The 121,896-nt window shown below is 41.5% G+C and overlaps 1 protein-coding gene across 1 annotated transcript; it reads left to right on the forward strand.

The window, feature by feature from the left end:
- Positions 1-56,107: 56,107 nt before the first annotated feature.
- Positions 56,108-115,775, forward strand: LOC136874416 (zinc finger protein 354C-like). The gene is made up of 5 exons (XM_068227794.1): positions 56,108-56,199; positions 56,436-56,522; positions 71,269-71,345; positions 101,830-102,125; positions 115,660-115,775. Exons 2-5 carry the CDS (start codon positions 56,454-56,456, stop codon positions 115,773-115,775), a joined length of 558 nt encoding a protein of 185 aa, XP_068083895.1. The 5' UTR covers positions 56,108-56,199; positions 56,436-56,453.
- Positions 115,776-121,896: the final 6,121 nt, after the last annotated feature.

A 121,896-nucleotide genomic window follows, 5' to 3' on the forward strand; every position in this document is an offset into this window, starting at 1 on the left:
GAAGTACAAAACAAAGAGCTTATATTTGTAACATTAGTCAAAGAGATTAAAGAATGCGACAAAGTAAAATGGATCGAAAGATTGCAGCAGATGATTGATGCACGGTTTAGCAGGATGCCCCGAGGATGGTGGCCGAAAATAAACAAAGAGTTTCAACAACGCTTTGACCAAGGAGCTCGTCAAATTGATGTCAGGAATTTACACTGTACAATCGATTCAGACACAAGAGTCAGAATATTAATGCATGTGAAACGGATAACCTCAAAGAAAATAATGCAATACAAATGCCATCTATGGTGAAGAACACAGACTTGTTCCTCAAAGTGAAACGAACGTTATTGACAAATATTGATGAATACTGTAAGAAGAAAGAGGCAAAAACAAGAACTAAGAAAATATTTAGCCAGGAGATAAATCAAGAAATATTCGAAATGATGAATGTAATCATAAAATCGGAACGAGTAGAACAGCAAATAACCACGATCGCCGAAATGTGTTGTATGCATGCCAACAGACGTATGAGATGGTGACAGCTAAAGAAAAGAAGGCATCTGTCTGGAAAAGCTCTATCGAAGCCAAGATCAACAAATTGAATAGAAAATTGGAAATAATTGATGCCCACCGCCCAAATGAAAGAGCAAGTAAAGAGTTGATTAGAATGTGTAGAGAAAATCGAATTCATTGAAACAAGAGTAGTGATATTCAGAAGATGCGTGATACGATTCTTGAGAAAATAGCTATTTACAAGAAGAAGATAGTGATAGCTGAAAATCGTATAGCATCTAGGAACACAAACCGAAAGTTTGAGTTTAATAGGAAGAGCTTCTATCGTGACCTTGAAGGCGACAGATTTACAGTAAGTGAAGATATTAATCTTGAAGAAACCAAACGCTTTTGGACTACAATTTGGCAATATGATGAAAGACAAGATTATGAACAACTGATCCAAGAACTAAGTCCAGCGGAAGTGGAGGTAGATATGGATAGAGATAAGATAAAAAGTTATAAAGTACCTTGCGAACTGGAAAGCAACAGGACCTGATTTTTTATATAATTACTTTATTAAGAGGATGTATGCACTACATGAGAGGTTAGAACAACCAATCCACGAAATAATCCAAAACCCAGACTTGATCGATGAAGAGCTTTATGCTGGGATAACATATTTGATTCCAAAAGTCCCGAATGCAAACATACCGCAGCTCCTGAGGCCAATTATATGCCTTTCAAATTTATTCAAATTAATCAGCAAAGTGTTCACGGTAATAGTCAATGATTTCTGTGACGTGAACAATATTATCTAAAGTAATCAAATGGGAACACGCAACCGATGTCAAGGCGCTAAGGAACAAGCACTTATAAGCAAAACCATAAACGAAGAGTACAATAATAAATTGTGTACTGCTTGGGTGGACATTCAGAAAGCGTATGATTCGTTGTCACATGAATACCTAATTGAATGCCTACGGAAGATACATATGCCAGAAAACATCATTAAATTTGTCAATAGAACACTTGACAAACAGAGAACAACATTAATATGTGGAAATAAAGTGGTCGGTGACGTGAAAATAAATAGAAGAATATTACAAGGAGATGCTCTATCACCCAAGTTGTTCGTAATTGCTATGGAATCGTTAAGCAGAATTTTAAATAAGAACTGCGAGAAGATCCAAGCAGGTGAACATGGAAGAATTGAGTGCAACCACCTCATTTTCATCGATGACATTAAATTGTACGCAAAAGATGTGCAGACATTGAACGAGCTGAGCCAGTGGACGAATCAATGTCGCAACAGCATGGGTTTTACAATCAATCAGAAAAAGTCAGCGAACAATATCAATTCGAACCATATCTTTGGAGAGAAGGTAAATGACGTGGAAGGATACAAATACCTAGGAATATTAGAAGACTCGAGAAATGTAATTAAACCCGAGAATAAAGTTATCATAGCCAACAAGATCGAATCACGGGTAACAAATGTATGCCAAACAAAGTTGAACGCGAGAAACCTGTTTGCAGCAATAAATGAGTATGCGTTATCAACTATTAAATATTATATTGACCTGATCCCGTACGAGCACGAAGAATTTAACAACATTGATCTGAAGGTGAGAGGAATCTTGAGAGAGCATAATATCGTCAGAACAGCAGGTAATATGGAACGACTGTACCTGAAAAGACATGAGTTAGGAAGAGGACTACAAAATATTTCTGAGAAGGCCGAATTGATTTTACTAGAACTATGTAAATATTTGGCAACAAACACAAGAACGAAGTTTATCGCAGAAAGTGAAAGAAGAAATGCAACCCATCTTGGACTGATTGAAGAACATTTGAAACGGAAGTACCTAATTGAGGAAGGAAACGATGTCATGGTAAAAGTAGTTAAGCAGAAACAAAAACAGATGCGAATGGATCGAATCATGGCTAAGTCAATGCATTCCACATTGTTCCGTGAACAGGAGAAATTTGTTGACGTAAAACAGTCATCGTTATGGCTAATGAGGGGGAATATATCTCCACAGGAAGAAGGAATGTTCTGTAAGATACAAGACAGAAACATTTCTTTAGTCATGGGAGTATATTCCAGAGGTGCCCACACTGCAACCAGGGCAATAAGACACTAGATCACCTGGCAACACAATGTGGACGAATGCTTAATTTGGACTACAAGAAACGCCATAATGATGTTGTCAGATGGTTGCATTTCATGTTCATCAAAAAGTATGGGCTGAATAATTCTAAGAAAATAAAGAACTATAAAGTTGAAAATGTCATATCCAATCAGCGAATTAGAATAAAGTCAGACGTCATCATACAGACTGAGCTTCGCATTGAACACAATAAACCGGATCTGATGATATATGACCTTGTAAAGAATGAAATCCTATTAATTGAAGTTGGAATCACAAACAAAAATATCCTAAAACAGACTGAAACCACTAAAGGCAGAAAGTACGAGATGCTAGCCAACGAACTCTCACTTATGTACAATGGGGCCAAGGTGACGATGGTCCCTGTGGTAATAACATGCGACGGGCTAGTTACCAACTTGTTCAAGAAGCACATGGACAAACTGGAAGTGAACACACAGCTACAGGCCTACCTACAGACCATTGTACTAAAAAGAACATGAGAGAGTGTGCTAATCGACTTCAGACGAGGCAACTTGGATAACGAGTTGTGGACGGAGGACATGCAAACAATGATGGACCAGATGGAGGCGGTCCTGGTACCGTAAATGGTGTGCAAGAAGTGTGTATACAAATGCGTAGAATCATTGGATGTAACATGGACTTAAAAACTAATTGAATAAATTTATTATTATTATTATTATTATTATTATTATTATTATTATTATTATTATTATTATTATTATTATTATTATTATTATTATTATTATTATTATTGTACCGGGCGGTACACCTCTACGCGACGCAATTTCAAATCTTGCGCCAATTGAAACTCCTCTACAGGAGAAACCCGGAACTTTAACTACTGATCTAACTCTTCGGTTTATCAGAAGATGTCACTGAGTGTTTTTGATTTACTTTTGTTTTTCAGTGATCAAGGATTGTGGACATTCTCTAACAGATGTCTCTACCAAAACGCTGGTGCAATGGAATGAACTCTCTTGAAGAAATATTGTATTCATAAGTTTTGTCCTTACTAAATTTTGTTCTGCAGTTTGTGGGTTGGCAACATAAATCCTTTCTTTCCGCCTATTTTGAATTTAGCCAATCCGTAATTTCTGTAATTAATTTTCCTCCAATCATTGCTTTCTTATTCGAATTTCCATGTGTAATTATTAGTGAACCAATAAAATTGAGGGGGTGTGTCTACTCATTCCTGAAAGGTCTCGAATTTTCCACGAGGGTATAAAACTGCTGATTTTCTTCTCTCGAGGCCACTCGTATAACATCTAACTCAGTGTGTGAATATGTAGCAGGGGGCGGGAAGCGCCTCGTTCTTCAGACAGCAGTTCTTCATCAAAGTAATGGCCTTTTAACATCTTTATTTCTTGCTAGCTCAGCAGTTTAACTGTCGGGGAGGGTTCGAAACCTTTTATATGTAAACTATTTAACATGTAAACCCTTTTTCCTGCTAAACTTCAGTTTTCTTGAACTTTAATTCGGGGATAGGGAGTGCTTTACCCTCTCGAGCTCCCCTTCATTTGAAATTGAGGTGACTACGTTTTCATAACCGTTTCTTCTCTTCCTTAATGTATTAAAGTTTTGTCATACGAGTCACCTCCCTAGCTTGGGATTAGCCCCTGTGTATAGACCTAGAGCCACTTAGGTTTTAAAATGTGTATTTAGGAGTGCAAGTTCACGCCTTCGGTCCTTTCTGTATTTTGGGCCAGTAACTTAACCTGATGTGTTTTGTTTCTCTCTTCATGCGAAGGCCCTGTAGGTTGGGTACAAATACCTCTGTTTCTTGTATTTTTGCCTTGAGGGCTGTTAGTAGTAAGGTTTGTTGTGGCCTTTGATAGGTTTGTAAAAATCGAGAGCTGGTCAGCTCTTTCTGGTATTTTGGAAGGTGCCTCTAGGAGGCCTGAAATTATTAAGCGGGAGCAAGAGCTCCATGTAGTGAAGGGGTTTTCGGTCCTTTGGTAAATTTTGGGGTTGTAAGCCGAGAGCTCAGAGATTGTAAAAGGTGGGGCTTCAAGCCCAGATCATCAATTTGTATCTAAATCCTTGCTTTTCTGGTCTTGTACCTGATTGACTTGTCAAGTTTTCAAATTCTATGTAAACTTTCGTTAACTCTTGTTGTCTATTGAAAATATAACCTTTATTTAAATTTTAAATTCATCTTTCGGACTTGTAGTTAGACCCATTGCAGCCCGCACCTTCTTTCACCTCTGACTACCACGGATATCTCCGTAACAATTATTATTATTTTACGATTTCTTTTTTCTTTGTTTTTAGAAAATCGCCGTCTTCTGTCAACATTATTCCATTAACCATTCTTCAGTTTGCAGCCTTTAACTTAAGGTAAGCCTTAACTGTTGGTTAGTGTTTGCATTTTGTCGAAAGCAACTTCTACTCTAGCTAATAAAGATCTGCGAGCTGCATGTATTTTAGCTCAATAAAGGTAGCTAGGCTAGCTGTTGACGATCTAACTTTCGTAACCCTTTCCTATCCTATCGTCACAATGTGCGACACAAGTGCTTCTACACTATGTAATAAAGATCTTCGATTTGCATGTATTTTAACTCAGTAAAGAAAGCCAGGCTAGCTGTTGACGAACCGACTTACCCTTTCATATCCTCTCATCACAATGTGCGATGCAAGTGCTTCTACGCTAGGTGATGAAGATTTTCGTGTTGCATGTTTTTTAACTCAGTAAAGATAGCTAGGCTAGCTGTTGACGAACTGACTTACCCTTTCATATCCTACCATCACTATGTGCGATGCAAGTGCTTCTACGCTAGGTAATGAAGACCTTCGAGTTGCATGTTTTTAACTCAGTAAAGATAGCTAGGCTAGCTGTTGACGAACTGACTTACCCTTTCATATCTTCTCATCACTATGTGCGATGCAAGTGCTTCTACGGTAGGTAATAAAGATCTTCGAGTTGCATGTTTCTTAACTCAGTAAAGATAGCTAGGCTAGCTGTTGAAAACTGACCCTTTCATATCTTATCATCACTATGTGCGATGCAAGCGCTTCTACGCTAGGTAATGAAGATCTTCGAGTTGCATGTTTTTTAACTCAGTAAACATAGCTAGGCTAGCTGTTGACGAACTGACTTACCCTTTCATATCCTACCATCACTATGTGTGATGCAAGTGTTTCTACGCTAGGTAATGACCTTCGAGTTGCATGTTTTTAACTCAGTAAAGATAGCTAGGCTAGCTGTTGACGAACTGACTTACCCTTTCATATCTTATCATCACTATGTGCGATGCAAGCGCTTCTGCGCTAGGTGATGAAGATCTTCGATTCCATGTTTTTTAACTCAGTAAAGATAACTAGGCTACCTGTTGACGAACTGACTTACCCTTTCATATCCTTTCATCACTATGTGCGATGCAAGTGCTTCTACTGAACTCGATAGCTGCAGTTGCTTAAGTGCGGCCAGTATCCATTATTCGGGAGATAGTAGGTTCGAACCCCACTGTCAGCAGCCCTGAAAATGGTTTTCCGCGGTTTCCCATTTTCACACCAGGCAAATGCTGGGGCTGTACCTTCATTAAGGCCACGGCCACTTCCTTCCAACTCCTAGGCCTTTCCTATCCCTTCGTCGACATAAGACCTATCTGTGTCGGTGCGACGTAAAGCAAAATAGCAAGTGCTTCTACGCTAGGTAATGAAGATCTTCGAGTTGCATATTTTTTAACTCAGTAAAGATAGCTAGACTAGCTGTTGCTGAACCGACTTACCCTTTTATATCCTATCATCACTATGTGCGATGCAAGTGCTAACGGTACAGACATACAGTACATTAACATAATTTTGTTTTTTCTAGGTACATCAAGAATTATCGTGGAATTTATTCGAGTCACAGTTTGAAAGGCTTGAACGTGCACATTTTAAGAATTATCGCCATTCATCCGAGTAACAGTTTGCAGTCTGCAACGTGTACATTTTTAAGGTATGTTTCGATTTTTTTTATCGATCTCATATGTTTACATTGTTTTTAATCTAAAAAATAGTATTCTGCTTTTTTTGTAGAAAAACCACGGAGAAGATTAACCAGATAAGGTATATTTCAACTCCAACCACCAAGCCGCTGACAAGTCTACCGCTAAATCAGCTATTTAAAGTGATTTCGCTACAAAGATTAAAAGCAAAATTTGGAGAAAGAATTTTTTGCGTCTGTGAGGACTTTCAAGTTTTCTACCCAACAGATTTAGTGTGCTAACTGATTTAGAAATAGAAGAACTAAATCAACGTTCTATTTGCTGTATATATCGCGGAATAGAGAACAAATCTGTGTTATTAGTTTTGTTGATGCGTAATAAATTGATACTTATTTTATTGTGTTAAATCGAAATTCTTTGCTCTTATGTTTTTGTAAAAAATTTGCTGTTTATGCATATAGCGCTTAATCTAAACCCTAGTCTTGCAACAAATATCAAATTAGTCGGTTTTGGTGTGCAGCTTCAAAGTAAGTTCCTTATCAATTGGTTTCTTCGATATAGCTTTGTTAACGGGCATAGAAACAGAAAATTTGATGAAAGAATTTTGTGCGTCTGTCAGGACTTGGAAGTATTTTAATCCAGTGTGTTGTACGAAATTTTTTTTAGTCAGCTCAAAACAACGGGATGCCCTTGTTGACTTTCCCCATCCGACAGACATAGTTATTAGCAAGTGTTGTTTTTTCAATATTCACTATCAAACATTCTAAGTTTTGTATCGGTTGGTTTTCGATATGGCATTGTTCGCTGCAGCATGTATAGTTGTACCGGAATTTTGTCCTGCAAGTGTTGTTTTTTAATATTTACTATCAAACATTCTAAGTTTTGAAATGGTCGGTTTTTTAATATAGCATTGTTCGCTGCAGTATGTATTGTACTACCGGAATTTTGTCCTGCAAGTGTTGTTTTCTGAATATTCACTATCAAACATTCTAAGTATTGTATCCATCGGTTTTTTGGACATAACATTTTTCGCTGCAGCATGTACTGTACTGCCGGAATTTTGTCCTGCAAGTGTTATCTTTTTCAATATTTACTATCAAACATTCTATGTTTTGTATCGGTTGGTTTTCGATATGGAATTGTTCGCTGCAGCATGTATAGTAGTGCCGGAATTTTGTCCTGCAAGTGGGTTTTTAATATTTACTATCAAACATTCGCAGTTTTGTATCTGTCGGTTTTTTGATATAGCATTGTTCTCTGCAGCGTGTATTGTACTGCCGGGATTTTGTCCTGCAAGTGTTAGAATAAAACAGTAAGTATGTGTCCTAGAGTTTTTAATACTCGCAATAAAACATTCTGCAGTTTGAACTTTTTTCTGAGAAAGCATGCGTTTTGTTGCTCTTCTTACGTGTTTGTATATTAGCACGTTCTGCTTAGTCGGTTTCTTGACTATTGCATGTTTATAACACTCAAAAAAGGCAAAAGGTGTACGTTAGCCGTTTACAACTCGTGATGTACCTACCTCTAGAAATGCTATACGTAAACATTATGTGTATACGATCGAACAAAATATATGTTTATTGCTTCCTCAAACGTGTATAGGATAGCGATTCCCTTACTAGTGTTCTATAGGGGCCTCAGCATCAACTAAAACTCGTACATACAAGAATTGCATTATTAATTGTAAGATAAATCTTGTACATACCAGAATTGCATCGAAAAAGAAGTACGCAAACATTTCTACGGTAAGATTATTCAATGTAAAACTTGTACATACAAGATGTAAATAAATAATGTAGAATTTCCATATTCTTTTATTTTAGATTAGGTATTACCTTCTCCTACTCCCGCTCCTTCTTTGCAAGATAAAGTTTTGTTCAGTACCATATCACTCGAGGAAGGAGAGTAAGTATGTTAAAAAAGAAGGTGTTCAGCAGATTCGTAAGTATGTCATCGTCTTAGAAGAGCAGCAGTATTTTGAGAAGAGAATATTTTGTTCAGAACAGTGTTTGATTCTAGTCTTGCAATGCAGTGTTCTACACCATCGAGCTATAGTATGTGATTCTAGTTATAATATGTTTTGAACAGCAGTATGTATTCAAGTCTAAACATGCACAATTATGTTATTACTACCGACGTGCATACTCTTGCTTTTGCAATGCATGTTCGGTAGAGATGTGCCTTGACAGAGGAGGAAAATAAGAGCAGGAATTTTTTTCTAAAACAGTGTTTGATTCTAGTCTTGCAATGCAGCGTTCTACAATATCAAACTATAGTATGCGATTTTTGTGCTCACAACACTTGTTGTAATATGTTTTGAACAGCAGTATGCGTTCAAGTCTAAACATGCATCGCTTCAGCTACGCGATATGCATAAAGGTATCCTCAGACATGTTGTATCGTGTATCGTGTTCTATTCTAGTCTTGATCACTTATTTAGTGTTTTGAACACATCAATTAATGTTCTGATCACATGTTGAAGATGACGACTTCGAGTGCAGTGCTTGATTCTAGTCTTGTTATGTTTTAATCACTTCTTTTGTAATCTGATTTTCTTAGAACTAAGGTATCTCCTAACATGTTCTAAACACATGTTGTATCGAGTACATTGTTCGATTCTGGTTTGATCACTTATTTAGTGTTCTCAACACATCAAACAATATTCTGAACGCATGTTGAAGTTAACGACATCGAGTACATTGTTCGATTCGGAAAAGGCTAGGAAAGCAACAGATAGGGAATCTGCCACCTGGGCGACTGGCCTAAATGCAGATCAGTATTGATTGATATTGATTGATTGATTCTAGTCTTGTTATGTTATGTTTCTCAACCATATATCTTTCAGAATAGTGAATAACTAACACACAGGCACAGAACATAATATCGTATATGAAATCAGCAAGATTTTCATCATCTAGTCTCTGAACACTAAAGTATTATTTTTGAACAATTGATGACGGAGGTCTGGTCGGGATAACGGTAGCTAGAAGATGGGAGTGAAACGTCTCATATAGCTACTTTCAGAGATAGCCTTAATTATCTTGCCAGATAGAAGACCTACGAAATAGGTGGTATATAATTTGCAAGATCTGAGGGTGTTATAGGGTAAAAACAAGAGCGTGATCTTGAAATTCTACTATGAATCTTAACTCTTTCATGCTCTGTGGGATACCTACTTCCCACTAATGCTTTTGTGAGTTTAAACCCACTGGGATGTATAATTCCCACAAACAGTATGTGCCGTCACCTAGCGAAGAGTCCAGGAAACGTGAAAAAAATTATAGCAATGAAGTTCTTTGAATCGTGTGTCTGTCAAACATGGATATCTGACCAAGAAGGCTGTGAATTGATGTAAACAGAGCTGAAAGAGTGCAAAATTGAAGATTTTTCATCCTTACTTCTGAAATCCGTGTACAGGTATGTTTTATTCAATTTTTATGTATTGTTAGTTTATCTTTAAATGTGCTATCATCATATTAGGTCATAAATAGTGAATATCTATAGAATTATAGCCCATGTAGTTAGTGGGAAATATATTACCATTAGTTTGCTCATATGCCATGAGCACGTGTTACCCTATTTTTATTACAAGCATATATACGTTTTAATTTTTATAGAAGATCATTAATTTATCTTGAAAGCATACATACTTAGTCACCTCAAGTATCAAACTATGTGGATCATTTATTATTATCCTAATATATTTTTCTTTATCATAACCTTTGTATAACGAATGTGAAATATTTTCAGATGGCTCGGAAAGGGTTGTCAGATCTACTATTACTGGAGACTTTGTATTCTCTTCCTGATGGTGACGATGATGCTGGGGAGGAACATGAAGGTTCAGTGGCAAAGATGGCTAATCTGTTTGAATTCAACTTGATGATAACTTGAGGAATCCATTGATGAGTCCTCAGCCGGTTATGGAGGGGAGACTCAACAAACTTGGAGTCACTGATCAGCTGACATTTAGGAAAGGATTGGCTCTAAAGCTAATTGACAGCTACATTCAAGAAAGCGGAGAGGTATAGTGGCATTCTAGGTACCAAAGTGAGGTGTTATTGGAGTACCTGATGACATTAGTCTGTCACAAGTAGGTATTCATATTCCAGCACAGGACAAAGACTGGTGTAGATGTAGGCAATGTAGTACAAAAATTGAGGAGAAACTCTCAAGATTATCTGTTTGGCTTGTCGAGTACCACTTTGTGCGGTCCCTTGTTTTGCTCATTTTCATGAGTAGTAAACTACCTACTAAACCAAAACATTTGGACTATCAGTATGTAGCACTATAAACATTACAGTGGTGGTTGAAAATTGATTACGATCTGTGTGTCAAGTTGTTACTTTTTTGTTTGGAAATGTATTGGTTTTATGTTTGAGAATACATGTACATACATTACTGTGTTATTATTGTTCATTTCTGAGCATCTTCATACCATAATTATCAATTTGAAATGCTAATGTAATCGCAGCATTATAGCACGGAGGAGACCACTGGGACGTATACTTCCCACTAATGTTTTTTCAGAAATGACTCATTGAAAAAATATAGACAACGTCCTGCTCCATTATATGGTTCCATTTGTTGATGTTTAGCAGCAAATTTCGCTAAAAATATTAACAGAAATAATTTAGTCACGAAAGGGTTATGAATGGAATAACTTCATTAGTAGAGTTAACCGAAAACCTTGAAATAACCTTCAACAGCATAGCTACTAGATGTGACAAACTACCAAAACCCGGGGATAAGACAGGTGCATCATGTGGGCGATAGGGTGGTTCAAAAGTAACATGATTAATGACAAATGGGGCATTCGTTGTTGTCTGCGAGCGTTATTTCTTTTGCCTTTCAGATGGGGCAGAAGCATGTTGTTGCTCAGTAGATTCCATGCTATCAGGGGGCGTAACTGGGCTCCAATGGGGCAAGATAATCACTTTTCCCACTAACGAATACAGAACAACTAATTCACCTGATTAGACAAGGTTGAAATGGGAGACATTTTCTCACTAGAATGCTCGTCACTGAGTCTAAGAGACAACAAATACCCTACTCTGTTTTAAAAGTGAAATAACATGGCCCGAACGCGTTTGAGTTGATTAACTGACAGTTCCCCTCCTTCAATAAAGCTAATGTTAGACGCAAGTCATTAATAGCGATAGTGAGAGCAGACAATGACTCTACAATTTCCTATTCCCCGAAAACTGGGACTGAGGTGGGTAATTCGAGAGTGTCTTAAGACGTGACACATATGTCGGATTTGTGCCACCTGATGTAACATTTCTGATTAATAACTCATAAATAAGCTACCAGGGAGCCAGAACCTCTCTAGAGCTGGACATGATGACCAAAGAATGTAAATGAAAAAATAATTTAGCAACTTTTGTAAACTGACCATGTTTATAGTTCCCACGGTAAATTTTGCCGGAAAGCGTGAAATACGGCTCTGTCTAGGCTCATTCGACCACGATTTGGTACTAATTGTTCCGGGGGTTGCGGGGTCAGCAGAGGGAAGGAGGCGTGTGGGGTGAATGGCTGGAGATTGTGTGAAACAGAGCACAAGTTACTGTAACAAAATTCGAGAAATGATATATATATATTTCTTCTCTCATGCGTTAAAATATTTAATTTAACCAAAATAAGTCAACAATAACCAGAAGAGGATAGGTGTTAAATAATCTTTTGCAACTTTGAAAGCGTTAACATTAAAAACACTGGGTATGGTCGGTGCTGAGTAAATAATCCAGCGCTTAGAAGTCCTGAAAACAGGTACAAGAGGTTGCAACAGGTCAGGGAGAACAATCTCATTTCAATTACAGAGTTAAAGTAGGAGAGCCTCAATTTAAAAAAAATTCACAAAAATTCACGTTTGATAGAATGTTTGCAATATCTGGTTTTAAACTCGGAGATGCACTTTCCATAGTTTCACAAAATTTGCACTGTGATGGGCTATAGACATTACTTTGGAGCTCACTGTAGTGAAATAAAAGCTTATTACACTGCATTACAAAATAAATCTTATGAAACTTAGTAGAGTTATGCTGCCATACCGTGTTTGTTGGTACTTCCTTCAAGCAAGAACGCCCCCCTCCTGCTATCTCTCGAGGGAGACCTTCTCTCGCCTCCGTGAAGAAGGGCACATAATCATCACAGCAATACAAGATTGGTAGCCAAAAATATCCACAGCTTTTATAGGCTAATGGCAAAATATTCGAGATTTTTAGTGTTACGATGTTTTGTGGATTTGCAGAGGTGAAAGAAGGTGCTGGCTGGAATAGGTCTCAACTACAGAATTAAAGTTAATTTAAAATTTTAATAGAGGTTATATTTTCAACAGACAACAAGGTTTAACAATTTTCATATAGACTTTCAAAACTCAACAAATAACAAATCAGCCACAAGACAAAATCAGGTACAAGAAATTACAAGATTTCGGGGGTTATTACAAAATCTGGGCGTAAGCCCCAAGTATAATTCCTGAGCTGTCAGCTCACAACTACCATTGCTGAAGGGCACAAAACACATAAGTACAAGGAGCACTTGCTCCTAATTACAGTGTTAAGAAAAAGAGCAGAACTGCTCTCACTTTTACACGCCTATCAAAGGCTACAGCAAACTTCATTTCTATCTGCCCTTAAGGCACACCAAGAAACAGGGGTATTTGATACCCAACCTACAGGGCCTTTACATGAGGAAAATAAAACATCAGGTTAAGTTACTGGTCCATAATACAAAATAGAATGGAGGCGAAGCTTGCACTCCTAATACACTTTTAAAACCTACTCGGCACTAGGCCGCTTACGCAAGGGCTAATCCCATACTAAGGAGGTGACACGATAAGAAAACTTTATTACATTACGAAGAGAAGAAAAACGGTTATGAAAACGTAGTCACCTCAAAACAATATGAGTGGGAGCTCGAGAGGATTAGGCACTCTCTATCCAAATTTGTAGTTAAAGAGACGGAATTTTTACCAAATGCCTATTACATTTTAAAGATAGGTTACATGAGAAAAGTTTCGAACCTGCCCCGAGGGTTAAACTGCTGAGCTAGCAAGAAATAAAGTTATTAAACGGCCATTACCTTGTGGATGAAGAAAGAGGCGCTTCCCGCCCCCTGCTAAATAATCACACACTAAGCAAGATGTCAATGAAGTGGCCCCGAGACAAGAAAATCAGCAGTTTATATACCCTCGTGGAACATTCGAGACCTTTCAAGAATGAGTACACACACCCCCCTCAACTTTATTGGATAGCTTAAAGCAACATATCCATATCGGAGAAGACATACGTTATTGGTCAATAATTAATTAGAGAAAATCGGGATTGGCTAAATTCAAAACAAGCGGGTGGAAATGATTAATGTTGCCAACCCACAAACTACAAAACAAAATTTAGTAAGGTCAAAAACTTATGAACACAAAACTTGTTCAAGAAGGTTCATTCCTTTGCAACAGAGTGCGTAATCCTAGTTTTTTCTCTGTAGAGACATTTAGAAGAGAATGTCCACACTTCTTGATACGGAATAAACAAACACAAATCGAAATAGACAAAGTTCAGAACACTTCAAAATTACACCATTTACCGTAGTGACATATTGTAAGAAATAGTAGAATTAGTTTTGTTTTCAAGGTTCCAAACTTCTCCTGTAGAGGAGTTTAAATTGGCGCAATATTTGAATTCGCGGCGTGGAGGTATACCGCCTCCCAAAAGTCCATCCAAGGGGTGACACAGGGGAAAACAAAAATTTGTTTTAAAAAAGTCCAAGTTTTTTGCAGATTGGATGAAGAAAAATTTAGCGGAGAAAATACCAATTTTTTCAGTAGTCAGAGATCTCTTAATAGGTATGATATTGGTGGGTGCGACTATATTAGGTCCAGTTTTTAAACTTTTGTTGTAGATTTTGATGAAAGGTCTCTATGGTTGTAGTAGTTGAATTCCAAAGGAAAACTTTAATTTTTGGAAGAAGAAAAGAAAAAAATTCTAAGTCCACCAGATGTTGATGTTGGATCCAAGGACGTAGTAATTGTGGATATGGAATGTCCATGTAGCTGCTTAAGTACATTAATTGCCGATTACTTTGACAGCCAGACCAGCCGCCGCTGCTTGTGTCCAGAGGAGGCCGCTCGGACCGCTCAAGTACCCTGAGATACACCTCTCCTGCTACTATGAGAGGAGTAGTGGTGGTGAAGCAGGTCGCACACGCGACGATTGTTTACAGACCGCGGGCAGTTTGCAGGTGGTGCGCCGCACATCAGCCTTGGCCGGAAGGAGGGCTCCGACTCGCCGTACACTGGTTGACCTCACTGGAGTAGAGCGGGTCCGTACTCCACCACAGTGGCGGTACGGCGCCGCACGGCTGCGGGAGCACTGAAACATTAAGAACTCGGTGGCAGAAGTTTATTGGACCATAATGATTTTAGGGTAAAGTCTTTGTGGTGAGGCTGAGGGGCCAGCGGCGTGGAAATTTTTATTTCATTTTAATCAGCCACTGGTGTGTTTGAGCAGGAGACGGGAGTTTGGTAATGGCTTAGGTGGACAGGACAGCAGTTTAACTGACAGGGGAGGTTGTACAATGAATATTTAAATACAAAGAACATGATTCAAAGGGCAGAAGGCCTCAAAATGAAACCAAAAATATAACCTTCAGATTTCTTTCAAAATTATACGGAGCAAGTTAGCACTGAAATTACTCAGGTTTCACCTGCGACAGGTGAACCCTAAATATCCTCTCGGTGGATGGATTGCTTAGTAATAAGGTAACAGGTGTGAGGAAATCGAGAAAAATACATGGCCCATGAAATCTGGGGGCAAGCTTGTCCGCGGAACAAAATTCTTGACCATTACTTGGTCGCCTAGCTTCAAATTGTTGGGTCTCCGTCCACGATCATATCTTTCCCTAACCTTTTCATGAGACACTTTAAGATTGGCCTTAGCCTTCTTCCAAAGATCTTTAATGTTCTCCGGGTCTATTGTCTCAGGTAGAATATCACTAAGAGACCAAAGGTTAGAGAGCGGCGTGTTGGGAACAAACTTGAACATCAAGGAAGTTGGAGTATACTTATGAGATTCATGAACTGCCGAATTCAAAGCAAAAGCTAACCAATGCAGCGACGTGTCCCACGTAGAATGATCCTCATGATGATATGCAATCAACGCCGACCTCAGATTACGATTGACCCTTTCAGCCAGAGATGGTTGAGTATAGTAAGCCGCAGCGGTTACATGAGAGATAGATAGATCGAAACAAAATTCACTGAATAGGTTCGAAGTGAAAGCTTTCGCATTTTCGGACACGATATATTGACAAGGACCAAAAGAAGAAAAGATAGAATTTAAAAAGGAAATGGTGGACTGAGCAGTAGCCAGCATAGTCGGAAATAACCATGAGAATCTAGTGAAGCCATCTACACACACAAGGATGAACTTGTTGGCATTCCCCTTTGACTGGGGGAATGGTCCGACGTAGTTGATATACAGATGTTCCATTGGGCGCGATGCTTGATGAGAAGACAATAGGCCTACCTTGGTGGACATGGTGGGTTTAATAAGCAAGCAAGATTTACAAGCCTTTACTAGTTCACGAATTTCACCGTCCATACCTTTCCAAATAAACAACTCCCGGATCATTTCACGGGTTTTGAAGATACCTAAATGCCCCCTAATGGGGTCTCATGATAGTACTTGAAGATCATGGGTACAAGAACAGCTGGAACCACCACCCTCGTCATCTTATCATGCCCCGACGGGCAACATAGAACACCATTCCTCAATACATAAGGGACGACGTGTTCCCCGAAGAAAGGGTTTCCATAATGGGAGCCAGCACTGGATCTTCACATTGATATTTTTCAATATCCCTTAATAACATGGGAGCATCAGTCAGAATGGCATTAAGCTCAGGTAGTATGGACTCTGAAGGTGAAGAACTATGAACCTATTCAAGGGGCTCTACATCATTCGAAAACATACGGCTTAGTCCATCTGCTACAACATTTTCAGTACCTCTTATATGCCTAACATCAAATTGGAAGGCAGAAATTCGGATGGCCCACCGGGCTATACGGCCAGAACGACGCGGCCTACCTATGACCCAACTTAAGGCTTGGTTATCAGTCTCCAAGTCGAACTTGATATGTTCCAGATAAAGGCGGAACTTTTCTAGCGCAAACAGGACAGCCAAACCCTCACGTTCATAGATGGAATACTTGGCTTCTTGAGCCGAAAGAGCCCTAGATGCATAGGCGATGGGTCGCCTCCCTAGTTCGGTCTCTTGAAGAAGGACCGCAGCCACTGCCGACGACGACGCGCCGGTTAGGACGATGAATTTCTTCGAGAAATCCGGCATTGCAAGAACAGGGGCATTACACAGAGCTAGTTTGAGATCTTCAAAAGCGGCTTGTTGAGAAGATCCCCACTCAAATTTTCGCCTTTCCTACGAAGTAAGTTCAAGGGCGCCGCTCTATTGGCGAAATTTGGAAAACACTTCCTGAAGAAATTCACCATACCAATGAACCTAGCAATACCCTTGATGTCCTTGGGAGGCTTGAAATTACGGATGGCCTGTGTTCTAGAGTGATCGACTGCAACACCATCGGGAGACACAATATGCCCTAGGAATGACATGGAAGGCTTAGCGAAGGCGACTTTGTACAACTTCACCGTTAACCCAGCCTTACGAAAGCGACTAAGAACTTCTTTCAGATGATCTAAATGTTCTTCGAAGGTCTCCGAAAATACGACGACATCATCGAGATAGTGGTACAAGTACTCAAATTTGATGTCGGAGAAGACCCTATCTAGCAGTCTCGTAAGCACAGCTGTTCCCGTGGGGAGCCCGAAAGGCACGCGGTTATATTCATACAAATTCCAATCCGTGGCAAATGCTGTCAGGTGCTTGGATCCCTCTGCTAATGGTATCTGGTTATAAGCCCGGTTGAGGTCCAAGATGGTGAAGAACTTAGCTTTACGAAACCAGGTAAAGCAAGAATGAAGGTCAGGAAGGGGCATAGATTGTAACACCACCTTCCGATTTAGAGCCCTATAATCAATCACAGGCCTGAAGCCCCCTTGGGGTTTCGGAACAAGGAAAATAGGCGATGAATACGCCGACTTAGAGGGCCGAATAATACCATCTTTTAACATTTGATCAATGATTTCCTTCAGAGCCTTTATTTTAGGCGGAGATAGTCGATAAGGTGAAACCCTGACGGGGATGCAATCCGTAACCAAAATCTTATATTCAATAAGGTCAGTAACACCAAGAGTATCCGAGAAAACCTCTAGAAATGACTGACACAGCTTACGAATACTATCAGCCTGTTCCTCAGGTAGATGTCTAAGATCTAACAACATCTCATCCTGGGTAGGCGAAACAGAAGTGCATGACACAGAACTACATTTAAGTAAAGGGATTTTACAATTAGACGCAAATTTGCATGTGCACGACTTGCTCTGAAGATCGAGCACTAGACCAGTATGGGACATGAAGTCGGCTCCCAATATAATGGGGCAAGACAAGTGCTTTGCCACAAACAATTTAACTTTCCAAGTAAATTTAGAAATACGAATTTTGGCATTTAAGGAGCCTAAAATTTCTAATGGAAATGAATTAGCCGAAACATATTGAACCGAAGACGAGCAATAGTCAGGAAGTTTACAAACAGATTTCAATTTCGAATACCATTCAGCCGAAATAGTAGAACAAACACTGCCAGAATCTAAAAGAGCAATTACAGGCTCATTTTTAACCACAATTTTAAGGAAAGGTACTGGTGCGGGGGAATCCGCCGCGATCCTTAGACATTCTTTGGGACCTTCAAAAGATACATTTGAAGACTGAGTTTTCCCCGATATTTAGATATGTTTACTTGGGGCTGAGCCTCGGGAAGAAGGGTTCGCCGACTCAGCCGAAGCCACTAGTCACTTATTATTATTGGCCTTGGTGGAAGTTGCACCGGAAGTTGAGCAGGAGAGGGTGCTGCTAGCATTAGGGCAGTTCTTGGCATATGTGAAAACGCGCCGCATTTAAAGAAGTCTTGGGATGAACCTGCTCCATTATTTGTCCTACTAGATTTGATCAATGGACATTTATTGCGAAGATGGTCAGGCGACCCGCAAGCGTAACATTTACGGGGTGTGATGGGTCGGCGAGGTGGAGGCCGAAAACTACTAGAGGATGGAGGGGGTTCTTTTGCGACACGCAAGGTATCGGCGTATCTAACTCCTTCGGCTGTGACAGCCATAGCCTCTAACTCAGAGAAAGTTTGAGGACGCGACGCAAAACACAAGTATGATCTGTAAGGTGGTGAAATTCCTTCCACAATAGTCTGTACAATTTGTTCTTCAGGGAAATGTAGAGCAAATACCCTAGTGTAAAACTTAATGTCTTGGATGAAGTCGGCCAGGTTTTCATCAAGTCGCTCACTCTATAATAGTACTTTTGAATTAGAGATGATCTAACTCGAGCTGGATTAAAATTTGCCAACAGATGGCGTGGAAGTCTTCTATGCATGACTGTTCAGCAATTGCCCTAACTATCTTGTCTGAGAGAACACCAATTGCATAGGAATAAATAATCTGAAAAATTTGACACGGAGAAAGAGAAAAACAAGAGCATGATCCTGGAACTCGACTAAAAACCTTAAGAATGAAATTACGTCACTGGTAGAGTTAACAGAAAACTTAGAAATACCTCTGAGCAACATTGCTAAAGGATGGGGCAAACTGCTGAAACCCGGGGACGTAGTAGTAAGGGGCCTAAGTGGCGGAGAAGCAGATTCAGGAGCATTATTTAACACGAATGGTGGAATGGACGTGCGACGATCGGACTCAGTTCTAATGGGGCAGATATTCGTTGGGTAGCCTCCGCAGTAATACCTCCCTCCTCTTTAGACGAATCCTCCCCACTTACGATATTTACTACCATAGGCTGGTCGGTATTTGGAATAGCAGATCCAGATAACAACTGGCTAACTTTACTAGATATTTTAGACAGGTTTTCAGCAACCGCACTAACTTCCTTCCCCTGAAGGTCATTTAACTTCAGGGACAATAGATCACATACCCTATTATAAAAGTGGTACAATCTGGCCTGTACTCTTTTGAGTTGATTAGGAGATGGATCACTTACTTCAAAAAAACTAACTACAGATGCTAGCTCAGTAGCATTTTCAGTGATCGTGGAGAGAGCATCATCGGTCTCTTTTTCTCCCAAAGTCGGCATGAAAATAGGCAAATCAAGGGAATCTTTTAACTTATTGGTGTCTATCGCAACCGTGCCTCAAAGTTGAACATTCCTGATCGTTAATTCATAGATCAGTTCCTCCTTGCGCATATAGCCGGGATGGAGGACGTCGCGTGAGCCGGACATAATGGCAAAAATTTTTTAGAAAAATAAAAAAAATCCAGCGACTGCGAAAATTGTTAGAGTTCGAATGAAAAGCAATGTTTAGCCGTCAAAAGGGGCTAAATTGAGACCCATTCAACCACGCTCTGCTACCAATTGTTACGATGTTTTATGGATTTGCTGAGGTGAAAGAAGGTGCTGGCTGGAATAGGTCTCAACTACAGAATTAAAGTTAATTTTCAACAGACAACAAGGTTTAACAATTTTCATATAGACTTTCAAAACTCAAGAAATAACAAGTCAGCCACAAGCCAAAATCAGGTACAAGAAATTACAAGATTTCGGGGGTTATTAAAAAATCTGGGCGTAAGCCCCAAGTATAATTCTTGAGCCCTCAGCTCACAACTACCATTTCTGTAGGGCATAAAACCCCTAAGTACAAGGAGCACTTGCTCCTAATTACAGTGTTAAGAAAAAGAGCAGACCCGCTCTCAATTTTACAAGCCTATCAAAGGCTACAGCAAACTTCATTTCTATCTACCCTTAAGGCACACCAAGAAACAGGGGTATTTGATACCCAACCTACAGGGCCTTTACATGAGGAAAATAAAACATCAGGTTAAGTTACTGGCCCATAATACAAAATAGAATGGAGGCGAAGCTTGCACTCCTAATACACTTTTAAAACCTACTCGGTACTAGGCCGCTTACGCAAGGGCTAATCCCATACTAAGGAGGTGACACGATAAGAAAACTTTATTACATTACAAAGAGAAGAAAAACGGTTATGAAAACGTAGTCACCTCAAAACAATATGAGTGGGAGCTCGAGAGGATTAGGCACTCTCTATCCAAATTTGTAGTTAAAGAGACGGAATTTTTACCAAATGTCTATTACATTTTAAAGATAGGTTACATGAGAAAAGTTTCGAACCTGCCCCGAGGGTTAAACTGCTGAGCTAGCAAGAAATAAAGTTATTAAACGGCCATTACCTTGTGGATGAAGAAAGAGGCGCTTCCCGCCCCCTGCTACATAATCACACACTAAGCAAGATGTCGATGAAGTGGCCCCGAGACAAGAAAATCAGCAGTTTATATACCCTCGTGGAACATTCGAGACCTTTCAAGAATGAGTACACACACCCCCCTCAACTTTATTGGATAGCTTAAAGCAACAAATCCATATCGGAGAAGACATACGTTATTGGTCAATAATTAATTAGAGAAAATCGGGATTGGCTAAATTCAAAACAAGCGGGTAGAAATGATTAATGTTGCCAACCCACAAACTACAAAACAAAATTTAGTAAGGTCAAAAACTTATGAACACAAAACTTGTTCAAGAAGGTTCATTCCTTTGCAACAGAGTGCGTAATCCTAGTTTTTTCTCTGTAGAGACATTTAGAAGAGAATGTCCACACTTCTTGATACGGAATAAACAAACACAAATCGAAATAGACAAAGTTCAGAACACTTCAAAATTACACCATTTACCGTAGTGACATCTTGTTGGAAATAGTAGAATTTGTTTTGTTTTCAAGGTTCCAAACTTCTCCTGTAGAGGAGTTTAAATTGGCGCAATATTTGAATTCGCGGCGTGGAGGTGTACCGCCCGGTACATTTAGTATCCGGCGTAATGATTGGGCAATCTCCAGTAACTAAGAGAGTTTATGATTACGTACAGGCGGCTAGAATATGAGGAGGTATCCGAGGTAGCATGGCGACTTCAGAAACATAAACATCATTGCAGCATATAAACATGTTTACCAAATTAAAAAATGAACATCATCGGTGACAAGTACTGAACTTTGCCCTCAAGAGTTCATCAGTACCAGATAGATTTCAGACCAATCTAGCCATCATAGGAAAAACATTGGCACAAATTCCTTATTTCTTGTCATGGATGGGCACAGAGGAGAACGGCGCAAACAACACATAGGCAGAGATGCTGTACGCATGGTTCTGTGGATACTAGCAGTTGCAGTATTTTTCATTGACAGGGTTAGTGTTTGAACTGACATCTAACACTACTCTTTGAGGAATTTATATTTCTTATCCAGTGTGATTAATAAGTGGTGAATTGCAGAAGCATGAGTGGGAAATATTTTTATTGTTAGATTTCATCAATATGTATAAAATAAGGGTTTTGTCTGTAAATTGCTCAGAATTTGAAAACAACGGTATTTCGGTATCGGTCATGTCCTCAGTAACAAGGAAATGCACTTTTTACTTTTCCGTAATTTCTGTCTGTCTCTCTGTATGTATGTATGTCCTTGCATCACTAGAAAACGGCTAAAGATATATTTAATAAAAATCTGTATGCAAAGTCGGGGAATAAGTGGCTACAATCGAAGCCACAAATAATTTTATTCACTCTGATAGAAATGGTAGTTTAGGGGAAGGCCTAAAATTTAATTCTCATATTACGTATATTTCCGAACATTTATGTCTCATAGATTTTTACCGTACCGGCTCTGATAGCACAGATATTCGTGAATTTGTATTTTTTGTTGCTAAGTCCATATCGACACCGAGCCCCGAGAAAATGGGTTAACAGCATTGAATGAAAATCGGTATATAGAGTCGGGGAATAAGAAACTACAGTCTAAGTTATAAATAATTTTATTCAACCTGGATGAAATTGTAGTTCAGGGGAAGGCGCCTAAAATTTAATTTTTAAATACCTATGTTTTTGGTCCTATCGAAAAGTACTACATAACAAAATTTAGAGAGAACACAATTTCCGATCATTTATGTTTTTATTCAGTTTTACCGTGCCGACAATGATAAGTGATATTTTCAGAGTAGGAAGAAAACTAAATATGAAGCCGTACAATATCTAAAGTGCATTACATTGATCAACTATAACATTACGATTGACCATTGTTTGTTGTGATGTTATTTGTCTCCTATGCTGCCTCTCAACTCCGTTAGATGGGTTTACTGCTGCGTACCGAGTATAATAGCCTGACTGAATATTGGCGGGAAATAGCCGGGGAGTTAGAAAACTTTCTTCTTTAGCATGCCATTCCTCTGGTTCATACATTTTCTGATACAGCTGGTATGTAACAAACTGATTCTTCATAGAATTCCAGTTATTTGATCCCTACTCTGAAGCGCTGTTTTTAATGAGCAGACTGACTTAGTAGTAGTAGTAGTAGTAATATGACCTGGTCTAGAATTATAACACCACAATTTCTAAATAACTCAAAATTTATCCCTGAAAAGAGCCATTTCCTACGAAAAGCTTTTTATTCTTCACTTTTAATTAAATCTATATTCATTTTATTCCAAATTATCAGTGAAGAGGGGGTTTCTCCTCTGGCTTGGAGGATAGATTTTCCGCCGCCAGTGTAGTGAATTGATGTTTTCCGACTCATCGGGTACTCCTAGGAAACATATTATTAAAAGGGCATAGTTTTTGCCTTGGGAGTCTCCACTATTCGACCCTCTCCCCGCCGAAAAAATGCGAAGAGTGTTCACAAATCAGGGCTGTCTGCATCTTGGTCATTCCAGCTCTGAAACTTTGGACTGTTAGATCGGCAATGTAGTCCTGTTCGTTAAAGGTGAGAAAATGTGTGGTAAAAATGAAATGTCGTATGGCTTTTAGTGCCGGGATATCCCAGGAAGGGTTCGGCTCGCCAGGTGCAGGTCTTTCTATTTGACACCCGTAGGTGACATGCGCGTCGTGATCAGGATGAAATGATGATGAAGACAACACATACACCCAGCCCCCGTGCCATTGGAGTTAACCAATTAAGGTTAAAATCCCCGACCCGGCCGGGAATCGAACCCGGGACCCTCTGAACCGAAGGCCAGTACGCTGACCGTTCAGCCAACAAGTCTTGATCGAGTATGTCATATGAAAGCATTGCTCTTAATCGCGCCATTCCTACAACGTCATTGTAATGTATGTTAATTTCAGTTGGGAAAACTATTAAGACAGGCTTTCTGGTAGAAAGGCGGGTGGAGAGTGAGTGTCTACCATTATAATGAAAACTTCCCAACCTGATTTTGAATGATGGTATGCAAGCGGGTCTACCATTATAGTGACACTTCCCTAACTCAGTCTTCATATGAGAAAAGATTTTTGGTGACTTCCACCTTAGGGTGGAAATCCAAAACCAGGACAAAACTTACGGTCAGCGAAATCGATCGAAGGAAATGGAAATATGAGGAATAAGGAGTCCTCATGCCCCTAAGCCAAGGGAAATTTGCATTTAATTAATGATCCTGAAATGAGGAAGGACTGTTCATTAAGAAAGCATTTATTACAAGAAATTAGAATATGTATTAAATGATTCAGTACACGAAGTCCCATTGTCATCATATAAGCTTTTCCTATACCAATGGTATTTTTCAGAACCTTGAACAGATGAAAGGAACTTCATCTGGTTCTCAATTAGTTTATGTAATTCACTGCAACTTACATTTTTAATATTGTACTGTACTTGCAGCATAGCATAACTGATTTCACTTTTAACCCTCTCCAGGCCGATGATTCCAATTGGAATAACTAACTTTCATATTTTCTGTGATTTTACTAAACTCTTTGTCAGATATATTTTATTCCATGGAAGCTTCGGCTTCATGTGTAGAGATGTGTCAAGCTGTCACAATGATCTACACATGCATTTGTATGTAATAGCAGTGAATGATGTGCTCTGTCAATATTATGTATGGTTTGTTGTTTTGCGATATTCTTCTACCATTAATATATTATCACTATAAAGCTAGGAAAAATATTCATATATATGATTTGCAGCTTCATTTTTATGAACAGCATCTTATTTCACCATTATATAAAAACGGGAATGATATAGTAATCAAAGAATGTATGATTCTAACTGGAATAAATGGGCTTTTCTGGTGTGTGGTATTCTAGATGATGTATATGCCGTGTTGTCAAATTCAATGACTTCCTTCTATCATGATAGATTGAGAGTTGTGTTTTCCTTATTGGATGTGTGTGCTGTCGATGCATGGATTCTTTACAGGAGACATTGCAAGCAAAAGAATGTAAAAAAAGGTCATGTCACTCCTTGCGTTCAAGGCTTCTATAGCGTCTGCAGGAAAAATTGAATCAAAGGAAAGAGGGCAACCTTTTTTAGATCGGGTATCTTCACCTGCTCCGAAACTTCCATTAGTGGACACGCATTTTGACCAGAATACACGAAGCAAAAGAGCAGCTGTAAGCTGTTTATCAAGTCCTATTCAAGGTTCCGATGCTCAACTCGTTACGCTGCACTCTGTCGTTCAGAAAAAAAAGGTTTCGTAGACTCCCATATGAAGGAATGAACTTCCAGCACGCTGTGAATATGGACGAGAAGTGACAAATTACGCTTCACTTCTAAATTGTGTCTGCTCAGGTGACATGTCCAAATAATGTTGTTCACTGTGAATTGCACAATGTAACTGATATTCACAATTTAACATTACCGCCATTCTTCACAACATACTACAGTGCACTATTACATGTTTGGAACATTCTTTGACATTGCATGTCAAGTCTAATCCGAAACCAAGAACCAAACCCCATGGCACTACAGCCCTTGAAGGGCCTTGGCCTACTAAGCGACCTATGTTCAGCCCGAAGGCCTGCATATTACGAGGTGTCGTGTGGTGAGCGCGACGAATCCCCTCGGCCGTTATACTTGGCTTTCTAGACCGGGGCCGCTATCTCACCGTCAGATAGCTCCTTAATTCTAATCACGTAGGCTGACTGGACCTCGAACCAGGTAATGCACGACACAACACTGGGGAGGCTAATCGAGCAGAGTACGGTACCCTGGTGAGGCATATGCACAAGACCACACTGGGGGCGGCGGTTTCACCAGACAACACCGGGGAGGCTGATACATGAGAAAACACTAGGGAGGCTAATGCACCAGAGCACTCTGGGGAGGATGAACTCAAAAGCAATCTAGGGAGTGTGATGCACCGCAGCACACAGGGGAGGCTGATGCTCCAGAGCACATCGGTGCGGATGATGCACCAGAGCACACTAGGGAGCCTGAAACACTAGACCACACAGGGGACGCTGATCGACCAGAACACACTGGTGAACCTGAAACACCAGAGCACACAGGTGAGGCTGATACACCAGAGCACACTGTGCAGGTTGATGCACCCGACCACACAAGGCAAGCATATCCGCCCGAGCCCACTGCGGAGGCTGAGGCACGAGAGTACACCGGGGAGAATATCACACCAGAACACACTGGTGAGGCTTATACAAGAAAGCACATCGGTGAGGTTGATCCACCGGAGCACACAGGGGTGACGGTGAGATAAGAACACTGTGTTGAAGCTGATTAAGCAGACTACACTGGGGATGACACAAATGAGGCTGATGCTCCACAGCACACTGTTAAGACGATGCACTAGTGTACACTGGGGAGGGTTATGAATCAGAGCACACTTGGGAGTTAAATACACCAGAGGTCACTGGAGAAGACGATGCAGCAGAAAACACTGGGAGGCTGGTTCACCATAGCACACTGGGGGCTGTTACATCAGATAACACTCGTGAGGCTTATGCACCAGAACCCACTGGTGAGGCTAATGCACCAGACCACACTGGGGTTGCTAATCGACCAGAGCACAATGGTGAGGCTAATGCACCAGACGACACTGGGGACGCTGATGCACCAGAGCACACTGGTGAGGCTAATTCACCACACCACACTGGGAAGGGTGATAGACCAGAGCACATTGGTGAGCCTGAAACACCAGAGCACACAGGTGAGGCTGATACACCAGAGCACATTGTGCAGGCTGATGCACCCGACCACACAAGGCAAGCATATCCGCCCGAGCCCACTGCGGAGGCTGAGGCACGAGAGTACACTGGGGAGAATATCACACCAGAACACACTGGTGAGGCTTATACAAGAGAGCACACCGGTGAGGTTGATCCACCCGAGCACACAGGGGTGACGGTGAGATAAGAACACTGTGTTGAAGCTGATTAAGCAGACTGCACTGGGGATGACACAAATGAGGCTGATGCTCCACAGCACACTGTTAAGACGATGCACTAGTGTACACTGGGGAGGGTTATGAATCAGAGCACACTTGGGAGTTAAATACACCAGAGGTCACTGGAGAAGACGATGCAGCAGACAACACTGGGAGGCTGGTTCACCATAGCACACTGGGGGCTGTTACACCAGATAACACTCGTGAGGCTTATGCACCAGAACCCACTGGTGAGGCTAATGCACCAGACCACACTGGGAAGGGTGATGGACCAGAGCACACTGGTGAGCCTGAAACACCAGAGCACACAGGTGAGGCTGATACACCAGAGCACATTGTGCAGGCTGATGCACCCGACCATACAAGGCAGACATATCCGCCCGAGCCAGCTGCGAAGGCTGAAGCACGAGAGTATACTGGGGAGAATATCACACCAGAACACACTGGTGAGGCTTATACAAGAGAGCACACCGGTGAGGTTGATCCACCCGAGCACACAGGGGTGACGGTGAGATAAGAACACTGTGTTGAAGCTGATTAAGCAGACTGCACTGGGGATGACACAAATGAGGCTGATGCTCCACAGCACACTGTTAAGATGATGCACTAGTGTTCACTGGGGAGGGTTATGAATCAGAGCACACTTGGGAGGCAAATACACCAGAGGTCACTGGAGAAGACGATGCAGCAGACAACACTGGGGAGGCACACTGGGGGCTGATACACCAGAGCACACTCGTGAGGCTTATGCATCAGAACCCACTGGTGAGGCTAATGCACCAGACCACACTGGGGTTGCTGATCGACCAGAGCACAATGGTGAGGCTAATGCACCAGACCACACTGGGGACGCTGATGCACACTGAGGAGGCTCATGCAGCAGACACACTGGGAAGGGTTATATACTCGATCACATAGGAAAGGCTGATGCAACAGAGCACACAAAGAGGCCGATGCACTAGAGCGCAGTGGTAAGGCTATTGCACAAGACAATACATGTGAGAAAGATGCACCACACCACACTAGAGAGGCTGATACACCAGGGCACACTGCGGAGGCTGATGCACCACAGCGCAGTGGGGAGGCTGATGCACCAGACGACACAAGGCAGGCTGATCCGCCAGAGCACACTGAGGAGACCTATACAACAGAGCACACCGGTAAGACTGAAGGACCAGAGCACAATGGTGGTGCTGATTCACAAGGGCACACCGGTGAGACTGATGCACCAGAGCGCACTAGTGAGACTGGTGCAACAGAGCACACTGGGGAGGTAGATGTTCCAGAGCAATCTGGGGAGTCTGATGGACTGCAATACACCGGGGAGGCTGATGCTCCAGGGCACTTTGGGGAGGTTGATATTCCACAGCAATCTGGGGAGTGTGATGCACCGCAAAACACTGGGGAGGCTAATGCTCCAGGGCACATCGGTGTGCATGATACAACAGAGCACACTGGGGAGGCTGATACACTACAGCAGAGTAAGGAGGCTTACACAAGAACACACCGATGAGAATTATGCACAGAGCACACAGGGGAGGCTGACACACCGGAGCACTCCAGTGAGGCCGATGCATTAGAGCACACAAGTGAGGCTGATGCACCAGAGCACAATGGGGAGGCTGACGCCCCTGATTCAGCAGTCCGCACTGGGGATTGCACAAATGAGGCTGATGTACGACAGGACTCTGTTGAGGTGTTGCATCAGAGTACACGTGGGATGCTTATGAATCAGGTCACATTTCGGAGGCTAAAACAAAAGAGCACACTGGTGAGGGTGATGCAGCAGAACATACTGGGGAGGGTTATGAATCAGAGCACACTTGAGAGGCAAATACTGGGGAGGCTAGTTCACCATAGCACACTGGGGGCTGATAAACCAGAGCACACTGGTTAGGCTGATGCACCAGAACACACTGGTGAGGCTAATGCAGCAGACCACACTGAGGTTGCTAATCGACCAGAGCACATTGGTGAGGCTAATGCACCAGACCACACTGGGGACGCTGATGCACCAGAGCACAGTAATGAGGCCGATGCACCAGAGCGCACTTGGGAGGCCTATACACAAGACCACACTGGTGAGGCTGTTGTACCAGAGCACACAGGAAAGGTTAATACACCAGAGCACGCTGTGGAGGCTGATTCACGAAAGCACTCCGGGGAGGCTGTCACACCACAGCACACTAATGCGTCTTATACAACAGAGCACACCGGTGAGACTGGTGGACCAGAGCACACGGAAGAGACTAATGCACCAGACCACACTGGGGAGGCTGATTGACCAGAGCACTCTGGTGAGGCTAATGCACAAATCCACACTGGGGAGGCTGCTACACCAGAGCACACTGGTGAGGATCATGCCGCAGACACACTGGGGAGGGTTACATACCCGATCACACCGTAAAGGCTGATGCAACACAGCACACCAAAGAGGTTGAAGCACCAGAACACAGTGGTGAGGCTAATGCACAAGACCACACAGGGGAGACTTATGCACCAGAGCGAACCGGGGTCTGATGCACCAGAGCACACTGGGGAGGTTCATGCACCAGACACACTGGGAAGGCTTATAAACCCAACAACATCGGTGATGCTGATGCAACAGAACACACCAAAGATGCTGATGCACCAGAGCACAGTGGTGAGGCTAATGCACCAGACCACACATGTGAGGCTGATACACCACACCACACTGGGGAAGCTGATACACCAGAGCACACATGAGGGGATAATGCTTGAGAGCACACGGGGGTGAAACTGGAGAATGTGATCCACCTGATCTCAGAGGTGAGGTTTATGAAACAGAGCAAACATGTGAGGCAGATCCACAAGACCACAAGGTGAGGCTGATGCAGCTGACCACACTGGAACGGCTGAATACCTGTGTAAACTGGTGATGTTAATGAACCAGATCACACTCTGGAGGGATTACTCACAGCACAATGGGTTGGGCATGCTGCAGAGCAGTGTGGCGATGACCCTGGTGAGCCTGATGCACCAGACCACACTCGAGAGGCAAGTTCACAGGCGCACACTGGTAAGATCGAAGTACCAGAGCACATAGGAAGACTGATTAATCATAACGAAATGAAGAGGCTTCGGTGAGGCTGATCCGGCTGAGCACACTGGTGGTGCTAATGCACAAGGGCACACTGGTGAGACTGATGCACCAGAGCGCAGTGGAGAAACTGATGCAACAGAGCACACTGAGGAGGGTTATGTTCCAGAGCAATCTGGGGAGTCTGGTGCAGTGCAAGACAGCGGGGAGTCTGATGCTCCGTAGCACTCTGGGAAGGTTGATTTTCCAGAGCAATGTGGGGAGTCCGATTCAACGCAAAACAATGGGGAGGCTGATTTTCCAGAGCATATCGGTGTGCATGATGCAACAGAGCACACTGGGGAGGATGACACACCGGAGCACTCCAGTGAGGCTGATGATCTAGAGCACACAGGTGAGGCTGATGCATCAGAGCACACTGGAGAGGCTGATGCTCTGGACCACACAAAGCAGGCTAATACATCAGAGCACACTGGGGAGGCTGACAAACTGGAGCACACCGGTGAGACTGATGTAGCAGAGCACACAGGTGAGGCTGCTACACCAGAGAGCACACTGTGGAACCTGATGCACGAGGGCACATCGGAGGGGCTGTCACACAACAGCACACTGGGAAGCCTTTAAACACCACAGCACACTTCGGAGGCTGAAACACGAGAGTACACTGGGGAGCCTATCACACCACAGCATACTGGTGAGGCTTGTACAAGACAGCACACTGAGGTGGCTGATGTACCAGAGCACACTGGGCGTACGATACACCAGAGCGCGGTTGTTAGACTGATTTTCCTGAGCAATCTGTTGATTTGTTGCTCAAAGCACATCGATGCGGATGATGCACCAGAGCACACTGGTGAGACTGGTGCACCATAGCGCACTTGTGAGACGGATGTTCCAGAGCAATCTTGTGTGTCTGATGCACCGCAGGGCATGGGGAGGCTGATATTCCACAGCACATTGGTGCGGATTACGCACCAGAGCACAATGGGTAGGCTAATACACTATAGTACAGTTTGGGGGCATACACACGGGCACACCGATGAGAATGATGCACCAGTGCACACTGCCGAGACTGTAGCACCAGGCCACCCTGGGGAGGCTGATACAACAGAGCACACTGTGGAGGCAGTCTCACGGGAGAACAACGGTGATGCAGATGCACGGGAGAACACAGTTGGAGAGCATACTGTGGTGGCTGATTCACGAAAGCACATCGGGGAGGCTGTCACACAGCAGCACACTTCGAAGACTTATACAACAACACTGGCGTCTGATACACCATAGCGCACTTGTGAGACTGATGCTCCAGAGCTCAGTTGTGATACTGATTTTCCAGAGCAATCTGGGGATTTGATGCTCAAAGCACATCGATGCGGAAGATGACCAGAGCACACTGCTGAGGCTGTGCACCATAGTGCACTTGTGAGATTGATGCTCCAGAGTAATCTGGGGAGTCCGATGCATCGCAGCAATTGGGGAGGCTGATGCTCCAGAGCACATCGGTGCGGATGATGCACCAGAGAACACTGGGTAGGCTAATATACCAAAGCAGAGTAGGGAGGCTTACACACCAGCACACTGGTGAGAATGATGCACCAATCCACACTGCCGAGGCTGTAGCACCAGGCCACAATGCGGAGGCTGATAGAACAGAGCACACTGGGGAGGCTGTCACACGGGAGCACACCAATCAGGCTGATGCACCAGAACACAAAGTTGAGGCTGAATATAAGAGCACACTGTGGAGACTGCTTCACGAAAGCACACCGTGAGGCTGTCACACAACAGCACAATGGGAAGGCTCGTACAACAGAGCACACCCGTTAGACTGGTTTGCCAGTGCACACTGGGGAGGCTGATTCACCAGAGCACACTGCAGTTGCTAATACACGAGAACACACTGGAGAGGCTGATGCACCAGAGGACAGTAGGGAGGCTGATGCACCAGACCAAACAAGGCAGGCTGATACGCCAGAGCTCACCGGTGAAACTGATGGACCAGAGCTCACTTGGAGTCTGATACACCAGAGCACCCTGGAGAGCATACTGGGGAGGCTGACACACCGGAGCACACAGGGGAGGCTGATGCAAAAGGTAAAGTACTGTGACTATATCAGCAAGCCACACTGGGGATGGCACAAATGAGGCTGATTCACCAGAGCACACTGCGAAGTGTGATACACGAGAACAGACAGGAGAGTCTGTTGCACCACAGCACAGTGGGGAGGCTGATGCACCAGACCAAACAAGGCAAGTTGATACGCCAGAGCATGCTGGTGAAACCGCACTGGGGTGGCTGATTAAACATTGCACACTGGGGGCTGGCACACCAGAGCACACTTGTGAGGCTGATGCAGCAGAACACACTGGTGATGGTGATGCACCAGGGCACACCTTGGAATATGCGGGTGAGCCTGGTGCTCGAGAGCCCAATGAGGATGTTGTTTAACCAGCGGAAACCGCTGTGGATAATGCACCACACCACAGTTGGAAGGCTGATCGACCAGAGCACACCCAGCAGGCTGATGCACCAGACCATACTGGGAATGCTGATGACTAGAGCACATTGGTGAGGCTATTGCAGTAGACCACACTGGGGAGGCTGATGCACCATACCACATTGGGGAGGCTGATCGACCAGAGCTTGGCTCCCATACCCCATAGAAGAGAAGGTCAAACTCAGCGAAAATGTTCGTTGATTCTCAGGTGTCAACAGGTGAGAACCACGTTAAATTACAGGCATTGAGAGTTCTCATGTTTCAACTAATACAACTTCAGCTCAACAAATTCCATTTTAAATTTTCCACAAGAACTTTTGAACTGTTACTGCATATCGTTTTATCTGACGGTAAATTCAAGTAGATAGGAAGCTGCTTGGTGGTCTCCATACGGACTCCATGTATACCTAGAGCATTCGGTCTCCAGAGAGTTCCAGCAGCTTGGAAGCTGCCTGGTGGCCTAAATGCAATACTAGATGCTGTTCTTGACGTGTATTTCGAACACGAGTTTCCCAGAAATATCCAGCAACATGGTGTCTGCTTGGTGGTCTAGAAAGTGGCTATGGTGTAACTCGAGCATTCCGTCTCCTGACACATTCAGCAGCCAGGAGGCTGCTTGTTGGTGTATGAAGTCGCTCGACGTGTAGGTATAGCATTCGGTGTCCGTAGTTGTCCAGCAGCTTGTAGGCTGCTTGGTGGCCAAAAACGTAGCTCGAAGTGCTGCTTGGTTGCCTAGAGAATAGCTCGGAGACATGAGGCAATTTGGAGGCTGCTTGCTGGTCTAGAAAGCGGCTCCAGGTTTAGAAAGAGCACTCGGTCCCCAGCGAAAACCAGCAGCTTTGAGGATGCTTGGTGGTCTGAAAGTATCTCGAGGTGTAACTAGTGCATTCTGACTCCAGAGAGATCCAACAGGCTGGAGGCTACCTGGTGGTCTAGAAAGATTCCTTATTTCCAACTAGAGGAGTCGGTCTCCAGAGAGGTCCTGCAGCTCGGTGGTCAAGAAAGTGGCTCGATGTGTAACTAGAGCACTCGATCATCAGAGACTTCGTAGTACCTTGGACGGTGTTCAGTGGTCTATAATGTGGCTCGATTTCAAACTAGAGCATTCCTCCCACAGAGAGCTCCACCATTTTGGGGGGCTCCTTGTTATTCTAGATGCTTCCTCGTGGTACAAAAATAACATTCGGTTTGCAGGTCAAACTAGAGGATTCGGTCTCCAGAGAGTTTCTGCAGCCTGAAGGCTGTTTGGCTGTCATGAAAGTGGCTAGAGGTGTAACTAGTGCATTCTGTCTTCCGATAGGTCCAGCAAGTTGGAGGCTACATGGTGGTCCAGAAAGTGGCTCCGGGTAACACTGGACGAGTCGGTCTCCAAAGAGATTCTGCAGCTGGGGGTCTAGAAAGTGGCTCGAGGTGTAACTAGAGCATTTGGTATCCTGTGAGATCCAGCAGATTGGAGGCTGCTTGGGGTTGCAGAATGTGGCTCGAGGTGTAAGTAGAGCATTCGACTTCCTGTGAGATCCTTCGAGTTGGCGGCTGCCTGGAGGTCTATACATTTTCTCCAGGTGTAAGAGCGTTCAGTCTCCAGAGGACCAGCTGCCCGGAGGCTGCTAGGTGGTCTACAAAGTGGCCAGGACAAATTAGAGCATTATGTCTCCACAATATCGAACAGCTTATAGGCTTCTTGCTGGTCTATGAAGTGGCTCAATGTGTAAGTTTCGCATTCTGGCTCCGGAGAGATGAAGCAGCGTGGAGGGATCATTTTTGTCTAGAGCCTGCTTCCAGGTATGTAAGTATCTCGAGGTGTAAGTCGTGTATTCTGTCTCCAGAGATAACCAGCAAGTTGGAGGTTACAAGGTGGTCTAGGAATTGGCTCCAGACTAACCAGAACATTCGGTCTCCAGAAACATCCTGCAGCTCGGTGGTTTAGAAAGGGGCTCGATGTGTAACTGGAGCATTCGGTCTCCAGAGAGATCCAGCAGAGAATGTGGCAAGCGACGATAATTCTCTCAGAGTCTCAACTGGCAGAATGTGAGGACCAAGAGAGGCTTACAGGTATTGATAATTCATGTCATTTCTCAGCTCAGGGTATTTGATGGACAAGGAAATGTGGCGTGCTACACGAATTAAACAGCTTAGAGACTGCTTGCTGGTCTGAAATTATCTAGAGATGTTACTAATGCATTCTGTCTCCAGAGACGTCCAGCAGGTTGGAGGCTTGCCCGTGGTCTAGAAGCTGGCTGAAAGTGTATCTAGAGTACTCGTTCCTCAGATGGAACCAGCAACTTGGTGCCTGTTTGGTGGACTAGAAACTGGCTCGTGGTTTAATTAGAGCATTCGGTCTCCCGAGAGATCAAGCAGCCAGGAGGTTGCTTGGTGGTGAAAGAAGTAGCTCGATATATAAATAATGCATTCGGTCTCCATAGTTGTCCAGAATCTTAGAGGCTGCTTGGTAGTTTAAAAGTAGCTCGAAGTCATGCTTGGTTGTCTAGAGAATGGTCTACAGAGACATCAGGCAGTTTGGAGGCAGCTCTGTGGTCCAGAAAGTGGCTTGAAGTGGAACTAGAGCATTCAGTCTCCTGTGAGATCCAGCTGCTATGAGTATGCTTGGTGGTCTATAAATTGTCTCCAAGGGTAAGTACAGTACTCGGTTCCCAGAGGACCAGCTGCTTGGAAACTGCTTGGTGGTCAGTAACTTGCTCGAGGTCTAAGCATAGCATTCCGTCTCCAGGGAGATCGAGCTGGTTGGAGGCTGCTAGTATGCACAGTGGTTTCGCCGATGCGACAGAGCACACCGGAGAGACTGATGCACCAGTGCACACTGGGGGAAGGGCTGACCCACTGGATCACACCGATGAAACTGATGCGTCAGAGCACACAGGTGAGGCTGATACACCAGAGAGCACACTGTGGAGCCTGAAGCACGAGAGCACATCGGAGAGGCTGTCACACAACAGCACACAGGGAAGGCTTATAAACCACAGCATACTGCAGAGGCTGAAACACGAGAGCACAGTGGGAAGACTGATGCATCAGAGCGCACCGCGGCCTGATGTACCAAAGATCACCGTTGGTAATGAAATGCACACGACCAGAAATGTGAGGCTGATGTACTGGGGAAGCTGATACACCAGAGCACAATGAATGGGCTGATGCATGAGAGCACACTGGAGAGTGTGATCCAACTGTTCTGACACGTGAGGCTTATACGCCGGAGCATGCAGATCCACAACAGCACACAGGTGAGGCTGATGCATCTGACCACACTGGGGAGGATCTGAATTAACAGGGCACACTCGTGAGGTTAATGCACGAGAGCATACTGGGAAGGATGATTTATCACAGCACAATGGGGTGGGGATGATGCAGGGCACTATGGGGAGGACGCAGTTAAACCTGATGCACCAGACCACATTAGGGAGGCAAATTCAAAGGCGCACACTGGCGAGGAAGAAGCACCAGAGCAAATATCGAGACTGATGAATCAGAGCAAAATGGGGAGGCTTAAGTGAGGCTGATCCGGCTGAGCAAACTGGTGAGACTGATGTACCAGAGCGCACTGGTAGGACAGATGCAACAGAGCTCACTGGGAAGGACGCGTGTGGTGCTGATCCGGCAAGGCATTCCGGGCTTATGCCCAGAGCACATCGGTATGGATGATGTAACAGAGCATACTGTTCGGCTGATTCACTAAAGCACAGCGGGGAGGCTGTCACAGAGGAGCACACTTGCAGGCTTATACAACAAAGCAGACCGGTAGGAATGATAGACCAGAGTACACTGGGGAAGCTGATTCACTAGAGGACACTGCGGAGGTTGATACACGAGAACACAGTCGGGAGGCTGTTGCAGCAGACCACACAAGGCAGGCTGATACGCCAGAGCACACTGGGGCTCTGTTGCAAAAGAGCACAGAGGTGAAGCCGATGCGCCAGAGCGCACTTGGAAGGCCGATACATCAGACCACACTCGGGAGGTTGATACATGAGAACACACTGGGGAGGCTGAAACACCGAAGCACACCGGTGAGCCTGATGCACCAGAGAGCACACTGTGGAGCCTGATGCACGAGAGCACATCGGGGAGGCTGTCACACATCAACACACTGTGGAGGCATGTGAACCAGAGCACACTGAGGAGGCTGATGCACCAGACCACAGTGGTGACGCAGTTGCACCAGAGCCCACCGGTATGTGTGATGCACCGCAGCACACAGGGGAGGCTGATGCACAAGGACACAGTGTTGGGATTGATTCACCAGACCATATTGGGGAGGCTAATCGACCAGAGCATATCGGTGAGGCTAATGCACCAGAGCACAGTGATGCGGCCGATGCGCCAGAGCGTACTTAGGAGGCCTATACACCAGAGCGCACTGGGGAGGCCTATCACACAGCAGCACACGAGTGAGGCTGATACAACACAGCACATTGTGGTGACCGATGCACCCGACCACACAAGGCAGGTATATCCGCCAGCGCACACTGCGGGGGCTGAAACACGAGAGTATACTGGGGAGAATATCACACCAGAACACACTTGTGAGGCTTAAACAACAGAGCACACAGGGGAGGCGGTGGCACAAGAACACAATGTTGAAGCTGATTCAGCAGACCACACTGGGGATGACACAAATGAGGCTGATGAGCCACAGCACACTGTTAAGGTGATGCATCAGTGTACACTGGGGAGTGTTATGAAACAGAGCACACTTCGGAGGCAAATACACAAGAGGTCACTGGATAAGACGATGCAGCAGACAACACTGAGGAGACTGGTTCACCGTAGCACACTGGGGGCAAATACACCAGAGCATACTGGTGAGGCTGAGCACCAGGACACACTGGTGAGGCTAATGCACCAGACCACACTGGGGAGGCTAATGCACCAGAGCACAGTGATGCGGCCGATGCGCCAGAGCGTACTTAGGAGGCCTATACACCAGACCACACTGGGGTGGGTGACAAATTAGGGCACACTGGTGAAGCTAATGCACAAGACCACACTGGGGAAGCTGATGCAAAAGACAACACTGGGGGAGGCTGATCGACCAGAGCACACTGGTGAGGCTAATGCACAGGACGACACTGGGGAGGCTGATGCTCCGACCAGACCATGATGGTTGATACACCAGAATGCACTGGGAAGCTGATGCACCAGAGCGCAGTGGTGAGGCCGATATGCAAGAGCGCACTGGGGAGGCTGATACACCAGACCACACTGGTGAGGCTGATACACCAGAGCGCACTGTGGACGTTGATTCAGCAGAGCACAGTGGTGAGGCTGTGGCTTCAGAGCGCACTTGGGAGTCTGATACACCAGAGCACACAGGTGAGGCTTATGCAAAAATGCACACTGGGAATGCGGATGGACGACACCACACAGGTGAAGTTGACGCACCAGACCACATCGGTGAGACTGATGCATCTGACCACACATGGGAGGTTGATTCACCAAGGCACACTGGTGAGGTCGATGGACCAATGCACACTGGGAGGCTGATGAATCATAGCACGATGGGGAGCGATTCTGCAGAGCACTTTGGAGAGGCTGATACACCAGAGCAAACCGGTGAGACTAATTCACCAGGGACACAGATGAATCTGATGAACCAGAGTGCACTGGGGTGGCTGATTTATCAGACCACACTGGTGAGGTTGTTGTACCAGAGCACACAGGTGAGGCTGATACACCAGAGCACACTCTGGAGGCTGTCACACAGCAGCAGAATGAGGAGACATATGCAACAGAGCAAACCGGTGAGAATGATGGACCAGAGCACACAGGTGAGACTGATGCACCAGAGCACACTGGGGAGGCTGATTGACCAGAGCACACTGGTGAGGCTAATGCATAAGTCCACACTTAGGAGGCTGATGCACCAGAGCACAACGGGGAGGTTCATGTGAAAGATACACTGGGGAGGCTGGTACACCCGATCACACCGGAGAGGCTGATGCAACAGAGCACACCAAAGAGACTGATGCACCGGAGCACAGTGGTGAGGCTAACCCACAAGACCACATATATGAGGCTGATGCACCAAACCACACTGGAGATACTGATACACCAGAGCACACTGCGGAGGCTGATACAGGAGAACACACTGGGGAGGCTGATGCACCACACCACAGTGGGGAAGCTGATGCACCAGACCACACAATGCAGGATGATCCACCAGAGCACACTGGGGAGACTGACACACCGGAGCACACCGGTGAGAGAAATGCACAAGACCACGCTGGGGAGGCACAAGAGTGCACCGGGGTCTGAAATACCAGAGCACACCGGAGAGCTGGATGCACCAGGGCACTCTAGAGAGGCTGATGCACCAGTGCACACTCGAGAGGCTCATGCACCAGACACACTGGGGAGGCTCATAAACCCGAACACACCGGTGAGGCTGATGCAACAGACCACACCAAGATGATACACCGGAGTACAGAGGTGAGGCTAATGCACAAGACCACACATGTGCGGCTTATACACCATACCACACTGGGGAGGCTGATACACCAAGGCACACTGAGGGGTCTGATTAATGAGAGCACACGGGGGGTGAAACTGGAGAGTGTAATCCACCTTTTCTCACAGGTGAGGCCATAAAACCACAGCAATCATGTGAGGAAGATCCACAAGAGCACACAGGTGAGGCTGATGCAACTGACCAAACTGGGTCGGCTGAAATAACAGGGAAAACTGGTGAGGTTAATGCACAAGAGCACACTGGGGAGGCTGATTAATCACAGCAGAATGAGGTGCGGGTGTTGCAGAGCAATTTGTTGAATCTGATGCACTGCAGTACATCGGGTAGTCTGCTGCTCCAGAGCACTCTGGGGACATTGAGGTTCCAGAGCAATCTGGGGAGTCTGATGCACCGAAGCACACTGGGGAGGTTGATGCTCCAGAGCACATAGGTATGCATTATGCAACTAAGCACACTGGGGAGGCTGATGCACTAAAGCACAGTAAGGAAGCTTACACAAGAACACACCGATGAGAATGATGCACAGAGCACACTGGGGAGGCTTTAGCACCAGACCACACAGCGGAGTCTGATACACCAGAACCCACTGGGGAGGCTGACACACCGGAGCACACCAGTGAGGCTGTAAGCACTACATCACACAGGTGAGACTGATGCACCAGAGCACAGTGGGGAGGCTGATACCCCCGACCACACAGGGCAGGCTGATACGCCAGAACACACTGTGGAGGCTGAAAAACTCGAGCACATCGGTATGACTGACGTACCGGAGCACACAGGTGAGGCTGATACACCTGACAGCACACTGTTGATCCTGATGCACGAGAACACATCGGAAATGCTGAAACACAACACCACACTGGGAAGGCTTACACAACACGGCACACTGCGAAGGCTGAAACTCGAGAGTACACTGGGGAGCCGATCACACCAGAGCATGCTGCTAAGCTTATACAAGACAGCACAAAGAGGTGGCTGACGTACCAGACCACACTGGGCGTCTGATACACCAGATCGCACTTGTGAGACTGATACACAGCAGCGCAGTTGTGAGACTGATGCTCCAGAACAATCTGGGGATCTGATGCTCAATGCATATCGATGCGGTTGATGCACCGGAGAACACTGGGTAAGTGATACGCTCGAGTACACTGGTGAGACTGATTTACCAGTGCACACTGGGGAGGCTGATTCCCCGGAGCACACTGAGGATGCTAATACACGGGAACGCACTGGAGAGGCTGGTGCACAAGAGGACAGTGGGGGGGCTGATGCACCAGACCAAAAAAGGCAGGCTGATACGCAAAACCATACTGGGGAGGCTGACACAAAAACACGGTATTGTAATCGAAACAGACTTTCAAACTATTAGGTCGTGTTACGTACATTGTTTTGGTTCAAATTATATTAAAATAAGTAACCTCTGATGGAAAATAAGCGAGGAAGTGAAATGGAGTTTTCCTCAGTGAATGCAAAGGAGGTTTAGTGTGTAACAATTGTATTAAGTGATTTATGTAATGAACTTCTGCTGTGAAAGTGATGTTCACCGAACATTAAACTGTTCTTGAGAGTTGTAATTGATATTAATGATTGAAAATGAATTGAAACTGTGTGTTCTAGAGGTATGTCATGATGATTTTGGGTGCAGTGATCATTATCTCTTGTGGACTTATTACTTGGAAATTTAGCTTGTTTCGGGATCACTGTACGTGGAAGGAGTTTATCTTGTGCTTTCCACGGGTAGGCTGTCCCAGTGGGGACACGTTTTTAGCCTTTCTCCCCAAAATTTTAGGCCTTGGTGACCAGCCTTTGAAATTTGTATAATTTCGGAATCTTTTTCCAAGTCTGTTACAATTTTATTTCCTGTACGACTTAGGTCGCTAATTGTAACTGCATCTTCTCCGTCAGCGGAGGAACCGCCATCGTTTATATACGATGTGTTTTACTATTTATTTTCTGATCTCATGTCTCTTGTCTACTGGTCTAATGGCGGGCCAGCTGGAAGGCGAGTTTCAATGGGTCCGCTAGCTGTCCTATGCTCTGTTGCGGTACATCGCCTTGCTGGCGTGAGTTTAGTTCATTGTCGAGCTCCAAGATGGGTGGAAGCTTAATGCTTAGGCTCCTTCTAAGAGCCTCTCCTCATCGGAACAAACCTGGATAAAATTTAAGGATATGGGCTAAGGTCCTTAAGTGTTTTATCGTTTAAAATTATCATTATATTATTACCTAGAGTGGACGTCAGCTATTTATCCTACTTCAGTGTACGTAAGTAAACTACTTCTCAACTGACGCCATGCGTTAGCTTTCTACTGATCGTGAAAAAGTAAGGCTCCGGGAGTTAGATTTCATCGTCTCAAAAACCTTACTTAGATTAGTGGATCTTAATATGTTCTACGATTGCCATTTCTGGTAGACCTTCGTTTTGAATGAACTTGAAAATTTAACGACATGAAAAACTTTCGGTCTACTGACTGTACTGTATAAAACGACTATGTGTGCGAATAAAATTTATTTATTTCGGCGAAATGTTATTTGGACTTATAGATTAATTTGTTTAGGGTTCAGTTAGAGAAGTTTAGAGTAAATTACGTTTAGCTATGTAAACGCATCTTTTAAAAGATCGCGAGATTAACTCCGTGGATCGGAGTATAGTTCTGTTTTAATTTGATCTTTTTTATCTTTCTTTTCCTTTGATATATTCTTCCTTTTGCTTCGGTAACGCTAACTCTTGTTGAAGTTTCCATGGCAACCGTCGCCTATGGGAACTATTGTTTGTATGATTATTAAGTTTTGGGGATGATTGAGGATTGATTGATTTTGTGACGAGCGTGTTAGTAATTGGGTGCTGTCGGTTCTTTATTCCTCTCTTTAGTTGATTCATGATTTAATTGTGGGAAGATTTCCTTTGTGGATTGTGCTGCCTGGTGCTTTAAGCCGATCTGCTTTTACGTGTGCACGCTCTGTTATGATTTGGGCTACTTGCTCTGATAAAATATGATTGAATTCTAAATTTTGGCTGGGGCGTTGACTTACATTGTGCTATCTTGTTCTTCCATTTCTGTGTGTGGTGAATTTTTGGGGTTATTTTGTTGCCCGTTTCGTGTCAATTTATTTGGGTGAGCGCCTTCAGTTTAGTTGTAGGTATGCCTTTTGTGCACGTTATTGGCCCCTTCTGACGGGCAGTAAAAAATCAGTCTATGGACATTATTGACTGTTAACTACCTTGTAGTTTGATCATCCTTCAAGTTTACCCTTAATTAATTATTTTACATCTGAGGACGTTCCTCAACTCTAAGTATCCATTGGTTTTTCAATCCTAATCCATTTAGTTACTTAATTTATTGTTTCGTTAATTTAGTTCAAAGTTTATCTAATTAATCAATTGATCATTTAGGCAATTAATTTGATAGTTTTGTAAAGTTTTGTACCTAGTCATTATAGGTTTTGTTTTATTATCATATGTAAACGTCCTTAATTACAGTAATTATTTAATCTAGTTTTTATAAACAACTAAACAGCGTTTTTCTTTCATGTTTTCCGATGTTTACTACCGTGAAGCTCTTCTGGTTACGATCTAGTTGCCTCTGATTTATGGGCCATTACTGGACTTTGGTGAGTATTTGCTATTTCCTTTTAATGTTTTTCATGTATTTTGCTATCTCTTGTTCTTGTTTACTCGTATCAGTAATTGCCGGTACGACTGGTATATTCTTCAGCATGTTTTTGCGGCGTCCGCCTCTGTGGTGTAGTGGTTAGCGTGATTAGCTGCCACCCCCGGAGGCCCAGGTTCGATTCCCGGCTCTGCCACGAAATTTAAAAAGTGGTACGAGGGCTGGAAAGGGGTCCACTCAGCCTCGGGAGGTCAACTGAGTAGAGGTGGTTCGATTCCCACCTCAGCCATCCTAGAAGTGGTTTTCCGAGGTTTCCCACTTCTCCTCCAGGCGAATGCCGGGATGGTACCTGACTTAAGGCCACGGCCGCTTCCTTCCCTCTTCCTTGTCTATCCCTTCCAATCTTCCTATCCCTCCACAAGGCCCCTGTTCAGCATAGCAGGTGAGGCCGCCTGGGCGAGGTACTGGTCATACTCCCCAGTTGTATCCCCGACCAGGAGTCTGAAACTCCAGGACACTGCTCTTGAGGCGGTAGAGGTGGGATCCCTCGCTAAGTCCGAGGGAAAAACCGAACCTGGAGGGTAAACAGATGATGATGATGATGATGATGTTTTTGCGGCAATGTTAAATTAGAGGTGTGTCGGTACTGGTGTACCGGTACGCGTCACCTATTCTCGGAATGGAACAGTGACAACCTGCTCCAGGAGTCTCTTCACAAGCGGTCCACTGCTACTGTGAGAGTGTTGCGCTGCGACTCGCAGTTTCCTGTACCGGGAAGTGTTGTTACTGCTATCCGCAAATTGCCCAGTTATCCAGGCATCGTCGTCCCGTACCGTTAGAGAGGTTGTGACAAGAACAGGGCGGAGACATACCGGTACGGTGTTCATTATTTCACCTACTTCAACACTAAAACTTTTCAACAAATAATAATAATCATATTATTTTATTACGGTATTGTGATTATTATTAATGTTTGGTTTTCTTAACATAGTTAAAATATAGTCAAATATCATTATTGATACTATAACTAAACATTTAATCTGGGGAATATGATCAATGAACATTTTACATTCGCAACACTGAATACTTTTTAAAACGTCAGATGTTTCAAAATGATTATCGGCTATCTCTAAACAATAAGTCATTCAAATGTCAGAATCTTAGGGAAGAATTGCACACAAAATGCTATCATTTTCCGAGTTGGGAAGTAATTGGGTAAAAGTAATCGGATTACTTGTAACTATTACATTCATAGCAAATTTTACTTGTAACCGTTACGTGTTACAAGAAAAAGAAATTCTTACTCGTCATTTATTTCTTGAGATAAAATTGTGCCGGGCGGAGTAGCGTAGTCAGTACAGCGCTGGTCTTCTGCCCCAAGTTGGAAGGTTCAATTCTGGCTCAGTCCGTGGTATTTGAAGGTGCTCAAATACGACAGCCTCCTGTCGATAGATTTCCTGGCACTTAAATCTACGTGCGAATAAGTTTGAGTGGTGTTTTTAAAAGTATAAAGTTGGAATTCAAGAGGACAAATATTCGTTTATGGGAAGAGGAGTTAGGGATTCGAACGATTTACCAAGGGAGATGTTCAATAAATTTCCAAATTCTTTGCAATTATTTAAGAAAATACTAGGTAAAAAGTAGACAGGAAGCACCTCGGCGACTGCACTAAATGCAGATGAGTGTTGATTGGTCGAGTTAAACGACTTGTCTGAACCCTTCATCTTCTACCGGAGTAAAAGTTTGATAATCCTTCATGAAAATCTGAAGGAGTTTTTCGTCAAATGCATTTCTTTACATTTGCGGAGGATGTAGATGGTTTTGTACTTGATCCTATTGTAATTTCATTAGTGGCGGATGAAATGAAACGGCGTGTGGCTTTTAGTGCCGGGAGTGTCCGAGGACATGTTCGGCTCGCCAGGTGCAGGTCTTTTGACTTGACCCCGTAGGCGACCTGCGCGTCGTGATGAAGATGAAATGATGATGAAAACACCACATACAACCAGCCCTCGTGCCAGCCAAATTAACCAATGGTAGTTAAAATTCCCGACCCTACCGGGAATCGAACCCGGGACCCCTGTGGCCAAAAGCCAGCACGCTAACGATTTAGCCATGGGGTTTAGAGAAACAGCTTGAAAGGATGTTTTTTCCCGGTTACTGTAACTTTCTCCTTCTCTCCTTGCATTCCGATTTAAGGAAATGAGAAGATGAACTTGTGCTTACTGTGTAATTTCATTATCTCGGAGTTCTATATCTGTCCTCTCAAGTTCGGAAATAATAACACAGGAAAAAGCAATGCAGTGTATAGACGAATTAGAACGATATGCATTTGCACGTAATCGGTCAGAAATAACTGAAAGCACGTTTGAAATTATTATTATTATTATTATTATTATTATTATTATTATTATTATTATTATTATTATTATTATTATTATTGTTACCGTGTTTTGGTGGTAGTTATGCATGAAAGAAGGTGCTGGGTGGTGAATGGGTCACAAGCTACTAAAGTGAAATTAATTTTAAAATTTAACAAGGTTATATTTTCTTTTCAAAATTAGGTAACAACAAATAGAACAGGTACTTAGTAGCCGAAACACGATTGACAAATACATTTACATAGGTACCCCATTTGGGGTTTCAAAAGTCAGAAACATAATTCTTGAGCAATGAGCCCAACCTTACAATGAACACCATACAACAAAGGGGCCGAAAACCCCCAAACATGCCAGAAACATCTGCTTCCAATTACATCCAAAAGCCTCCTTGAGGCAGAAACACAATTTTCAAAAAGGGCAACTTCCCCCTAAAATACAAGCCTATCATAGGCCACTCCGAACTCCACCTTTAAGCCGTCCTCAAAGGACATATACACAGGGGCAAAATACCCAACCTACTGAGGTCTGTTAAATAACAAGAAGATTAATGCATGACCTCTAAAATACAATTTGAGAGGAGGCGAACTTGCACTCCTAATACACTTTGCTTAAGACCTACTTGGCACTAGGCCGTTAATACAAGGGCTAATCCCATACTACAGAGGTGACTTAATAGCAATTTACATTACATTACGGAAGAATTGGTTGAGAAAAATAAGTTCACCTCAGGACGATGTGAGTGGGAGCTCGAGAGGGTTAAGCACTCTCTATCCCGATATGTCGTTTTAAAAGAGAATATATGAAAAGAGTAGTTACATTTTAGGAAAAGGTTACATGGTTGAACGCTTAGAACCCGCCCCGAAAGTTAAACTGCTGAGCTAGCAAAGAAAGAAGTTATTAATCGGCCATTACCTTGTTGTTGACCGCTGCCGAAGAAAGAGGCGCTTCCCGCCCCCTGCTATGTACTTAACACACTGAAAGATGGAACACAAGTGGCCCGGAGGCCCGAAAATCAGCAGTTTATATCCTCTCGCGGAAGGTTCTAGGCGTTAGGGGAAAGAAAACACCCTCCCACAAACTCTTTATTGGGTAGGACCCCGCAACAGATTCAAGTTGGGGGAAGATACACCAGATTGGTCAGAAATTAATAGAAGAAATTCGGGATTGGATACATTCATAACAAGGGGAAGAAAGGGGTAAATATTGCCAACTTAAACAATGACAGAAAGAAATTTAACAAAGAACAAACTCTTGAAATTAAATTTTCTCCAAAAAAATAGTTCTTTGACTCCGCACTAGGTTGCACTATTGTAGATCTTCAGTAGTGTCTTCTAGAAGAGAAAGTTCACACTTCTTACTTCAAGCGAAACAAAAACACATCAAAAGTGACACAGTTCTAAAACTCCAAAATTTACAGGTAGTGACATCTTCTGAGAAGGTAGAAAATTAATAACGTCAGTAAAGTTCAGACTTCCTCCAGCAGAGGAGTTTTAACTGGCGCGCATTTAAATTAGCGGCGTGGAGGTGTACCACCCGGTACAGACCTCCCCCCCCCCAAAGTTCCTCCAAGGGGTAACACAGAAAAACATAAACTTTTGTTTGAAAATAAGGTCCAATAAATTGCAGAAGTATTTGAGAAATTTCTTAACTCAGTTCCAAAATTTTTGTTGTAATTGGTAACGTAAGGTATTTATGTTTGTAGAAGGCGAATTTCTGAAGATAATCTTTTAAAAGGTGACGAAAAATTTGCAATGTCCACCAAATTTGTTGTTGAATTCCCAAGTGTAGTCATCTCTTATAGTGACTGTCCATGTAGTTGATGTAGGCTAAGTTGGATGGCCAGACCGGCCGTTGCAGCTTGCGTCCAAAGGAGGCCGCTCGGACCCCTCAAGTACCCTGAGATACCGCTCGGCCGCACTATGAGGGGAGCAGAGGTGTTGAAGCACGCCGCGCCCGCGGTGAACATATACAGGCCGCGGGCAAGTAGCAGGTCGTGCGCCGCACATCAGCCTTGGCCGGGAGGAGAGCTCCGGCTCGCCGTGCACACGTCGTCCTCGCTGGGGCCGAGGGGGCCCGTCCTCTGCTCCAGTAGCTGCACGGCGTCGCGCGGCTGCGGGGGCACTGAAACATTAAAGCTTGGCGGCAGAATTGTGTTGGACTATCATCTTCTTTGAGGGTACAGGCTTGTGGAGAGGTTGAGGGGCCAGCGGCGTGCAAATATCCATGGCATAAGTTAAGCCACTGTGTAAGGTGGAGCAGGAGACGGGAGCATGGTAATGGCCGAGGCAAGGACAGAATGGCAGTTTAACGGATCGGGGAAGGTTTTACAAGAGGCTTACATATAAGACAAAATATTATAGAAGGGGCAGAAAGCCTTAAAAGTTGAACTCAAAAAAAAATATAACCTTCATATTCCTTTCAAATTATATGAAGCAAGTTGACACAAATTTTACACTGGTTTCACCTGTGACAGGTGAACCCTAAATATCCTCTCGGTGGCTGGATTGCTTAATAACAACGTAACCGGGGTGAGAAAATCGAGAATGATGCATGGCCCATGAAATCTGGGGGCAAGCTTGCCCGCGGGAACAAAATTTTTGACCATCACCTGGTCACCTACCTTCAAAGTGGTGGGTCTCCGTCCACGATCATACTTTTCCCTAACCTTTTCATGAGGCACTTTAAGATTTGCTTTAGCCTTCTTCCAAAGATCTTTAATGTTATCCGGATCTATTGTCTCGGGTAGAATGTCATTCAGAGACCAGAGGTTAGAGAGCGGCGAGTTGGGAACAAACTTGAATATCAAAGAAGCTGGAGTAAACTTGTGAGATTCATGAACCGCCGAATTCAAAGCAAAAGCTATCCAATGCAGGGACGTGTCCCACCTGGAATGATCTTCATGATGATAGGCAATAAGTGCGGACCTGAGATTACGGTTAACCCGTTCAGCCAGAGATGGTTGAGGGTAATAAGCAGAAGTAGTTACATGAGAGATTGATAAGTCAAAACAGAATTTACGAAATAAATTAGATGTAAAAGCCTTAGCATTATCAGATACAATATATTGGCACGGACCAAAAGAAGCAAAAATAGAATTTAAGCAAGTAATTGTAGACTGAGCGGTAGCCAGCTTAGTCGGAAATAACCACGAAAATCTTGTAAAACCATCTACACATACAAAGATGAATTTGTTGGCATTCCCCTTTGACTGGGGGAAGGGTCCTACATAATCAATATACAGGCGTTCCATGGGGCGCGACGCTTGCTGAGAAGACAAGAGGCCTACCTTGGTGGACATGGTCAGTTTACTGAGCAAACAAGATTTACAAGCTTTTACAAGTTCACGGATTTCACCGTCCATACCTTTCCAGATGAACATTTCACGAATCTTTTCACGAGTTTTAAAGATACCCCGATGCCCTCATAATGGGGTCTCATGATAATACTTGAAGATCATAGGTACAAGAACCGCTGGAACAACAACTTTCATCAACTTATCATGCCTCGAAGGGCAACATAGAACACCATTCCTCAGAACATAAGGGACAGCATGTTCCCCAGAAGAAAGGGTTTCCATTATCGGAGCCAGCGTTGGATCTTCACGTTGGTATTTCTCAATATCCCTAAAAAGCATGGGAGCATCTGTTAAGATGGCATTAACACCAGATAGTATGGACTCGGAAGGTGATGAACTGTCGACCGGTTCGTGGGTCTCGACGTCGTTATGAAACATACGGCTGAGTCCATCAGCAACAACATTTTCGGTACCTCTGATATGTCTAACATCAAACTGGAAGGCGGAAATACGAATAGCCCAGCGGGCTATACGACCAGTACGACGCGGCCTACCTAAGACCCAGCTTAGGGCTTGATTATCTGTTTCCAGGTCGAATTTGACATGTTCCAGATAGAGACGGAACTTTTCTAAGGCAAATAAGACTGCCAACCCTTCGAGCTCATAGATGGAATACTTGGCTTCTTGAGCCGACAATGTCCTAGACGCATAGGCGATGGGGCGCCTCCCTGGTTCAGTCTCTTGAAGAAGGACTGCAGCTACCGCTGACGACGACGCGTCTGTTTGGACGATGAATTTCTTCGAGAAATCAGGCATAGCAAGTACAGGGGCATTACAAAGTGCTAATTTAAGGTCTTCAAAAGCGGCTTGTTGAGAAGGGCCCCACTCGAATTTGATGCCTTTCCTACGAAGAAGGTTTAAGGGCGCCGCTCTATTAACAAAGTTAGGAATGAACTTTCTGAAGAAATTCACCATACCAATGAACCTGGCGATACCTTTGATGTCCTTGGGAGGTTTAAAATCACGGATGGCCTGTGTTCTAGAATGATCGACTGCTACACCATCGGGTGACACAATATGCCCTAGGAATGACATAGAGGGCTTAGCAAAGGCAACCTTGGACAACTTAACAGTTAACCCAGCCTTACGAAGGCGATCGAGAACTTCTCGCAGATGATCTAGATGTTCTTCAAAAGTCTCTGAAAATACGACGACATCATCTAAATAGTGATATAAGTACTCGAATTTGATGTCGGAGAAAACCCTATCTAGTAGCCTAGTGAGCACAGCTGCTCCCGTAGGGAGCCCGAAAGGCACGCGGTTGTATTCATATAAATTCCAGTCCGTGGCAAACGCTGTAAGGTGTTTAGACTCTTCGGCAAGGGGAATTTGATTATAGGCCTGATTTAAGTCCAAGATGGTGAAGAACTTGGCCTTACGAAACCATGAAAAACAAGAATGAAGGTCAGGAAGGGGCACAGATTGCAACACCACCTTCCGATTGAGAGCCCTGTAATCAATGACAGGCCTGAAGCCTCCTTGGGGTTTCGGGACTAGAAAAATAGGCGATGAATACGCCGACTTAGAGGGCCTAATAATACCATCCTTCAACATCTGATCGATAATTTCTTTCAGAGCCTTCATTTTAGGTGGAGATAGCTTATACGGTGGAAAACGAACAGGAATCGAATCCGTGACCTCAATTTTGTATTCAATAAGGTCAGTAACACCAAGATTATCAGAGAACACCTCGGGAAACGACTGACACAGTTTGCGAATACTATCAGCCTGCTCCTCAGGTAGATGTCTAAGGTCTAACAACATCTCATCCTGGGTAGACGAAATAGAAGAACATGACACAGAATTACACTTTAATAGTGGTATTTTACAACTAGAAGCAAATTTGAATGTGCACGACCTAGACTGGAGATCGAGCACAAGACCAGTGTGAGAAATAAAGTCAGCTCCCAATATAATGGGGCAAGACAATTGCTTGGCCACAAACAATTTAATTTTCCACGTAAACTTAAAAATAAGAATCTTGACCAGTAAGGAACCTAGAATTTCTAATGGAGATGAATTAGCCGAAATGTATTGAACAGGAGAAGAGACATAGTCAGGAAGTTTACAAACTGATTTCAATTTAGAATACCATTCAGCCGAAATAATCGAACAAACACTCCCTGAATCTAAGAGAGCTGTTATAGGCTCGTTATTTAACTCAATCTTAAGAAAAGGAACAGGTGCGGGGGTATCCGCCGCAATCCTAAGACATTCTTTAGGGCATTCAAAAGATGAATTTGAAGGCTGATCGTTCTCTGCATTTACAACCTGTTTACTAGGGGCTGAGTCTCGGGAAGATGGATTAGTCGACTCAGCCGGAGCCACTAGTCACTTTTTATTATTGGCATAGGTGGAATTTGCACCAGAAGTTGAGCAGGAGGGGGTGCTATTTGAGTTGGGACAATTCTTGGCGATATGTGAGAAAGCCCCACATTTAAAACAGCCTTGTGATGAACCAGCTCCATTATTTGCCCTACTAGTTTTGATCAGAGGACACTTATTGCGCAGATGGTCAGGCGACCCGCAAGCATAACATTTACGGGGGGTGACTGATCGGCGAGGTGGAGGCCGAGTATTACTAAAGGAAGGCGGGGGTTCTTTCGCGACACGCAAAGAATCGGCGTATCTAACTCCTTCCGCTGAGACGGCCAATGCTTCAAGTTCAGAGAAGGTTTGCGGGCACGCCGCGAAACACAAATTTGACCTATAGGGGGGTGAAATTCCCTCTACAATAGCCTGTACAATCTGATCTTCAGGAAAATGAAGGGCAAACTTAATGTCCTGTATGAAATCAGCCAAGTTTTCATCCAAGCGCTGTACACGATAATAGTACTTCTGAATAAGGGAGGACCTGGCCCTAGCAGGGATGAAGTTAGCTAGCAAGTGGGCATGGAAATCCTCAATAGATGATTGCTCGGCAATGGCTCTTACGATTTTATCAGAGAGAATACCAATAGCATACGGATAGAAAATTTGCAAGATTTGACATGGAGAAAGAGAAAAAACAAGGGCATGATCCTGAAATTCCACTAGAAATCTTAAAAATGAAATTACGTCACTGGTGGTATTAACGGAAAACTTAGAAATACCTCTGAGCAACATTGCCAATGGATGAGGCAAGCTACTAAACCCGGGTGACATAGTAGGTAAAGGTTTCAATGGCAAAGAAGTTAATTCAGAACGGATGTTACTCAGCGATGCACGGCGTTCAGACTCGTTGTCCAATGGGGCAGAGATAGTTTGAGCAGCGATGGTTTTCCTATTTACTTCTCCGTTAGCAGGTTCTTCCTCGCTACCTACATTCACTATGGTGGGCTGATCAGATTTGGGAGGAACTTCCCCAGTTAACAATTGAGTGACCTTACTAGATAATTCGGAAATATTTTCCAGGAGCTTACTAGCTTCCTTCCTCTGAACGTCATTCAGTTTTAGAGACAACAGATCGTTAACCCTATTCGAAAAATGATATAGCCTGCCTTGCACACGCTTAATTTGATTCGGAGGCGGATCATTTTCATCAAAAAAACTAACTACAGAAGCTAGCCCAGTAACATTCTCCGTGATCGTGGAAAGAGATTCGTCAATTTCTTTCTCTCCCAAATTGGGGATGGAAATGGGCAAATCCAGGGACTCTCTAAGCTTGTTAGTGTCTATTGCAACCGTGCCTCCAGATTGCATATTTCTGATAGTTAATTCATAGATCAACTCCTCCTTGCGCAAATAGTTAAGAAGGAGAACATCGCGAGGGCCGGGCATGGTGACAGAACAATTTTGAAAACCTCAAAAAATTCCAGCAACTGAGAAAATGGTTAGAGTTCGGAACAAACAATATTTAGCCGTCAAAAGGGGCTAAATTGAGACCCATTCAACCACGCTGTGCTACCACTTGTTACCGTGTTTTGGTGGTAGTTATGCATGAAAGAAGGTGCTGGGTGGTGAATGGGTCACAAGCTACTAAAGTGAAATTAATTTTAAAATTTAACAAGGTTATATTTTCTTTTCAAAATTAGGTAACAACAAATAGAACAGGTACTTAGTAGCCGAAACACGATTGACAAATACATTTACATAGGTACCCCATTTGGGGTTTCAAAAGTCAGAAACATAATTCTTGAGCAATGAGCCCAACCTTACAATGAACACCATACAACAAAGGGGCCGAAAACCCCCAAACATGCCAGAAACATCTGCTTCCAATTACATCCAAAAGCCTCCTTGAGGCAGAAACACAATTTTCAAAAAGGGCAACTTCCCCCTAAAATACAAGCCTATCATAGGCCACTCCGAACTCCACCTTTAAGCCGTCCTCAAAGGACATATACACAGGGGCAAAATACCCAACCTACTGAGGTCTGTTAAATAACAAGAAGATTAATGCATGACCTCTAAAATACAATTTGAGAGGAGGCGAACTTGCACTCCTAATACACTTTGCTTAAGACCTACTTGGCACTAGGCCGTTAATACAAGGGCTAATCCCATACTACAGAGGTGACTTAATAGCAATTTACATTACATTACGGAAGAATTGGTTGAGAAAAATAAGTTCACCTCAGGACGATGTGAGTGGGAGCTCGAGAGGGTTAAGCACTCTCTATCCCGATATGTCGTTTTAAAAGAGAATATATGAAAAGAGTAGTTACATTTTAGGAAAAGGTTACATGGTTGAACGCTTAGAACCCGCCCCGAAAGTTAAACTGCTGAGCTAGCAAAGAAAGAAGTTATTAATCGACCATTACCTTGTTGTTGACCGCTGCCGAAGAAAGAGGCGCTTCCCGCCCCCTGCTATGTACTTAACACACTGAAAGATGGAACACAAGTGGCCCGGAGACCCGAAAATCAGCAGTTTATATCCTCTCGCGGAAGGTTCTAGGCGTTAGGGGAAAGAAAACACCCTCCCACAAACTCTTTATTGGGTAGGACCCCGCAACAGATTCAAGTTGGGGGAAGATACACCAGATTGGTCAGAAATTAATAGAAGAAATTCGGGATTGGATACATTCATAACAAGGGGAAGAAAGGGGTAAATATTGCCAACTTAAACAATGACAGAAAGAAATTTAACAAAGAACAAACTCTTGAAATTAAATTTTCTCCAAAAAAATAGTTCTTTGACTCCGCACTAGGTTGCACTATTGTAGATCTTCAGTAGTGTCCTCTAGAAGAGAAAGTTCACACTTCTTACTTCAAGCGAAACAAAAACACATCAAAAGTGACACAGTTCTAAAACTCCAAAATTTACAGGTAGTGACATCTTCTGAGAAGGTAGAAAATTAATAACGTCAGTAAAGTTCAGACTTCCTCCAGCAGAGGAGTTTTAACTGGCGCGCATTTAAATTAGCGGCGTGGAGGTGTACCACCCGGTACAATTATTATTATTATTTTACAACGAAACGGAATTATGACGTTATGACCTAACGTATCTTACTGATTAGATGATGGTTCACAAGTTATATGCCAAAATCTCCTGTAAGGGCCATGCAAACAATGAAATGAAATGGCGTATCGCTCTTAGTGCCGGGAGTGTCCGAGGACATGTTCGGCTCCCCAGATGCAGGTCTTTTGATTTGATTCCCGTAAGCGACCTGCGCGTCGTGATGAGGATGAAATGATGATGAAGACGATACATGCACCCAGCCCCCGTACCAGAGAAATTAACCAATGATGGTTAAAATTCCCGACCCTGCCGGGAATCGAACCCGGGACCCCTGTGACTAAAGGCCAGCACGCTAACCATTTAGCCATGGAGCCGGACTTGCAAACAAATAAACAAACTATTTTCACACATTTTTTTTTACAATTTGCTATACATCGCACCGACACAGATAGGTCTTACAGCGACGATGGGACAGGAAAGGACTAGGAATGGGAAGGAAGCGGCCGTGACCTTAATTAACGTACAGCACCAGCATTTGCCTTGTGTGAAAAATAGGAAACCATGGAAAACCATCGGCTACCGACAGTGGGGTTCGAACTCACTATCTCCCAGATGCAAGCTCACAGCTGTGCGCCGCTAACCGCACGGCCAACTCGCCCGGTAACTGTTTATTGTCAGACGGTGAAAGCGCTGGCTTTCTGGCCCCTACTTGGCAGATTCGGTCCTGGCTCAGTCCAGTGGTATTTGAAGGTGCCCAAATGCGACAGCCTCGTATCGTCTGCTTTACGTTGCCCCGACACAGACTTGTGACGACAGGATAGGAAAAGGCTCGGAGTGGGAAGCGACCGTGGCCTTAATTAAGGAAAATGGTGAGAAAATGGGAAACAACGGAACACTACGTTCAAGGCTTCCGATAGTGGGTTTCGAACCTATTATCTCCGAATGGAAGTTGACAGCTACGTAACCCAAACCGTATAGCCAGTTACTCGTTCAGTAGATTTTACTTTCACTGCCGGGCTGAGTGGCTGAGAAGGTTGAGGCGCTGGCCTTCTGACTCCAACTTGGCAGGTTCGAACCTGGCTCAGTCCGGTGATATTTGAAGGTGTTCAAATACGTCAGCTTCGTGTCGGTAGATTTATAGGCAGGTAAAAGAACGCCTGCGGGACTAAATTCTGGCACATCGGTCTCTCCGAAAACCTTAATAGTAATTAGTGGGACGTAAAGCAAATAAGATTATTATTGGTAGATTTACTGGCAAGTTAAAGAACTCCTACAGAAAAAAAATCCGGTACCTCGGCGTCTCCGAAAACCGTAAATGTAGTTATTGGAACGTAACACAAATAACATTATTATGTATGTATTTATTAATTGAAGATAAGAAATATTTTCGAATCTTTTAGTCTACCACTAGTGTGCCATTAACGAATCAGATAAGATAGGTCTGATCATGACATCATCGAAGAACAGAACAAATCGTGCATCCTCTGGCTACGTAAGCCTACTATGCCATGCTCCTCAGCTCCATGTGGCACTGGACCGACAGCGTGTCACCGCGTTGTGCGTGCTATCAAATACTATGTTTGGTGCTCTGCCATGCTCCTCAGCTCAATCTGTTGCTGGATCGGTTTGTCACTGGACCTGCAACGTGTCACTGCTCTAGTCGTGTCACTGGAACTATGTTAAATGGAACTTTAATAGTCCACCGTTCTGTACGAAAGAGAAGTTTTTTCTCGAACTGGTCGTCATGCTATTTAGAAATAGCCGGAAGACTGGTACAGTACTGCCGGGGTGGATCCTTAACCGTTTTAATTTCCGCGAACTAACTATGCCAGTGCAAGACTACCATATCTACAAAAATCATTTTAGTGAGAAATAGGGTTTGAAGTTTTCTAAATATTTGGAACAATGCCCGTGCTAAACCGCGACAATTGCAAGTATTGTGGTCTTGCACTGAAGGTGAATAGCATGAATTCTCGTTCAGTTTAAATCCATGAAACTGCAGATGACGCTGTTTTTTTTACTAAACATGCAGTTGGTCACTTGTTTGTCTGGCAGTGATACATATTTTTAGGAATTATGTTCTGGTAATTAAAATTTATTTTCATTGTATGGCGCTAGTTATTTATTATTTTTCACGGAACAGTGTAGACGAGAGAACATTATTAGCTCCTGGTTTTGTACCGGAATAGGTATACATCTCGTGTTGGAATTTTCATCTGGAGAAACAGTTGGTGTCAGGAGAAATATCTGCCCTTAAATTCCAGACCATAAATAATAATGAAACCTCAGAGTTTGAAAGTGACGTGTCATTGCCAGATATAATGGCAGTTTCCGTGATTATGGGTCTTGCCAGTAGCCAATACAATCACAAGGGATAGCAGAAGGCTCTGACCTGGGGACTAATCCTAAAGTCTTGTTGTTCGCCGGACTTGTCTCATATTCTATCACGCTGTCACACACTGCGTTGTAGTGTGAGCTGCTCCATGTTGGATTCTTAGTTTCTCTTTTGTGAACTAGTGAGTACAATTTATTTGAACTCTTTTTTTTTTTTCCTTGTTAAACGAAGAAGCTTATATGCTGTGGGTTTACTTCCTCTTAAAACTAAATCGCCCTCAGTGACATGGACTAAGGACATATTTCTGGGGGTATTTTTGGAATTAGGTACCAATATTTAAGACAGTGATTTAAAATGATTCCCAAATTTTATGCATATTGAACTTATTAAAAGAGCTGTATTGCTTCTATTTTGCAGGGTATTTTGTCAAAGAATATGGAGGAACCTGTGTTTGTCAAATGTGAGCCAGCATGGTCTTCAGATACAGAAGAACCCCCAGACTTTGTAAGTTGACTATCATAAATAATATCTAATAATTGAGAATGTGATGAGGAGCCAATGGGATGAAAGTCAGTGCAGTTTTTTAGACCACAGGTAGCCTGATTGAAAGATAAGAATTTCATTATGGTCCGTGTTGAACTGAGATCACAATTAAAATTAATAAAATTACCGTAAAACGGGGTGAGAATGTGACTGGTGGTGAGAGAATGTGACAGTGACGTCATTTCATATGTCTGCATCTCCAAGTGCCACTAGGTGTCAAATACAAGAATGTGGCCTGCACTAATGCTTTGTTTATAGTCAAAGGTTGGCAGCCATGACGTTCTTCCTGCGTTTATTCTTTTACCTTGGCGCGAGCAGTGCATTTAAAATTACTCGCCGTTCCCGCTCTTTTATATACATTTGCATTGTCTGTTATGTGCAGCTTCCACTGTGAATTGTAGGCTAAAGGTAATTATATATTTTGAATCCTTTGGGGTTCTAGGTCATATCTCAGTTTTAAACACATTGTTATCATAATTTGTTCATGAAATGCAAATAATTTGATCTAAAATGAGAAGATTGTGGGGTGAAAATGTGACATTGGTTTTCTTTTAAATTTATTACAGGCTGTGTTTCTCTATAATGGGACGGATTTATAAAAGAAAAATTGGTGGACGAAATTACCGAAATTGGACAGATGATCAGTTAGAAGCAGCACTGAATGAAATCAAAGGGAAAAAAGCTTCTATTCGTCAAGTGGCGGAGAAATATGGAATCCATAGGAACACGTTGTGCAAGAAAATGCATGGACAACTTGCCGGTAAATCAGGTGGTCAAACAGTGTTTTCTTATGAAGAGGAGAAAATAATAGTTTCTCACGTGATCGCGCTGGCAACTTACGGTTTTCCCGTTACTGTTGATGAATTACGTGTGTTAATACGATCATACCTTGACAGGATAGGCCGTAAAGTAAAACGTTTCAAGAACAACACCCCTGGAAAAGACTGGGCTTTTCTCTTCTTACAGACACACAAAAGCAGTCTGAGTTCTAGAATGGCTCAGTGCATCTCTCGATCACGTGCTAGCCTTGATAATGATATTATCAGTGAATATTTTGATAATCTTTCGGGAGAAATTGGGGGAATTCCTCCCGAAAATGTCTGGAATTATGATGAGACGAATCTACAAGATGATCCAGGCTCCAAGAAACTTCTAGTAAAGAGAGGCTGTAAGTACCCTGAACAGGTAAAAAATGCTACTAAGACTTCCGTCTCCATAATGATGTGTGGAAATGCTGCCGGAGATTTCGCACCTCCTTATGTTACATATAGGGCTGAAGGAATGTACCAATGTTGGACGAAGGGTGGACCTCCTGGAACTAGGTACAACCGCTCGAAAAGTGGTTGGTTCGATGCCAGGATATTCGAAGACTGGTTTGAATTTCTGTTGCTACCAATTTTGAAGAGACAGTCTGGAACGAAAGTGTTAATAGGAGACAACCTGAGCTCCCATATCAACTACCACGTGATTTCTCTGTGCACTGAGCATAACATCAAGTTTATTGCCCTTCCACCACATTCTACACATTTGCTACAACCTTTGGATGTGGCCTATTTTAGGTCGATGAAAAGTGTCTGGAAGAAAATACAGACTGGAAGGAAACAGATGCTGGAAGGAGACTTTCACTATTCCGAAGAATGTATTCCCTCGCTTACTGAATGAACTTATGGTGCAGTTGAATGACAGAGGCAGTATCAACCTGAAGTCTGGTTTTCGTGCTTGTGGAATTTTCCCCCTTGACAAAACTGCTGTGCTGAGTAAACTGAGTGATAGTGTAATCGAAAGGTCTCCAGACCACAGACAAAATATCAGTGACACTTTTCTTGAGGAACTGAAAAAAAGAGGAGAAACTGTTTCAATATCAAGCAGAAAGAAGAAGATCAACGTACCACCCGGAAAAGGCTTTACTCTTGAAGATCTTGCATTACAGCCAAGAGACGCTGAAGCAAGAACTTCTAGACAAAGGAAAGCACAACATGTTTCTGGAGAAAAGAAGAAACGGCCGCAGAAACGAAAGCATCAAAATGAAGACGACACATCGTCAGAACAAGAAGAGACGGTGGTTTATGCGGAAAGTGAAGACAGTTTGGGTTCTTGGGCAAATTCAGATGATGAAAATACGGATGGACAAGAGGATATGAATGTTGATGATCATGAAGATGAACAGTCAGACGTACCGGTACAAACAACTAATGAGGAGCAAAGAACTGATTTATCTGCAGGAGACTATGTAGTCGTCAGGTATGATGGACAATTCAGGAAAATTATTGACAAATTTCGACGATGTGGGGGAAGTCTAAGTAACTACTATGACGAAGAATGGGAAATACTGGAAGTGGCCTGAACGTCTGGACGTGTTATGGTACTGCAAGGAGCAGGTCGTCAGGAAGATACAGACACCACGAAAAATTGGAAAACGTGACATATTTCTAATTGACATGAAGCCTTAAATAATTCACGCTTGTTGCCAAATAATTTTTCTTAACATTTCTTACTTGTAAATAATCCTGTAATAAAAGAATTTAATAAAACTGAATAAACAAAGTTTTTTCTGTTATTAAACCTTAAACTCACTTTCAAAAGAAGGAAAAAATGAGAAGTGATTTCTGTGCTTAGAGAGTTGCTTTATAAAAATCATGAAATGGTACATTAAGATCAATTACAAGCTATTTCAATATTAAAACCACTTTCAATTTGCTCACTTACATGAAAAGTGGTGTGAGAATGTGCCAGAGGCCGTTTCTTAGGGAATTCAAGCAAAGGAAAGTCATGTCACATTCTCACCCCACATTGTGGGGTGAGAATGTGCCAAGAAAAAATGTCCCACCAACACTCCCTTGTGAAGAAAATACAAAAATTGAACCTTGTAAGTTAAATTACAACATTGTAGCCTACTTTGATTACATTTTCAGTGTATTTGTTTTAATTTTGGGAATTATATCATTAGAAAACAACAAATGCTGTCACATTCTCACCCCGTTTTACGGTATGTAAAGGTTCCACCTTTCCAATATATGTAAACTTAATAATGTAATGTTATATCACTAGTTGATCATAAACGGTACCGGTTTCGACCCTAATGTCTGGGTCATCATCAGTCAATCACTCAAAAACAGAAGAAACAATGCACAGGTAAATAAACAGTAATGAAGAAGATATAACTTTTTCACCAGACATAAGTTTGTGTGGTGAAGATGGTTTTCCGTGGTTTCCCATTTTCACACCAGGCAAATGCTGGGGCTGTACCTTAATTAAGGCCACGGCCGCTTCCTTCCAACTCCTAGGCCTTTCCTATCCCATCGTCGCCATAAGACCTATCTGTGTCGGTGCGACGTAAAGCCCCTAGCAAAAAAAAAAAAAAAAAAGTTTGTGTGGAGCAATAAAGTATAACATATGTGACTGTAGTACCATGTCTCAAAAGTTTTTATAATTATGAAGAGAAGGTTAAACAGCTCGAGGAGAGGAAGAGAAGAAGAATAAATATTGTGATCGTATGCTTGATGTATGAAGATTGTCAAGATTTTAAAAACATTCAAAGCACTGTACTACAGTCACATGTGTTATACTGCTCCATGCGAACTTGAGTCTGTTTGTGATTGCAAGATTGTTCCTCGAGCTGTTTATTCCTCTCTTCAGGATTATAAAAACTTTTGAGACACGATGCTGCATTCGCATGTGTTATACTGCTCCACATGAACTTACATGTGGTGAAAATACTGTATCTTCTACATTACTGTTCATTTACCTGTGCATTGTTTTTTCTGTTTATGAGTGATCGGCTGATGATGATCCGAAACTTAGGGTCCAGACCGGTACCGTTTATGATCAACTAGTGATGTAACCTTAAATTACTAAGTTGCCATGTATTGAAAAGGTGGAACCTTTACATAATTTTATTCATTTTAATTGTGATCACAGATGGGCTGTCGGACCAGTCAAGTAACTCTAAAATACTATGAGGGAAGAGACAGTAATGCTTATCTTTTGTAGATGTACAATACGCATATGGTAGAGTAACAAGGAGGAGGTGTTGGTTGTTAGGGTCAGATTAATTGGGCCACAGTGAGAATGGATGGCTCACAGAAGTTACTGGGTTTGTTGTTCATGGTATATGTTACTCATAGCTGGAAAGCAGATGTTAGTGAGTATGAAATGCAAATTTGCATTTCCAAGACTGAAGGATGTCTGATGGGGAAAAAATGAGAAAACTGAATGTCTGCTAAGGAATATGAAACCAAAAGCATTGTTTTATTCCAGGATGGTAATATGCTGTGTGATGTAGCAAAGACAGTGCAGCGACTGGAAGAAGGAACTGATCTTTACATCACTGTGTTTTCAGACCGACTGAAAGCTGAAAGGACTCCAAATATCTTATTCGTAAATGGGAAGTAAGTACGCATGAAAGTAGCGAGAGTCATTGGTGGTACTTACAGGTCAGAACAATGGCAGGAGGCTACTCAGAAGGAAGAGAGAAAGGCTCTGAATCGATGGTGATATGCGTATCATCCACCATCACGTCCAAGTCATGTTTATCCTCTCTCTCACCTCTCCATTACCCTTCACATCTGGTATCTGAATGAGGTAGTTTTCATAAGATTGGCCTCCAAGTGGTCAGTCTCCTTCCCATATGACTCCAATTCTCTATGGTTGCATAAATTCCTTTTACCTCATCTGACTGTGACACTTTTAATTCTACATGGCAGTAGGATCATTCGTACGAGTATCGATTACTTTCACTAAAATTCTTTGATACATGAATGAGTTCTGACTTTTAGCATATACTGCCATTGTTAGCAGATTTTGCTTGGGGTTTGAGGCAATTTCCGTGTTGAAAAAGATGTGTTCCAACGTGTTCATGTCTGTGTACATATAGATTTTTCCCCATTTCATAGTCGTGCACTTCAGGAGTAAATAGAATCTTGTAAAATGATGGTCCTTTGGCATGTTGTGTGTTGTGCCATGTACTTTATGTTGGGAGTGCCTTATAGATATGTTATTTCTCATCATTTTGAATCATCATTCACCTCATTTTTTCTTGTTGTATCATGTGGCATTTGATCCCATATGGTTAGTTGTTCATGTGTCTGACTTGCACATTTCCTACAATGAAAGGTACCGTAACTTACTTATTTGAATGCACTTTTGAGTGAAGGTATCGGTTTGATCTTATGTGTTGGAGGATGTATCCTCCTGATATTGGCAACACAGTTTTGATGTGATTTGGAATGGATTTTTTTTTCTGTTGGAGTAATGTAGTCAAATATTTATGTTCACTTATGGTTCCACAGCGGTGCTTTGTTTGTATATAAAGGCAAGTGGTTCCTTATGGGGGGAGGGTGCTGAAGTATTCATGATGCCATGGGTGTGTAGCATGAGGATATCTCTCTGTGTAACATTGCTTACCAAGTCCAAGTTGACTCTCTCTCACTTTCTGCAATTTGTCGCATTATAAGTGTTATAGAAATTTCGTGGAACAGAGAGGTGTAGGAAGGTGCCGGGGTGAATAGGTGGACCAGAGCATAAGTTAAAGCATTAAATTCTGAAATTTTATTTCTTTCCTTTTTTAGTTTAAAATTTGATAAATAGAAAATTTGAATAACCAACATCAAATAACAGTTAAATGGAATAACAATGACCTCGTCAGCTCTGATATCAACAGTGGACTATAAGTCCAAAAATCAGGTACATGAACTGGATAGTATTATCAAATAGATAATATATAATGGATGAGCATTATAGCTCTGAAGGTACACTATTTTACAAGAGCATGGTTGTTCCACTCACTTACAATTCTAGGAGTTTGAGCTCCAAAAGTTAATATAGTGTGGCCTCTCACAGCCACAAGTTTCTTACAAAATTATGCCTGACAATCTTCAAATAATGTGTTTACCATCATTTCTGCTCAACAGTCTTTTACACATTTGTCTATACATGGTTATCAAATAATCAGGGGCAATGAGTGCCCATTCTAAATGGCCTTAATGTAAAAGAAAAGTTTAACAAGATCAGCCATGAACAAAAGGGTAGGAGGCAAAACACTGCACTCCTTTTAGAAAATTTATTAAAACCCTAAATGGGCTTATGGCCCGAAGTCGCAGAGGCTAAGACTGTACTACAGAGGGGTGACTAAATGAGAAATATTTAATGCCAAAAATGCGTTAATATTTTAGAGGTTTAGAAAATTTTAGTTTATATTGTTGCTTATCTTATATGACGGGGTTCAGGCTATGAAGCCTGCTGTTTTGCCAAACCATAACTGTTATACTGTTATACAATTTATAGAATAGTATACATAAACTCATTAGTTACATATATTTCTAAAAATGACTATATAATTTTGTATTATTGATAATTAAGAACTAAATATTATTTTTTATGTTAGTGAGATCTCCTTTTAAATAGCCTCGGATTGCCTGTGCCTCTAATTTCAGCTGGGATTGAGTTCCAGGGATGTACGGTAGCAGGTATGAATGAGATGTATGAGTTACTATGATGAATAGGAATGGACAAGATCCCATAGCAAATTGAATGGAAATCAGTTAAGGGTAATCATACTTTGTTCCCTTAGGTTACATGTTTCCCAGCAGGGATTTGAACAGAGTCCTGAGACTTCCCAAAAATCTACATTTAAACTATGATTTATACGTTTACATTAAGAAAAGAAGCCCGCTTGGTGGCCATGATTGTTAAGGCATTGAAATCTAAATGGTCTGACACCGTGGTTAATTGGTTCGAGTCCCGTTGTTTGAAAAAAATTTCACCATCAGAATGTTGGCCGGTAGGGTAGGAGAGGTGGTGGTATACAAAAGCCTGGATTAAATTCTAAACCTCTCTGCAGTGTTCATATGGAGTGAGGTCATATGATGCTGTTGATGATGATTCGTCCATCGAATGAGGACGTTAAAGCCTTGAGCAGACCCCTTGGTACTATTTGACAGGAGTAGGCTATGTGCTGGCACCAGGTTTCACCCTCTCCTTTGCTACTATCATACATCAGTCATTTCATCTCATTAACTCCTCTAATGAAGTTGACGTCAGAAAGGACATCCAGTCATAAAAAATTGCCACAACAGATTCATCTCACCTCATACCTGACCCCATAGAGAAACGGGACAAGGATTGAACAAACAAACAAACAAACAAACATAATGTTTAAATACTTAGGCACAGGCCAGTGTCTGCCATATGCAAACAGCCGCTGTTATTGTTGTTGTGCGCTGCACTGTTATACAGTGTGAATGAGTCACTTCAATCGTTCGTCGTGGATATGCTCCTTATCCTGCAGGATAAACTCAGCAAGGGATCCCACCTCTACTGCCTCAAGATCATTGTTCTGGAGTTGCAGGGTAAAACTGGGGAGGAGGACCACTACCTCACCTGCTATGCTGAACAGGACATTGAGGAGGATGGGAAGATTGAAAGGAAAAGGGAGGGAAGCAGCCATGGCCTCAAGTTATGTACCATCCCAGTGGGTATTTGCCTGGAGGAAAATAATGGCTGGGGTGTACTCAAACCCCGCTCTACTCGGTTAACCTCTAGTTCTCATACCACTTTTCAAATTTCGTGACAGGCAGACAGCTGTGGTGAAGCAAGGAAAAAATGCGCACGAGGTACTAGGTCTGTACTAGAAAAGGTGTTGAGACAGGCGGTTACAGTGCACATTTCATGTTCCGCACTCTGGTTAGATGAGATACCTGCTGTGCGTATCAGAAAGGCCGATGTGTTGGGCTCTGTTAGGGGCCAGTATACTTTTGCTCCAGCACGTTGTCTTTCGGTTTATTTTACTGTAAAAAAAAAAAATATCAAGTTTGTGGCACAATTTCATTTCCCCAGTGCCTTCATTCAGCACATCAATCAAAATTCCCACATTTAACTCTGTACCATTTTTCATTATGATCCCTTCATCTAGAAAGTGGTTTCAGATATTGAGGCATGTCCTCAGAACCCCATTATTTTCTTCCAGAGTTTGGAGGATTAATAAAACGTGTGTTCTGTGGTGAGAGTTAGTTCCTTTCAGAGTGTCCTGTAGCCTCCTAAATCAGGAAGAATGGCTCTCACTTTCATTCTTGAAGAGTACAGCGGTGATGTTCGTGAAAATGTATTATCGAATCATAGCCTTATCAAAATACACGAAACGCAGTCCTCTGATTAATGCTAGCTGAAGTTGATCCATTCCAACATAAACAGCCTTGCTCCTTATGTTCATTTTATCAAAGCTCAGAACACAAAATTTGTCTGTCATCAGTAAATTTTCACTACATTTTGACACCAACTTCAGTACATTATCAAGAATACCGGGGCAACAAATAAACTTTGTCTACCACCTGCTTGAACTTGTTGATGAGGGAAAAGGGAAACCAAGCCTGTCCTACCCTTAGGAAATAAGGCCCTTCGCTGGTCCACGTTCCAGTGACCGCATCTATGTAGGTATAAACAGTCGGAGAGCCAGTTCATCAAATGAGAGTTTTCTTCATTTTAACAATGCATAGTTCTTGTTTTAATTCTTGTGTCCTATCAATATACTTCCGAATACGTCTCCAGTGATTCCAGTTCTTATTCATAATTATTTTACAATGTTTCCATTCCTCTTTCAAAACATTCAAGTTTGTTTTCAACTTCTTTGAAGATTCATTTTCTTCATAATGTGCATAGTGAAAATATGCTTCTTAAGTGTGGATAAGCGTGATTTCTTTGGGCTTACATTTTTCAGTATTTCCAAGGTAAAAGAGTCAAATTTGAATTATTTGTATCCTGTTGTTGGTAGTTTCAGAGATGGGATGGCAGTATTTTTCCAAGTCGTTGTCATAATCAGAGGTAGAAAAGTTGTTCGTTAATACATACGCATTTTTACAATTAAGAGTCCAGTGTCATGTCACATGATCCTGTGGGAATCTGTGATACAGCTCTTTTTGTCTTTCGAGACTCATTTTTTACATGTAGCTAACACACTGAACAACATGAGACTCACTCACAGTCTGTGTTCATGCAGAACTGAACAGAGGATGTAGCTTCTTGTTGCTCTCCCCTCTGCTGTACATAATTATTTTTTACTGTATTGTACCATAACTTATGTGTCATATCTTTATTTATCTTACTGTGCATAGCTATAAGTTGCTCTCTTCATTTTAATTTCAATCTTTATTTTTCCTCGTGCTTTTCTTTTATTATTATTAAATGAAAAGCGCACAATGTGCAAAAACAATTTTTGTACAGGTGGTCAATTATGCTAATGCCATTCTTATTATTGAGGTTGTCCTCATTTTGCAGTTTTGTGCATGGTATCTTTCACAATGGTCGTTGCACAGGTTACATTTACAGTCTTCGTTCGGCTGGTGGAAGTTTTTGGTTTGGCAGAATCTGCGGTGAAATCCATGAGTGGCGTAATGTGTGATTACATGCCGAAGCTCATAATTTGCTTGCTTCCACTCTTCCGTCATAATGGTGTCCGTGGAGTAGAAGTCGGACCAAATAGCATTTCGTTTCTCATTTAAAGTTAAAATGGCTTGCATTCTCATAGGGCTTGGTGTTTGGTAGACAAAAATGTGTTTTGTTATCGTCAATGAAGTAGTCCTCTTTGGTTAGAACATCTGTTAACCTTGAAGGGGCTGACTTCCCAATGCCTAAATTTCTCTTGAGATATTGGGCCTTGACTTTGTCTATTGTCATCAGGTCGCTGAGTGTGAGTTTTTCCCAGGTGATGCTAATCCCATAGGTTGCTATTGGTGATATGGCTGTCCTGAACAGTAGCATTGCTGTACCGAATGATATTTGTTGAGGATGTTGAATGTTGTAGATGGCTTTTATTGCTGCGGCTGCTCTTTCTATGACGTGGATATTGTAGGATGTTAGAGTAGTTTGGAGGGTGACTCCAAGGTACTTGAATTTCGACACTACTTCTAGAGGTTTGTTGTGCAGAGTTATTGTATTTTTAGGTGCATGTTTTCCTCCTTTCCTAAAGGTCATTTGTTTAGTTTTGTTGTGGTTTATTTGCAAACCATTTCTTTCTGCCCATGATGTGAGCCTGTTGAGGACCTCTTGGAGCTCTTCTGTGTTTTCTGAGCCTATTGCCATATCATCTGCGTAAAGTATAAGCAATGCTGAGGTGTCTATGATTATTTCTGTGATTTCTGCTGTCATGATGTTGAATAAAATTGGGCTGATTGCCTTTATGTTTTATTGTTAATTGTTGTGTCTCTACAGTTATTTTGTTAGCGTTTAATTTTCTTCTGCTACTTTTATCATTAGATGATTTTCCTCATTGTTCTTTCACTTATCTGTTTATGTTTGCATTGTGCTATGCCATTGTATTTTTCATTGTGAAGCTCTGTATTTTGGCTTCTCACTGTTTTGGTTTCCCAAATAAATAGCTACTATCTGCTGAGACAGTAAATGGTAAAGTCAAATAGCATTGGCCAGCACAGAGGCTGGGAGAGAATGGACTGTTTTGTTGTCTTGACTATGTTTCGGGGTACAGATGTGAACAGTACTATAATTTGTTTTGCAGATTGCCACCCTTAGAGGTTTTTGCATAGTTTCACATTTCAATTAGAAGTGGTGGAATATACAAAACAACATGCCAATAGGTTGGTACCACAATGTAGGGAAAAATTGATTTGCCAATGGCAAAAGGAATACAGTATGTGTAATTTTGAGAGTGAAGAATGAAATTAACTTGCTGTGGCTTCATTTTACAGCATATTATTTAAGAATTAAACGTTCCCTGCTACATTTTCAGGTGATAAGTTCATATAAATATTTTACCCTAAATTTCCAACCCCTCATCCACATCGTGGGAGGTGGGCAACAGCATGAAGTAAGGGATTGCCTGCAGAGGTGATGTACAGCGGGGACAATGTGTGTGCCCCATGACCGCTATGGTAGTTGTGAAGGCCCTACAGGAACCCTGAAAAGTGATGGCTAACGGGGCTGTGGTGAAGGCCTTGATGGCAGATGCGGTGGAAAAAGAGACTTTTGGAATGGCAAATCTGGCAAACGAGGCAACCCTCTTCCCGTGGGGTTTAAAGGAACAAGGGGAACCACTGCCTTGTGGTGAAGAGTGATCTTCAAAGGCTAAGGGAGACAACTCCTACAGAAAACAGCAGGCTTGGAGGCTTAGGTGGCAGTCCTACCACCAAGCTCGGGTTGCTGTGGGCTAATAACTCTCACAGCCTTAAATATAAACTATTAAAGAAACCAAATTGAAACACAACCGGATAGATAATAAGTTGACGACTTTTGGCATGAAACGGAAAATGAGAATTGGTTTTTGAAATGTCAGAACCCTGAGAGAGAGCGGTAAACTGAAGCAGGTGGCTAAAATGATGGAGGAATACAGTCTGTATATCCTTGGATTAAGTGAAGTACGGTGGCCAAACTTCGGAGAAATAGAGACTCTTAATAAGTGCACATTCCTGTATTCTGGGCAAATGGGGGAGGATGCTGATCATAGAAAAGGTGTAGGATTGCTATTGAATGAAACTGCAAAGAGGAGCCTCCTTGATTGTAAACCCATCTCAGAAAGACTGCTGACAGCTTGATTCAAGACCCGGGTTTGCAATGTGACTGTGATCCAGTGTTATGCTCCCACAGAAATGTCAGAGATTGAAAAAAAAAGGAAGAATTCTACTGCCATCTAAATGAGACTATTAATAAAGTAGGAAAGAGAGATATTATTATTGTGAAGGGGGATTTAAATGCAAAGGTTGGTTCTAACAATGAGGGACTGGAACAAATTATGGGAGTGCATGGAGTTGGTGACTGCAACAAAAATGGGGAGCTTTTCCTTGATTTCTGTGCTAGCCATGATTTGGTGGCACTTTATTCCCGCATGAATGATGCCATAAGATTACATGGGTGTTGCCAGATCAGGTTACAGAAAACCAGATAGACCACATCGCCATAAGTAGAAAGTTTAGAAGATCATTGACTGATGTTAGAAATAAAACAGGGGCAGATATTGGAAGTGATCATCGCCTGGTAGTTGCAGAGTTTAGAATGAAAATTGTGGCAAGTGGAAGGAAATTTGAAAGGCAAAACAAGAAATTTGATTCAGGTAAATTGTAAGATGAAAGTAAAAGGAAAGAATTCCAGATAGAATTAAGAAACCACTTTGAAGCTTTTTCTGTTGAACCAGAACTTACGATGGATGTTGAATTGTCATGGAAGAAAGTCAAGAATATATATTTAGATGCTTGGATTTCACAATTATCTCAAGAAGGAATGGATGTCTGATGATACTTGGAAAAAAATAGAGGCTAGAAAGCTAGTTAAGGCAAAGATTAATACGTGTAAAACAAGACAACCGAAAGCCGCACCACAAAAGGAATATGTGGAAGCTGATAAGAGTGTGAAGAAAAGAGTAAGAAAAGATAATATACAGTGGGTAGATGAACAAGTCCGAATGGCAGAAGAGGCATCAGCAAGGGGAGATGCTAAGGAATTGTATAGTATCACAAAGAAACTGTCAAGGAGAGGATTTATCAGAAATAAACCCGTTAAAAACAAGAGAGGTGAACTACTGACCACCCGGGAAGAACAGCTACAGAGATGGAAGGAACATTTCTCAGAGTTGCTCTAATAGAGATACAGAACAGAATAGTAACCAACAAATGGAACCAGTAGATAGTGACACAAGAATAAATTTACATCCTCCAACCTGTTCAGAAATAGAGAAGGCCTTGAAACAGATAAGAACTGGAAAAACACCCGGTATGGATAATATCATGCCAGAAATACTTAAAGCAGATATTGAGACCTCAGCAAAATTATTGCACCCCCTGTGGGAAAGGATCTGGAATGAAGAAAAGCTACCAGCCGAATGGAAGAAAGGCCTGATTGTTAAGATACCAAAGAAAGGGGATGTTACTAAGTGTGATAATTGGAGGGGAATTACATTGTTGTCCGTACCAAGTAAGGTGCTTTCAAGGATCATTTTAGAGTGGGTGATGGATGTTGTGGTATTGCGCCTTAGAAGGGAACAGGCTGGTTTTCGTAAACACCATTGCTGTGCTGATCTCATAAGCACTCTGAGAATCATCTTGGAACAAAGTGCAGAATGGCAGAACCCCCTCTACTTGACTTTCATTGATTTTGAGAAGGCCTTCGACTCTGTAAATAGAAGAGTTATGTGGCAAACACTTGAAGAATATGGTGTACCACAAAAGATTCTGAATATTATAAAGGATATATACAAGGGTTATAAATGTCACGTTCTGCATATGGGAGATCTTACTGAACCAATAAATGTGACCTCGGGAGTTTGACAGGGCTGTATTCTTTCTCCGATGCTTTTCCTGCTTGTTTTGGATAGTGTGCTCAGGAGAGTGTATCGAGGTCGGAAAAGGGAAAAGGGGGATCCAGTGGGGCTTACAAGATAGGTTAGAAGACCTTGTTTTTGCAGATGACATCTGCCTACTGGCTCAACGGTTCAGAGATATAGAAGAGAAGATTAAGCGATTGAAGGAGGAGGCAGAAGATGCTGGACTTAAAATAAATATTAATAAGACCAAGAAGATGACAGTCAATTCCAAGATCGATGATAAAGAGGTGGAACAAGTAGATTCCTTCATATATCTTGGGAGTATGGTTACTACGACTGGAGGAGCAGAAGAAGACATTAAGAGTCGTATCAGGAAAGTGAAGGGTGCTTTTATTCAATTGTATCCTATATGGAGAAACAAGAACATTTCTAGAAAAACTAAGTTACGACTTTTTAACACAAATGTTAAGTCCGTTCTGCTTTACAGCTGTAAAACGTGGAAAGTTACCCAAAAGACGACTAAACAACTGCAAGTCTTCGTGAATTGCTGTCTAAGACGTATCATCAACAGAAGATGGCCGGATGTTATTTCAAATGAAGATCTATGGGAAGAAACTAACCAGCAGCCAGTTGAAATGCAAATAAATTAGAGAAAATGGCGTTGGATAGGATGTACTTTAAGGAAGCCCGCTGGAGCCATTGAACAGACAGCGCTTGACTGGAGCCTCCAAGGCGCTAGAGAGCGCGGACGTCCAAAGAAGACCTGGAAAAAGACGATCGAAGAGGAATGTCTAACAGTGGGAAAAACTTGGAATGAAGTGAAGAGGTTAGCCAACAATAGGAACAGTTGGAAGTGTTTCACGGAAGCCCTATGCTCCAGGAGGAGCAACAAGAAATAAGTCAAGTAAGTCTAATTTCCATCCTAAAGTCTTATGGTCCTGTCCACCGCATTTGAGGTTGTACAAGATCTGTCTCTGTATCACTTTGTTCTTTTAATGTGCTATAAAGCAAGTGATGATAAGCACCGTCCACTTGTTGGGAAAGAGCTATGCTAAGTTAATAATATTGCGGGATTGCGTAACTGGTAGTACGTAATGTGTTTTGGGAAATTAAATCTGTTAAACATTTATCATTAGAAGGGAACATAATTTAACAGTTCAAGGGGAAAGTACGTGGAGATGCTGGTAGCCAAGTTCTCAACAGTTAGAATCCTCGTAGCAGTGGAGAGGAACAAAATGTGACTGGAAGAGGGAAATAGCTGGGAAGATTGTCCTCGCCCTATCATTTTGTGTTCCTCTCCCCTCTAACTTGATTTAATACGTCTTTTCTTCCTTCCTATGTTTTATATTGGAAGATAATTAATGATAATTTTATTGTGCCAATATGAAATGTATTTTATCATATGTTTCTTCTTTTGGTTCTTCACCTCTCTACTCTTCTTACTCATAGCCTTCTGCAGCAGACATCAAAGAGGAATTGTTCATAGAGCAACATCAACTGGTTCCAGATATCAAGGAAGAAAACAAGTAAGTACACCTCTAAACCTACATATTATCAAATTTGTTGTCATCTCCATGAACTGACCATTTTAATCATTTCCTTGCAAGGTTACCCTTATAACTCATATGTTGAAAGCTAGTGAAATGTTCAGGAACTTTCAGAACATGTTCATTCGGTTTCTAGATATATTTTTATTTAATACCTTGTCATGTTTTGACCATCGCAACATGTTCATAAAATTATCAAACTGTGGAATTAATTGCAAAGATAGTATATATTTATTTGTGGTAGGTCATTCTAAATTATTATGCTTGTATATAGGGTTATTTAGTTGTCCATTTCACATTATCATCTCATTTCTTTGTATCATTACAATAACGAGTTCTGAACGAGCTGATTCTTGAGTAAGGTATTAAAAAATCACCCATAATAATAGCTGGCAGTAAATTTCCAGTAGCCTGAGGTCAGATAACTGGACATGCCATGCTAATTTTAGCCTTTTACCAGGAAATGGACATCATCTAGGTTGCAAGATTGCTTAGCCCCCTCCATATTCTGAAGAGACAGTTATAACTTGTTAACTCCTACTTTTTGAAGTTCGCTACATGACGCTTTGAAAGCCCGCAAAATTTCAACCTACGTGAATGAACATTACAAAACAAGATGTCACTACTTGTAAATTTTGAAGTTTCTGAACTGGGTCGTTTTCGATGTATTTTGTTTTGCCTGTAGTAAGAAGTGTGGACATTCTCTTCCAGAGGGCACTACTGAAGAAATACAATTATGCACCCTAGTGTGAAGTGAAAGAACTACAGCGATGGATAGGAGAAGGGATAGAAAATCAAATTGTACTGCATCATGTGATATGTTACATGGAAGAAGATTTTTGAGCCTATATACATCAACAATGAGAGCTCGAGGAGGTCTAAATAACTTAACTGCTTAACATCTTAGCATCAAGAGTGTCTTGACATCATAGAAGGTCTTTTACATCGGAACATCTTTACATCGGATGAGGTCTGACCTTCTGAAGGTCTTAAGTAAGTTCACTTTGCATCCGAGTAGAGCACTACTCAAAGTTACTCTCATTGAGAACTGGTTATCTCAGTGATGAGAGATTGACTTGTCTAGAACAGGAGATATCTTTGTCATGTATTTAATTTTGCTACAGTTCTGTAATACAGATGAATACAAGTGTATTCTCTCCATGAACTTAACCTAAGGTGGTTTTGGTAGTAAAATGAGGGCCTATTACAACATTATGCAGTGAGTATTATGGGAAGTGTTAAAGTCAGGAAAGCCATTCTCCAATTAGTGGGCAATGCACGAATCAGAAATAGGACTGGTACCTACTACGAGAGATGACCACTGCAGAATGAAAGGATCATCAAACATCATCAAACATGGAACATGTCAGGATACCATAGTCTACAAATGGCTAGGTAATGGCATAAATTACTGTAAGTCTCCATGTAACAGTTAATTTTCTTAAATTTTATTTTGTTCAGTTTTCTTTTGTTTCCATGAATTCAGTTTCCGTAAATATGACATCACGTTTATCATCCTAATAAATAGCTATTTTAATTGGTACTTTTATAAATTCTTATTAATGATCCTTAATTTTCAAGTTAGTGTGTACTTAATGGTTAGTGTTCTGTCACCCCACCTCTGGGGTGTTTTAGAGTCTCATTACCTATTATTATTTATTATCAACTATCGTCTTGAAGCCATAAGTTTGAAGACTGGTGCCTGTGGGATATTGTTCATGGAGAGGGAAATTATTATTTATTTATTTTAAAACTAAAGTGACCCAGCATGTCACATATTGTTGCACATATGTGGGCAAGAGTGGGTACGTCACAACCTTTGAGTAACCATGAAAAACTTCATTCCATGTACTGTCACTGCAGTATTCGTCATCATATTCTTATCATCTGAAATGTGATCTGCAGCTTTTTCTTCAAAGGCGTTCTCAAACAATAGATCTACAATTCAACATTGATTTATATTACGATATATTGAAAAACATTCACACAGTGGTAGTTAGGAACGTGAATTGATACACTAAGACTTCATTAATCCATATATTTTTATATTTACTTATAATGGCTTCTTAGCATCATTTTACAAATGTTATCTGCAAATACATTAATTAGCTTAGATAGAATTCAATATAATTTTGTCATATTTCTAAAAAAACTCAAGTTACAACCCCACCTCTTTGACATTTCTAATATGTATTCCAATAAACAAAGCCATCAATTCTGTACCAGGTGGTACACATCCACGTCGCTAATTCAAACTTTGCGCCAGTTGAAACTCCCCTACTGGAGGAAGCCTGAACTTTATCTACTGTGTTAATTTTCAAGTTTCTCAGAAGATGTCACTACTTGTAAATTTTAAAGTTTCTGAACTGGGTCATTTTCGATGTATTTTGTTTTGCCTGTAGTAAGAAGTGTGGACATTCTCTTCCAGAGGGCACTACTGAAGAAATACAATTATGCACCCTAGTGCAAAGTGAAAGAACTATGTTTTTGAAGAAATTTTGTGTTCATAAGTTTGTTCCTTGTTAAATTTCTTTCAGTTATTGTTTATGTTGGCAATATTAACCCCTTCCTTCCGCCAGGTTTGAATTTAGCCAATCTCGAATTTCTTTAATTAATTTATGACCAATCAGGTGTATCTTCTTCGACTTGGATATGTTGCTTAACCCTAGCCAATAAAATTCTTGTGGGAGGGTGTTCTCATTCCTGAAACGCCTCGAACTTTCCGCGAGAGTACATAAACTGCTGATTTTCGGGTCTCCGCGCCACTTCAGTAACATCTTTCAGTGTGTAAAGTACGTAGCAGGGGGCGGGAAGCGCCTCTTTCTTCGGGCAGCAGTTCATCCACAAGGTAATGGCCGTTTAATAACTTCTTTTCTTGCCAGCTCAGCAGTTTAACTCTCGGGGCAGGTCCGAAGCCTTTTACCATGTAACTTTCCCTTAAAATGTAAAGACACTCAGTATCAATTCTATCTGTTTAAACTATAAATTGGGATAGAGAGTGCTTAACCCTCTCGAGCTCCCACTCATATTGCTTTGAGGTGAACTTATTTTCTCAACCGTTTCTTCCATTCTAGCGTAATGTAAATTGTCTTCTCATATAAGTCACCTCTTTAGTATGGGATTAGCCCTTGCATTAACGGCCTAGTGCCAAGTAGGTTTTAAACAAAATGTATTAGGAGTGCTGCTTCACCTCCTCTCAAGTTGGTATTTTAGAGGCCAGGTAATTAACCTGTTTCTTTACTTAATAGGCCTCCGTAGGTTGGGTATTTTACCCCTGTTTTCATGTCCTGGGAGGACAACTTGAAAGTGGAGTTTGGTGTGGCCTTGGATAGGCTGGAACTTAAGAGCGGGTTGCTCTTTCTAAAATTTTGTTTTCTGTGCGCCTCGAGGAGGCTTTACGGTGTAATTGGGAGCAAGTGCTCCTGGGCATTATTGGGGTCTTCTGCCCCTTTGTTGAATTGTGTATATTGTAAAGTTGGGCTTATAGCTCAAGAATTATGTGTCTGGCTCTCGGAGCCCAAATCCTGTAATTATTGTAATTGTACATTTTCGAATTGTGATTCGGCTACTGAGTACCTGTTCTATTTGTTATTTCTTAATTTTTTAAAAGAAAATATAACCTTGTTAAATTTTATCTTAACTTAAATTTCGTCTTTTGGGACCTGTTCACCCCCGCACTTTCTTTCACCTCTGCCGTTCCACAGATACCTCGGAACAAATTCAATCAATAATTTAAACAAGCATAGCTATCATAGTAAATTAGAAATTGAATAATTTTTTAATATTCTAAGGTTTATTTTGAATAACAATTATTTCTTTCTAAGTGACATCATTTATCAGCAAAATAGTTTCCGCATGGGTTCACTGGGTTCGGGCATCTTACCTGAGATCAATATCAATAATTTGGAATGGTCAAAGTTCATCAACATTATGAACAGGACTTTTTTCATGCAAGATATACCAACGACAACTTGGCCATCATAGATTTGCGAATCATCGACAGCCATACTTTGTTAGGCAATCTTAATTCTTAAAACCCTATACAAAATTTACTACTGAATCCAAAGTCAACAAATCCTTAACATTTCTTGATCTCAAAATCATCAGAAATAATAATAGTCTCACTTTTGATGTCTTCAGGAAATCAATTCAAACAAACTGTGATTGTCAACAAACAGGATTCCCTCCCTTCATTCAGGCATGCATAAGAAAGCCGCCTTGTATGATATGATTTACAGAGTTAGTAATACCCCTCTCTTGAACTGAAATTACTAAAATGTAATGGAAATAAATTACATATACACTTTTGTATCTATCAATGGCTACAATCGAAATTTCACTGTCAAAATCATCAAGAAAATAATAAGCCGTCCACCACGCTGAAAAAGAACCGAAGATAAATAGAGATTTTGTCGCCTTCTCCATCAACAATATTAATATTTACCAGATAACGAATATTGTTCTAATTTTTCATTCAGGCCTGTGAATACCAATGCTATGGTTTTCTATAATACACTTATTTTTAACCATATTGATAAATATTGAAAATTAGAAAATAGATTGTTTCCAGTGTGGTGCCAGTTACACTCTCAACCAGGGAGGTTCGGTATAAAGAACACCTGTAGGCCAAGAAATGCAATAGCTTTCCAGCTATTGGTGACCACATGAGTGATTTTAATTACTCCTTTAAACCAGGACTTGGACATTTTACACATACAGGCATTTCGTTCAATATATATGAGAATCTCGTCCAATCTTAATGATATCTCTGAAAAAACAACATGCATTTAGAAGAATTAAGAAACATTATATCAGAATTAAGAAATAAAAACCGGGCGAGTTGGCCGTGTGCGTAGAGGCGCGCGGCTGTGAGCTTGCACCCGGGAGATAGTAGGTTCGAATCTCACTATCAGCAGCCCTGAAGATGGTTTTCCGTTGTTTCCCATTTTCACACCAGGCAAATGCTGGGGCTGTACCTTAATTAAGGCCACGGCTGCTTCCTTCCAACTCCTAGGCCTTTCCTATCCCATCATCGCCATAAGACTTATCTGTGTTGGTGTGACGTAAAGCCCCTAGCAAAAAAGGAAATAAAAAATACCAAGCAAGTGGCTGTGTGGTTAGGGTCATGCAGCTATCAGCTAACATTGGCGAGATAATGGGTTTGAACACCACTGTCGGCAGCTGTGAGATTCTTTTCCATGGTTTCCCATTTTCACACCAGCCGAATACTTGGGCTTTATCTTAATTGAGGCCACAACTGCTTCCTTTCCACTTCTATCCCTTTCCTGTCCCATCATTGCCATAAGACTTATCTGTGTCGGTGCGACGTAAAGCAAATCTTAGAAAAGAAAATGACAGACAGTCAAAGTGGGTCGCAGGCATGTCCTGTCTACTTCCTATTCTCATACCTTCCCCAGTGTTCATGATGTGACATAGTGTGGCCGATGATATCATCACTTACGCAGTTTGTTGCCTTGTATTCTCATTAGACACCAACAGATCTAAAGTCCTGCCAGTAGTTCTGACACTTGATTTTCCATGTTGACATTTTTCATCCTACGAGTATAAACGGTTCCACCAATTTATGCAAGCAGAGTTCCCCACAGTTCAGCTTAATAAATACTCGGTCTATTTTTACAACTAGAACATTCTGGAAAAATATTGTAAACTTTTAATCAAGATTGTAACAAGGGAACATTTAACATAGTCACGCTAAATGGCATTTTCAAGAACATTTTAAGCATTCATGAATCACTATTATTTTGGTATACAGTTCTAGTTGTATTGAAGATGTCTTTGTTTAAGCCAGCCGAGGACTGAAACATGTACTGGAAGAAAAATCTTTCACATTGACTGAATTCAATATTCAGTTGTAGTGTAAGTAGGAGTTGTAAATACCGGTTTCGGATCTCCTCATGTGGTTATCAGAAGTCATAGTAAGGATGTTTAAGGTATCTATTGACCCTCCATACAGCCATTTTCAGTTTTCCCTAGTTTTCAGAAATGTATAATTTATACACATTTTCTTGTTCTTCACCTAATTAATATTAATTTAAATGATCACTTTTCAGCAGCTGTCACTTTGACGTTTCTGGCTTCATATTTCAATATTTTTTCACTCAAAGCGCAGGATGTGTTTGATTGCTTTATTTATTTCTCATACTCAGAAGTTAGTTTTCCTGGGGGGGGGGGGGAGGGCAGGTGGAAGTACTAACCATGTTGTATTCTTAGACTAAAGGAAGAATGTCTTTCTTCAGTGCCATATGGCCATTGTACATGTGGTCTTACTGTTGTATTTTAAAAGATGGTTTCCAAGTCTCGTACACAAAAATAGAATGAATCGCATGTTTTTGAGGGAATCAACACACTAAGACCCCTCCTAGTGATGATGTGAATAATTGTGTGCCATAAAGTGATTCACATAGGTAAATAATGGCATATTTAGTGATGCTACTTTTTGTTCTGGGAATGTCGTGTTTGATTTATAATTTCTGCCCTGAATGTTTGAAGTAAGATACTTTACTCCAAAAGTATACCTGAACTTTAAGTGACTTTTTCTCAATATTTGTCATTACTTGGGCAAATGCAATGTTCACTTAGAATTAAGATATTAGCTTCATTTAAAAAACTAAAAATGAAGATAAATAATACAGCAGTATTGTGTAGAAGAATAATACAGTTATATTTAAATATGGATCCCCCACAGTTAATTTATATTTCTCTATGAAAATAATTTAATTTACAGAAAATGATCAATAAATTTGGCTCTGTGAATGTTACAAAAACTATTCTGCTATACAACACTAAGAACATATTGAAAAGCAATCTGGAGCAACAATGAGTCTTTTGTGTTGAACAGGAGCAGAGATATTAGGTTCCAAAATGCTTGTTATTTTCCTTTGAGAAATACCCCATATTGGACTGTTTTGTGCCTGATATTGAATGTGTGATATTAGTTTCAAGAAAATAGAATAACTTTGCTGAAATTTCATTACTAGTGTGAATGAATACCAGTCAGTGGTAAGATCCCAATTGTAATAAGGTTCCTGTGTATGTGACCCTCACCAGTGTTACTTGTTTTCAAAGCTGAAAAAGATCCAAATCGGGGCCGATGACCTAGATGTTAGGCCCCTTTAAACAACAAGCATCATCATCAAGATCCAAATGAAAGAAGTACATTTTGTTGTAAGTTACCTCCAACAAATGAGTAGTGTTCCAAAAATATTAGAATCTTTGGGCTGGGAAAGTTAGGGAACTGGGATTTGAGCAGCTCGACTCAGTGGTATGTTTCAAGCTCTCAGGGCAGAAATCGCTTGGAATGATATCAGTAGACGGATAAGCTTACTTGGTGGATAAGATAAAGATATCACATAAATTGATTCAATTTCCAAGCATATTAAATTTTAAATTTTCTACTTTCTTGCTCACCTGCGCTTGCCATTGCAAATCCATACCGGTGAACAATTAATTTCATTGCAAGTTTTCTGTATATTTATGCTTGGAAATGTCTTCCTGTTCATGTCAACATTACGTGCTTTCAGTTTTGGGATCACGTGAACAGAGAAAGAATTCTTGCTAAGTCGTCTACAAATCTTGAAAATTTAAACCGTATATTTGGGTAGGTGTGGCCGGACCTTAAAAGAAATGTACCGTAGCACTTCTGTTCTATCCTACCCACATTCTTCTAATTAAATCTACACAATTTCCTGAAATCACCTGTTGTTTTGATTAATTTTATATGCTCTCCTCTTGTAGTTATAAGTTCCTGCAGCCCTGATTTAAGAATATTCAAGTAATTGCCGATTTCTAAAAGTGATTGCCAAACGTTATTATCTTCATAAGCAATAGGTACAGGATTACAGAATTTTTGGTAGATCAACCTGAAGATGTCGGAATTAGATTCATGAAACATCTCTCTCATTAGCATACATGAGGGACTGATGTAATATTTGAATGGAAATCCTGAATCATGGGGTCAAGATACTGCACAGTTATCATTTCAGAAAGGATCCATGTGCAAAAAGATGATATGTGACATTTTAATAAAACTGATATTATTGCTGCAATAAACTTATATAACCTGTGTAACGTGGTTCTTTATGTGTTGAATAGGTGACACGAGCAGCACATATCTTGTTCAGGTTGACTGGCCTTGCAGTGAAGTTGTGTATTTTCTTACACACTGAACCTGTAATAGCATTCACACTCGATTATTTTCCCCTTAGGTATTTTGGTGATTTACATTTACATAAAAGTCAGATAATGTCATTACATGTTTCCATTGATTTAGTGTTATATGTGGATTAGTTATCAGCAATGTCTTCTTCAGAGCCTGAATCTATAGTGAGTGGTAAAAAACACAAAAACATAATAATAGTGACACATACAAAATGAAAATTATTAAGAAGTGTAAAGTGAAGGGAGAGCATAGAGCTACTGGTGATGTAAGTTCTGTTGTTTGTATTGATCTTTTGAAATTAATCAACTATGATAGCAAAGACATGCAAGATGTGCTGTCCGTAGGAGAAAGCAACAATACAGTAGCAGAGAAGAAGGCATTGCCAGACTCGTATGATTGTCATGTGAAGGTAAGAGGGCATTAAATGCAAGTTGAGAAAAAAAAAAGCATTTGTAGCTGTATTTGGAATAACCCATAAAAGGGTAGATAGAATTTGTTCTCCTTTATCTGAAGGTAAATCACCAAAAGATCTAAGGGAAAAACAGTGGAACATTGCCGTTGATGTGAAAGAATCTCACTACGCATATAAAGCAAAAATAAAAATGTATGCTGGATTAAATGTTAAAATACTCTTTGGCAATTCAAGTCTTAAGATCTTGATAATAAGATGTCATATGACTGTTTTTGCAAGTATTACAATGACAACTTTGGATATGCTTTTGGAAGACCACAAGTGGGTGGGTGTGTTTGTGCCTTGTTAGGAACTACGGAAGACCTGCTTAAGTGATACCAGCAGACTTAATGACACATAGGCATCAGAAAAATAATTTAAGTATGCATTGAAAGATATTGAAGGAAAATACACGATAAACAATCTGATTTTACAAGGAAACATCTACTTGTATCTTTCAACTACTTGCAAAATCTACCTCTCCCAAACATACTGCCACATTTTTCATTCACAACTTCAACATTATTTGTGAATCATGAAGGTATGGGATGAAAACCTCCCTTTATATTAAAAGGCATAGAGAAGCCTTTCCTGTTGTCTTACTTCACTTTAGATATTGGCAGGTCAACCTCGAGTACTCGACGTGACGTGACGTGAAACGACGTAGTGCTGCCATGAATGCACTTGTAAGATCAGAGATGATTTTCACGTGCACAGCTCTGATCGAAGATTCTGTCATAAGCCTTTCCTGTTGTATTACTTCGTCGTGTGCCTATCCGTATTAGGAATGGGCCAGTGTAGCCTACTCCAATGTTCATGAAGGCTCTAGTAGGAGTAACCCTAAATCTTGGGAGGTTTGCCATTTTCTGTTGAGCTGCGGATTTTCTCAGTCTGAAGCATGTGTAGCATGAATGAATGCGTTTCTTAACGATTTGGCCAATCCTCGGTATCCAATATCTCTGTCGCAGCGATGAAATGAGTAGTTGAGGTTCTGTGTGTGGTAATCTTACATATTCACTCAGGCAGACAAGTTTGGTGAGGTGATTTTCAGGAGGAAATATAAGTTGATGCTTGGCTTCGTATGGAATTGGTGCGTTTTGTAGTCTTCCTCCAACTCGAAGAAAACCATTTTGGTCCAGAATTGGGCTCAGACTCTTCAGAGTACTATTTGCATCAACAGCCTTACCTTGTTTGAGGTAGAGTATTTCACTTTGATAAGAGGCCGAGTGTACGATTTTGATAGAACCTGAAGGCATTATTTACCTCTTGTGGTTTCAATGGTAATGTATCGGACTCACTGCGAGTCTTCTTGCAATTGCTACGCCATTTGGGCCTATCCTCGGCTGTAGTTTCCCAGTAGACCGTATCAGTATGACAACTTTTGAGATTATACTTTAGAACATCCTTATATCGTTTAAGCTGCCCTCCATGGTTACGCTGGCCATTCTTTAATTGGCAGTACCGGTACATGATTTTCTTTGGGAGGCATGTGGACAATATGACCAGCCCAGTGTAGCTGATGCCTGACTATCTTTGCCTCCATGCTTGTAGTGTTGACTTCCTCGAAGATGCTAATGTTAGTTAGTTCTACGATATTGCCATTTAACTTTCAGTATTCTCCGCAAGCATCGTTGATGGTATTTTTCCAGGCATTTTAGGTTTCTCTTGTAAGTTGTCCAGGTCTCGCAACTACAGATAAGAATAGGGACTACAACAGCATTGTAAACATACAGTTTGGTTCTCACACTGATATCATGATTGTTAAACACTGTACTTAGGAGACGACCGAAAGCCACACTAGCACATCTTAAATGATATTGGATTTCTACATCAATGTTTGCACATGTCGAGAGATGGCTTCGAAGGTAAGGAAAATTATTTATGTCCTGCAGAGACTGGCCATTGATTGTAATAGCCGAAGTTCTCTTATTGGAATTTGGTGCCCGCTAGTAAAGGATATTAGTCTTATGAATATTAATTTCCAGTCCGATACTTTCATATGCTTGATTAAAAGCATTGAGGATTGATTGCAGATATTCCCCTGTGTTGGCTAAAATAACATCGTCATTTGCGTACTGAAGCTCTATTACTGACACTGCGGACACCTTGCTCGCAGTCTGTTAATATTAAACAGGTTTCCATTAGTTCTGTACAGAAGTTCTACACCTGATGGCAGTTTATCATCCACAAGGTTTAGTATAGTTCCAACAAATAGTGAGAACAATGTTGGAGCAATTACACAACTTTGCTTGACTCCAGTAGAAATATGGAAAGGGTCTCCTTGTCTTGTATTGCAATGCACAGTAGCAAATATGCCGTAGTGCAGCAGTCTGAGCATCTGTATGTATTTGTTTTGACATCCAATCAGAGCTAGAATTCTCCATAGAGTTTCTTGATTAACAGAATCAAACGCCATGACAAGATGTATAAAAGCCATGTACAAGGGTTGGTTTTGCTCTCTAGACTTTTCTTTTACTTGTCTTGCACTGAAAATCATATCAATTGTAGTTCTGTTTGGCCTGAAACCACACTGAGTTTCTGGTAGACACATTTCAGTCAATGGCAGTAGATGATTAGACAATACTCTAGCAAGAATTTTTCCCACAACAGAGAGTAATGATATTCTCTTTCTTAAAGATAGTGATGGTGAAAGCATCCCGTAGATCAGCAGGGATTGTTCCCGTGTTCGATATTTTCACAATAAGCGTGTGCGTATGCTGAATTAGCAAATGACCAATCTCCTTGAAGAGCTTGCCTAAAATTCTACCTTGTCCGGGTGCCTCTTTATTCTTCAGCTGTTGAATGGCCTTCTCTTCCTCAACATGCAGGTTTATGTTCAGGAGGTCTTGAAAATGTTCTTTGCAATGGGAAGCTGTCGAGTCAGGGTCTTTAAGAAATTAAGTACCGTCTTTGGATTTTAGACAATTATGACCTTTGGTGGAGGGTCCATAAATAGCTTTGGTAGCACTTATCCGGAACAGTGGAAAAAGGCGAGAATCCTTGTATTTGGCAAACCAGGCAAGGACAAATCTAACCCTAATAATTACAGGCCCATCAGTCTCCTGGACGCCCTCAGCAAAGTATTCGAGAAAATACTGCTGAAAAGGCTAATAGCACATATCAAGGAAAGAGGAATCATTCGAAATGAACATTTCGGTTTTAGGAACGGCCACTCCGCCCCGCAACTGCTTACCCGGGTCCTAGAACAAGCGACCATCGGACTAAACAAGCGGAGGGACACAGGCACGGTATTCCTTGATATCCAGAAGGCATTCGATAAAGTCTGGCACGAAGGCCTATTAGCGAAATTAATAGACCTCGAATTCCACCCAGGGTACATAAGGTTAATTAAATCATACCTGGAAGGCCGAGAGTTCCAAGTAGATGTTCATAACACTATCAAGCACGCGACCGATCAGGGCGGGCGTAGCCCAAGCGTCACTAATAGGGCCAATCCTGTTCATCCTATTTACGAATGACATGCCGACAGCGGAACTCACTAACACGCACCTCTACGCGGATGTCACTGCTATCACAGTACAACACCCTCAGCTAGCATGCACCCGAAAGAGACTACAAGTAACACTTCTGAGCTTATATTCCCTATTCCATTCTTTCGAGAACCCTCCGCTTGATTAATCCACCACTACTACGCGTCAGTTGTGCACGTCACAGTATCACTGTTCTCTGATTGGTTCCTTAGCATGGAACCTCCCAGTCACGCGGCAATTACATGTGATGTTCTAGAACAATTTGGAAGCTGTTTCTATGTCTCTTACACGTGACTTCGTATATTTCCAACCCAGAAGAAGTGCGTATTTAACTTACACAATATTTCACAACATTAAGACACAAAGCTCTTGGCTTACGAGTTTCTACGCCACATAGAATATTCTGATATGTTCTAATTCTTTCTTTGAAATTTTCTGTCATTCCCATTATTATTATTATCACTATCATTTATGAATTATAGACATATACAAACTCTCTTGTAATTTCCCTTCATATATATATATGTGTGTTTATGTGCCTGCTACTTTTTAAATCACAGGCTTTCTACGCTGGAGGTTGCGGATTCGATCCCATTCGAGTCCGTTCGCTCACTCATTGATACGCGGAAGGCGCGTCGTGAACCGCCGTACATGACACTATATACACCAATCAATTCACTGACATTGTAAAGAATCATATTGCCATTAAAAATACTACTCTATGGGAAGGGGACACACTTTCACTATTAGTCTCTTGAAACTTCCACAAGCAGTTTTTATAGTGACTGCTCACACCAGTCCATGGAAGCCTGGGTGAAGTTCCTCGACCACACCTAGTCTGCACTGAAGCGGGTGTAAATTGTCCTCCTTGATAACTACCACCTTGATACCTATACTGGGTTGCTGGAAAGCCCACTTTGGCCTGTTTTGTTGTTGGTTTAAGTATATCTTATGCCTCCTGGTCCAAAAGTGTTGCACCGTTTAGTGCAACCGTTTCCATGCTGAAAGTTTATTGCTAGGTACAAAAGTCACATTGGATTCAGGAGTGGAATTTAAACTGTTTTTAGTAAGAAAATGACTTGGAGTTATGGGTTTGCAGGATCTAAGCATAGGACTGTAAGTGGACGAGAATTTAAACAGGATTCAATTTGTGTGAGCACAGTACGAAGTTCTTCTAATGTTAACGCTGAGTTTCCAACAACTCGATGCAAATGATATTTGACTGACTTGATGCCAGCTTCCCATAATCCTCCAAAATGGGGTGAACGAGGTGGAATGTAGTGCCAGTTGTTACCCTTGTTTGCCAGATTCCTTACAACTGCCTCTTGATGTTGCTGTGATGCCATGAATTGGTGAAGATCTTTTAGTTCTCTATCAGCTCCAATAAACGTAGTAGCATTGTCGCTGTAGGTATCTATGGGGTATGAAACGGCGAAGTGCGGCTAAGAAGGCATCTGTGGTAAGACTGCCGACTACTTCCAAATATACAGCCTTCGTCGTGAAGCAGAAAAGTAGTGCGATGTATGCTTTGATACGGACATTGCTCCTCTTGATAATTGGGCGAAGTAGAATTGGACCTCCTTACTCAATGCCACAAACACTGAATGGACGTGCTGGATGAAATCTGTGCTCAGGATAGTTAGCCATGAGTTGATGACTAGTTACGCCTTTCAATTTGTAACATGTTTACCATGTTACACATTTGTACACTTGCTGTCTGGCTACGTTTCTGCCATTCAGAATCCAATAACGTTAACGGAGGGTTGCTAACAACAATTCTGGTCCTGCGTGAGCTTGTTGTAAGTGATCATGTTTGACAATTAGAGTCGTCAGGTGATGGTGTGATGGTAATAAAGTTTGGTGTTTTGTTGAGAATGGGAGCGACGAGTTCTTCAATCTACCACCTACTCTAAGTACACTATCATGTAGAAATGGACAGAGATTTTTCAGCTGTCGTCGTGTCTTATTAAGGGGTCGTGGTGGAGGGGATATGGGATGTAGAGGGGGGAATAGCTAGTGCGCATACGCGAGGGAGAATACAGAGCACTCTAACGGCTGGCGGAGGAAAAAGGAAATGTTGGGGTACACTCTGCCGCCGAGTTTGTGTGTTACTATAAAACATGACAAATGGTTAACTCAAGCACTCTGTTAGCCGCTCCACCACTATGGGAACAAGATGGCTGACACGCACCTATCTAATCGTCGAATTAAACCTTTGTATGCAAGTGTTTAGAACTCACACGGTTTGTTACCTAACCTGTTCACAAATTTAAAATCTAGACGTATTATGTAATAAACAGGAAAGTTTAGAACAGTCTTCATACAATCTGTCGTGTTGTGAACAGAAAAGAATACTATGTTCGTGGGGCAGACGGGTGCACGGATCGCAACGTGAAGGGAAATGGGTGTCATACATGTGATGCTAGATCACGCAGAGCTCTCTGATGGCATGCCTGTGGGAACAGACTTTACTCCTCACTCTAACGGTTAAGACTAAAACGTAGGGTTGCGCGTACTCTGTCGAAGTAAGCAAGATGGCGACACACCCGGTATACAACCTATATTTGTGATTAGAGCACACGCACACATTGTCGTTTTTTTTTTACCTGTGTGTAAAGCGTTTTGTAAGGGTGAGGTTAGGTCACTACACGTGTTAACCTCACAGAACTTTTCACTAGTTCAACTCTTCTACGAGGAGCCTGTGATTGAACTCTTCTAAGGGGAGACGGTAAAGGGCCAGTTGAAATTAGGTTAGCGTTGGTGGACAAGGTTAGGTTATCATATCACAATAACGTCCTATCCTCAACTACAAGTCACCTAACTAAATGGGCTCTTCTAAGGAGAAACTGTAAAGATCCTTACTTGCAAGTCACCTAACTGATTTGGCTCCTCCAAAGGGGTTCCTGGCATAACCGATTTGGCTCCTTCAAGAGGGGCACATCCTATTCGAATCTTCTGAAGGGGCTTGTGACATTACCAATTAGAACCCCTTCTAGCAGCAGAATTAGCTGATTTAAATCTTTAAACTCATGTTTAAAAGGAACATACTACTGTAGTTTTTCTTTTCTTTTAACACTGGGAAGTTGGTTGTACTTACGCATTATACTTACGTCATTGTTAAGGCTTTGAACGGGAACATAATCTTCAAACGTACGTATGAAATAATACTATTTACGGTATAAACACACGCAACATAAAATAAATGATTGGTAATTGAATATTCAGTGGAGCCGGAATTTTGTCCCGCAAGAGTTCTTTTACATGCTGCGTGGATGCAATGATACGCTGGCTAGCTCTGCTATTAATCTATTATAGATGACCGGTACATCACTGAATACGTGACCTAGGGAAATGAAGAGTGAAGTAGTTTCGCGTTGTTTTCCTCACCTAACAACAATACGTAATGTGCTGCGTTTGCTTTGCGTATTTTATTCTTAACATAGAAAGTAATTTTTTACTCATTTATCAAGTGTACTTAGGAAGAAGTAATGTAGTTTCCCGTTGTTTGCCTCACTGAGCCGGAAGTTGATATTAGTATGTGTGTGGTACACCTAATGAAATGCATGCATCTGTAAATGTGTTTACAATTTATCTAGAGATCGGTTTGATGTTAAATTCGATAGTTCTCCCGTGTGTGTGTGTGTTCAGTTTTCAAACAGCTGTTATAAATGACTTAGGCATCACTGAAGATGCGTACAGGAGAAATATGGGGTGAAGTATTTTCCCGTTGCTGTCCGCATCACTGAAGGGCTGTACTAGGGAAATACGGATTGAAGGAACTTCGGTTGCTATTCTCACAGTAGCAGAATTTAGTATTACGTATGAGTATGCAATGCCTTCTAAAATCATCACTGATAAGGTGTAAGCGGCTCGAAGGCAGTACACATACTCAGTGATTTTAAAAGTAATGAAATTTTTTTTTAACTTCTTTTATATGTATTACGTTAATGTGTAGCTGTACGTGTAATACACATACAGTTTGTTCACTTAAAATTTGTTTAGCGATGTGTCGTTCAGTTCCGTATTTAGTGTCTGGTGTTCGATTTTAGGCTTAACTCGGTAGTGTGTGTTTCGCTTTGAATGTAAAAGTGTGCACGGACTATAGAATCCTCTTTATGCGTTGAATCGTAAACAGCTACACTATTAATCTGTTATAGATTACATAGACATCACTGAAGAAGTGCACTAGGGAAATAAAGAGTGAAGTAGTTTCCCGTTGCTTTCCTCACTCAGCTAGACTCCGTAAAGGTTGCGTTTGCTTTGTGGATTTTATTATTAACATATAAAGCGTACTCAGGAAGTAGTAATGTAATTTCCATGTTGCTTGCCTCACTGAGCCAGAGGTTGCTGTTACGTATGCGTATGGTATGCCTACTTCATAATTAGTGATCGGTTTGATGTTAAATCATATAGTTTTTCCTTTATATGTGTGTGCATGTTCAATTTTCAAACAGCTGTTGTAAGCAGTCTAGGTATATCCCTGCGTAGCAATGCATTCACGCAGCACTTAAAAGAACTCTTGCGGTGCAAAATTCCGACTATGACGGAAATACAGTTTCCAACAATTTATATTATGTTGTATTTTTTACCATAAATAGGATAGAAAGGATGATTTGTAGGATAAAGTGTCTACTGAGTCGAATATGTTTATGCCTAAATCGTTTAACTTGAGGCTAAGCGTTTGTATTCTTCTAATGTTAACTTTGCTACCCTAAGAATACCAACTTTGTTTTAAAAACAGTTTTAGATTTTTTAACAACGTTGCTCGCAGGAAGCTCGAAGACAATATAGCCGCGCCTAGCTGAGTCTGGCATACTACAATGCATGTGAGTAGTTTTAGCTGCTAGGATTGGAGAGATTCTGAAAAAGTGTCATCTAGCTTGCCTGCGTATCATTGCATCCCCTCAGCGTGTAAGAAATCCTCTTGCGGGACACATTTCCGACTCCCTTCAATTTCCAATCATTTATTTTAAATTACGCGTGCTTTTACCATAAATAGTGTGGAAAGTATTATTTCATGCGTACGTTTGAAGATTATGTTAATGTTCCAAGTCTTAACAGTGGCGTAGGTACAATGCGTAAGTACATCAGACTTGAAAGTGTTGGAAGAAAAATTAACAAAAGTACAGTAGTATGTACTTTTAAGGACGAGTTTAAAAATTTAATTCTATTAGGCTTTAGGTAATTCTGCTACTAGAAGGGGTTCTAATTGGTAAGGTCGCAAGTCCTTTCAGAAGATTTGAATAAGATGTGTCCGCCTAGAAGGAGCCAATTGGTTAGGTGATCTGTAAGTGAGCCAAATCGGTTAAGTAACGAACCCCTTTGGAGGAGCCGAATCAGTTAGGTGACTTGCAAATAAGGTTAACACGTGTGTTAATCTAACCTTACGCACGAACGTTAACCTAACCGCACCTCTCACAGGATTTTTACAGTCTCTCCTTAGAAGAGCCCATTCACTTAGGTGATTTGTAGTTGAGGATTGGACGTTATTATGTGATGATAACCTAACCTTGTCCACCAACGCTAACCTAATTTCACGCTAGTCCTTTACCGTCTATCTTTAGAAGAGATCAATCGCAAGCTCCTCGTAGAAGAGTTGAACTAGTGAAGAATTCTGTAAGTGAGGTTAACACGTGTAGTGACCTAACCTCACCCTTTCAGAACGCTTTACACACAGGCTCTTTATGAACGAGGTAAGAAAACAACTGCCAATGTGTGCGTGTGTTCTAAATGCAAATTTATAGGTTGTATGACGGGTGTGCCGCCATCTTGCTTACTTAGACCCTACATTTTAGTCTTAACCGTCAGAGTGAGCAGTCAAGTCTGTTCCCACAGGCGCCCATCAGAGTGCTCTGCGTGATCTAGCATCACATGCATGCCACCCATTTCCCTTCATGTTGCAATCCGTGCACCCGTCTGCTCCACGAGCATAATGTTCTTTTCTGTTCACCACACGTCAGACTGTATGAGGACTGTTCTAAAGTTTCCTGTTCATTACAAAATACGTCTAAATTTTAAATTTGTGAACGGGTTGGTTAACAGACCGTGTGAGTTCTAAACACTCATATTCAAATGTTTAATTTGGTGCTTAGATAGGCGCGTGTCAGCCATCTTGCTCCCCTGCACTACCTAATGGTGGTGGCGTGGTTGATTGCATGCGTGAACCGTTTGTCATTTTTATAGTAATGCACAAACTTGCCGGTAGATTGTACCCCAGCACTTCTTTCCTCCGCCAGCCGTTAGAGTGCTCTGTTATCTCCCTCGCGCATGCGCACTAGCTATTTCCCCTCTACATCCCATATCCCCACCACTACGAACCCTTAATAAAACACGACGACGAGGTGCCTGGCTTCTTGCCTACTCCCGTAGAAGCCTGCAATATTTTTGGTCGAGGACCGGGACATGGTCCTCTGTAAGAAAGAGCAGTCCTTCTCCCTTCGCTTATTTTTTTTGGGGGGGGGGGGAGGTGGCCCCCAGGAAGGGAGGAGAGGACCCTCTCCGCCCTCCTGAAACAAACCTCGGTCCCTAACCTAATCCAATGAGTTCAGGTTAGTGTCTGTAGTTGCAGGTTAGGTAAAGATGTCATCGTGGCGTCATAACCTAACCTACCTGACGTTTGGCCAGCCCACGTAGGTAACGTTTGACGTCATAGTGAGTCATTGCATAGGGGTCAATGACCTTGCCTGCGCCAGAAAAATACTGACTCAGCAAAAATTCAAATTTCCCGCCAAAGCTTGGGAAAACCGCGTGTACACTATCAAATATTTTGCACGAGGAGAAAAATCAACATCTTTTAAAGCTGCCAATAAATGATTATGTGTCCGTATTTATAATATCTATGATAACGTCTACCTGTGTAAAGTTACTAGTTGCCTTCGTCGGTAGCTCGGATTTGATTCCCGATAATGCCTCGGACTTGGAAGACCTAAATCGGGTACAAAATACCTCACAGTCGTTAAATTACACAGGAAAGAGCATAATTGCTCTTGACCGGTGGAGTGTCACCTCCAAGATACAAGAAGCCAGCCTCAATCAGTTGTAGCTGCACTCGGAAAACCGTAGGGTGACCCCACAACTTAGTGTTCATACACTGATGGCCTTATCTATTACAATGTTCCACGATTATTTTAAATAGTGTTCCCGAAGGGGCATAATTACCCATACCGCAAGGCCTTAAGAATAAAGTTACACACAACAGACAAGGAGGCGGAAACACCAGCAACTCCCTAAAGAACATTGTGGAAAAGGTGAGAACCTAAGTGAGCTTAAGGCCCAATGACACCGAGGCTAATCCCATACTAGAAAGTGTGACCAAAAGTGGGAGAATTTAAAAGCCGAGACAAGATTTCCAAAATTTAGATATTGAAACTTAGGTCACCCAGCTCGAAAGAGGAAAAACCTTAGTCACCACTCGTGCTCCCTTACATTAACTATTTTCCCAGTATGGTATAGATCCTACATTTTGGCCCGAAAAGAAGATATTACATGTCAAATATTAGAAAAGTGCTGAGACCTTCCCCTCGAAATACATACAGGCACCATCACATTTTTAGGTAAGTTCTGCCTTTACTGTGTAGCGAGAAAGTTTTTAAAAGTCTGTATTCACTGACGTAGATGGCCGTAGAGAAGGCGCGCAGTTTGACTAGCCGGGGAAGGTTGTTATTAAGAATATGGTAATAGAAAAACCATATATCTGTTATGATGTGTGTGCTTTAAAGGATGGTCTAATGCAGGTTACTTTGGAAATATAACATTACTGTAATAATTTGTTTGTAATTGTTAACCTATTTTAAAATGGTTAAAACTAATTTTGTAAAGAGATGTTTTGTATTAATCCCGAATTGCGATTTACTGCTAAGATTGACCGCTTTCTTTTCAAGCAGCTTCATGTGACGACCATGAATGAACTCAGTATGCTACATGTAGTTACAACGGTAAGTCACCCCATGATCTTCATGTCACTGAAGGCTCCATGGACTTACTAAACAAAGGTCAAATATTTGGAAAGTCTCTTCGTTCTGAGTGGCAACACGCGTTTGCCCTAGTTAGAAGGTAATGGCAACAGAGTTTTCTAGCATTGTTAAAAGTCGCATATTGTAGTGCATGAAATTTAGGGTCCTGAACTGGTGCTGGCCATTCATGGAAGACGAATAATGTTCAAAACTGCATTTATTATGCTTTAGTCTACTACACTCATGGGGGTGATGGAGATTACGACTTCTTCATCAGTCTGATGTTTCCCCACTTATGCATCCACTTTTATTTATTTATTTATTTATTTATTTATTTATTTATTTATTTATTTATTTGTCGTGTCAGAAGCACTGAATTCGATTACATAAGCCTCCGTGGCTCAGGCGGCAGCGCGCCGGCCTCTCATTGCCGGGTTCCGTGGTTCAAATCCCGCTTTTGTGCCGGACGAAGCAGAGGCGGGACAGGTTTTTCTCCGTGTGCTCCAGTTTTCCCTGTCATATTTCATTCCAGTATCATTTCATTTCATCTGTCATTCATTAATCATTGCCCCAGAGGAGTGCGACATGCTTCGACAGCCGGCATAATTCCTATCCTCGCCGCTAGATGGGGCTTCATTCATTCCATTCCTGACCCGGTCAAATGACTGGAAACAGCCTGTGGATTTTCATAACAAAGACTTATTAAGAACCGCTCATAATTGAAGATGGTGGATCTGGGTCACAGCGCTTGGAGTAGAAGATGCTTGCGTTCAGCGGTGTCCCATTCCGACTGATGGAATCTAAGAAGGACGACAAACATGGTCGCCATCCAGCAATGAGCACTTTCATAGAATTCGGTATTGCATTGATAAGTACATGTCGGGCTTAGCCAGCATTAAAGAAGATGAGGTGCTGTCTGCGGTGACCCACATTCAAAAACGGGTGAGTAATACCTTTCCGCAGCCTGTTGGGCGCTTTCCATAACTGGCATCCTTCTGTCTGACCAGGAGGAAGTTCCTCGCCTGGTGCCATCCATTCTCCAGGGTTACTGAGTCTCCTATGCCATTTTCTAAGTCAGGCAGTCCCTCCAAGAGCCTCTGTTGTTTTCAGGAATCTTTTTGCAAGAATCTGCTTCAGAGCATGCTACCTGGTGGCCATACAGAGATTGAGCTTCTGATGTGACAGAATTTTTCATCTACCTCTTTGATGCTTTCTCCCGACGGATGCCAGGAAGTCCAATTCTAGCAAGGCAGTGCAGTTTCTCGAAAGGCGTAGGCCGTAGGCAGCCTGTGGTGATGCGACAGTTCTCGTTAAGTATGACGTCCATCTGTCTTGTTTGACTAGATCTATACCACACTAGGCACCGAATACTCAGCAACAGAATAGCCCAGCGCGAGTGAAGATGTTCTCAGTGTATTTGGCTGTGCTTCCCATATTGCTTGATTCTGGAGCAGTGCTTCCTAAAGGTACAAGTACTTTGTTCATGCACAGTGTTCTAGTGCGACTCGTTTCGATGTAATCTGGAGCCTCTTTGGTCTTGCTAGGATTCGGTTTCAACTGACTGTTCCTGGTGTAGGTTGTGAATACTTTCAGGGCGTCAGACAACTTTTGTTCAACAGTCTCAAACTGTCCAGCTTATGCAGGAATAGTACGGTTTTCTGAGTAGATGAAGCTTTCTGTTCCTTCAAGTAGAAGCTGGCCAGTGGTATAGATGTTAAAAATGATGGTGCAAGGACACTTCCTTGGGGTAAACCATTCTTTGAGATCCTCGTCTACTTCTATTTCCCTGAAATTCATAAAAAAATCTTCTACTCTGAGAGAGATTCCTTATCATACAAGTAGGAATACGTATGTTATGAATATTGATCAAATTCTTCTAGGCGTTCCCTGTACAAAGCTCTGTTATGTGGAAATTTGTGCCTTCCCATCAATAATGGGTAACTCAGCTGGTAATCAATTGAATAGAAGAAGAATGGTGCGTGATTCAGCGTTTGTGATTCAATCAAAAATAGACCAGCACTTTTAAAACTTTTTTTGATGATCACCCACACAAATTGTTTCCAATTGCTGAATATTTTAAAAATATTCACGTTCGCAGAACAAGTGGGCAACATCAGTCTCCTCTTGATATCCTCTACAACGATAGAACGAATATAATGCAGTGACTGTCGAGGACTACTGTTGTGGGACGGCATCATCCAAGTTCTTAACCAAACTACAGAAGGAAATTAAGTTAACCCTTAACTTGACGATGTGCCATTTTTTGCACACTAATATTTAAAAAATATTATCAAATCATCAAGTCAAGCTTTGCATATTTCCTTAAGACTATGTATTTGTCGGACATTCTACAGCACGTGGAAAGAGTTATGTCTCCATCTGCCGGTGCAACTGTGTACTGCATCTACTTTGAGTGAACATGGCGGAGAGAAAGCGCGGTCACCCTAGACAGCAGGTAAATATATGTTTCAAATCGTGTTCGTAGAGCTAAAACAATAGTTTCCAGTTGTCAAATTATAAGCAAGAAGGTTTAGAATTTTGGCTAATGCTTGTTATTTTCTTCTAAACACTAAATTAGAGTAGTTATAATTTGAATTATAGCGCGCCATTTTTGGCACATTACCAAATTTACGAGAGAGCTGCTATTTGTACAAGTGTGCCAGAAATGGCACAGTGCCAAATATTCAGTAATACCTGTAAGTTTTAGAATTTTCTGAAATGTTCAATATAGCTCCTCTGTTTCAAACTTTTTTTATTCAATTTTCTGTGACAGAAACCATATATTATAAGTTACATATTTTATGTAACATTTACTATACAATACTCATTTCAATTTTAGGAAGAAAATGAGGCATTTTCCCATCGCACAAGGAGAATAATGGCGTTAATTCCTGAGCCAGGATCATCGGACATTGGTTCAGATCTTGATGACGAAGAAAAGGATGAACTTCATTATTTTTTGGAAGATGCCCATAAGGAGACTGCAAGTGACTGTGAATCTGATAGTGTCAATGTGAGTTCACCTCCACCATTTCTTCCAGACGAGCTTGTGGAAATGCTTGACAGTTTTGATAAATATGACTTTTTGGACACAACAGATGGTATTGCTTCAAAAATAAATGAACCTACAGAATTTGGGGAAGATACATTTTGTGACAATTCGATTCCAGTAGTGGTTCAATCTCCTCACAATATCATGGGAAGTGAACTGAGTAGAAGTATTGGTGATTCTGGCCTGGTGGCTGCTGGTTGTAGTGCTGAGGCCGTTGCATCTTGTTGTGAGACAGGTCCTGAAGCTGTTATTTCTCCATTTGCTGCCAACATTATTCATACTGATGAATTGTCGTTAGCCGAATCCACGGAAAGTGTGCCTATCTCTAATCATCCAGGTTTACTGGCTTCAGACTTTGCACAAGTTTCTAATTCATCCAAGGAATCACCTTCTACTTCAGGTATGATAACACGTTCAGTAAAAAGTAACAACAACGAAAGTGTTGAGCCAAATTGCACTATTACTTCTAACAGCATAAAACTAACTGGATCATTATCAAAAAAACGAAGAAGTTTCACACCGCCTGCTAGATATCAACCTGCTAACAAAATGTCCCACACATCCAAAGACAATGCTAACAAATCTGTGAAAGATCTAAGAAAAAAACAACAGTGCATAGTGAAAACTACCAGAAAAATAAAATCAAAGACTGTACCCAAAGATAAATACAAATGGAGACCTGGGTCTTTAACTGATAAACCAGACTTTGTACGTAGGGACCTGCAAATTCCTGATACAATCAAAACTCCTTTCGAATATTTTAAAACATTTTTCTCTGATACTTTGGTGGACTTGATTGTTTATAATACCAATGTTTATTCGGTATAAAATAGAGGCAAATCAATCGGTGTTACCAAAGAAGAAATATGTGACATTATTGCAATCGAAATATTGATGGGCATAGTTTCAATGCCTTCTTACACTGACTACTGGTCTCACAAATTTCGGTATTCAGGAGTAGCTGATATCATGTCTAAAGCGATACCAACAGATAAGACGGTTCATACATTTTGTGAACAATGAGGATGTGAATGATGACAGATACTTTAAAGTTCGACCAGTCTGTGATATTATTAGACAGGGATGTTTATCTATTCCCCAAGAATAGCGTTTCTCAATTGATGAAATGATCATTCCATACAAAGGAAGGAAAGCAGGTTCTAGAAAGCAGTATTGTCCGAAAAAACCTAAGAAGTGGGGTTTCAAAATGTTTGTTTTGGCTGGCATCAGTGGAATCGTATATGATTTTGTATTGTATGGTGGTGAGAATACATTCCTTGGGTACACTTTTAGTGAAAAGGTGTCTCAATTTGGTCTTGGAGGAAAAGTTGTGATAGCACTATGTAAATCTATTGTCGATAACCCTTTATCAATAGTGTACTTCGATAATTATTTCACCTCAGTAGATTTGATTCACTACCTGAGAAATGAATTTGGGATTTTCAGCCTTGGAGTAATAGCCAGCTACAGAACACAAAGTTACGACTTGCCTGATCAGAAAGAGCTAAAGGAAAGGGGGAGAGGATCGATCAGTCAGATTGTTTCAGAAGAGGAAAAAATTAACATTGTTCGATGGCAAGACAATAAGCCTCTGACTATCATAAGCTCTTTTGCTGATGCTTACCCTGTCAGTAAAGTAAAGAGATACTCAAAAGAACTGAAACAAAGAGTTGAAGTAGATTGCCCAAATGTTGTGAAAGAATATAACACCCATATGGGTGGTGTTGACATTGCAGGCATGCTAGTTGCACTCTATAGAATTTGGCTCAAAACAAAACGTTGGTATCTTCAGATTTTTGCACAGTTGATAGACACCTGCCTCAATAATGCCTGGTTGTTACAGAGGAGAGAACTACGCCTGAATGGTCTCAAAAACAAGATGACACTGAAAGAGTTTCGATACGAAATATATCAGTGTCTTCTGAAATGTAACAGAATGAGAGAAAATAGAAGAAATATGAAAAAAATTGAACCTCCTAGAGAAGACAATAAAGGAGCCATCAGATCCAAGACCATCAGAAGATGTCCGTCATGACTTTATTGCACACTTCCCAGTTTATACAACGAGAGGGAGGTGTAGATATTGTGTGAAAGGAAAATCAGTAATCCAGTGCAGTAAGTGCGAAGTAAGATTATGTTTAAAGGAAAACAGTAATTGCTTCGTAGGATTTCACAATAAATTGTGAAATTGTAAAATTAACAGTGAAATAGTAAGTTGTAAGTTGTGAAAAAGATGAAAAAGATGAAAAGATGAAACAGTGAATATAAAATTCCAGACTAAAAACTACTGTATGCAGTGCTTTTTAGGCAAAATTTGGCATATACCTTGTTTTGGGTTTATGTTTTATGTTTTTTGATTATGTAAAGTATTACAATGTTTAATAAAATTAATTCTACTACGATGAAGTTCTTAAATATAGTATATGATTGACTAAAATTTATTGATTTTTCCTCTACCTTATTTTCTCTAATACTTAGCAATGTGCCATTTTTGGCACACACAAAACAGTGGTTATATTATCTACAACTTAGCAATGTGCCAAAAATGGCACATACAAGAAAGTGGGTTTAAGGAATTCAAAAATTTTTAAAAATATTTTTCTCACATTCCTTAGCATCAATATATGCAATAAAAAGTATAAAACTATTTGTACACAAAATTATTTTTCTCTGCCAATTTAAGGGTTAATAAACTAATTACAGCTTGGGCAGTTGTGATTCCGCCGTCAGAAACGTCCCACATTTTAAAGATTTTCCCCCAAACTCTAACTGTGTAAAGCGAACTTAAAAGCTACTGGACATAATATAACATTCATTTTCTTTAGAATTAGTTTTAAGTCGCACCGACACAACTAGGTCTTATCGTGACGATGCGGTGGGAAAGGGCTAAGAGTGGGAAGCAAGCGGCCGTGGCCTTAATTAAGGTACAGCCTCAGCATTTGCCTGGTGTTAAAATGGCAACCACGGAAAAGCATCTTCAGGGCTGCTGGCAGTGTGGTTCGGACCCACTATCTCCCGGGTGCAAGCTCAAATATAACATGTAGTTAAATCTGGAACAAGCGCATGTGGGAATATTTTACTCATGAATCCACATTAGATGGGGACAACTGTTCTGAGAACTACATTTACTGGGAAGAATGGATAGGAAAAAGTATCTGCAAATCAGAAAAATAATGTTCTTAAAATAGTCTTGCGAGAACTAAGGCATCTTCCCCACCAGCCGCGTTATGTATTTTATCATCTAATCCTGCAATAAACTGTGTGGTTTTTGAAACTTGCACTATTGTGAGGAAAGTGCTGAAAAGTGATTTGAAGGACCCATAACAGGAGAAAATCAGGAGATGCATAATATTTCACTCGGCTTGGATATTAAGCGCGACTTATTTAACTGAACACCGAGGAAGTTCATCTTTATCATCTACATACATAAAATCTTAAAGCTCGCGTGTCTGTAGGGCCTACATTTATTATATGAGCAATATTTTCTTATAGTTCCTTGTTTCATGCGAGGTACCGATCATCCAAAGCATGTTTACGTTTGGTGTCTGTCTGTTAGCGTTCTTAAAACTGGAGAACTTCGTATTTGGAATATACCCGTTGAGGATAGCGTTATCATGTGCATATATCGTCAAGGGTTTATAGGAAGATTATTCTGAAAATATCTTCTTTAACACTAGGTCTGTCAACAACTGTAGATAACAGACATTTCCCTTGCGCTTATGCGATATACTTGTTCATTATATGACGGATAATAACGGAGAAGCGGATCTGTAGTCCAAGTCCCGTTGAACTTCAAAGTAGCTTTACGGGCAGACCGATGGACATCAATCACATCGGTACCGTATCGTCCTCATTCTGTTCGACTTTGTCGTACTTTACGTTAATACCACGTTCTTTAGGAGTCAAGCATGCCGTATTAAACTTGGAAATGGAGCCATGTAACTTTGCATACATTCATGAAAGAAACATATTGCATTTTCCCATTGGATGAACGGGTACAAGTGCTATTGTAATAATACATACAGAACTAAGAATTATAGGCTACCCCAAAAGTTCTCCATACGACCACCTCGACTGGGAACAACTCATTTTTGGGGTGTGTTAGCGGGTGGGGAAAGTGACCATTACGTCATGTTGGTGCTAAGAGAAGAATGCAAGTAAAGAGATAATCTAATATCTAAAGTTATATTGTGGAAATCCATTCTCGTAACCTGTGGATTACTTGGATGCGTACCGCAGCAGAAAGATTTTGTAAATTAGCCATGTAAGTGTTTATACTTTGTGTATATACATGACCCAGGTCACTAATTTAATTATATTTTATAATTTATAATTTTATAATTTATAATTTATTTATTCGTGTTACTGAAGAAGGAATAATATCTAACTTACATTCTTCTGTTTAGTTTTGTTGAGTTGAGCAACAGCAGAAGAGACGGACTGACTTTAAAATAAATGAATGAATAAATAAGTGTAACATTACTTTTTCATTTGCTTTCAAAGTAAAGTAGGCCTACTCAGTTGTATAACAGCTGTATACATAAGTCTTTTCCGGTTTCACAATGAGATGGCGCCAGCGAAGAGTACGCAGCGTATGCATTAGACACATGCGTCAGTTGGTTCGTCTGACATTAACCTATCAATACACACAAGTTCAGTCCTCCAAACACTAGAGTCTGTGTTGTATCGTTCATTGATCATGTCAGCGTTTGTGTCTGGCTTTGGAAAGTCGCCGTTTGCTGGTAGAAACATATGGTGAAGACGGTCCATCGATTATAACATGTGAGACTTGGTTTCGAAAATTGAAACTTGTGTTTCATGTCTTCTGGGACCAGAGCGGTATTGTTTATTATGAACTCTTGAAGCCCGGCGAAACCGTTAATGCACAACGCTATTGCTAACAAATTATTGATTTAAGTCAGGCATTGATCGAAAGACGACCGGAATGGGCCAGAAGACATGGCAAAGCGCTTACACGACAGTGCGCCGTCTCACACAGAAAAACCGGTGAAAGACACCTTGAAATCGCTTGTATGGGACATCCCTGCGCACACGTCGTACAGCCCCGACCTGGCGCCATCTGAATATCGCCTCTTCGCATCGCAGAGCAGCACTTTAGCAATTTCGAGGCGGTTGGAAAATCGCTCGAAGAAAAAAACAAGCCGTTTTCCTGACTTTTTATTCATAATTTACCTGAAAGATGGGCGAAGTTTGTAAAAGCCGATGGCCAATATTTTGAATAAATAAAAAATGAATTTCCCTTGAAAATAACGTGGTTTCTTCACCACAAAACCCGGCAAAAAACGTATGCATACACCTGGTAGTATAGACATTTAAAACACCTTGAAACACACTGGCGACATCCTTCTATATATGGTCTGAGAACGCTTTGACTGATCTGCGTGGAACTCATTGTGTAGTTTTCGCTCCAACATGTGCACAGTGTAGGGCAGATCTTAATTAGGCCTGAAAAGCAATCGAGAACTGGAAATACAAATCTTCCTCTCCGTTATGCCAGGGAGGACACCGATCTTCGCAACAAGAAGGCATTTCCAGTTTCTTTTATCAATCTTTCTGCTTTGTGATCCTTCAAACGTTACAGTTACATTTTCCTTCATTATCACGCGTATTTTCCAATGATTCAGGAAAACAGGTCAGCCATGCCTCCTGCAAATCTGTGCTAATATGTTCCAATATTTACACCGGAATTAAGCACTTTACAACTGAAATTACAATTCTGTACCGGACTAAAGCAGTAATTTTGCGTCATTTGGAAAAATGGATGTAGAACTACTGTTCGATGATTTTGGAAGTATTAAAATTGAACAACTTGGTGTCATTGGTTTGAGGTATGTCGAAGATCTAATGTGGCAGAGACTTCTTAATGCCCGCAGGCAGCTCCACCGAAACCGTTTAATACAAAGTTTCATCCAGGGAGTTTTACCTCTTCCTTTAAATACCCACTTACCTTTTGTCCCCCCGTTTGTCACAACAATAATTCTTCCTTATTTCGTGCGTTATTTCGAACATGAGTAAGATGTTCTGAGTCCACTTATCTTTCATTCCTTTACAGCAAAGTCTGTGTAAAAACAGACTGTCATTGCCAACGTCTTGAAGGAGAAGGAATTCATCATGTACGTTCAAGGGCTGACAGCAATCGTAGGGCTGATATCGCAGATAAGCGTACCTTTCCTAATTGAAACTACTATCGAGTTTTTGATATTTTGAAGCCAGTTCGAGGATTTTGAAGCAGCCAAATGTTACATCTACGATCTGTCAATTTTCTCGAAAAATCATGAACAAATGTCAGTAATTGGTTAAAGAATATTTACCAGTGGGCTATTCCCTGAATTTTTATCGACTTTTCTAATCGATTTGGACAGAACGTTTACGTAGAACCACATGCAATAAAGGTGCCGAAATATTTCATTTGAATATTTAGGAACGTTCTTTCGGACCTTTCGGTTTATATTGTATTTCCTCCAGATTGTGAAACAATCAGATTTCTGAATACATTATGAGTTATTATAACTAACTATAATATATAATTATATAACATATAATATACAATTATAACTAATTTCAGAGTGATGCGTCATCGTAAGAAAACTATTTGAGTCAGTTCAAACCTCTTATTTGAGTCTTCGGTGAATTGATATTTTGTATATGTGGAATTAGCTGCGGAGTCTCTGGCAACACTTTGCCATAATGGAATATCACGCTAATAAAAATAATATGGCCTCAGCTACCGTGTGCAGACAGTTCAGTCTGACGCCATCTGGGTGTCTGCTCGTCAATTTCGACGTTCTGTTTTACTCTAGGCCTGCTAGATGGCAGACCGTGTAAATCAAAGCTCTTTTGGGCGTCTATGGCTGAGATTTAATTAATTTTGTTGGGTGAACACCAAATGTCACCAGAGATGTTTTACATCCCGACATCGTAGGACATGGAGTGTCGACTGGACCTTTTTTTCCGCTCTTCAAAAATCCGACTACCTCTGCCGGCTTTGAACCCGCTTTCTTGGGATCCGGAACCCGACACTCTACCACTGATCCACCGAGGCGGCTAATGTCATGATAATGAATGATCTGAAATAAACGGAATTTCCCTTTACTGTGTATAGTTTACACTTGACTTCAGATTGTAAAGATTAGAATAAAACATAGCTCATTGATGGTAATTTGGTTCAACCTGCGCATATTTGTTACTTGTAAAGCACAAATAACAATTTATTTCAGTGATTAAGCATGAAATTTATGTTAAATATTTGGCGTATATTTATTTTCCTTTTGGAATTGGTTCTGTTCCTCTGAAATTGTAGTTTTGTTTCTATTACAGTGTGGAGAATGTTGCGTTATTGACAGTACACACTGTCGAAAAGGCACATCATTGTTCAGTTTGCACCATGATGTTTGATGTCAAGTTTGATCTTGTACAACATATGTTAACTCACAGTGGTGAAAAGCCGAATATTTCTACAGATGGCAGATTCCGGAAATCCTCTCTGAAAGGACGTGAGCCCAATGCAGAATGCGAAGGGAAGGTCGCTGAAAATATTACACTTGAAACCGACGTGCGAAGACAAGACGAAGAAAAGCCATACCGGTGTGAGGAATGCAATAAGACGTTTACTCGTAGAAGTGCTCTACTAAAACACATGGTAGTTCATTCTGGAGAAAAGCCATTCTCTTGTGTACAATGCAATAAAGCCTTCAGTCAAAAGAGTTCTCTTCAAACTCACAAACGGATACATACAGGAGAAAGACCCTACTCTTGTGGTTTATGCAGCAGCACATTTACTCGTCGATCGAATCTCCGAAACCACGTATTAATTCATTCTGGAGAAAGGCCGTTTCCGTGTGAAATCTGCTTTAAAACGTTTTCTCAGAAAGGTCATCTTTTAGTACACATGCGAAAACACACTGGTGAAAGGCCGTACAAGTGTGCGCAATGCAATAAGACGTTTAGTGAAAAAGGCTCCCTTCAATCCCATTTACGGAAACATACCGGAGAAAAGCCGTACTGTTGTGACCTATGTGAAAGTTCGTTTACTCGTCGAACTCATCTCAGGAGCCATATGCTAATTCATTCTGGAGTAAGGCCGTATGGGTGTGAAATGTGTAAAATGTCGTTTACTCAGAAAGGTGGCCTGCGAGTGCACATGCGAAAACACACTGGGGAAAAGCCGTATCAATGTAAAGAATGCCATAAAACCTTTGGTCAGAAGGGTGCTCTTCAATCCCACATGCGAAAACACATTGGAGAAACAGCGTACTTCTGTCCCCAATGTAACAAAACGTTCTTTCGAAAATTTTCACTTCGAAAGCATTTGCTAACACACTCCGGAGTAAGGTGGTGAAATGCCTTACCAGTGTCAACAATGCAATAGTACGTTCCATCAGCGATGTTTAAGTGCACCGCTTTTCTCAAGAAACATCATAATCGTTCTGAACAATGTAAATAAACCTTTCTTCAGTAAAGTACACACATGTTAACTAACTCGTACATAAACCCGCCCAATTGCAACGTATGCAGTAGTATGTTTACCGTTAAGAGCTAACTATAGAGCAATTTTTAATGCTCAGCTTCAGTAATTTTCCATAATTGAATGTATCGGAAATTATGGGAAGTTTATTAATGTAGTCTGCCTGTTGCATAAGTGCTAGGCACAGCGCTGTCTTTGCAAGTATTCGAGTAAAAATTGACTTACAACCTAAAAGACCAGAGGAGAGTGGCATCAAAGAAATTCAGGTAATTGAGGTTGAACTGTATATGCATGTAAAACAAAGTTCTTGTTAGGGGATGGATTAGGTGGTTTTAAATGTCTAGCTCTACTACCGGGCAGTCATGCAATGAAAGGACTTGTCTGTCACACATGCCACTAACTACTTCATGCTGGTCTACAAAGGCAATAACCCAAGGCATATGTAGTTTAAAACACAACAGCGTTTATTAAATGACACTTTGACTAAAGCAAAGGATAAAACAGAGTAAAACATACAGTGGAAATGTAGGGGAAGTAAATACAACCTACATGCATAATCATGGACCTTTTAATGTTGCTGGACGTGATTGGGAGGTCTTTTTAATTTCACCAACTTCTCATTCAATTGTACCATATTTTCTTCAGAATAATTTAGAAGCCGCGGAGATATAGGTCAAAACATTTCTGTCTTTATACTGAGGAATCGTATAGTAACCAACTGGTAATCACAACCTTATCAGAAAAAGGGGGTGGGGTCACACACACCAATAAAGAATTGTTGCATAACAACAATCCCCAAGGACCAAAAATGATAATATATGCGCAAAAAGTACTTTTGCCAAAGATGAACCGTGAAGTACAAAGAGGTTATAGAGAAGTGAGGGTAGCTAAAGATTGCCATAGTTATGCAAAGAAAATAAACATACTCCCAGAGCATAAAATAAGAAAAAGAGAATGAGATCCCAAACTATAAATAGAAGCGGAAGAATCAGCCTAAGATGTGAAATAAAACAAGCAATATGCCCAACCAAACTGAAAAAAGAATATAACTGCCGTAAGGAAATACGAGAAATAAAGATGGCGAAACCCGTCATTCATACTATCCATTCATACATAGGGCTATGACCTCAGATGTTAGGCCCCTTTAAACAACAAGCATTATCATCATCATTCATACATATATACATGTAGACCAAATGACCAAGGTATCAGAAAAATAGAGACACTGCGATGGAATCGCAGCAGCACAAGCATGTAAGCTCATAGAAAATGGACTCGATCTGAAAGATAGATCCAAGTTTCAGGGTGGCCGTAAATATAAGACAAGGCTCATGCTTCGTATAACATCACAGAACAATCACGCTATTAGACACATATCTGCTGTACTGGCGAAAAGGATTTGACCCAACATGGCGTTATATGCACACACAACATAATGAGCCCAAGATGTGACGTCGAGGAAGGAGAAATAGGTACATCTCTTGAATACACAACCAAAGCAGACAGACAATGGCATGCACCCATACACACAAAATGGGTCTGTGTTACCTTCTTGTCCTTACACAACACTACAAATACATCCAGGAATAATAGTAATGTGAAAGGAAAATACAGAATATCACATCGCAACATTATAATGAGAGATAACACAAATGGAATCACGAAGACATATGGCCAAGTAGCTGTGGCAACCAAAGAAAAAGGTAAAATAACAAATATGTGGGATCAGATTCCGTACACATTTCGTAAGGCCGTCTCGCCATCTTTTATTAAAAATCCGCTCTCCTTTTCAAAGACATAAAAATGCAAAAGGATAGGGAAGAAAGAAATGTCATGGAATATCGAAGTGGCATGGTGGCGCCGTCTCTCAAGTTAGGGGAGTAGTAATTGTCAAGTCCAAGAAAGTTACAATATTGGAACAACAAACATATGTTATATCCTCTACGAAATTGAATAATAGGACTGCTAGACAAAAGAGCATTTGGTACGGCACAAATATTCCTGCCGCCCCTCGAAAACTGAATCCTAATCTCGGTGATCGGGCGAGGAGGATTCATTTTCCACATGAACTATAACTTAAAACTATTCGCGCGCCTATAACTGTATTAAACCATACAATAAAAATAGCCTAGATAGGCAAAACAGAGGATAAATAAGATTTTTCATTTATTCGTGTCAGTAGCACAATATAGATTACAGATGTAAATTAGTTAAAATATATGAAATTACGGTATTACATAAAATTTAATAGTTCTTTACAAAATATCGGCCCAGAATTTGGCCACGTTAACAGCATTGATACTGGCCTGTGCTAGATCAAACAGAGCATAGAGGGCAATTAATAAGGTGCCTTGTCGTTTGTATTACGGCGCAATCACATAGGGTCCGATCGCCCTTCAGGAGGCCCCATTTCTTCATATTGTCCTTTGATCTTCCAACGCCTGCTCTTAGTCTGTTCAGTTTCTCCGATAAATTTAAAATAGACTAATTAAAGAAGGTTTTGGCGGATCAAAATTAGTTCAAGAATTTGGAGCTGGAAGGACACAGTAACGAACATTTAAATGAAGAGTGATACCTATTCGAAAACTATAAGTGAATTTGACAATAAGGACGGAAGCTTGAAACAGAAACTCTTTGAAAGTGTTCAGTATCACTGCATTGCTCTTATGGCGTAGGAGCAGACTTTTTTTTCGCAAATGATCGGCTACCCGAAAACTCACTTATCTGATTGTTGCCATTCCCGAATTATTTCGGATAATCGATGCTGTACTGAACTGACCTAATTGGTAGTTGAATAACTTTTACATTAAAACTGTCCTTTCCTTGCCTTCAGATTTGCAAATGACCGTAAAACATCATCGAATGACAACTCATTTTTATGTCATGTTCTAAAGACATGATAGTCAAACCGTCCAGTCACCATGGTTGACCGTAATTTATTTTTGATTAGTGCCTGTTTAGAGAAAGAACGTTCTGCTTCGCAGTTGGTTATTGGAGTTAACAAATACAATTTCAATGCCACAAGTACATTTGGATATACAGTAATCAAATCATTTTCGAACCGGGCGAGTTGGCCGTGCGCGTAGAGGCGTGCGGCTGTGAGCTTGCATCCGGGAGATAGTAGGTTCGAATCCCACTATCGGCAGCCCTGAAAATGGTTTTCCGCGGTTTCCCATTTTCAAACCAGGCGAATGCTGGGGCTGTACCTTAATTAAGGCCACGGCCGCTTCCTTCCAACTCCTAGGCCTTTCCTATCCCATCGTCGCCATAAGACCTATCTGTGTCGGTGCGACGTAAAGCCCCTAGAAAAAATCATTTTCATATATGTATTTAGCTATCTCCTGGCAAGTAACTATATCTACACTTTTAACGAAATTATTAAAATGTTTAATTTCTAGTTTCAAAGTTTCATCGAGATCATCTCGGTAAAATCGTAAACAGTTATTAAGAGAAGTTTCATCCACAGTATACGAAGCCTTACAGTCCGCTAGAAACTGGAACAATGGCTGAAATGTTTTGTAAGACTGAAAGCGATTATTAAGTCCACTACATAAACTATCAGTTATCACCAAAAAGGTTTCTACTTCGAATTATTTTCTTCCTTTCAAAATAGTTTCGTTAAGGGCATTACCATCACCATATCTCTTCTTTGATTGTTTTTGAAATATGTGCCCAAAACCTGCGAGATGTTTTTCACTTAACTTTCCTCTTCATATTTGTCAAAATTACCTCTTTCATTGATTGTGAATGTAACCAGAGACTCGAGAAGTTTACAACCTGTTAAGAAGTCTAGTGTAGGTTTCTGTAAACTCACACTAACTTTATCAAATCTTTCCAAAATTCCATGCCAAAAGACACACACAAAAGCCGATTCAAATTTCATAACTTATTTTTCAGTGATTTTGCTTCTCTCCGGGACTCGTGTTTTTCTTCAGCATTCTCACATATAATATCTAATAAACACAAAATATTGTCATAGTTGATACGCAAGGCTTTCTCTGCCTCATAATGACAGCACCATCTGGTTTGACTCAAACTCTTCAGGTGAAGAAGTTTGTAATTTAAGTGCGGTTCCAAATTTCTGGACAACATAGCCCATTTACGAGGAGAGCTTGAGAAATAAGCATACAGTCGTTGCAGGTAAGCGAACATCTTCAAAGCTTCACGACAGGATTCAATAGCACTTACTCCGACTAAATTTAATAAGTGTCCTGCACAAAGCGCGAACGGGGCCAATTTATTTTCCTTCTTTAGTTGTGCCTGTAACCCATTGTACTGGCCAGACATATTCGCCGCATTATCACAAGAAAGGCCTCTACATAGACTCAAAGGTATGCTTTTGCTATCCAAAAATGATTTTACTTCATTAAACAATGAGTTTCCTGTGTGGCTTTCTATAGCCTTAAAACAAAGGAACCGTTCTTTGACTTCCCCAGAATGCAGATATCTACATACAGTTGACAATTGGTCTACATGAGCACAAACCGGGGAAGAGTCTACTATCAGTGAATAGTAATTTGATTCTTTTATTTCACTTAGGATTGTATTTAACACCGTTTCCCACCATTAAATGAATCAATTCTTCAGCAATTGTTTATGATAAATACGAAGGCTTCCCTTTTCCTTCATTACCGTGTTTTGAAATGTGCTCCTTCAGAAAAGGGTCAAACTGGGAAATTAGTTCAAGGATTCCGAAGTAATTCCCATTATTATGCACTCCAAAAACTCATTTTCTCCACGAAATGCTAGTCCTCGCACACACAAAAATTTTATGACTGTCACAATTCGTTTCAACACCTCACCCCAGTACTGGGACTCTAAAGTTATCTGTTTAATTAACTATCAACTCGTGAGGAAATTTTCTTCCTATACAGCCAATAATTAATTGCATTCCTATGTTCTATACTGTTTTCATGGCTACTGACAGCTTCGTCTGCTTTTTTTTTTCCAGTTACAAAAACCATGTGAAGAAAATGCACAGTTCATCTTGTCATTTGAAAGTAATCTGCAATGGTAACAAAACCCTTTTCCAGTAGATGGTGAATATACAAGCCAAATCCTTTCAACAGAGTCCACATTTCTGAGTTTGCGCATAAATAAACTGTCTGACAAATAGCGATTTTGTGACTTTTGCACTTGTTTGGATTCAAGATACTTACCCGTAACTGAACGGTTTTGGAAGTATTGAGGCCCAAGCTGAATACATTGCTCTCTAAACTCGTCCATCATGCACTCAGGCCAATAACCAGGATCAGCAGAAGGAAGATTTGAAGCAGTGGCAGAGCTGCAACCAGGCTCTATGACACACATAGCCTCATTCTTGAGTACTAAATCTGAACCTGCAACATAAGAACACAAGTAAAAGTTTATTGTACCTGAGGGCTGGTAAATGGCCCACTCAGTCTGCATGATTACAATCGAGGAGTCATCCGACCGTGAGATGGCAGCCCAGGGCAAAAAAAGAAAACGAAGAATACGACCGAGATGATGCGTTGTGCTGACCACACAACACCTCGGAACCTGCAGGTTCTAGAGATTGGGCAGCGGTCACTTGGTAAGGTAAGGTCCTCCGCGGCTGTAGACCATTGGTGTTTTTTAATTCGTGCATGTATTAAATAATTTATTACTAAGTAAGTAAACGTGTGACCACACCGTGTCGGGTCTAGGTTTAATTCGGAGTGCCCTGAACAAGTTAATGAGACCCCATACCAAGCCCCCCCGCCGGCAGCGCCGGGGAAGGTACCTGGGTCTCCGGGGGGTGGCAGTCATTATTGCTACCACTACACCAACGAGGTCGGCAATTTATTATTTACGACTTCGAGTATTTCATACAATGTGACTGAAGTTTAAAATACACATTAGGATTCCCTTTCATTGTTCCTAAAACCATCTTCCTAATGCTCATGCTTTTCAGTTCCGTAAAGACCTAATCTCTCTTAAAACAGCAGGCTTAGATATTTCACTATTCGCTTACCTGTGGAAGATTCCAATTCACCAGTAACAGTCTCTTCAGTCGTCGATCCACTTGTAAACTTCCTGTCAAAAAATGTTGATATTTTCGGCAACTTTTCAATTTCTTTCAAATGTTGCTCTTTTAATTTACGTTTCTTGGCACCACTAGGATATTTTCTATCCATTTTACAAGAACATTACAGTTGTAACTTAAGAATGGTTCAATAATCAGATGTGAACTGGAAGTTTCCTTCCTTATGCAGAGATATAGTGTAGCATGCGCATTCCCTTTCCCCTCTGTCCGTACTCGCAAACTGCTAGATTTAAATTTTCGTCAACCTTTACAATAATTATAGTGCGTAAGTAGCGAGGGTTAGTGTCTCCGGACGGTAGTTGATTCTAGCAGTGATGACTTACTAACGCGGACAGCTGATAAGAAGAAAGGAGGAGTGCGTGTTCGATATTTTGCGAGCGTAAATATTCATATACATGCACGGAGGTGGAGCAGCTAGCCTTTTTATACAATTTTAGGTTCGGCCAAGGGCTGGGGTCCCTTGGCACGCGGGGCCCGGGGCTGCGGCCTCTTTAGCCCCCCCTTAATCCGGCCTTGGTAGTCATCTGTTTCCTCTAAATCAGAGCGAATGCTTCTGATGTTACGAACAAAGTTCGCTAGGAATTCAGGTAACAAGACAGGGTCAATATTACGCATCTGAATTTGGGAGAACAGTATATCAACATGAGGCATCACTCTATGGAAGAAATTCAGCCAATATATGAAGTCAGCATCTTTCAGTATTCTGATTCGCATATTGTTTGGAAGCATTCAATCAGGACGTCTCTGTTTTCAAACACTGTATTGACAGTGCGGGTCTGAAAGTTCCATCGCGTTGGAGCTGCTTTCGGCAAACGGCGCATTAAAACTGTATCTAGTAGTTCGGTGCGTTTACTAGAGCGACTGAAAAAGGAGGAAATTCCCTGAATATCACTGAAAAATATCTTCACTTCTTTTATATCGGACGTGGCTTTCTGCATAATCAAATTCCCTACATGAGTATAACAATGAACAAAATTAGCTTCACTATATACTTCCTTTATGTGTACTTGTACACCAGTCTGTGCACCGCTCATTACACTAGCCCCATCAAATGTTTGACAAATTAGTTTTTCAGGGGTTTTGTCAACACCCAACTTACTTAGTTCACTAAAAATCACAGAGCTTATACCTTCAGCTGTATGACTGGATGCCAGAATGAAACCCCAAAACCGCTCATGTATTTCGCCATTTATATGATAGCGAAATATAAGCACCACCTGTATTTTCGTTGCATTGTCGGTTGTTTCATCTGCTTGGATGGCTAAGTAATTAATAGCACTAATTTCTTTCATTATAAAAGTATGACATACTTCGAGCATAGCATCTAGTATATCGTTCTGTATCGTCTTCGACATACCCTTAAAAACTGTTGCAGATTCTAAATGTTCTTTCATTGCGATATCCAAGCTAGCTACAAAGTCAACTAAACCGCGAAATATTCCAGGATTGTTTGAATCGGTTGATTCATCATGGCCGCGGAGCGCAAGTTCAAACACACCGCAGAATTTCACACAATCAATCAGACGAGATAAAATGTATCAATTTTTGTCGACCTGTTCATGCTGTTTACGAAGTGAAAGCCTGTACCCACTATCAAATTGCATCCTTATGTTCACCTAACCTAGAAATGCGAGATCCATTTCCTTGTTTAAATGTTTTTTCGATTCACTGCGTTTCTTCAGTTTCTAGTTCAAATGCTTTAAATCATTGACACCTGTTGTGCTCCACGCATCGTCACCACCGAATAGAATGCAGGGAAAGCAAAAAAAAACAAGGATTTCTCTCTTCGCATCCACATAACAATTTCGCTTTAGCATACATACCACTATTAAATTTTCTGTTGAAATTCCTTTTTTTCCTTCCGTCTGCTGCACAATAATCATATCAGGTCGTGGTGGTCCTAACTCTTGGCACGAAGTCTGGTCTCAAAATTTAATTGCTTTCCAATTAACTCACTGACTTTATTCATTTTGAAATAAACAAGCACACAAATACACAAAATATAACACTGAAGAGAATTCACGTCACACCCAGTGTTATTTTAACTAACTTATTAGTAGCACCTCGAGCAAAATAGAATACGTGTAAGTGCCGGAACAAAATGTTACTGTTGCTAATTATTGGTCACTCGGTTATCTGGTGTTATATCAGCTATAGAACCACGGTAACCTCATTTAAGACAACTTATTTTAATAATTCAAACATCTGAAAACAACTAAATCCCTGCAGGAGCGATATGAACGCATTTTTTATATAAACAAGACTAAAACATTATTAGATTTACTTTAGTTAGAGAATTGGTGAATTGGCTACACATGTTTGTAAAGCGTGGATATTTCTCGTGATGTGTTATTTGCTCTATGCGCACGCGCTGCAGAAGGCCTCAAGGATCTGAGTGCCCAACCAGAAGCCCTCCTCATCGCCCGCTCCCCTCACAAACCCGCAGCTGTCATTGACGTTTACCAGGCGTGTTGTTTGGGCACAAGACGGTCTAGTGCCCAGAGCTCCACAGTTCGCCTGCCACTCGCCTCGCAAGGCTCCTGCAGTCATTGTCGCGCTGACAGCAACAGCTTGTCCCTTTAAATACAAAAGGTATCATCTCTTCGTGCTTAAAGACATGGGTTTAAATACCTACCAAAATCCGTAATCCAGTTAAGAATATAACATTTTGTCGTGATAATATTTGTAGAAATAATTCTGTTGTTCGGCTGTAGTCCAGCTAAATTGTAAATTATTTATTGAAATTGTGAGTGCAAAAACTTGACAGTGCACGTGCCCCTAAGGGCCCACCGCCACTGGGTTATACCTCTATAATTACTGGGATTTGTCCTCTCACCTTTGTTTTTATAAATAGGACATTCTGCCTTTTTTGCCCCTTCGAATATCTTGTTTAGGAATGTTACCAAACTCTCTATCATCTGCTTATTTTTTGCTTCTTCCAATACACATTAGTTATCCCACTTCCCCCCACCCCCACCCCCTCCGCAGTCCTGATCCTCAATTTACTTATCACTCCCATCACCTCCTCACCTGTTATTCTCTTATCGAACTCTTGACAGCCCCTCTCTAACCCCATTTCCACTTTATAACCTCCATCTACCCTTACCCACCCTTCCTGTTCGCCTAATAGTTCCTGGAAATACCCTACCCATGTACCATGTTCGATTTTCGGTTTTGTCTCTCTACTCGTCCCCCTATTAATTTTCTTTATCCTTGCCCACACCTTATCTCCTTCCCTGTTTTTACACTCCCTGTTTAAAGCTTCCGTTTGAGCCCCCTGCCATACCATTTTCCTCTCTCCTAGCATTTTCTTAAATTCCTTCCTCAACCTGCAGAATTGTTCCCTTAACCCTCTCCCACCATGTTTCCCGAACTCAGCCAGCGCTCTGAATTGAGAATAATAATGTTATTAGTTGTACTAACTACTTCTATGGTTTTCATACTCGCCGAGGTGCCAGAATTTAGTCCCACAAGAGTTGTTTTATGTACCGCTAGATCTAGACATGAGACTGGCGTATTTGAACACTTTCAAATACCGCCGGACTCGAACCCATCAACCTGAGCTAGTCATACATTCTCTCCTTCACTCGCTTAAATTAATTTTAAACATTCCCCGCCTTTATTGTCATGTACGCATTACTCTAACCGTATTCTTAAAGGGAGTGGGGAGTGTGAGAGAGAGAGAGAATCTAGATTGTATAATTCCTTGCAATTTCTATAAGTTCAAGGACTTACCACATAGGACATACCTGTCCTTCCTTTTAATAATAATGCTAATAACTTTACATCCCACTAAGTACTTTTACGGTTTTCGGAGACGCCGAGATGCTGGAATTTTGTCCTGCAGGAATTCTTTTACGTTCCATTAAATCTGTGGACGCGAGACAGATGTATTTGAGTACCTTCATATACCACCGGACCAAGGCAGGATCGAACCTGCCAAGTTGAGGTCAGAAGGCCGCCGCCTCAGCCGTCTGAGCTTCTCAACCGGTGTCCTTCATTTTGCTTGGATGTTGTTTTCTTCTTTCTTCAATAAGTAGTAGTGGATGGGGGTGCATTTTAAACATATTGTCAGCTTGCAGGTTGGTGTATCTCATGCTAAATATTAGAGAAACGCTGAAAATGTGGAGGTACACTAATGAATCAAACAACATTACCAGATTTTTACATATACGACAGGTTGTTAGGTAAGAATGGGATATGAAAGAGGGCTAGGACTTAAAAGTGAAATAAGTGGTCGTTGCCTTAATAAAGGTACAGCCACAGCATTAGCATGAAATGAAAATGAGGGAACCACAAAAAATCTACAAACCTGCTGACTGTGGGGTTCGAATCTATCGTCTCCTGAAAGCAAGCTCACAGCAATGTGATCGAACTGCACAGCCAGTTCACTCAGTTTCTTATGACGCGCAATAGACCTACCACAGGGGTTTGCTCTCTCCCAAATTACACAGTTTCGACTTCTACCATAGTGCGACCCACTTACCTGTATATGGACTTTCAATTCCTCAATTATACATGTATATAAGAACATTATGTACCTTAATAAGAGATACTTCCCTAGTTAGTTGTCTGTATTAGTGCACGTATAACAAATATATTTTGGAAGAAATACTTTCATTTTATATTTATTTACATCATAAAGAAGTCATGTTGTCATAGCAATAACAATATGCAACGAAATAAATGAATCCAATGAGATAAGCATAGTTTATTAAATATTAGTTTATTTACATATTAAGGGATATGGAGTAATAATTGTTACGGGGTTACCCGTGGAACGCAGAGGTAAAAGAAGGTACCGGGGTGAATGGGTCTAACTACAATGTCAAGAAATAATTTAAAACTGAAATGGAAGGTTATATTTTTGAAAAGCAACAAGTTAACAAATTCTCACTTAGTGAGATAACAATGACAACAATAGAAAAATCCACGATTACAGTACTTTACAAAGAGCACAAATTTACACAGGGGCAGAAATCCCTCAATACGTGGAGCGCTTGCTCCCAACACACAATATCAAGCCTCCCAGAGGCACTTTTACAACACTAGAAAAGAGCTGACCGGGCGAGTTGGCCGTGCGCGTAGAGGCGCGCGGCTGTGAGCTTGCATCCGGGAGATAGTAGGTTCGAATCCCACTATCGGCAGCCCTGAAGATGGTTTTCCGTGGTTTCCCATTTTCACACCAGGCAAATGCTGGGGCTGTACCTTAATTAAGGCCACGGCCGCTTCCTTCCAACTCCTAGGCCTTTCCTATCCCATCGTCGCCATAAGACATATCTGTGTCGGTGCGACGTATAGCCCCTAGCAAAAAAAAAGAAAAGAGCTGACGTGCTCTCAGTTTTCCAAGCCTATTTTAGGCGATATCAGAAAATTACAATCACTCGCCATCAAGGCACAACTTACAAATTCGAAACAGAGGTATCTAGTACCCAACCTATTGGGCCGTTTCGGAAACGAACATGCTAAGTAAATGGCCCGAAACACAAATTGAATGGAGGCGAGAATTTGCACTCCTAAATATGCATTCTTAAAACCTAAGGGGCACTCGGCCGATGAAACCGGGGCTATTCCCAAACTATGGAGGTGACTCGTATAAGAAAGTAATTTACCACATTACACAATGAAAAACAGTTATAAACGTTGTCACCTCAAACCAAGATGAAAGGGAGCTCGAGAGGGTACATCACACTCTATCCCCGATTTACAGTTAAATATTTATGAAATTTTTACATGAGCCGAAAGGAGATTTACATTTTCGAGAAGTTGGTTACATAGTTAAAGCTTCGAACCTTTCCCTCGGGTTTAACTGCGGAGCTAGCCAAGAAGTAAGATGTTATATGGCCATTACCTTGCTGAAGAACTGCTGCCTGATGAAAGAGGCGCCTCCCGCCTCCTGTTTGACACACACACACTTAGATGACGATCAAATGGCAAAGAGACGTGAAAATCCGCAGTTTATAAACCCTCGGGGGAAGTTTGAGATCTTTCATGAATAAACCAGCTACACCCTCTCACTTTATTGGTTAAATTCAAAACTAACACTCAGAATCGAGGAAGAAGCCTGTGATAGGCGGAAAATTAATTACAGAAATTAGGGATTGGCTAGATTCAAAACTGGCGGAAAGAAAAGGTAAATATTGCCAACCCAAAAATAAATGAACACGATTTATTAAAAAGAACTTATGAAAACCAAACTTCTTTAAATCGAAAGTTCTTTCACCTCGCACCAGGGTGCATGATCGTAGTTTTTAGCAGTGACATCTATTGAAGAAAGTCCAAACTTCTTGATGAAGGGCAAACAAAACAAATAGAAATTCACACAGTACAGGAAACTTCACAATAACAAAATAATATCAGATTTCTGTAGTGACATCTTCTGAGTAAAGGTTTAAGTAGGTCTAATTTCGAGTTCACGGTTCATCCAGTAGAGGAGTTCTTTTTGGCGCAAGATTTAAATGTGCGGCGTAGAGGTGTACCTCCCGGTACAGACCTCCCCCCCCCCCCAAATGTCCTTCCACGGGGTGACAGAGAGGAATTTTGAAAAAATTATTATTTAACTTTGAGGAAAGTTTTCGCGAACTAGATAGGTAGAAACTTGTTAAACTCCAGCTTTAGAGTGTCTTTGTTGCCGTAGAATGTGAAATACATGTTGATAATTTTGACGGCAAGTACTGCTGCCGCTGCCGACATCCAGATGAGGACGCCCGGACCCCTCAAGTACCCTCAGATACACCTCTCCCGCTACTATGAGAGGGGTAGTCGTGGTGAAGGACGCCGCAGATCAGAAGTGTTATCTACATTCCCCAGATGAGTTGGCGGTAGGGACGCCGCACATCAGCCTTTGCCGGAAGATGGACTTCGGCGCGCCGTACACAAGTGGACTTCACGGGAGTGGAGTAGGCCCGTACCCCACCCCTGTGGTAGTACGGTGGCGAATGGCTGCGGGGGCACTGAAACAGTACGATCTCGGCGACAGAAAAGTGTTGTTGGTGCCTTGAGATTAGAGGGTACGACCTTTATTGGTGATGCTGGGGGCTGTGCGGCGTTGAAGGCATTTTATGCCAATGGTGTGGATATGCAGGAGACGGGGGCTTGGTAATGGCCACAAAGGAATTGACAGCAGGAAAACCAGAGGGAAAGATCGTACGTACAGTTTATATAGATAACAAAATACAATAATTTGGGGCAGAAGGCCTCCCAAAAATGATAACCTTCAAACTGCTGCTAAACGTTGATGGCTAAGTCAACAATGACATTACACAGGTTTCACCTGAGATAGGTGAACTCTAAAGATCCTCTCCGTGGCTGGATTGCTCACTAATACGGTAACCGGTGTCAAAAAGTCCAATATGATGCACGGCCCATGAAATCTGGGGGCAAGCTTGCCCGCGGGAACAACGTTTCTAACACTATGAGCCCGGACGTTTCAAGATGGCGTTCCTATCCTGTGCCGGCGTAATTTAGACTCTCAGAAAAAATCACAGTTCTGTCAGTTTTCGCATTATAAATTAACAAATTTATATACGTATTGTAAAAAGAGTGGGCTATCCCACGAAATCAAAAAAAAAAATGCTTACCTTCAGCATTGGAAAGAAACTTAGGCTACAATATTGGTCCATTCTGATATCCTTGTTCACGCACTTGAATTTCTAATTCACTAGAAAAGTTCGATAGTTTTTAGTCACTGAATAACAGAATTGCACGTTGTTATTCCCAGTACTTAGCTTTGGTATGGTAACACTCAAAACATTCTCCTATGCAAAGACCTACGTCACATTTACGACAATATATGGTTGTCATTTTCTTCACAGCACGACCGGTGTTATGTTTGGACTTGTCGTAGCAAATTTTGCACGTACGCTGCGCGTGTCCTTCCTTCTTCGCGCCTACTGCAGGTATTCTGTCTGGAAAATGATCTCTACCTACTATCCTTCCTGCAGTTGATGCTGGTGATTCTTCAGTAATTTCGGCCCCAACACTACTCACCAAATCATCCGCTAAATGTTCACAAAATTTCGAAAGGGGAAGTTTTTGTGAAGAAACGGTACAGTATATAGGCATTCACTATGGCAAGATCAAACAGATGGAAGAATACTTTTTTCAACCACTTGATCGATTTCCTTGTGAATGCATAATATGCCAACAATTGGTCGGAATTATCAACACCAATATTGAATTTGTTACAGTCTACTACTACTGCTGATGGTTTGGATTTCTCGTGGCTCCGTCTTGCTGCAGGTACTTCAATCATGTCATCATGTGCAGTGCTCGGCATATACACGTCTCGAACATCTCGCCACTTTATTGCTAGGTGGTGTTCTTTCTGCAATGACTTTTTTACCCTTTTTCAGTTTTTTCGCGAACTCTGATTTTGGCATTCCTTCCGATTTGCTTTAGTCTGATAATCCCATAATTATACAGTATAAATCGACTACTTGAGAGATGATTGCAGACTGTTGCCTCACTACACTTTCATTCTAAATCTGCGAAGTCAATATAATCTATCATTAGAACACACGCACATAAATTTGAGCTTATCTAACCGGAGCGCGCGAGGAGTACGTATGTCAGGAATTACGTAAGATCTAACTGAGCGCACGTGGCTACGAAACATCGTCCCTAAGTTGCACCACCAATCACTATTGATCGACGACACTACCTAACGATAGTAAAGAAAATCGACAACACGTCAAAGCAAAAACTAATTCGATAACTTGAATAGCTTTCGAGTGGCCGAATTTCAAAGATCGTGGTAGTAGTATTACTAACAGCGGCACTCAGGCGCACGCCACCTGGTAGTAATATTACTACCGGCGGGCGCATAGTGCTAACCGTGACTCGATTTCCTACTTTTAAATTGGTGGCCCTCCGTCCACGATCATACCTTTCCCTAACCTTTTCATGAGAAGCTTTAAGGTTGGCCGTATCCTTCTTCCATAGATCTCTAATGTTTTCGGGATCTATTGTCTCTGGTAGATTATCATTAAGTGACCAAAGGTTAGAGAGCGGCTTGTTAGGCACAAATTTAAACATCAAAGAAGCTGGAGTAAACTTATGGGACTCATGAACCGCCGAATTCAAAGCGAAAGCCAACCATTGCAGGAACGTATCCCACCTGGAGTGATCATCATGATGAAATGCAATAAGAGCAGATCTAAGACTACGGTTGACCCGCTCAGCCAACGATGGTTGAGGATAATACGCTGATGTAGTTGCGTGAGATATAGACAGGTCAAAACAGAATTTACGGAAGAGGTTGGATGTAAATGCCTTAGCATTATCAAAAACTATGTATTGACACGGACCAAAGGAAGCGAGTGTGGTATTTAAACAAGAGATAGTGGACTGAGCGGTAGCCAGCTTAGTCGGAAATAACCAGGAAAACCTTGTGAAACAATCTGCAAACACGAAAATGAATTTGTTGGCATTCCCCTTTGATTGGGGGAAGGGTCCTACGTAGTCGATATAGAGGAGTTCCATGGGGCACGACGCTTGATGAGAAGATAACAGACCTAGCTTAGTGGACATGGTCGGTCTACTAAGCAAACAAGATTTACAAGCTTTTACCTATTAACGAATTTCACCGTCCATACCTTTCCAGATAAACATCTCTCGGATCTTTTCTCGAGTTTTGAAGATGCCTAAATGTCTCCTAGTGGGGTCTCATGGTAGTACTTGAAGATCATAGGTACAAGAACAGCTGGAACCACAACTTTCATCTTTTGATCGTGCCTCGACGGGCAACATGAAACCCCATTCCTCAACACATAATGGACGACATGTTCCCCAGAAGAAAGGGTTTCCATAATAGGGGCCAGCACAGGATCTTCACGTTGATATTTTTCAATACCCCTAAACAACATGGGGGCCTCAGTTAGTGGCATTTACACATGAAGGTATGGGCGTGGGAAGAGACGAACTATCCTCCAATTCGGAGATCTCCACATCATGAGCAAACATGCGGCTTAGACCATCCGCCACAACATTTTCAGATCCTCTTATATGCCTAACCTCAACTTGGAAGGCCGAAAACCTCATGGCCCATCGGGCTATACGACCAGTGCTACCTGCCCTAGCTAAGACCCAACTTAATGCTTGGTTATCTGTTTCCTGTTCGAACTTGACATGTTCCACATAGAGGCGGAACTTCTCTAATGCAAATAAGACTGCCCAACCCTCAAGTTCATAGATGGAATACTTGGCTTCTTGAGCCGATAATGTCCCAGATGCGTAGGCGATGGGTCGCCTTCCGAGTTCATTTTCTTGAAGAAGCACAGCAGCCACCGCCGACGACGACGCGTCGGATTGAACGATGAATTTCTTCGAGAAATCAGGCATACCAAGGACGGGGGCGTTACAAAGGGCTAATTTCAGATCTTCAAAAGCGACTTGTTGAGACGGCCCCCACTCAAATTTGACGCCTTTCCTACGAAGTAAGTTCAAGGGCGCCGCTCTATTAGCAAAGTTGGGAATAAATTTCGTGAAGAAATTCACCATGCCGGTAAATCTGGCAATACCTCTGATGTCCTTGGGAGGTTTGAAATCACGGATGGCCTGTGTTCTAGAATGATCAATAGAAACTCCATCGAGCGACAAAATATGCCATAGGAATGACATGAAAGGTTTAGCGAAAGCTACCTTAGATAGCCTCACAGTTAACCCTGCCCTACGCAGGCGATTAAGGACCTCTTTTAGATGATCTAGATGTTCTTCAAAGGACTCAGAAAATACGACGACATCATTAAGATCATGGTACAAGTATTCGAATTTGATGTCGGAGAAGACCTTATCTAGCAATCTCGTGAGCACGGCTGCCCCCGTGGGGAGCACGAAAGGCACGCGGTTGTACTCATACAAGTTCCAATCCGTGGCGAAAGCTGTTAGATGTTTTGAATCCTTGGCTAGAGGGATCTGATCAATCGCCTGATTAAGGTCTAAGTTGGTGAAGAATTTAGCTGTCCGAAACCATGAAAAAACAAGAGTGTAGGTCGGGAGGAGGCACAGAATGTAACACCACCTTCCGATTTAAAGCCCTATAGTCAATCACAGGCCTGAAGCCACCTTGGAGTTTCGGAACCAGGAAAATAGGCGATGAATACGCCGACTTAGAGGGTCGAATAATACCATCCTTTAACATCTGATCGATGATCTCCTTGAGAGCCTTCATTTTAGGAGGAGATATCCTATAAGGTGGAAACCTAACGGGGATCGAATCCGCAACCTCAGTCTTGTACTCAATGAGGTCAGTAACACCAAGAGTATCAGAAAATACATCAGGAAACGACTGACACAACTTACGAATACTATCAGCCTGCTCCTCAGCTAGATGTCTAAGGTCTAAGAACATCTCATTGTGGGTAGGCGAATCAGATGAACGCGACACAGAATTACATTTTAACAAGGGGATTTTGAAATTACTAACAAATTTGAAAGTGCACGACTTGCTCAGAATGTCGAGCACTAGACCAGTGGAAGACATGAAATCCGCTCCCAATATTACCGGACAAGACAAGTTCTTAGCCACAAACAATTTAACTTTCCTGGTGAATTTAGAACTACGAATTTTGGCCAATAGGAAACCTACAATTTCTAATGGTTAGGAATTAGCCGAAACGCATTGAACCGAAGACAAACAATAATCAGAAAATTTACAAACAGACTTTAATTTAGGATACCATTCAGCCGAAATAATAGAACAAACACTCCTGGAGTCTAATAGAGCGGTTACGGGTTCACTAAATTCCACTTTCAAAAAAAGGTACAAGTGCGGGGGTCTCCGCCGCAATCCTAAGGCATTCTTTAGGGCATTCAACTGCGGGGTCAGAAGAACTTCTACCCTGTTTTGAGTTTTCGGTGGTTTTAACCGGGGCTGAGCCTTGGGAAGATGAATTTGCCGACTCAGTCGATGCCACTGGTCACTTTCGATTATTCGAATGGGTGGAGGTTGCACCAGAAGTTGAACAGGAGGGGGTGCTATTGGCATTGGTGCAATTTCTGGCGATGTGATTAAAGGAGTCATACTTGAATCATCCATTCTTTGTCCCACTCGATTTTATTACTGGGCACTTGTTACGCAGATGGTCTGCTGACCCGCAAGCATAACATTTGCGGGTGTTGAAGGTTCGGCGAGGTTGAGGCCGAAAATTACTCGAAGACGGAGGGGGCTCCTTAGCGACTCGTAAAGTGTCAGCATACCTAACTCCTTCGGCTGAGACCGCCATAGCCTCTAACTCGGCAAAAGTTTGAGGACGCGACGCGAAACACAGATATGACCTGTAGGGTGGGGAACACAATGGTCTGCACAATTTGATCTTCTGGGAAATGAAGAGTAAATACCCTCGTGTAGAACTTAATGTCCTGGATGAAGTCGGCGAGATTTTCATCCAGTCGCTGTACTCTGTAATAGTACCTCTGAATTAATGATGACATAGCTCGAGCCGGAATGAAATTCGCCAGGAGGTGTGCATGGAAGTCTTCTATGGAGGATTGTTCAGCTATGGATCTGACTATTTTGTCCGAGAGGACACCTATGGAGTAAGGGTAAATAATTGAAGAATTTGAGAAGGTGAAAGAGAAAACACTAGGGCGTGATCTTGAAATTCAACTAAAATATTAAGAATGAAATTCATCATTCGTAGAATGAATCGAAAATTTAGAAATTCCCCTAAGCAACATAGCCAAAGGATGAGGCAAACTACTAAACTCGGGTGACATAGTAAGTAACGGCCGAGGGGGTGAAGAGGCTTCAGAGACCGCATTCTTTAAAAAGAATGGAAGAGTTGATGTACGACGCTCAGGTTCATTTCCTAATGGGGCAGAAATTTGTTGAGTTGTCACAGATTTTCCGCTTTCTTCGCCTTTGGAAGAATCC

Source organism: Anabrus simplex, chromosome 5 (assembly GCF_040414725.1).
Source record: "Anabrus simplex isolate iqAnaSimp1 chromosome 5, ASM4041472v1, whole genome shotgun sequence".
In the NCBI taxonomy this organism is placed as follows: Eukaryota; Metazoa; Arthropoda; class Insecta; order Orthoptera; family Tettigoniidae; genus Anabrus; species Anabrus simplex.

Coding starts and splice junctions, on each gene's coding strand:
- LOC136874416 (XM_068227794.1), top strand. CDS start 56,454: ATGGAGGAACCTGTGTTTGTCAAATGTGAGCCAGCATGGTCTTCAGAT. Junction 56,523..71,268: donor CAGAAGAACCCCCAGACTTT/GTAAGTTGACTA, acceptor TCTTACTCATAG/CCTTCTGCAGCAGACATCAA. Junction 102,126..115,659: donor ATGCAATAAGACGTTTACTC/GTAGAAGTGCTC, acceptor TTGTTGCCGTAG/AATGTGAAATACATGTTGAT.